The sequence below is a fragment of the Diplotaxodon limnothrissa genome, linkage group LG5 (genome assembly GCF_057381915.1).
Source record: "Diplotaxodon limnothrissa isolate DT_005_m linkage group LG5, D_limnothrissa_male_GT1.1, whole genome shotgun sequence".
Taxonomy (NCBI): domain Eukaryota; kingdom Metazoa; phylum Chordata; class Actinopteri; order Cichliformes; family Cichlidae; genus Diplotaxodon; species Diplotaxodon limnothrissa.
This window is the reverse complement of record NC_140600.1, coordinates 1,187,132-1,302,131: the sequence shown is the minus strand read 5'-3', so window position 1 is coordinate 1,302,131 and position 115,000 is coordinate 1,187,132. Positions and strand designations below refer to the sequence as shown.

Genomic DNA, 115,000 nt, shown 5'->3' with positions numbered 1-115,000 from the left:
CAGGAGCAGGAGAGCCGGGAGGAAGAGCAGGCCTCCACCTCCGACACGGTAACAAGCACATCACACAGACGTACAGATGAAGATGAAATAATAATGTCCCGTTCCTGGCTGACAGCATGTGGAGTGAAGTGTGTCCTGTATTTGTCGAGCTTTGAGGCTCATCAGGATGATGGTGGAGTACAGTTTGTTCAGCTCAGGTGCATCCTGGGAGAATTTGCAGCATTTACTTTTCAAACCAAGCTGAATCAGCGTATCTGACCAACCACATCGCTGCATTTGGCTCAAGTGAGATAGTCAAATAATGCTGTTTTACCTCAGACACACAGCGGGACGCCGCTCTGGGCCATGATGTCACTGCCGCCTCAGTGTGGTCCCAACACGACATCCTGAAATACGTAAGCAGCCGTGATCCAGCTGAAACTCCTCCCTGCATGCAACGGGACTCTGTTGCTCTTCCTGTGTACAAACATGCTGACTCGATGTTTCTGCAGCAATGAGTCGACTGGTTGATCCATGTGCGCTGACGTTTGTGTGGCTGATGAACGGATGACCCGATCATGCAGTCACACTGCTCCACTGTGCTGTGTGTTTAGCTTTCTAATATTAATAACAACAGTAACACAAAACTGTGATTGGTTACAAGTTTGATATGATGCTTTCCATTCGCTTCATGTGTTTCCTGCACACTGTAACCAGAATGTGCCACAGACCAGTGCCCCAGAGTACAGGGGGGCCGTTTCTATGGATACAGCGTAACAACATGGGGACGGTTGGTGATAGTAACGCCTGTTTGTGGCACATTAGTACATGTGAGGGGCAAACTCCTCCAGGTGGGCGGTGACCATGGCCGTTTAGAAGTCGGCCATCTTGGATACAACTTTAGTTTTTCAGTAGGAAGAGGGTCATGTGACACATCAGACTTATTGGTAATGTCACAAGAACAACAATGGTGTGCTTGGATTCAGCTTTCAGAGCCTTTCCTGAGTGTGCGTGAGACGAGCGCTGGTTTGTCACTTCAGACGTACACAACTAAAACAAGTTGTGGGTTTACTGCGTGCAGAAAAGCTGGAAACAGTTTAACCTTTACAAAACTATCTCTGTCTGACCCCACAGGTGATACCAGCCAATCCAACAGGGAGCAGACAGGAAGGGGCGGAGTCTGAGGAGCCAAGGCAGCAGGGGGTTGGTCAGCAGGTGTTTCTAGCTCTGGCAGATGGGCGAGAGGTGAAATCATCAGCAGAGCTGGTGGAGGTGAACATGTACGACCTTCTGAACAACTCTGTGGCCTTCATCTGCGAGGACAAGCCAGCAGGCGGCGACTCTGGTTCCCAGCGCCACAAACACGCCTGCAGAAAACATCAGCAACACTGGCTGCTGCGCTCGTCTGTCCCACAGTCCCAGCTGATGACAGCCCGACGTTTTCAGTCTGCTCATGATTCACGGACACGGTGCAAGCATAGGTTTGTGTTGCTTTAAAGACATGACAGCAGTGCTGCTCTGTGGCTCTCAGCACTCAGATCTCTGCATGTACAGGTCTGCATTGTCCCTTAAGCAGTGGGAGCATTTGTTAGACTCCAGGCGTGGGACTAAATCACCAAACCGTGAAAGTTTATGGTCACTGTGGACTGGTACCTGTGAACGCTAATAAACACGAAATACCTGACGCTGCTCTGTGGAATGGTTCCTGCTGTTGCACGAATAAAACGACTGCATTTAAGATTTCTCACATCAAATAGTTCCCACCTGTTTATCCTGTTCAGCGGTCAGTATTAGCTCACAAACGATCGTTAACTGCAAATAAAGAGAGATGTGGCTTTATTACAGATGTGTTCCCTTATTTATTACAGGTTCACAGAAGCAAAGAGCTGAGAGGGTCACATAAATACAAACACCCACTGTGGTCAGCTCATGAACAGCAACCCTGAGACAAATCCACGCCCAGCTAGTTATCCTCAGGACAGTCCAACGACTCCAGCTTCTCACCCGCTCTTTGAGCTCGAAATGAATAAAATCCATGTTTTAGGATAGACTGTGCCGGGAAAGGATCGTCTCTAGACTAGATGTGATCTTTGGTTTGTCCTTCACTGAAACTGGAGTTCTCACAAATAGAAGACGAGTCTGTATTTGACAGGTTGTGTTGTTGTATCAGACACAGTAAGAAAGACCTGCCTGCTGTCTCAATCACTGCAATCAGCTTTTTATGTTGCACTTTATATTTGCATAAGCCAGCAGCTAACATGGATGAAGAATCTGGAAGCAGACGTCTTCCTCCCCTCACCCAGATGGCCCCGCCCCTCCCTCAGCCTTGTCTGCATCGTTTCTTCCTGTTAAAGGGAGTTTTTCCTTCCCACTGTCACCAAAGCACTTGCATATAGACACTGAGCACGTGATGTCATTTCCGGGGTAAAACCGCAAAGGATTGTAGGTACGAGTGGCGAGCGGTACTAGAAGCACGCAAGCTTTCATATGGAAGCAGTCACACAGCGATGAAAAGAAACACAAAGAATGGCAAGGAGCTGTTGTGTTATTAACTGCCCATATGGAAAAGAAATAGTAAAAACTTATGTGATTACTCATGAAAGTGGCCACTTTCTCATTACTTTCATACATTGGTTTAGTAAGTATCCAAAACATACAAGTTTCATTATATAATTTTTCAAGGGATCTTATATGTTTTCACTCTTGTATGCTTTTCATACAAGTTTCACACAGACAGATACAAACTTTATAAGATTTATATAAATCTTTTCCATATGGGTGCAATAGCCGGTCACATGACGGCCACAGGAAGCCGACGGGTAAAGAGATCATTGTTATCAGATTACATCATGGAAGCCACGTTTCCGTAGTAACAAAGAGCTGATGGATGGCCTGGATTGCAGCCATTCAAAGACCAAATGTAACGTCCCAGAGCACTCCAGCTCACAGGTTAGTCTGCTCCAAGCATTCACACAGAGGTCAGTCTGCTGTTGCAGTTAATGCGTCATTTATTGTTTTTAAGTAAGATCATTGAAAAAGCAGTTTCTCAACAGCTCAGTTACTTCTTAAAACAGAATAACTGCTACGATGCCTTCCAGTCAGGTTTTAGACAGAACCACAGCACTGAAACCGCTCTGACCAAAGTGTTTAATGACATATGTCTGAATACAGACAGTGGAAAAATGTCAGTCCTAGTTTTACTGGATCTCAGTGCAGCATTTGATACAGTTGACCACAACATATTACTCAAACGACTGGAGAACTGGACAGGTCTTTCAGGAACTGTACTAAACTGGTTCAAAACATACGTAGAAAACAGGAAATACTTTGTATCAATAGGTAACTTCACATCTGAGCAGACAAGTATCACATGTGGAGTTCCCCAAGGTTCCATCTTGGGACCCCTTCTGTTTAACATTTACATGCTCCCACTGGCACAGATTATAAAGAACAACAAAATAAACTATCACAGCTATGCAGATGACACACAAATATATATCACAATGTCACCAGGAGACCGAGGCCCTGTACAGGCTCTTGGTAAATGCATTGAGGAAATCAATGACTGGTTGTGCCACAATTTTCTCCAGCTAAACAAAAACAAAACTGAGGTAATAGTCTTTGGCGCCAAAGAAAAACGATTACAGGTCACCAGAGAACTTCAATCTATACATCTAAAAACCACAAACCAGGCGAGAAATTTGGGTGTAGTGATGGATGCAGACCTAAACTTAGAAAAACACATTAAGACAATAACAAAGTCAGCTTACTATCACCTCAAGAATATTTCAAGGATAAAAGATCTGATGTCTCAACAGGACCTGGAAAAACTAGTCCATGCATTCATCTTTAGTAGGCTTGATTACTGTAACAGCATCTTTACAGGTCTACCTAAAAAATCAGTCAGACAACTACAGCTCATTCAGAACTCTGCTGCTCGAGTCCTCACTAAGACCAAGAAAGTGGACCACATCAGTCCAGCTCTGAGGTCTTTACACTGGCTGCCTGTCCGTCAGAGGATAGACTTTAAAGTTCTGATGCTGGTCTATAAAGCTCTGAATGGTTTAGGACCAAAATACATCAGTGACCTCCTGACCCAGTATGAACCATCCAGATCCCTCAGGTCATCTGGATCCGGTCTTTTATCAGTTCCCAGAGTCAGAACCAGACACGGAGAAGCTGCATTCAGCTTTTATGCTCCTTATATCTGGAACAAACTCCCAGAAAGCCTCAGATCAGCTGAAACACTCAGTTTATTTAAATCCAGGTTGAAGACTCACCTGTTCTCAGCTGCATTTGAATAAAGCACCAAATCCACACTTTAAGCTTAAATTTCAAAACTTACATTTAACTACTGATTTTATCTACTGTTCTGATTTTATCTGTTTTGATTTTATCTGTTTTGATTTTATATACTGTTTTGTTTGTTTGTTTGTTTGTTTGTTTTATTCAATTTTAAATCCTGCTTTTTATTTGTTCTTGTTTCTAATGTCTCTGTAAAGCACTTTGAACCACCTTGTTGTTGAATTGTGCTATACAAATAAACTTGCCTTGCCTTGCGTATCACAACATAATTGTTGATGTAGGTGACAAATAAGTCTTAATTTGAATTGAATTCGTTGCTTGGCTGCTTTGTTCACGGTGGCTTGTAGGAAAAGCAGCCTACAAAATGCAGGAATGTGATCCAGACTGGGCCCCTCCATCAGCCTGGGTTTAAAGCTGCTACCACAGCCAGACCTGATCGGTGAAGAGAGAGCGAGGTCCAAACAGCCACGAAACGTCCGCATACATGTGCCCAAGGGTTGTATTGAAGCAACCAAGTGATGAATAACTGTTTCAGTATGTTGTTTTGAGCTCATGGGGGTCACATGATTGTTGGGTTTTCTCTGTATTACTGTGGGGTCTTTACTTTAAAATATAAAGCGACTGTTTCTGTGCTTTGGTGTAAAGTTGAACTGTATATCCAGTTAACATGTTTAAATAGTTTACATTCATCTTCTGGATTACTGCGTCTCAAAATATCTGCTTTTCTAGAAAGCTGAAGATCAACCTTTCTGTGAACTCAGCTGAGTCTGCCCTGGATGCACCAACAGGGTTTGATGATGGTGGAAGTTAGAACAGCTTCTAGTGCAGGACACACTATCAGCCACTTCCATGATCCAGCCTGGAGCAGAGCAGATCGGACAGTGTCGGGTTGTTCTTAGCTGGTTGATACCAGCTGTAAATGTGCATCAAATCAAATCAGCCTTGTGAATCTGTGGAGAAGGCCACAGGGTTGCAATTTGAAAACGTTTTGGTAGACCTTTTGTGTCACAATGTAGCACCTATAAGAAGTCAAAAGGCAAAAAATATCATGAAACAATAAATATCAGAATTTTCATGTTGGTGTATAACCTGGTGTAGCTCCATGTTCTCACACAGTCAGCAGTAAATGTTCATCAGGCTGCACACAGTCTCACCGAGCATACACAGTGAACAGCAGTGAGACTCCACAGCCGCAGACACACAAAACCAGTCCAGGTGTGTCCACCAGCTCCACCTGTGGGACTCCAACAGTAGTCGGCAGCCATACTTAAACACCAACCCTATAATGTTTCATGCTGCAGTTCTTCTACAGGCCACTAGATGCCAGCTACTTGTAGCACTCGAGGTATGAAGAAAAGGAAAAAGAACCTCTCCCAGAAGCTACGCCCTAAAATCCCTTATTTCAGTTGTAGTTTAATACAAATATAGCTCACCACACCACAGCTGCTAGCTTGCTTGCTAACAGTGATGACTGGTAAAGACATTTCACTCAGGGATAAATTCCACCCTTGCAAGGGTGCAAGTTAAAGAAGACTCTTTATTTCTTCATTATTCCTTTTGGATGTCTCTGCCACCTGCTGCTGGTTCCTAGCTGGTCAGCTTCTTGCGGGGTAGATAGGCATTAGTGATCTGGCTCATCACCACCAAGGCAGGGAATAGAGGCAGGATGAGGAAGGCCCACCACGCCACCCCCTTCGCCGTGGCCTGGAACCAGTCAGTGAACATGGCAGACATCACTGTCACGGTGGAAAACAGGTAGACAACCAGGCCGCAGGTGGCATGGTACAGCTTCAGTCTGGACGAGGGGCAGGAGAGACGCAGCAGCTTGGGGAAAATCACAGCGATGCCGCAGGCCGTTTGGAGCACGGTGGCGGTCAGCGTACACATACCCAGCAGGCTGTGCCAGGAGGCCAGGTGTGGGAGCTCCAACACATTCCTGCTGGCCACAATGAACCCAAGTCCAGTGGCTGCAGCGATCAGGACCAGAGCCTGACAGAACCAGTGGAGACGGACTTTACTCTTCCATGATTTGAAGCAGAAGGGAGATCCCTCTGCTGAGAACAGCAGGATACCTTCGGTCATGCACAGGCAGTACTGCAGTGAGAGGAAACAGATGTTAGTAAAGGGGCTTATTTGGTGATTAGTGGTGATACAGATCCAGCCATGAAAACTCAACAAGCGATTAATTAGATGTAGAGTTGTGGGAATTTATTCTAACGATCTAAACTCCTGTTTTTCTGCACATCAAGCTTTGCCCAGTTCATTCAAGGAGACAAAGTGTGTGCTGTGTACATGAGTGACATCTAATGTGATTGGGAATCACAAACTGTAATACAGCAACGCACAGCACCAGCATATTATGGGATGGGCCTGTAAGTGGATGATTACAGACAGATGTAGCAGGATAAATGATGACGTCAGACCTATGGACAATAACCCGAAGCTTTACCCAAGACTTTCTCAAGGCAAAGAAACAGAGCGTTGTTCAACTGCCAGTCAGCTGACCACAACCTGTTCAGCTACTCGAGTTTCATAGTAACTGCATATGTTGAATTAACATTCAGATCTGGTGCATTATTATGGCTGCTGGTCTCTGATGAGACTGAGAGAACAGCATATTCTAGCAGTGTGTAACACTAGGCCATACCATCATTTATTTATATAGCACTTTAAAAACAACACATGGCCGACCAGCAGACATAAAAAGTACAATAAGAGTAATAAATCGTTATTCTATAGTTTTTAACCTGGATTCAAAGACTGATGTAGACTCCCTAATGGGTGGCTGTAGCTCAGGTGGCAGAGCAGGTCAGCCACTAATCAGAAGGTCGGTGGTTCGATCCCAGGCTGCCTCCTGGCTGCATGCCAAATATCCTTGGGTAAGATACTAACCCCGTGTTTGCCTACTGGTGGTGGTCAGAGGGCCCGGTGGCGCCTGTGTCCGGCAGCCTCGCCTCTGTCAGTGCGCCCCAGGGCAGCTGTGGCTACAATGTAGCTGCCATCACCAGTGTGTGAATGTGTGTGTGAATGGGTGAATGACTGAATGTAGTGTAAAGCGCTTTGGGGTCCTATGGACTAGAAAAGCGCTATACAAATGCAGGCCATTTAATGTGAAGAGGAAGATCATCCCAAAGCTTCGGGGCCACAGTAGAGAGCGCTCGGTCTCTAAGGTTCAGCCATGATTTAGGGACTGAGAGCAACAGCTGCTCAGCTGAGCGAACGAGGGGGGCATAGGGCCGATATACAGGCGCCGGAGCATTTGAGGGTTTTAAAAACCAAGGATTTAAAAACCCTTTAAAGTAGATTCTAAGTACCGGAGTAATATGCTCAAATGTTCTTTTACCAGTTACAAACTGTGCAGTTGCAGGCACGGCCAACCGCTATTACAAGGGAGTTGCAGTAATCCAAGCATGAGGTTATAAAAGCATGGATGACAGTTTCCAAGTCACGCCTGGAAAGAAAAAGCTTAACCTTCGACAGACGCATGAGGTGCCAAAAGGAAGACTTGACCACCCCGTTTGCGTGGCCATCAAAACTAAGCACAGAGTCAATTTTTACCCCAAGATTAGTAACTGAGCTTGTCGGGTGACAGTCAGAGCAGCAGAGTAACCTCTGGGGTTCGTTCCATTTTACGTTCATTAAAACTTAAAGAATTTAGAGCCATCCATGACTTAGCATCGCTAAGACGATCAAGCAGGAGTCCAGTCGAGGAGCTATCAGTGACTGAAAGGCAGATAAAGGCGGCTATCGTCAGCATTTGTTTAAATTTCTTGTTTTTGCACCCTGTGGCAGGAGATACAATGGAAACAGTAGTGGCCCAAGAATAGATCCCTGTGGTGCACCCGACGGCAGAGGGGCCACAGACAAAATCTTATCCACGAAAGTGCCAATGTGGAAATTCCCACACAATGCAGTAGTCGAGAGATCAGCAGTCAGAGCCACCAAAACAAGCAACACAGGTTTACCACAGTTGTTGCTAACAAAATGTCATTCATAACCTTTGTGAGCCGTCTCTGTGCTGTGAAACGGCTTCAAGCCGGACTGAGGAGCTTCTGGAATCATTCAGGTGATCCAACAGCTGAGTGGGAACAATCCTTTCCAGGATCTTACTCAGACTTTATCACTGCATCAGATATTTTGTATATATCACCCATCTCTAAGCTTCCTTTTCTGAGTGTTAACATATCCTCCCTCAAATCTATTATTTACAGTGGAAAGCTGACAGAGACTGGAGGAATGTAGTGGGCTGAAAGCTAGCAGGAAAAGAAGAGACCTGTTTTTGAGACAACATCTCCATCCATTACTTGAAATATCCCCTTAAGCAGCTTAGAAAGCCATGCGAGAAGAGCCACAGCTGCCCGTTTACTCCAGCGTGTCATTAGAAAGATATGGCCATCGGCCGCGAGCGGTCGTGGGTGAGAGGAGTGAGACGAGTGTCTGTGTTTGTGTGAGGACTGGAAACTTACAGCGACAGACATACACATGGGATGCCAAGAGAACAGACCTGGAGAGACAAACAGCAGATTAATGACACAATCATCAGCTGACCATGTGCTGCAGCTTCAACAGCAGCAAGCTGACGTCAGCAAAACCTAAACGTACCCACTCAAGGACACGCACTGTGATGCAACAGCTCAAACACGGGCTCTAATCTGCACTCGTTTAAATCTTTATCATCAGAAACGGGATCATTTTGTTTACTGGAAGAAAACCATGATAATAATATTTATTTTACTACTACGTTGATCAGTAAAGAAGCCCACGCAGCTGATCAGTCACGTGAATGACTAAATCACAAATAACCAAAATCACTTCCTTATATTTGGCAGGTTTGATGACGGGGATAAAACACTGTACACAACACTTACTGGTTCCGGGTCTGGACAGCAGGGAGAGGACGAGCGTCAGGCCCAGGCCGGTGACATGAGTCGCTATCACCGCCACTCTCCGCAGCCACACGTACAGCCAGAAGTCCCGCATACCCAGGCCCTCTCCCACCGGGCTGTACTCCACGTCTGACCGCATGCTGCTCACAGCCTCTCCGGCTACCTGCTCCAGCGTCCGGCGGGAATACGAGGTGTGCTGGAGAGGACCGAGGAGCCCGTGCTGTCGGGAGGCTGCACGAGCTCCATAGTCGCGCGGTTACAGCGAGCACGAGCCGAGCAGCATCAGAGTCGCTGCTTTGCCCAGGCTCGTGTGTGCGCACACATCCTTCCTACGAAACCCATTTTGTTAAGGCCATTTCCGGCCTGAGGACGCAAACAGAACGGGCGGTGCGATCCCTCCGAGTCTGCACACAGTCACCGAGCTGCCACACCGTCGCTTCTGCTTCCTGCTTCGACCTTTTCTCGAAGAAACTACGCAGTGAGCTGACCCGACTTGTATTTCCTGATTCTCGTGTCAGCCGCTGTAGCCGAGCGCAGGGAGAAACACTAAGAACCGTGCATAGGCACAAAACAGCGTTAACTGAGCGAATCTACATGTACACGTAGATGGGTGAAAATGATTATTGTAGACTTATCAATTATTAATGCACATTGTTGCAGATCATGTACAGCCTGTCGTGGAAACAGTATAGGGCTTTGGAGCTGGAGCGTGATGTCACGGGGGTGGGCGTGGAAAGGATGGCTGATGGCTACGCCTCTCTCAGCAGGTTAATGCAACACGTGATCCAGGACCGCTTTGAGGTGCTGAATCTCCACATTCCCCATCTCACAGTGCAAACAAGTCCTCACAAGTGTCGGGTCTTAAAGAATCTGTTGCTAACATCTTGGTTCCCAGTACCACAGCACCTTCAGGGGTCAGCAAAGGGCTAACTAACAACATTATGCCTAATTGGTGTAAATGGAGGCAAGGACATTAACATCATATATGCATGTATGTTAAATATGATCTCTGTTCCACAGGCCTGTCAAGGTAGCAGTAATTAGACCGTTAAAAAGTCCTCTGTTTACCGTGTTAGCTAATTAGAGGCCAATCTTTCTTGTATCCCAAAAAGTCTTGAAACAGCTGATCATCTGCAGGTTTCAGAAACTATCACAGTTATGATCTTCTTTGGGCTTTGAGAGCAGACACATGTCTGCTAGACCTCAGTGCAGCGCTCAGTTACCCATAATACTTTGTATAGAGTAATGTGCTGTAGGTGTTACAGGTACTGCGCTGCAGTGGTTTGTATCATATCTATCTAATAGACTCCAGTTTGTGCATGTAAATGGAGAGTCCTCTTCACACACTGAGGTTAATTATGGAGTCCCACAGGGTTCAGTGCTAGGACCACTTCTGTTTACATTATACATGCTTCCCTTAGGCAGCATCTTTATTTATAACGCACTTTACATCCAACAATGTTGGCCAAAGTACTACAAATATAAAACAAAGAGAAAACAGTTTAAATTACATATAAAATATCTTAAAATTAAATAAATATATATAATTAATAAAAAACATATTAAGAGAGATCAACAGGTCCTGCTGTGCTGCAAATAGATATGTTTTAAGACGTGATTTAAAAACAGATAAGGAAGGTCCTGTCTAACATGTAAAGGCAACTCATTCCACAGTTTTGGTGCTGCCACAGCAAACGCCCGACTCCCTCTGAGCTTATGATTAGTCCTGGGCACGCTCAGGAGGAGCTGGTCAGCTAACCTGAGGGGCCCGAGGCCAGGCATGTCCAAAGTCCAGCCTGCGGGCCAAATGCGGCCCGTGTTCAAATTTCCACTGGCCGCAGCCTCTGTCACTGATTTTTTTTCTTAGAAGGGTGGACAATGAAATGAACATGAGTGAGCCTCCAGAGCCTTACGGGCCAAACGAGAAGCAGATTTGTTTGCTGCTGCTTGTTCCGCCGTAGATGACATGAAGCTACCGTGGAATAAAGTCACTGGGGTTATTATGGATGGTGCACCTGCTGTGGCTGGGGAGAGAAATGGACCCTAGTCTGTAACAAAGTCAGCAAACAAGGAGGTAAAGCTACAAAACTCCACTGTATTATTCACCTACAAGGACTCTGCTAAACATTTGAAATACGACCATGTTCTGAAAAAGGCAATAAAGGCTATTAATGATATTCGCTCCAAAGCCCTGTGCCACCGCCAGTGTCAACAGTTTGTACTCAACATCCAGGCTGAGTACAGGGATGTTGTGTATCACAATGACCTGAGATGGCTCAGTCGGGGGTCGGCACTGCACTGAAGCGCCTTGAGGCGACTTTTGTTGTGATTTGGCGCTATATAAATAAAATTGAATTGAATTGCAGCGCTTCTACTCTCTTAGGGAGGAAATCAGACAACTCTTATAATAACACAACATGTGAACACGCTGAACAGGAGCCTTCAGGGGTAAAATGCACTGGTAAGACAACTGTATTCACACATCAAAGCCTTTGGGACCAAACTGCTACTTTTCTAAAGACATCTGTCACAAATGCAGCCCAATACCACACATTTCCCATCGCTACAGGAAATAATGACTAGTTTCCTACAGACCAATGTTAGTGCGCAATGAGGTGATGCAGCAGACTTCTCTGGCTGAGAAGGTTCAACAGCACTTTTGGGATTTTGCAGCTATTGAAAAAATCATGCCTTTTTCCTCTCCCTCTTCCATGGACCCTGATGATGCTCCTGACCATTTGCAGCCGGAGCTCATTGAGCTGCAGTGTGACACCGAGTATCGCCGTCAGCACCAACAGCTTTTACCGCCAGCTAGATAAAGGCGTGTTCCAAGAGATTCGAACATTTGCTAAGAAAATACTGAGCTTGTTTGGCTCACATACTTGTGCGAGAAGACATTCCCCGTCATGAACATGAACAAGAAGCGTGAGGACGAGATTAAGCGACTCACTTGCGTGACATTTTGCGCATCAGAACCACTGTTTCTGAGCCAGCCCTGGGCCATTTACAAGGGTTAGGGTTACAAGGGTTACATTTTATTTCAATTTCATATTTTTGAAATTGAAATAAAAAACATCCATTTTTGTTTTTGAGATCTGATTCAAAATCCAATAACATAAAGTAGTTTTTTTCATTTTTGATGGTCAATTTAAAAACCTAAAGAACGAGCGATGTACGGATTTATATGGCCCAGTGTTTGTACTTTTGAATAAGTTAACTCTTAATGTTATTTTCCTGTTCACATGTTTTGAATTTAGATGTTTAATTTTTCTTCATTTTGTGTTTTTCAAATACATTATTTTGGTCAAATTTATTAATTCATGATAAAAAAAATTCATAATAAAATTTGTGTGAAAAATTAACATGATAAAGTTACGGAGCCCCGCAGGGGACATGGGGAAAAAAATTAAGACGGACTTTTGTGAGATCTCACAAAAGTTGAATTCCAACAATGGCGGCAGCTACTTAGTTGTAATATTACTCTTTCTGGGTCACAAAATACACTTTTAAGATATTTTGAGGCGTGAATGTAGTTGTGTAAACGTCAGATACCTGCTCGGTTTACAAGACATCACATATTTGCAAAAGTGCTCCGACGTTTTCGGAGATCTGACACCCGCCATCTCGAAGCTAACGGGAGGTCGAGACCTACTACAGCCGGGAGGAACACCGCTTTCCCGGCACATCGTGCCTCGACCTCCCGGTCGGCTTGGAGCTGGCGGCCTCCGAAGAATGCGGCTAGAACTTTTGCGAGATCCCGAGTTTGTTTTGCGAGATCTCGCAGAAGTCCGTCTTAATTTGTTTTCTCCCATGTCCCCTGCAGGGTCCGTATAAAGTCGTTCATTTGCATTTAATGTTAATGGTTCAAAATATTTCGGGCTGAATGGTCGGCCCACACACATGCTCAACTTCCCAAATCTGGTCCTCTTTGCAAAAAGTTTGGACCCTGCCTTAGGCAGCATCATTAGAAGACATAGCATACATTTACACTGCTATGCAGATGACACCCAGCTCTATCTGTCCATGAAGCCAGATAACACACACCAATGAGTTAAACTGCAGGAATGTCTTAAAGACATAAAGACCTGGATGGCCGCTAACTTTCTGCTTCTTAATTCAGATCAAACTGAGGTTATTGTACTCGGCCCTGAAAAGCTTAGAAATATGGTATCTAAGCAGATTCTTCCTCTGGGTGGCATTACCTTGGCCTGTGACCAAGAGATGTCCTTCAGTGCGGAAAATGCAAATACACAAAAAAAATCTAAAATTATAAAGATATTGTCTCAGAGTAATAGTGAAAAACTAGTTTGTGCATTTATTGGATGTAGCTTGGACTGCAGTAATTTGATATTAGGCGATCCTAAAAATGTCCCGTTTCCTTTATTTGTTCCAACATGCTGCAGCCAGAGTACTGGCAGGTACTCGAGACAGTCTGCCTGTTGATCCAGACTCAAATTCTGCTCCTCATACACAATCTTAATCTAAAAGACTTCATAGTACTATGGTACTGATAGATGTCAGACTTTTAAGATGATCAAGTATGTAGTTAAGGCTGGATCAGGTGACCCTGAATCTGCTGTGTCTTCACTCACTCTTTGCATTTAATCATTTAAGCCCTGGCCACCTTCCACGTGTCCCCTCACTCCCTACCAGGCGTGACGGCTACCCCCCCTCCTCAGCCCGGTTCTGTCAGAGGGTCATTGTTGGGGTTTCCCTCTATTACAGCAGTCTTTAATAACAAAGCAGCTTGAGGCAGCTGTGGGGATAAATGTGTTAATGCAGTCACATCATCTAGTTTCTAATTGTAAAACGTGCACCACTGACTTCAGCCCAACATGAGAGCACATTTCCAAAGTGATAAAGAAGTGACAGAAACCAAGTGAAAATGACATTTTTAATCAATTTTTATAAACCAACATTTCATTTAGCAGCATAACCAGATGGTCGTGAGGTATTTCTAAATCCATACGCTCTGAACTTCCTCCCACCCTCCTTCACTCACCCAGACCTACACACCCAGCTGCGATCCACACTACATCGACACTGCACATACAAACAAGCGGTCACATCCACACCCGAGCGTACGCTCCACAGACAGAAGGCACACACAGACACACACAGTCCTGTTGGCTCAGTCCTGGACTGAGCAGAGCTGGCTCCCTCATCGTGGCTTGTAAGGCAGGCACACTTAATGGTGCAGTTTTGGCTGTAGGACAGAAGAAAATTAGTCAAATTATTACTTTTGTTTAGACAGCTGCTCTTTGCATTCACTTCATAATAAACAAAGATCCATGTTTCACACAGAGCCAGTTTAAGACCGCTCCTCGGAGCGTGGCGGGAATTTCTGTCCACCGCTGCTGGGCGTCACTGATCGTCATGGAAACAGCTCTCGGTTGAGTAATAGTCATTTTTAATACCTTGCAGCAGACCTGTGTTAGTCTAGTCCAAGACTACGTCGCTGACAACAGAGACTCTGAGGAGTATGACCTGACTTATCTATGGCACTTTGTAATTACCCAGAGGGCAGCAGCTGCACCTTCAACACGTCAGCAGTACACTGCTGCGTCTATGCAGAAACATGATTCCTCTACATGCACTGTGAGGCACTGAGCTGGTTGCACGGTACAAACTGTCTGACTGGCAGCATCCTTTCAGCTGTGCAGAGGCAGTCTCATCAGCTACACCAGTGAACACAGGTGACGAGCTGCGAGGTAGCTGCACAGGCAGAGGCCGCCCTCACTAACGCAGCCATACAAGCAGAAACACAACAGAAACCACTCCGTTCTCAAAAGAGCTTCAAGGGTTACTCCTAGTCGCCTTTGCAGGGGCCAAGTGTGGACTGGAACTGCTCAGTACACCCATTTCCCCTCGTCCAAACCTACCTTCTGTGTGCCCAGTTTCTTCTCCACACCCCCAGAAAGCGTCCCGCTTTTATTGTCTTTCCAGGGGTAGAAGTTTGAGCGTGGAGACGAAGTGGCAGAGCTGGAAGAAGAGGAGGAAGTCAGGCAGTGGGCTGAAGGCTTAGAGGAGGGAGCGTTATCCTCCGTACGACCAGCTTTGCGTTTCTTCACCGTTCCCATCTGGTGCTCAAAGACCCTCCCGCTGCCCTGCCCGTGCAGCCCTGAGTCTCCCACGCAAGCACGGCTGTGGGAATTGGCGGTGGGAGAAGGGTCCCCCAGAGGAGGGTGTGTCCGTCTGTAAGTCCAAATAGCCTTTGTGCTCGGCGACTGGGCGTCTGTGGGGGAAGGCTGGGGGTGGGGTTTGCTGCTGGGGGAGAGCGTGCCATTGGTCTGTGCGTGCGCTTTGGAAGATAAAGACGACGTGTTGGAAGGCGGGCGGCCCCTGTCCTGGAGGACGATGCAGTTCCTGTCGGGACCCGAGTGCTCTCCTTCCTGGGATGGGACTTTGCGCTTGCGGAGAACAGCGGCTGTAGCGACTTGCTCTCGCAGCTTCAGCATTTGCTTGCTGGGACGTCCGACTGGATTCTTGGGTCGCCCGTGACTACCGGCGATGCTGCTGCTGCTATTGCTCCCGTAGTTCTCCAACTGCGTGGATGTCGGGGGCCTCCCCGGCCCTCGACTGGAAGATGATGAGGATGACGCCGTTTTGAGGGAGGAGCTAATATGACTTCCTGTGCGAACCTTAGAATGTGATGAAGAGGAGGACATGATGGTGGGAGACACGGATGTGATGGTCTTGGCTGGAGGAGGAGGAGACTGAAGGTCTGCAGCTTGAGGTATTTTCCTGGACAGAGGGAAAAAAGAACAGATGAGCCCACCTGCAGTGTCTGACAGCACAGCCATGTTTACAGTGGCCACACCCCCGCCTCACCCTGCCACGGGGAACATAAAGCCCAGACAGCACTGTGAGGTCATCTTCTGAGGGGGCGTTGAACCAAACAACCCAGGGTGCACCTCTGTGCCAGCCTTGTTTGTGCTGCTGTAACATGTAAGCCCTGAGTGTCTGTTCCTGCACTGCCCAGCATGTCAGCAGACACGTTGTTAGCAGGAAACTGCTGCCATACGACAGCTCCTCAGGACCTGCTCAGGCTCAGACCGAGCATCTGATGGAGGAAGAACGTTACACGTGGCATCGTGAGTATGTCACACTGCTGCTCTGTCTGTCCGGCTCTGCCTGAACGAGTCCCACTGATGTGACGTTATGGACCGAGTGGTTTTAATGCCACAGCCTACCTGTATTGTTGCCGACTGCATCCATCGCTTTATCAACACACTGCATCCATTTTCTAATGGAAGCTTCCAGCAGGACAGTGTCTCACACATTTCCTGTGTCAGGAACAAAAGGAGCTACACTGTTTGATAATGTTTGGGCTTTTTACAGTGAACCAAAGCAGCTCCAACTCTTTTCCATGCTGCTGTTCACGGCTGACAGTGTCAGGGCATGCTCCCACATCAGCACTGACTGACAACCAAACCTGTCGTGCTGAACTAGGCTACAGTCAGCATCTCCATGTGTGTCACAGTCAGGGTGAACTGCTCTGTCTAAAGCACAGAATATAATGTCAGAGACATTCACACCCGTGGCCTGCTGCAGATCGTCCTGTGGGGCTCTGGCAGTGCTCAGAGTTCCCACACAGAGGAGCAGACACCAGTCTTGATGTGGGTTAAGCACCTCCTGCAGCATCTGTCCATCTCCTGGAGACTCCTGCATGCTGTTGAGGCTGTGCAGGGAAGGCAGCAAACCAGCTGAAAAGCACACAGCTGGAGCACTACCTGTGCAGCCTGTGCAGGGTGCAGTCAGGGTGCTCCCAGTACTGACACTGACCCCGGTGTCCGTGGGTCGCTCCATTGTTGCACCACAGCTGCTGACAGTAACTCTGAGTAGTAAACACACATATATTCACATGAAGCTCTGTTCACAGGGACGTCTTACTTCCAAAGATGGGCGCTGATGTGCTGTTCCAGCATGCTGCTGAAGGCAGACCTCAGGTGGTGTAGTCTCCTGTCAAACGTGTAGATGCCCTGACCCAACACACGGCTTCCGAACGAGCACACCTTTAAAAACAAGAACACACCTTTAAACACCGAGCACAGAGGCTGTGCAGATATGCTGCTGTCTGAGTTTACATTCAACACAACTGTTTGTTTTGGAACTTCACAAAATCCTTTGAGTTGCTTTTCACACGTCTACTTTTGTATTTGTATCTATTCCAGCACCGTTTGCAGTCAGTCTCTCAGAGAAGAGCCTGGAAGAGCCTGTGGCACCACTGCAACCATGCTGCTTTATCCACACACACACACACACACACACACACACACACACACACACACACAGGTCTCATTATCACAGCCTGTGTCTCCTGTGTGTGCGTCTGCTGTGTGTGTGTCTCCTGTGTGTGCGTCTGCTGTGTGCGCGTCTCCCGTGTGTGCGTCTGCTGTGTGCGCGTCTCCCGTGTGTGCGTCTGCTGTGTGCGCATCTCCCGTGTGTGCATCTGCTGTGTGCGCGTCTCCCGTGTGTGCGTCTGCTGTGTGCGCATCTCCCGTGTGTGCGTCTGCTGTGTGCGCGTCTCCCGTGTGCGCGTCTCCCGTGTGTGCGTCTCCCGTGTGTGAGTCTCCCGTGTGCGCGTCTCCTGTGTGCGCGTCTCCTGTGTGCGCGTCTCCTGTGTGCGCGTCTCCTGTGTGTGCGTCTCCTGTGTGTGCGTCTCCTGTGTGTGCGTCTCCTGTGTGTGCGTCTCCTGTGTGTGCGTCTCCTGTGTGCACGTCTGCTGTGTGTGCGTCTGCTGTGTGTGCGTCTCCTGTGTGCGCGTCTCCTGTGTGTGTGCGCGTCTCCTGTGTGTGTGCGCGTCTCCTGTGTGTGCGTGTCTCTTGTGCGTCTCCTGTGCGCGCGTCTCCTGTGTGCGCGTCTCCTGTGTGTGTGCGCGTCTCCTGTGTGTGCGTGTCTCTTGTGCGTCTCCTGTGTGCGCGTCTCCTGTGTGCGCGTCTGCTGTGTGCGCGTCTCCTGTGTGCGCGTCTCCTGTGTGTGCGCGCGTCTCCTGTGTGTGCGCGCGTCTCCTGTGTGTGCGCGCGTCTGCTGTGTGCGCGTCTCTTGTGCGTCTGCTGTGTGTGCGCGCGTCTCCTGTGTGTGCGTCTCCTGTGTGCGAGTCTCCTGTGTGCGAGTCTCCTGTGTGTGCGCGCGTCTCCTGTGTGTGCGCGCGTCTCCTGTGTGTGCGCGCGTCTCCTGTGTGTGCGCGCGTCTCCTGTGTGTGCGTCTGCTGTGTGCGCGTCTCTTGTGCGTCTGCTGTGTGTGCGCGCGTCTCCTGTGTGTGCGTCTCCTGTGTGCGAGTCTCCTGTGTGCGAGTCTGCTGTGTGTGCGTCTCCTGTGTGTGCGTCTCCTGTGTGTGCGTCTCCCGTGTGTGCGTCTCCTGTGTGTGCGTCTCCTGTGTGTGCGTCTCCTGTGTGTGAGTCTCCTGTGCGTCTGCTGTGTGTGAGTCTCCTGTGCGTCTCCTGTGTGTGCGTCTCCTGTGCGTCTCCTGTGTGTGCGTCTCCTGTGTGCGCGTCTGCTGTGCGTGCGTCTGCTGTGCGTGCGTCTGCTGTGTGTGCGTCTCCTGTGTGTGAGTCTCCTGTGTGTGAGTCTCCTGTGTGTGCGTCTCCTGTGTGTGTGTCTCCTGTGCGCGCGCGTCTCCTGTGCGCGCGCGTCTCCTGTGCGCGCGCGTCTCCTGTGCGCGCGTCTCCTGTGCGCGCGTCTCCTGTGCGTGCGTCTCCTGTGCGTGCGTCTGCTGTGTGTGCGTGTCTCCTGTGCGTGCGTCTGCTGTGTGTGCGTGTCTCCTGTGTGTGCGTCTCCTGTGTGTGCGTCTCCTGTGCGCGCGTCTCCTGTGTGTGCGTCTCCTGTGCGTGCGTCTCCTGTGCGTGCGTCTGCTGTGTGTGCGTGTCTCCTGTGTGTGTGTCTGCTGTGTGTGTGTGTCTGCTGTGCGTGCGTCTGCTGTGTGTGTCTCCTGTGCGTGCGTCTGCTGTGCGTGCGTCTCCTGTGTGTGAGTCTGCTGTGTGTGTGCGTCTCCTGTGTGTGAGTCTGCTGTGTGTGTGCGTCTCCTGTGTGTGAGTCTGCTGTGTGTGTGTGTCTGCTGTGTGTGTGTGTCTGCTGTGTGTGTGTCTCCTGTGCGTGCGTCTGCTGTGTGTGCGTCTGCTGTGTGTGTGTCTGCTGTGTGTGTGCGTCTCCTGTGTGTGCGTCTCCTGTGTGTGCGTCTCCTGTGTGTGCGTCTCCTGTGTGTGCGTCTGCTGTGTGTGTGTCTGCTGTTCGTCTCCTGTGTGTGAGTCTGCTGTGTGTGTGCGTCTCCTGTGTGTGAGTCTGCTGTGTGTGTGCGCGTCTCCTGTGTGTGAGTCTGCTGTGTGTGTGTGTCTGCTGTGTGTGTGTCTCCTGTGCGTGCGTCTGCTGTGTGTGCGTCTCCTGTGTGTGCGCGTCTCCTGTGTGTGCGTCTCCTGTGTGTGCGTCTCCTGTGTGTGCGTCTGCTGTGTGTGTGTCTGCTGTTCGTCTCCTGTGTGTGTGTCTGCTGTGTGTGTGCGTCTCCTGTGCGTCTCCTGTGTGTGCGTCTCCTGTGCGTCTCCTGTGTGTGCGTCTCCTGTGCGTCTCCTGTGTGTGCGTCTGCTGTGTGTGTGTCTGCTGTGTGTGCGCGTCTCCTGTGTGTGCGTCTCCTGTGTGCGCGTCTCTTGTGCGTCTGCTGTGTGTGTGCGCGTCTCCTGTGTGTGAGTCTCCTGTGTGCGCGTCTGCTGTGTGCGCGTCTGCTGTGTGCGCGTCTCCTGTGTGTGCGCCTCCTGTGTGTGCGCGTCTCCTGTGTGTGCGTCTCCTGTGTGTGTGTCTGCTGTTCGTCTCCCGTGTGTGTGTCTGCTGTGTGTGTGTCTGCTGTGTGTGCGTCTGCTGTGTGTGCGTCTGCTGTTCGTCTCCTGTGTGTGTGTCTGCTGTGCGTCTCCCGTGTGTGCGTCTCCCGTGTGTGCGTCTCCCGTGTGTGTGCGTCTCCCCTGTGTCTCCCCTGTGTCCTTGGGGACATGAGGACACAGCATGGGCGTCCTCCTGTCCCTGTGTAACGTCTCAGCCTGTGGTGATCAGAGGCTGGGCTCTGTGGCTGCTGAGCCCCAGTAAGTCTCACCGCCGCTGGTCTGGGATGCGCAGCCGAAGATGGAAACTCAGCTCGCTCGTCGTTTCCTTCGGCCTCGCTTTCATCGCTCGAGATTCGTCCGTGGACCAGAGGCGAGGGGACTCTGGGATTACCCTCATCCGACCGCTGGCTCTCCTCCTCTGGGGCACTCTCTACCACAGCCGTAGGCCAACTAGAACACACACAGGACCATCCAGATCCAGTTACACCCTCAGCAGCACCACATCAGCTCCTTCCCTACACTTGATGCACACGCTGTACTGAGCCGCGAACTGGTGGACTCATCTGAGAAGCCTTTAAACTTGCTCTGTTTGGGGATTATGTAACAGAACGAACACCTGGGTGTTAGTTTAGCAGACCATCAGTCCAGCACGTCTATGTTACAGCAGCAGCTGTTAGCTGCTTGATAAAACAGTTGCCCAGCAGCTGACTACACATGAATCCTGCAAGCCAAACCATGTTTGAGCCACTATAATCAGTAAAAAGATGGTTATTTATCTCTAGAAGAGTCCTAACTTCTTCTATAAGCATCCTTAGCTTCAGCATTCTTCACAACCTGAAGGCAGGGAGGGTGACCAAAGGTCTCCTGCAGTGTGGAGTACCAGCTTGCTCCCTGGGGGCCTCTGGGCTGAGGGACTGTCCCGTCGAGGAGCCTCCCTCCAGGGCTGGGCTCCCTTTCTCTCGAACCCTGGTCTTGAGTTCTGCCACTAGCTGGTCAAAGTTCTTGCTGCGGCCCACCACCTTCCTCCTCTGGTGGATGGAGTGAATCTGAGGGAAGGACAGATCAGATTGTGTGTTTGCTGTGGATCTGAGCAGGCCTGTGTGATGGGACTGACTGGATACTGTGGAGTTTCAGAATCGATTCAGTATAACAGTGCTTTTGAAAGATGACATCATCCCCCACCTATAGAGTCCACATTAAACTCCTCCCACAGTCGAGGACATTTTCATCTGAACACAGCACAAGTTGTCCCCCATTAATGAAGCGCCCGTACGAACCCCCCAGTGTTCCCAGCAGAAGCACCATTTCTCCCACAGAGCTGTTTTGGTGTACACATGTTTACTTCCTGTATGTGCAGTGGATCAACACTAAAGACTTGACAGCGTTTCACACACAGCTCAGAAGAATAACTGCAGTCGGTCACCTCTCTCATCAACAAGCTGCACGTCTGGCCTGCGATGGTCGACCGCTCTCCTGAAGGGCGCAGTTCTGACACGTCTCCATGCGTGATCAGTGGGATTCAGATTAGCGTGTCGTCTTCACACAAACAGAGGCGTGTCGGGGTCCTGGTCCTGCTGGTCCCGTGACCTCTGACCCAGCTGTCTCACACTGACCCTACACTGGTAGTCTTCAGATCTCATGATGCCTCGCACACCGTCAGGCCAGAGGCAGCAACGGTGTCTGACTGTAGCTACTGTGTCGTCTCCTTGGTAGGCCTCGCTCTGTTCTCTGATGGTCTCGTCGTGCACTGTGGTAAACGCCAAGGCGGCTTTTTCCTGTCCCAGCAGCGGGCGGTCCTGGCTCTCCTGCCTTTCGTTTCCTTCACATGTCGATGGACAGCTTGGAGTTGTTCCTGCACTGCAGTCTTTTATCAGCTGTTGTCTTCAGTGCAGGGAGCTCAGCCACAGCGTGTTGTGAACCTCCCTCCAGTGTAACTGACGTATGGCCACCACCTGTTTGTGTCCACAGGTGAGTCCAAACGAGCTGCCAGGATGCTCCGTGGCAGGTTGGAGCCGTGTGTGAATCACTGTCAGAGCGTGTTGTGTTGATGCACTGCACGTGTCCTGTTCACTGCCCGTTCCAATCCTGCATTGTTACTCTATACTGCGACGTTTCAGCCACACCTATGGTGACGTGTAAGGAGCACAGGAGATGTTTCTGGAAATATTATGAAGAATAGGCTTTATTGGTGCTTCCAGAGCTCAACACGAGATGGAAAGACACCGAGTTTGGGACAGACTGGACCTCACACCAGTTTGAAAGTGGGAGAGCTGTGGTGAAGACCACGATGGGATTCTCCACTGTGGAAAACTGTCACATATTTGATATCACATTGTTGAGGAGATCGATCCAGTGGAAAACAAAAAGGACTCACGGCTGTGCAGGACAACTTCAATGACAGAATGACATGTGACACACAGGTTTACACAAACGTTCAGTGATAACAGCATGATGAGTGTGCGTGAGGGCTGAACATGGCGGACAGGCTCGAAGCCCACACGCTGCCCTGTCACTGGGTCACAGCCTGACAGCACGCCTCACCCTGTACTTACCCACACTGAAGCACTAACATGGGACAGCACGCGTGTGTGTGTGTGTGTGTGTTGCTTACATTGCATGTCAGGAGGCGGGTGCACACTTTCTTCCTGTCGGGGTCAAGGACGCCGCAGTGTTTGTCCAAGTCGCACTTCCTCTCTGAGGACACACAGAAGCCACGTGAGCCACAGTGTGACAGCACAAGCTCACGTCTGTTGTCCACACGTGTGGACACACGGTTTCATTCTATTTGAAAGCAAACGGCCGTCTGCAGCGCGGCCGGAGCGCGGCTGCAGACGGCCGCAGCTGCGCTCTCTGCACTCGGCAGGCTGATCCTTCATGATGCATCACAGCGCGTCACGCTGTGTGTCAGCAGACGCCGGCTGCAGACTCAAACAGAACAAAGACATCGCACAGACACATGAACGCAGCGTTCCAGAATAGCTCGGAGTGACGCTCGGCTTGTTTTAACAGTGCCGCCATCTTGGATTGCTACCTCGGGTCACATTGGTTGGCTCGGACTTTCCGAGTGGGAAACAAAAACCTTTAAAACTTGGCATCGACTTCCGACTTATTCGGGAACGCACCACACTTCTACTGACATCTACTTTCTCTATTGCCTGCACGTCTGAACTTGTACTCACTGGAAGCCACTTTGTTGTAGGGTCTGGGGATGCGGTGGCGTGTGGCAGCGGAGGTTTGAGTGGAATCCTTTCTCACTGTGGGGTGCCTGTCACTGGGTGAAGATCTACCAGGCGGAGTAGCTCCGTGTGGCCAAGGGGGATCTCTGAGAGACGGAGGTGGGGAGCTCATGGGAGGCTCGAGAGGTGGTGGCTGCTTGAATACCGAAGAGTCAAAGTGACTGCTGTGGGACTTCTCCAGTGGGGAGTGTCTTGGTGACGAGAGAAGAAGTTCACAGTTTGTCATCGTAGCCAATGAAAAACAACCATGTGTGAATAAGAGGGCTCTAATGTTTCAGTCCTGCGCTCTACATTAGCTGTGCTCGCTCAGATCACGTGTTCGTCTCTCTAACACAGCTCTGTGCTGATTGGTCGCAAACACAAGGTGTGTGAGGCTTTTGTACTGAGCTGTGATTAATAACTTTAACATGATAATCCACCACGCTCCACCAAGTATGTCAGGAACTGAAGAAGATGCCCACTTTCATGCCGGCTTCTCTCCAAACACCAATCCTTTCCTACCAGCTGGAACGATGACACGGGTGCTGCCACGAGCAGGTTACGCGTAGCACACATCAGGACACGCCAAAGGGCTTCAACTCACCAAAACTCCAAAATAAAAAAGTCAAATGTGTATTTGAGAGAAAACTCGAGTGGCGATGAGCTGAGACAGATTCTACCACAGACAAGTCCCACCTCATTTCTGGGTGCAACCCTGTCTGTGGTCCCCAGACTCCAGCAAGCACCGAGTTCAAAAACAGCCAACAGCCTTTCATCCCCAAGAAAAGGTTTAGCTTGGCTGTTATGACAGGTGTTATTCTACAGTCAGCATCCATGGAGGATCTATGGTGCTAGCTTCCATCTAGACATGATGCACCAGAACATACGGTTCTGCTGTTACCTGATCAAAGATTATGACTATGGCTCACTGGAGCTTCAGCTAGCTACAGAGCTAGGGTAATAATGCAAACACATTAGCACAGTGACAAAGAGCATCAGGTTTAAAGGTTAGTCATTAATGTGCTGCTGTGTGGTTTGGATGACTCGCTACAAAGAGAGGCCAACACTCGCTGTTTGTCATTTCAATTAGATATAAGAACACATTACAACATTTGTACAGAGGATTTAGACGAACAAAATCATTGCACGTCCAATCCAAGCTAGCCACTACACTCTGAACAGCTAACATCATCTATTATTGCTTTAATCAAGCTCGGACATTTTGACTGGACTGTGTTCTTACCGCACTCCGTCCTTGGACGTTTTCGAGTATCTGTACTGTGGTGGTGTGACGGGTGAAGGTGGAGCCGCCCGGAGCTGCCCGACTCCCTGGTTTCGACCCTCCCACGAAGCAGCGTTGGTCCCATGAGGAGGAGAGGGGCCGTGATGGCTTCTCTGTTGGGGTTGCGGTGCCGGGGTGGGAGAGCGTAAGCGGGCGTACAGCTTGGCCACAGGCCCGTGTCTCCGCTCGCAGTGCTTTTCAAAGGCCTGTGGCTTCACGACCTGCCCGCAATGGCTGCAAACCACCAGGTAGAAGTCGTCATGGCCAGGGTAGAGGCCAAAGATGGACATGTCTTGAAGAAGAGTGGAGAACACAGAAAGACGTACGCTCACTTAGAGGAACCTACGGTTTCAAACATCCTAAATCTGCACGTGCTTCTTGCGACTGACATGCTCGTAGCCTGCTGTGCTGCTGGATCTGCTTCTACTGTGTAGCCTGTTCCATGGAGAAGCTGTAAGTCGGGGCTTACTTACCCGACTAAGTATTTGCAGACTCAGTTGAATGTGATGACATTTTCAGGCTTTGTTTCACTCACTAACAAGGTATGGGTGTGCGATATATCGAATATACTCAACGTATCGCGGGTTTTTCCACGTGCAATGGTTAAATCGGCTTTATGGGAACCATTGAGTACAGGTTGCCATGGAAATATTAAGCTGTCTGCATGTAACCCATGCTGCAGATGCATGTCGTTCGGATTTCACGAGGAGGATGTCGAACAAAATGCAGTCTTTGCAAAACATGCCGTGAAACTATCGCTGCAAAATGTAGCAGCAGCACAAATGTATCCACCAGCTGAAAAGGTGTTTGAACGTCTGCACGTGAACGTCTGCACGTGAACGTCTGCACGTGAACGTCTGCCCGCACACCGAACAGTAAACCAGCTGTGACTCTCGTTTCTGTCATTTAAGGTCGGCAGTTTTCACGCGTCATAGGCACAAAGAGCACCTTGTGGTGCTGTTAGCATCTTTCACTTGGTGCGAGATCCTAAATACTTCTAAACTACTAAAGCTGAGTGCTCCCTCTCGCTGACGCGTGCTCTGAATGTGCACAGCATCATGGTGCACACATGCTGCACACTGTGGGGAGCAGGTATCCTCTCACATCATCTCCAAAAACAGGCCGAGCGTGTTTATTGAAATGATGTGATCAGCTCTGTATCTCTGTGCTCACCAACACATCTCCTCTTTCCCAGCTTGTGTTTGTCAGTGAAAGAGTCCCGTGTGTCTACTGAAGGCATCATGAGTGGAGCCGTGTCTTAGAGAAAACAGCATGAGCGCATTAGCAGAATTATAAGTCGGTAAAGACTTTTTAGCGGCTGATAGCCATCCACTTCTTCCCCTGCTCACAAATAAACTCCCCGGTTTCTGGGTCAAACAGTATGTATGTATGTGCAAGTCAACATCCCGCCCCAGCAGCAGGCGTGCAGGTATACAGGATGATCACACGACAGTGCTCAGCCAGGCTCACGTAAATCCACCCGACTGGGGACCAGAATGCATCCGCTGCCCTGACCAGTGACGGGCCAGTCAGCCTCCTGGTGGTCTTAATAAGAAGCTGGCTGTTTTCATGCATCTGCAGCACAGCCACACGCCAACACGTCGGTATGTGGAAGCCAATAACTGTGAGTAAAAGTTTGCCAAACAGAAGTTTGGACGTGCACACTTTATAGAAGCTAACGCTATCCAGCCCTCGATCGAAGCAGTTAGACAATGATGGAGGAGTCAGATCAGCCTGTCGTCGGTCAACATGTCCAGTCGCCCAACCTTAGCGTGCACTTTGTTACAAACACAAACCTTTATGAGAAATTCACTGACATAAAAATCGGATTGTAAATGATGGCATCAACTGGTGAGGCTCCCCTGATGTGCACCATGAGCAGGAGCTTGGTGCTAGCTGGAACCACAGGCCGGAAACGCTGCAAAGCTTCACTTAGAACGACGAAGCTGGCGTGCACGTGCCAAACACTCACGCTCCTCTACGTGCCAAATACGCTCCAACACACCGTCGTCACAGACGCGTGTTACAATGCACAGCATTACAAAGCATGTGGCTTGTGTAGTGTTATAAGCTGTTAATATAACTACAAAAGAAAAATAGAAATTTAAGCCTATTTCCAACAAAAGCTGTGTTCACGATAAGCGACCTGAAACTCAGCGTGAGCTCTGTGAAGACTCTTCATTGTTAAACTTTGACGAAACATTCTGAGTCTGGCCAAAGTTTTTTAACCAAACCTGCACAGCAGATTCAAACTAAGAACAGTGGGGGCTTCAGATCAGCCTTGTCTGGCTCTTATGGCCGTGTGATCCTCACACGCACTGTCAGGTACCCCCGAGTTGTGGTGTCATGTTCTCATAAACAGCATCCAGCATGTGTATGTGCAAAGGTGTGTTTGTTAGAAAAGCTGAGATCCATAAGTATGAGGCATGTTTCCAACCTGCACACTTACCCTCTTTACTGAGTGACATTGCCTCTGCAGCCTTTTTGCCATTCTTATTGCAGTCATCCACATCAGGCCCTGAAACACATGTTCAAGACAGCCACTGTCAGCTGTGATGTTGGTATCACCATTAGTAATGCTCATCTTACATCACACATAGCCCATATTAATAAGCTGTGTTATGTAATTGACTCAGATCTCGTTTCTTCAGGAAGTACTCGTAGTCCAAGTATACGATCAGCAGGCAGTAGCTAATGGCACTGGGTGGTGGGGAGACTATCTGACAGTTAATGGGCAGAGCAGCACTGGAGAAACGCCAAACAGTGACTCTAAGCTAGCAAGAACACTGTGGGCAGAAGCCACATATATGAGGAATCGTGTGGCGAGTCCACGAGTATCATTGTTTAGGAAGCGAAGGAAGCGAAGTGGGAACGACACGCAAAATGTTTCCTTCTATCACAGGATGGGCCAGCGGTGCAGAAGCGTCAGACTCCTCCTCCGTCACCGGCGTCTGCTCTGAATCCGGCTGCTGCTAGCGTTAGCATGCTGATGCTAACTACCTCGTCGCCACCGGCTAGTCGGGCTCGCATGGTAGCTTGTATGCTCGCTTTCCACGGCCAGCCGTCCACACTAGCCTCCTTCCGCTCTGATGTCAGCCAGCCCTGCCGGTTTTCTCCACACGAATGGTCTCCCCTAAACGCTGCAGACTGTTTTATGACCACACAGGTGGAAATCATGCTACAATGACTGTGTCCTTACAATTATAATTTTTGTAACCTAGTGAAGACCAACATGTTACCCACCCAGCACTAGGACCCGGTAGGGTCTTTGTTTGGGTAACATGTTTAGCTCCGTCCTGCGTTTCCGCGAAAATAAACACTGCTGCTTCCGTTAAATGGCTCCGTACCGATCAGTGTTTGTGTCAGGGTGTTTCCTTACCATCCGCCGGCGTCATGCCCGCCCAATCGGCCCAGGCAGTCCAGCTTTGACCCACGAAATCATCGAGGCTAGGAACCCGCCGATCCAGAGCAGCCATTACTTTTACTGCGCGTTCACGAACCGCCATCATCACTGCGCGGCAAGCAGCTTACGTCATCTCGCGTTCTCGACAGGAAAGGAACTTCCTGCGTGCGCGTGCTGGGGACACCCACACAAACAGAAGGCTTGGCTCTAAGAGCTGTCCCACTTTTGTACCGTGGAAATGACAGAATGTTATCAACACAGCACACGCGTGGACGTAGTATGGTTGAATGCGCAGTGAAAACAGAATGACATGTAAGAAACATCACAGCTTCCACAGATCCGCTGCCGCCTGTCTTTACACCTTGTCGCGTGTGGTGAGGCACATGATCAATAGTTGGTCCACGACCCTGTTAAGGGACAGAGGCCACCCACTTTGTCCCCTCTGCATAGACTGGTACTCCTCTATCATGTACCAGACAGCCTGGTTAGAGTGCCACAGCTGCACACCTGCACAGGTCCTCTGAGCTTCCTCCATTCATCCTTCTTCCACCTGCTCCTGTCTGACACTTACCTCCACCAGACTATTTGATCTTCTCCTCCATTTCACTTCCTGTCCACACCATGATGGAACAGTTGGAACTTTGCTTGCTCTCCTGCATATATCTGCCTTCTTTCCTTCTGTCTCCATCATATCAGCCAGCTCTCTCCCTGTAACAGTCCCTCACTGCCACACGCCTGCCTTTCCTTCTCTCTTGTTGCCTCTTCTTTTGTCTTCATGTAAGAGTAGCACATTTGTACCGGCACCCTGCTGCCCACCAGCACCTGAGGCGATCATTGTTAACCAATCTAAAGCCCAGCACAAACAGCAGGACCTAGTTCGGCGTTCTGTATCGTACACTCACACGGGATAATGTTTGCCAGGAGGTGGCACAGATCAGTGAAAGGATGTGGTCTTGGTGAGGAGAAGAAGAGAATGAGTCCAGGCAGCGTTTCCAGTAATCCACATGGATATTGCACCAGTGAAAAGGGAGCATTGGAGGGTGAGCAGGCAGGCGAGTGCGGAGTTAAGCAGCGTCCTGTGGAGGCGGCTGAGTATGACAGGCACTCCTATAACCAGCAAAGGCACACACAGGAACCTGGAAGGGAATTTTACCAAAGGAGCAGCCTGGTTAGTTAGTTAGCTTTTAACACGCTGATCTTTCCTATTGGAAGTCAAACTGTGTAGTCAGGTGAGCGCAGTAGTCCACTCCAGCGTTGTCCATTGGAGACAGCGAGCCAAGGTAAAGCCACACCTTGCAGCTGATGTCTGTGAACGTGTTATTCATGTGTCCATTACTTGCAGACTGGACTGCTGCAGTTCTCTGTACTTTGGTTTGGACCAGGCCTCTCTTCATGATCTCCAGTTGGTCCAAATGCAGCTGCTCGCCTGCTGACGGGCACTAAGGAGCCTGTAACCCCAGCGCTGGCCTCCCTGTTCCTGTCTAATTTAACATCCTACTTTTTGGTTCTAAATCAGTTAACAGCGAGCTTCTACCTGTCTGAGTTGTGTATTTATGCTCCAGAAACAACTATAAGCTAACGTTAACGAATCCACAGACTAAAGTGTGGTGGTGACCAATGTTCCCTCTAATGTTTCATGTGTCTGAACACACAAACTCCCTGAGCGGCCCTTGGACCAGGGTGAGCGACAGCAGACGTGGTCACTGTGGTCACGCCAGCATCCAAGTTACATGTTTATTAAAATAACAAATTACAGCATTTACATTTTTTTAGTATTTAGTATTTAGTATTTATTTATTTATTGTCATTGTCAAGAACAATGAAATTGCGTTTGGGGTTTCCATACAACCCCAAAAAAAGAAGAAAATAATAAATACCCCTTAAAACCCAAGTGTACATATTTAACCCAGTGTGACTCCAATGCAATAAGACAATCCTTAGCAATAATGTTCGTAGAAATTCAGACAAAGACCTGAGAAACATGACAAAATACAACAATGCAACCCATTCAATATTATTGTACTGTGAGATATGATATCAGATATGATAGTTATCTATTTAAGAAAGAGGGGGGGGGGGCAGGAGGGGGAAGAGAATAAAGATATGATGCACCAATGCAGACCAGTTCATTGCTATTAAGAAGTTGGATATGGTTATTGTCCGTGAGAGGGGGGCAGAGAGTTCAGGAGCCTCACAGCCTGTGGATACAGGCTGTTGGCCAGTCTGGATGTTCTGGCCTGTATAGACCTGTACCTTCTCCCTGAGGGCAGCAGATGGAAAAGGTGGCGCGCAGGGTGATGTTGGTCCCGCAGGATACTGTGCACCCTCCTCAGACAGCGAGTGGGGAAGATATTACTGATCTCTGGCAGACTTGTTCCAATAATTCTGCCAGCTTCTTTCACCACCCGCTGGAGTGCTTGCTGATCGGCCTTGGTGCAGCTGGGGAACCACACTAGAAATCCATACGTCAGAACGCTGCTGATGGCACAGTTGTAGAAGTTCAACATCAGAGATCTGGGAATGTGTGCGCTCCGCAGTCTCCTCAGGTAGTAGAGGCGCTGTTGGGCCTTCCGTACAACTGAGGTGATATGGTTGCCCCAGGACAGGTCCTCGGTCACAGTTACCCCCAAGAATTTAAAACTGCTCACCCTCTCCACCGCCTCACTGCCAATGAAGAGAGGCAGATGGTTGTTATGACCCCTCTTCCGGAAATCTACAATGATCTCCTTGGTCTTTTTGGTGTTTAAGACCAAGTTATTGTCGTGGCACCATGACTCTAGTTGTTGCACCTCTGTCCTATAGTTTGTCTCATCATTGTTGGATATAAGTCCGAGCACTGTAGTGTCATCTGCAAACTTAACAATGAGATTGGACGCGCAGGAGGAAATACAGTCATGGGTGAAGAGAGTGTATAGCAGAGGGCTCAGAACACACCCCTGAGGGGCACCGGTGTTGACCACAAGGGTGGAAGAGGTGTTCTTACCCACTCTGACACTCTGTCTACGGTTAGTGAGGAAGTCCACAATCCAGTTGCACAGAGAGGAGTTAAGTCCCAGTTGGTGGAGTTTGGGACGGAGTTTGTATGGCCGGATGGTATTAAAAGCCGAGCTGTAGTCTACAAAGAGGAGCCGTGCATAGGTGTTCCTGTGTTCCAAGTGCTTCAGTAATGTGTGCAGCACTGTGGCGATCGCATCCTCGGTTGACCGGTTCTCCCTGTATGCAAACTGGTGCGAGTCCAGGGATGGTGGAAAAGCAGCTCTGATGTGTTTAATGACCAGTCTCTCCAGGCATTTGGCGGGAATGGGGGTGAGTGCCACAGGTCTGAAATCGTTCAGACATGTGACATTTGACTGTTTTGGGATGGGAACGATGGTTGCTGCTTTGAAACAGGATGGTACCAGTGAACAGGACAACGAGGTGTTATATATAGAGGTGAAGACGTCCGCCAGGTCCGCAGCACAGTCTTTTAGCACCCGGCCCAGCACTCCATCCGGCCCGGCCGCCTTCCTGGTGTTAATGCTCCGGAACACACGCCTCAGCTCATGAGTGCTCAGGACCGGAGCAGGGTCGGTTGAGGGGAGAGGGGACAGGACAGGGTCGGTGTTCTCCCTGTCAAAACGGGCATAAAAGAGATTTAGATCCTCAGCCAGAGTAGAACTGTCGGCTGAGGGTGATGGTGTTCTTCTTTTGTAGTCCGTGATAGCCCTGATGCCCTCCCAGACCTGCCTTGGGTTTGTGTTGTTCTCAAACCTGGCCTTATGTTAGACTACTTTTAATTAACTGCTTTATCCCACTTACAATGAAAACAAAAATCTTGTTCATGACCTGTGCAGCATGTTAACACTGTTGGAAGGAAAAATAACTTCAACTGCAATTTTGAAAAGACAACTTTGTTTTTTTTTTGTTATAAAGCTCTGACTGTATTATGAGTCTGACTCTGTGGGAGAGGGTCTGTAACTCTGTCTGCAAATACAGGATATAAAGACCAATGTTGGGCAATTAATTATATAGTTACTTCTTCAAAAAAGTAACTGAGTTTTGCAAACAACAAAGTTCCGTCTGTCCTGCTCACATCTCCAATGGTCGTACCAGGGGCGATTTTAGCCCATTTTTGGGGGTGCTTCAGTGATTCCCCAAAATGAATCAAAGCACCCCCAAAGATTTCTTACTTCTTTTTTTTTTTTTTTTTTTTTTTACAATATTTGCTGTTTGTGTGACACACTACTAAAAATATAAAAAGCATACAGTGCTGTACTTGTTTGAGACGTAACACTTTAACAACAAAAGTATAGATAACCCCCCCTCCCTTCCAAAATGGTTTGTTCCAGCTCTCCCCTGCTCTGGCTCTAGCGCTCTGTCTGCCAGAGCGATGGTGGCTGAGACGCAGCGAGCAGAGGTGGAAGTGCCTGGCTTAAAAGAGTTAGGTAGGAGTCAGGCCTTGTTTATTTTTATTTATTTTATTTTATTTGTCACTGAATGATTGATTTATTTTGAACATGACTAAAATAACAACAAAATACACTTTAAACAACAGTGAGACAAAGAAAGGGTTGGTACAAACAGACTTAAAGGTAAACTCATTTGATCCTACCTCAATATACAACATACATGTATAATTACATACAATTCTATAAGTCTACAAACAGATGTCACGCATAAAAATCCTAATGATGAAGCTAAATATTGGGTTTAATTGTGCCTGTCTGTAGAACAAATGAAATGTTTTGAATAAAAAAGGGTCCACGCATATCTCAAATCAGGCACCAAAGTATGTATCTCATTTACAGTGACAGAGTTTTCCCTTCCTTCCTCTCCTTTTACATAAAGTATAATTACCATTATATAAGCAATCATATATCTGTGTCTATACATACATATACCTAAATAAGTATATACAAAGGAGGGGGAGAAAAAAACAAACAACCCCCCCCACCTGCCCAGACCAATGTGTAAAATCTTGGAGCAGATATGGTGCCACAAAAAGTGCCATTACTGGGTCTGTGGGAGCTGTTTTTTAAAAACATTTAGACCAGCAGGTGGCGATATTAGGACATGTCCAAAACATGTGACAACGAGGCAGAATTCTGGCCACATCGATCACAGCTTGAGTCCGCCCCTGGAAACATCTGTCGTAGGATCCAAAACGAAATTAAAATCATCAGTTTATGGGTGTCCATATTAGGTAAAGAGGATATAAATGATTTAATAAAACCTGCATCATCAACATTAGGGCATAAATATTTGCTAGTGTAACCTGATTGTTATAAAGTTTCCCTGTAACTATGATACGAGGGTCTGATAGTACGTTTGACGCTACCTTTTTTGATACTAATGGCTGCACCTCTATTCTTAGCTGTGAATGAAACACCTGCGCTCCATCCTCCACGTAGCTTCTGATGATCCTGTTTCTCAAACGGCTTTCCTGCAAGTATCCTATATCTGTCCCCAGCTTTTTAAGGTGTGCCAGAATGTTGCCCCGCTAACAGCACCATTGAGTCCTTTACAATGCCATGACACAAAATTTACTAGGTTTTAATAATTATCAATAACCATTATTTAACTTGTAAATAAAGATTTGCAACCCAATTAAACCCTTTCCCCCTCCTTTTTAATAAAATGGCCTCCAAACAAAATACAAACAAACCCAAACAGAACACTGAAACAGTCGCTGCCCCTCTCTGCTCCTCTCTGCACAGAGAGGGCTCCATACAACAAAAGTATTTAAGTCTCAACTCAGAGACACGAACATCTGACTTACCACTAAGCTCCCAAAGATTTATATTATTCATATCCAGTTTAATTTTGATAAAGTTTGATAAAGCACACTCACAGTAATAATAATATCAATAATAATAAAATTAATAAATAAAAGGGAAAGAAAGTAGTTCAGGCTCTGCCATTGACCTTAACCCTTGTTATGATGGTTTACATACAAGGAGAGATTACATTGGTAAGAGAATAAACATCATCTTGTAACTTAAATCACCTTAATATTAATCAATTTAAATATTAGCTATGAATTTACCTGCGGACACATAATTCATTCTCTCAAAACAGAACAAAGAAAGGAAGAAGATGTAAGAATATCCTGAGCAGCATAATAACATATTTGACCTGAATAAGAGTTTACCACCTCAGTCAGTGAGCGTGACCGTCCGGTAACGTCTTTCTCGATCAGCTGCCAGCGCCTCCTATCCAGTTTCACCTTCCGATGTGATCAGCTTGTTGGACGGGATACATTTCTCGTGTCTCTGGAGCCGTTTGCTGTAACCACCTGGCTGGATAACACAGCTGTGTTGGATGCCAGCGCTGCGGAGTTTCTGCTTCAGTTGATTGAAGGTTGCTCGCATCCGCCCAGCCTCAGGACTTGTGTCGGGGAAAATATAAACTGGAGACCCGTCGAAGTGTAAGTTTCCTTTATTACGAGACAGTCTCAGGATCTTCTCCTTGTCTGTGAAGTAGTGCAATCGGATAATATCGGGCCTCGGTCGTTCCCCGCTGCGTGGTTTGGGGATAAGGCTTCTTCTCGATCAATAACAACAGGGCGGTCAAAGTTATCTACTCCAGAAACTTTGCGGCAAAATCGGTGACGTTATTCGCTTCTGCGCCTTCTGCAACACCAACTATTCTGATATTCTGTCTGCGACTTCCATCCTCTCAGGCCATGTGTCTCTTTAGCTGAAAAACATTACACCAGGTAACCTGCAGTGTGGGAAACGTGTTTCCCGACGATGTTTGCTGCCCTACAATCCGCCCTGCTCTGCAGTGAAATCAGCACCGTCCTGTTGCTCCCATTGAAGTGTATACAGCCTGTTTAAACTCTAAAACTTAACACTGTCCTGTTTGGAATGGGTACTGACTGACTGGATGCCCATTAACCTTATAACTGTTGTGTGTGTGTGTGTGTGTACAGATAGACAGCCAGGTGCATATAAGGAAGGTTTTTCAAAAAAAGGAGCCACATTCAGGTGAAAGTGTAAAATCAAATGACCTGTGAATCAGGAATAATGTTGGATCAGTGTTTCAATATTTATGTCCTTTATTAGATGTTCGTGTGGTTTGGTTATTTGCCTTTTGCTTGAAAGTACACTGAGAGGACTTTTCATTAGTGATCTTAATAGTAGTTTTTTCATATTAATGTAATTTTTCATCTAATTGAATCTATTTGTGTATGATTGTCAGTCCAAAGAGGGAACGTGAGGAGAAAGTACGAGGTGAGGAAGAAGCAGGTAAGCAAACAGACAGCAGTGACAGGCAGAAACTGTTAACCTGACAAAGAGGAAAACCTGATTTTACTCACAGTCTGGAAGTTGTGTCCTCCCTGTATTAAAGCTGCTGTACAGAGTCTGCTAAACAAACTGGGCTGAAACACTTTGAGCCTCTTTAACAACATCCCAACATAACATTATCATTGATCGGGGAGATTCAAGTTAATGATATATTTGTATGTGGTTCAGCCACAACTCTACTGAAACCTCAGCCAGTAACAGGTCGGCCAACCTTTGGACCGTCCAGTTGTCTGTATGACTGCTGCAGTACGTGCTTCACATTTGAAACACTATCAGTGCCAAAGACTGTCCTGGTGGAGCGAGCAGCTGTAAAGAGAAGCAGATGCTCTGTTTCTAAAAGTGTTTTAAGCTTGTTTCAAAGATTCTGTACTGCAGCTTTAAATGTTTTCCAAAAGCACACAGACACTTATCAGTGTTTCTCACACTTCTTACAGTGTGGACCACCTGAGAAAAGGTCAAGCTCTCCCAAGCACCACCATGAAAGCATGAAACCCATAAATCTTACAACACAAAATTAGCATCTGCAGTAAAGATGTTTTCATACATGCTACCACAGGCAGAGTTGGCTCCATTTTTTAAATGAATATTTTGTAATAATTTATTCTGTTTTTGGAGTGTATTTTTATGTGTCTGTATTATATTAAACACACATTAAAAGTGAATCTCTGTCCAAAAAATACAGTCAGTTTACTTCTTACTCACTGTGAGCATCGTTCATTATTCTCCCAGTAATGAAGGTTAGCATATGTATTTATTTATTCCAATCCATTCTTCTTTGGCAGCATTTAAATAACCTTGATCAGATTTGATGGTTTTGTTACAGACTTTTCAAAAAAGTCACAAATGTACAAAACAGTGATGTCATGTTTTGTGACTCGGACCCAGGCACAGAGAGACTTGATGAATTTAAGAATCTTATGATTTAATAAAGAAATTTGCAGACTTGCACAGAGATGGTAAAGTTATGATGACTGATGACGGAGATGAAGACAGCAGACGATGAGGACAGGGAGGAGCAGGGGTTTAAATGCACCGAGGAGACAGTCAGAGGGAACTCGGGACAACATTTAAGGACGCAGGGACTGACAGAGACGGGTTTATCTTGGCTGGCTGGGCAGCTCTCTGGGTGCTCAGCACCCCCAAATCTCTGATCCTAGAATCGCCCCTGGGTTGTACACGTTGTCATTAACGTGGCTTCACGCCACATCAGCCGCTTTGCTCGTTACAACACCGGTGTGGGCGCATGAGGACGCTGTCATAGCCTGTCAGCGACGTTGATTGGCTGCGTATATGGTTCTGATCCCATACAGGAGCAGCCAGTCACTGACTCACACTGCAGCACAGAGTTGTTCAAGTATTCACGTTAATTGCAGGTTCGATTTTTGCAGCTTGGAGGGACCATGGTGGTGACAGAGTGGGAGGCCCACACTCTGCTAATATCAGATCTGCACAAACACTCGGACGTTTGAAATCATTACTAACGGCGCGTTTTTATGGCCTGGCTTTTAGCACGCGTTGACACAAACATTTCGCTTTTAACAGCCTTAGTTGTTGTTTTTATTGACGTTCTATATTTTACTGCATCATTGTTGTGCATTTTATTATAGTGGCCTTTTACATTGACAAGCACGTTGTGCAGCATGGCCTGTTGTGCTGTATAAATACACTTGAGCTTGAATGTGTGAGTGGCAGCACGGGTCCATCTGTACTGCAGGTGGTCCGGCTGGCAGCGCAGACGGCTTCTGCTGCGCTCCTGCAACACTCACAGGAGGCTAATAACACAGAGCCGGCAGACTACAACTGTAATAAGATTCTGGACCTTCTAGGGTCTACACTGGAAGTTCAAAGTGGTCTTCAGGGAATGGTATGACTCCTCCTGTGCATCTCCCCCGTTTCTGTCCCTGCCCTTTGTTTCCCCTGTCTCTGTGGTGACCTACTTTACAGAGACAGGATCCTCCTGGGAGCTCAGATTCTCCTGGACACACCTGAATCAATCTGACAATCAGCTGTCTGCCATTTAAGCTGGTCCTGACGTTCAGTTAGTCACCGCTGAGTTGTCTCCCTCCTCCTCAGTGTAAGAAGCCCTGACTGTGGCACTGATGAGACCCTTACACGGCTCCATCCACCGGCTCACTCTGCTGTCAGAGGCGGCTGAGGTTTTTTAACATCTGTCCCACAATAGGATTTTCTATGAGTCTGCTGTAGCCAGTGCCATCTTCTATGCTGTTGCATGCTGGGACAGCAGGTTAACAGCTGTGCATGAACTGATGCACAAGACCAGTAACGTAGTGGGGACGGAGCTGGACTCTCTTAGGGTGGTGTCTGAGAGGCGGATGTTGTCCAAGATAAAGACAATGCTGGACAACAGCTCTCACCCACTCCATGACGTGCTGGCCAGTCACAGGAGCACGCTCAGTGGGGGACTGAGATTACCCATGATGCACCACTGAACGAGACAGGAGATCATGCCTGCCGTGGACATGGCTGCACCACTCCTCCACTGAATGCACTGCAAACGCTGATCGTGACACCGCTACCTGCACATCCTCTGCAGAGGAAATAAAGTACAGTTTGATAAGAGGGGCACCTCAGTGCCAGCATACATACTTAGCACTGTAATATGCATGTGTAATATACGGGGATGTTTACTGTTCTTACTGAGACAGCAGGGTGGAGCTTCTGCAGCAGCACAGGCTGCTTGGAGGATCTTTTAATAGAACTTACAGGTGGCGTCAACACCTGAAATACAAACGTGGACACGAACAGACGACATCATGAAGCACCAGGAAGCCCTGAACTGAAGCACAGACCAGAGGAAGAGCAAAGATGTGCTAAAATGTGAGTAACCAAAGCAGGCAGAAGTACCTCCGCTTATATCCACCTGCTGACAAACACTACGAGCTCTGAGCCAACTGGAGGCCACAAAAAAGCTTTTTGTTTGTGAAAGAATCATTTGAAAGACAGGATGTTTCTAACCTTAGACACACTGCAAAAATGGAACAAAGCAGTGCTATACAGTGCTTTCATATGCACACTGTTACAGGCTAGCGCTGGTCGTTGCACACTGCGCCTAGGCCTGGTTTGTCCAGACGAGCAGGGCACGTGATCAGTGATGTCCCGGCTCCATTTGGTGCATCGCTGCTTCTGTGCCTGATTCAGTGGTCTAAGGAAGTGAATCATGGGTCAGATCTTTGGTGAACCAGTCTGTGACATACTGGGAGTCATGGAAGCAGCGAGGATGTACTGCCTGCTCCTAAATCAAAAACAAATACACTAATGTGTTATTGCTTCAGCAGTGCATGAGCAACTCTAGCCCTGGAGTTTCATTATAACACGAGTTATAATGCACCTGCACATAAGCACAGGGAGGCAGGGCCTCACAGCACAGGCACACTCCCAACCTATTAAAAGAGTGTGTGCTTCATTATTCTAGGTTTTATTCATTATGTTTACAAATGGCCAGAAGCAGAGAGCATGTTTATTGATCAAACAGACACAAAGAGCAGCTGAGGGAGAAATGCTGTCACACGGTACAGAGAAGCTGCCAGTTCAGCTCTGAGCTGATGAAGGAGCTTGTTTCAAGCTTCACATGGTGCCAAACAGGACTGTGCTGAGGAATCAGCCTTTTCACATGACAGCTCGATTGGACCAGAGTGAGCATCTGACAGGTACCATGTTTCTCCAACAACCTCCGTTTGATCTGAAGTTAGAGTCCATCCAGGTCTACCTGACTCACCGATACATAAAGCTGAATATCATCTGCACAGGAATGAAACCGCACGCTACGCCTTCGAACGCTCAGCACTGTTCCAGCTCGACTCCACCACCCACCAGTGTGTGTGGACTTCATGTTCTCACTGTGTTTGTGTGGGTTATTACCAGGTACTCCGCCTTCCCTCCACAGTCAGGTGGAGTTAGGCTGTCTCTGTGTGTTAACCCTGCATCATATTTGCAATCAGTCCATGGGCCTCTCGCCCTGTGGTAGCTCAGAGGCTCCACCCTCCACGACCCCGATAAGAAGAAGAAGAGGAAGAATGAATGGATGTCTCTGAGTGAGCTGATGCTGCCACAGGAGAAAGGAACTGGTCCCAGCAGTGCAGCTCAGCGTGTGACTCCCATCGTCAGGAATAAATGAAACTGCCGCACTTAATTCATGCTGTAATCGCTCTAATAGGATATTATGGTGGACAGCATGGAACGCTGCACTGAGGTCGAGCAGGACAAGCACAGAGATGAGTCCACTGTCAGAGAAGATCGTCTGTAACCTTCACTGAAGCCGTTTCTGTGCTGAGCTCTGAAACCTGACTGAAACTCTTCAATAAGCAGAGGATCTGTTAGCTGTTTACTCTCTCCACACTGAGAGGATGTTTGAATGAAATCAGTTCATTCGATGTGTGTGCCAGTGTTGCACTAATACGAGCTCACCCCAGTGATACGAATGAAGGAGACAGAACATATTTCAGTCACGGCTTTTTCTCCTTTGGCATCAACACAAATTCAGCATCAACAACACAAACAGTAATCAGTGCGCTGTAATTACACTGCTGCTGCACAGTGAAAAATCAGAGCCAAACATAAATAATGTTACTAGTGTTACATGGAGACATTTAAAGTACAGTGTAGTGTAATAGTACTGCAATGAGACAAACACAGTGTCCTGAAAAGCTCCTGGAGTCAGTGTGTAACCAGCCTGCAGTGATGCAAGGCTTCACAAACACAGCAGACTGTAGTGTGACTGTTTCAGGCAGCATGCAACAGCAGCTGCAGTGCTGAATCTCCAGAACAAATGTTGAGGGGCCCTGCTGGGAGCTGCCACCTGTGGATGTGAGCTGAGGGTCCTGACACGCTAAAGCTGGAGGGGGCTGCTACAGACCAGTGTTTCACTGGGGGGATTTCTCTACATCAGTGTGGGACATCAAGCTTTTCTTTAAGGGTGCGTGGCTGTGCTGGGGAACCCTAACTACATGATTAGGGTCCCGGGGCTCCGCCTTCCTGCATGGTGGTGGGGGGGGCAGGAACCTTGTGGAACGGAGTCTCCTTGTAAATGAACCAGCAGTTACCTGCCCACAGGATCAGGTTCAGAAAGCCAAAAATCTGCAGAAACACATGAAAACACAAGTGATGACATTAAAATGTAAAACATGAGAAAAAGAAGACAGAAAAACATTTCTGCCACATTTCAAAAGAGCCGTGAGCTAAACTGTTACCTTAAATCAAAGATGACTGAGCTGGCCTCAGTAACTACAGCTTCAACACACTCATTCACACAATATTTAAAGAGAACGTGTCGTTGTTTGGAGTTAACTTCTGCTGCAGAGGTCCAACTGTACTTAAATGGTTTTAAACATAACACATGAAATACTTCTTTACAAGTGAAAAAGTCCAAAGCAGCTTGTTTGAAGACGTTTCTATCAGCAAAGCCAGCTGAACCTTTATATTGATATAGTAAACTGGTGCAGGGGAACACAAGCGGTTTCAGTTTTACTGATAGTGAACAGACTGAAGCTGACTTTACATTTAAACCTGAACAGCTGTGATCAGCTGACCCTGCTGCTGCTGCTCTGAGGTTTACTGATCTTACACAACTTCATTCAAACAAAGATGCAAACACGCTTCAGGAGTTCTCCTGGTTGGCTGAGCTAACAGCACAGCAGCTGATATGCAGCTGGATCATGAGCATCATGTCTCCATATTCTGTGCTACCCTTTATGTAACCCAACTATAGCAGCACAGCGTTACTGTGGTCAGCTTTATATCCCACAAAGTATTTCAATAACAGAAAGGCTGCTGGATGTTTCCCACTATGAAAGAAACAAGTCCATATAGAGATGTGACCTTTAGCAGGTGCATGGTTCCTGTTCTCAGCTATCACATTCACCTCGGCATCAAACGTCGCTTCGTTAGTTCAGTCACAAGCTGCCATGCTTTCCCACCCACTGATGACATCAGCCTTTTACAGCTGGGGGCCAAACAAACAAACAAACAAACAAACAAACAAACGTACATGAGGATTTTCCCGGTGTAGGACTGAGACAACCTCTCTTCTTCCTGTTCTGTCCCATCTGTCTGAGCTTTTCCATCTCTGAGTGAACTTCACACAGTTTGTGCGTTTGCTGTTAATTGTTGAACATATTAAAGTTGATATGACCGGCCACGTAAAAACAAGTTGCTGCCTTTACACGCTCTCACCTTCTGCAGGGCTCGATGAAGCACCACAAACACCACTTATGAACCTTTGCATTCATTTGAAAAACAACAACCATGGACCCAGTTTGACCAGATTCCTCTCGCTGTACATGATTACACCACTGGGACTGCCTGTGTGTTACTGCTTAGGCTCACTGGGAAACTGGTGAACACTCCCTGTTCCACAAGCTCTTACAGTTGATATGTACGGTGGCCCCTAGAGACAAAACACGTGCAAACTCCAAAACACAACGGAAGTGCTCCAGGACGCTAGGGGCAGTGTTGAGCTTTTGTTACCTAGTAACTACACAAGCCAGGAAGTACCAATGACCGGATTTGGGCTGTATCCCAATTCAGGGTTTGCAGCCTTAAAGGCCACATTTTAAGGTCGATTACATCACAGCAACATGGCGAAGGGTGTCCCAATTCAAAGGCTGCTCGAAATGCGGCCCTCAAATGCATCCTTCATTTCCCTGAATTTTAAGGATGGGTCGGTGTAGACTTCATGGCCCAACATACAGTGGGGCAAAAAAGTATTTAGTCAGCCACCGATTGTGCAAGTTCCCCCACTTAAAATGATGACAGAGGTCAGTAATTTGCACCAGAGGTACACTTCAACTCTCCAGGAAAGCTCTCCAGCGAGTAGTGCGGTGCTCTGAACGGATAATTGGAGGTGAGCTTCCCTCCCTCCAAGACATCTACAGGAAGCGGTGCCTGAGGAAAGCGGGGAGGATCATCAAGGACTCCAGTCACCCCAGCCATAAACTGTTCAGACTACTTCCATCAGGAAGGAGGTTCTGCAGCATCCGGTCCCGTACCAGCAGACTGAGAGACAGCTTCTTCCATCAGGCCATCAGACTGCTGAACACTTCATAGACACCTCAGCTTCACTACTGGAACTTCAACATTATGCACTCCACACTGTACAGTAATGCCACTGTTTTGCACATATTCAACTCTGTATATTTTTATATATTTTATTTATTGTTTACTCTATTTAATTTGTAAAATGTGTACACACACACACACACACACACACACACACACACACACACACACACACACACACAGAAAAATATTTAGTATACACATCCAGAAATGCATACACTATTATATATTGTACATATATTTATTAGTTTCAGATGTAGCCATTCTTGTATCTTGCTTGTTTACATTATTGTATTTTGCACAACTCTGTTGCTTGTGAAGCTCGCACACAAGAATTTCACTCACATGTGCTGTACCAATGTACCTGCACATGTGATGTGACAATAAAAGTGATTTGATTTGATTTCAACTGTGAGAGACAGAATGTGAAAAAAAAATCCATGAATCCACATGGTAGGATTTGTAAAGAATTTATTGGTAAATCAGGGTGGAAAATAAGTATTTGGTCAATAACAAAAATACAACTCAATACTTTGTAACATAACCTTTGTTGGCAATAACAGAGGTCAAACGTTTACTATAGGTCTTTACCAGGTTTGCACACACAGTAGCTGGTATTTTGGCCCATTCCTCCATGCAGATCTTCTCGAGAGCAGTGATGTTTTGGGGCTGTCGCCGAGCAACACGGACTTTCAACTCCCGCCACAGATTTTCTATGAGGTTGAGGTCTGGAGACTGGCTAGGCCACTCCAGGACTTTCAAATGCTTCTTACGGAGCCACTCCTTTGTTGCCCGGGCGGTGTGTTTTGGATCATGTTGGAAGACCCAGCCTCGTTTCATCTTCAAAGTTCTCACTGATGGAAGGAGGTTTTGGCTCAAAATCTCACGATACATGGCCCCATTCATTCTGTCCTTAACACGGATCAGTCGTCCTGTCCCCTTGGCAGAAAAACAGCCCCATAGCATGATGTTTCCACCCCCATGCTTCACAGTAGGTATGGTGTTCTTGGGATGCAACTCAGTATTCTTCTTCCTCCAAACACGACGAGTTGAGTTTATACCAAAAAGTTCTACTTTGGTTTCATCTGACCACATGACATTCTCCCAATCCTCTGCTGTATCATCCATGTGCTCTCTGGCAAACTTCAGACGGGCCTGGACATGCACTGGCTTCAGCAGCGGAACACGTCTGGCACTGCGGGATTTGATTCCCTGCCGTTGTAGTGTGTTACTGATGGTGACCTTTGTTACTTTGGTCCCAGCTCTCTGCAGGTCATTCACCAGGTCCCCCCGTGTGGTTCTGGGATCTTTGCTCACCGTTCTCATGATCATTTTGACCCCACGGGATGAGATCTTGCGTGGAGCCCCAGATCGAGGGAGATTATCAGTGGTCTTGTATGTCTTCCATTTTCTGATGATTGCTCCCACAGTTGATTTTTTCACACCAAGCTGCTTGCCTATTGTAGATTCACTCTTCCCAGTCTGGTGCAGGTCTACAATACTTTTCCTGGTGTCCTTCGAAAGCTCTTTGGTCTTGGCCATGGCGGAGTTTGGAGTCTGACTGTTTGAGGCTGTGGACAGGTGTCTTTTATACAGATGATGAGTTCAAACAGGTGCCATTCATACAGGTAACGAGTGGGGGACAGAAAAGCTTCTTACAGAAGACGTTACAGGTCTGTGAGAGCCAGAGATTTTCCTTGTTTGAGGTGACCAAATACTTATTTTCCACCCTGATTTACGAATAAATTCTTTACAAATCCTACCATGTGGATTCATGGATTTTTTTTTCACATTCTGTCTCTCACAGTTGAAGTGTACCTCTGGTGCAAATTACTGACCTCTGTCATCATTTTCAGTGGGGGAACTTGCACAATCGGTGGCTGACTAAATACTTTTTTGCCCCACTGTATCCCAGACTTCATAGTGCGGCGGTGGGTGTGGATAATTTTGCGGGAAAAAAACCCACAAAAAAAACAGTGGAAGCGGAGCGGCCGAAGAGTGAACTGTCAGAAGTAAGTACTGAATATGACGTCACTTATTTATGTGCAAATGTTTAATAATGAAGAACATTAAAACATTGCTGTTGGCCACATGTCGGCAAAGTTATGTGACATTAGTGATGTTTGTACTTTCAGCATTAACTTGGTTTTAAAGCCTTTTAAATATACGCCGTTCAATAGTCGACCTTAATCTTACAGAGAATCTGATGATTTTGTGGATAATTAAAGTCAGTCATATATCCACAAACACAACAAGCTGAAAGTCAGTGATGCTGCTCGGTTTGCAGTCCTGAACATCACGGCACAAGCAGGATCCACTGCACTGTTAATGTGAGCTATGTTATATTGCTGCCTCTGTTCGGTGGTGTCGAGCCAAACGCACTTTAACGTGTGTTTGAACGAGCTGACGGTTCACTCGTTAAGCTGAAAGAAAGATGCTTTAATCACAGCAGTCACACATGTGTCCACTGCACCATCTGGAACTCTTCTTGTTTACACTCGTAATAACACAAACACTAAATCCTGCTTCTCTGTGCTGTTGTGTAGCAGTGTGTACACCTGAGACTGTCACCTGTCTGTCTGTCCTGCACTCTCTCTCTGTTTCTTTCTCTCTGATTGTGGAATAAAAGTATGAACATGTGTTTATAAGTTACACTTGTGTTTGAATCCTGCAGCTTATCACACATTTGATTTCCATGTGTGACGACTGCAAGTGTCCAGAGTGAGGACAGACTGAGGGAGCCACTGCTGCACATCATCTGTGAGGCTTTGCAGCCCTGATGATCCACCAGGACAAACTCAGCAGTGTGTGAGGAAGAGGAGGAGGAAGAGCCAGCAGCAGCTGACAGATGGAGAGAATAGACAGACTGTTCCCTGTTTGTGAAGGACTGCTAGGAAAGTTTAACATAACTGTCTGTGCTGAATCAGTCTTATTAGGTAATGTTCAAATAATGTGATCATCCCAGTGTTTCCAGTGTGGGAGAAAGTACTCAGAGTACTCAGGGCCTTCAAGTTACACACTATGAAAGGCAGCAACAAGTTTAATGTTCAGAAACCTAAAGTCTGTATCAGCAGCAGAATGGAGCTAAAATAAATGTTTGTTTCAGTTCTATGAAGCTTTGAGTATTTTGGATCAGTAGCTGCTGTGTTTGTTGCATCATATTGCTGTAACTGTTTATATGCTTTATATATTCTGAGCTAAGTTGATCTATAGTGTTACATCATATTCTATAAGGATGTTATGTGTTTGTAGACTTTCTGCCCAGTTTGACCCATTTAGCAGACGTCAGCCTGTTTAAGGCTCTGATATCTATTCTGTGTGACTTACAGCAGTTATGACATGGTCTGATTTTCTCACCCAATAAAGGAATATTTCATATATCAGTCTACTCTTCATTCTATCAGACACAGTTATCACAGCTCCTACATTTGCTTTTTACACATATATGTAAGCAATGAGCCAAATTTAGTACCAACATATTAAAAGAACAATATTTGTCTCTTATATATAACACATCTGTATACACACTGTCACAGATACTTGAGTGAAGATTTAAGGTGACAGGAAATATAAATAACTGCAACTTGAATCTTTACTGAAGCTCAGTGTTTGACACGGAGTTCATGTTCACTGCTGTAATAGCTAACAATGTTAATAACTATAATATTGTCCATATTATATTTACATTACCACAGTGAGATGACTTTAGTCTCATGAACAACATCAGCTAATCTTAAATGAGTGTTCAGCACAGAAATGAAGCCCAACACTCATGTTTCACAGTCCTGTGGTCTCAGCCTCAGATAACTAATCACACAGAGCTCGTGTAGAAACAAACAAATGAACAAAATCTGTTCTCCTTCATTAATGTCAACCACAGTTGTATGACACGTTTCCAGCGGTTAGTATCACGGTTGCTAGACCGTCCCACACAGCCCATGTGTTTGCAACCAACTTGCCGTTTATTTTGCAAATCGAGCTCAACACTGCCCCTAGCGTCCTGGAGCACTTCCGTTGCGTTTTGGAGTTTGTACATGCTTTGTCTCTAGGGGCCACCGTAGATATCAAACTGAACGAGGTAGTGAGGACCGTGTGCACAGCTGTTCATTCAGTCACTATGAAAGAAAGTCAGAGGTCCCTGGAGATCCTGAGAACCTGCATCAGTCCCTCACGACAGGTTAATGAACTCTCAGGTGAGCTCAAAGGAGCACTGAGCCGTAAACTGGGCAATGAGGATGTCATTATTAACATAGCAGCAGCAGCATGCTGTGGTCTTCTTTAAACAGCTGGAGGACCCCTGGTGTCAGACAGAATGAGCTCTGAGCCTCAGGCTCTTCCAAGGCTGGATACACAGAGACAGCACAGCACTGGGATCCATTCAGGTGTCTGGATATCAGCCTGAAACACCATCCCACCATGGGACAGTCTGTTTCTCCTGCCACAGGTTTAAGCAGGTACTCAAGGGTACAAACAGCTGTGTAACCTCATCAATCCAGTAACTCTGTCATCTTAAAAACATCCTGGATGGCTTGGGCCACGACTCTGTAGTGCTCAGCTTGTGTTTAATGTGGAGCCACAGTGTGTGTCCAGACACACTGACACAGTGGATGCAGCACGAGTTTCTCTAGTGTCCAAAACAGCAGCACCTTTTACTGGAAGTGCCGTAAGAGGCTGTAGCTGGTGGTCTGTTCCAGAAGCTTCAACGTGAAGACCAGCTGCCTTTTTTTAAACAGAAAAATCTACAGTAAATGGTAAATGGCCTGTATTTGTACAGCACTTTACTAGTCCCTAAGGACCCCAAAGCACTTTAATCAACCTGTCATCCACCCATTCACACACACATTCACACACTGGTGATGGCAGCTACATTGTAGCCACAGCCACCCTGGGGTGCACTGACAGAGGCGAGGCTGCCGGACACTGGCGCCACCGGGCCCTCTGACCACCACCAGTAGGCAACGGGTGAAGCGTCTCGCCCAAGGACACAACGACCGAGACTGTCCGAGCCGGGGCTCGAACCAGCAACCTTCTGATTACATGATGAACTCCCAACTCTTGAGCTACGATCGTAAAGTTAAAGGATCTGTTATGCAGCACGTTTCTACTCTAGCTGAACGCCCATTCATCCGTTCACACCAGCACATGTTTCTCACATTAACACTGCAGCCACGAGGAAGCATCGCGGAGCAACAGGTTAGGCTCGCAGGCTGGAGGAGCCGAGGACAACTCGCTCTATCCGGGGCTACAGTCGCCCCAACATGACATGGATGCAGGTGAACTGACCGGCAGCCTGCTGAAGAACAAAGACTGACTGGCTGCTGCAGTGATGAGGCGAGTCTGAGGGTCACACACTGACAGAAACACAAGACCTAACAAAGTTCACGGCTGTGGAACGCCACTGACGGCATGTTGTGTCTCCTTCACTGATTTCTCAGTGCAGTAAATGGAAACTGCTTCTTACATGTGCGGCGTCATGTTTGTGTAACAAATCTGTGTGACAAACAAAGGACGGATGAAGGGGGCAATCCTTTTTCTGTGCGAAAGCCTGACACGAAGCAGAGGACCGGCTTGTAGCACCTGCTTTCCATTTGATTTAGTTTTCATGGGATTGTAACTTATTTTTCAATTCAAGAACATTTCTTCCTTAAAATATTTGATGTCATGTAAACACAACTTTCTTTAAAAGCAAACAAGCAAATACTGCGTGCAGCTACATTAACATGTGTAAGAAGGAAACCAGTGAGCGCTTCCTTTGTGCTGTTGTTGTCTGGACGTTTTGATCTCATTACTCGACACAGTGATGCTTGGAGCTGTTGACTGTTCAGTGACAGATGAAGCCCTGAAGTATGTCAGCCTTGTATCGACCGCTCAAAGCTGGAGAACAACTTTCCCACTGTTCTGTTGTAAATGTGTCAGTTTAGCGTCTCGCTGCTCTCTGAAAGAGCTTCCATGGTCTCACGCCTTTTCTTTATTTTTTGCAAACCCTCGGCCTGCTCAGTGGGCTTCGTGATGTCGTCACCTGACATGGTTTCACCTCACAGGTGAGCCTGTCAGGGCTCGTTTGTTGCCTTCGTAATGGAGTTGGGACCATCAGTTGTGTTGTGCAGCAGTCAGGTTGGTGCACAGCTGACAGCTCTGTTTGACAGCTGTTAGAGTTCATATTATGGCAACAACCAATCAGCTGAGTAAAGAGAAACAGCAGCATTACTGTAAGAACTGAAGGTCAGTCAGGCTGTAAAACTGCTAAAACTTGGAATGTGTCCCCGAGTGCAGTCGCAGAAACCATGAAGCACCACGATGAGACTGTCCCACACGAGGACGCCCCAGGACAGGAAGACCCAGAGTCCCTCTGCTGCTGAGGACAGCCAAGTTAGCAGCAGCTCAGATCAGAGCCCAGATGGATGCCTCACAGAGCTCCAGCAGCAGACACATCTCTGCATGTTCAGAGCAGACTGTGAATCAGGCCTTTACGGTCAGACAGCTGCTGAGAGACCACGACTGAGGACAAGCAAAGAGCAGAGATTTGTTTGGGCCAAGAAACACAAGCAGTGGACATTAGACCATCTGTGCTTTGGTCTGATGAGTCCACAGCTGAGATCTTTGGTTCCACGCGCCGTGTCTTTGTGCAGAAAAGGTGCACGATGGTCTCTACATGCATGGTTCCCACTAGGGCTGTTCGATATAACGATATAAACATCCATCGTTTCATTTACGCTATCGTTTGTTTGGTGCTGTTGCAAAATAAACTGTTTCCAGCTGTTTTCATGTTCTGATGGTCACTGTAGCGGCTTTATTAAAGGTCTCTCTGTCTTAGATTTAATACAACCACACTACGGACGACAAGCGCCTGTTTTTACGCGTTGTCGTTAGCAACAACGACAGTAACAGCATCACGTGTCCGCTTGTTTATGTTCCACATAAACCTTTCAGAATAAAGTTTAAGATCCTGTTGAGACTTTTCAAAATAAACTGAATCATGTCAAAGATGCAGATTATTTACGGATGAGAAATAAAAAAGACGCCAGGTGCTAAAAATAAAGCTCAGACTCAAACTTTGAAAGAAAACGGCGCCGTTACAACTTGTGTCTAAACATGTGTCGTTTCATGCATCGTTAAAACACTCGACTCAGCTACACGACGCACAGCTGGAAACACTTCACGCAGGTCGAGCTGCCCGAGATTCACAGACTTTACAGAAAATGTTACATGTTTGTGATTTATATCGTTACCGGATGATGGATGTCTGATATCAGGATATGAGACTTTGGTCATATCGCACAGCCCTGGTTCCCACTGTGGAGCATGGAGGACCAGGTGTGAGGTGTGGGGGTGTTGCTGGGGACACTGTTGGGGATTTATTCCAAGCTGAAGGCAGACTGACCCAGCATGGCTACCACAGCATCCTGCAGCCACATGCCAGGACAGCACAATGACCCCAAACACACATGCAGGCTGTGTGAGGGCTGTTTGACCAAGAAGGAGAGTGATGGAGGCCTGGCCTCCACCCACTGAGATGGTTTGGGATGAGATGGATCCAACAGGTGCTCAGCATCTCTGAACTCCTTCCAGACTGTTGGAAACCACTTCAGGTGACGACCTCATGAAGCTCATGGAGAGAGAGCCAAGAGTGTGCAAAGCAGGAATGAAAGCAGAGGGCGGCTGTTAGGAAAAATCTAATCTATCTGACCACATGCAATTTTTTCCCGGTTTCAGTACAAGTCTATGAGAGACCAGTCAAAAAGCTTGGTTTTTGGCTGCAGACCTGTGCTATCAGTACAATTCTAACATAAAGACAATATTTTCGACGTTAGGTATGCTGAGAATAAAGCTAGCTTTGGTGGCAGCCTTCTTCACAAGGATCGCAGCTCTGCGTGTCTCTAACACAAGCCTGCTTTATATTTCTGTCATCCACATGCATCAGTCAGTCAGATCTCCCTGACAATGAGCATCTAGTTGGTGAAGGCAGAGTCCGTGTGAAGCACAACACATCCCAACAGGTCATTTTACACGGTGGGCCACACACAGCACACTTTCTGTCAGTGTGAAGATGAAACTGTAAGCAAAACGCTCCTTTCTGTAGTGCAAAGGAAACGTTTCAGTGTTTCATGACTTTGTGGAGTATGAATAAGAGACGGCTTCATCAGTAAACAAGCTGTAGAACACATGAACACAGCTAAAGGTGCAAAGTTTCTGCTTGTTTGTGGTTCAGAAATACAACAGCACGTTCAGACACTGAGCCATGGCTCTGTGCTACATGCACATACATGCTGATTGGCTGCACAGTGTGCCCATCAAAACAAAGTCCCGCCCCTGCCTGCATGGATTCTCAGCAGGGCTAGAGTGGGCTCCCACATGCTGACGGGCCATTACTAACTGACATAGGGAGTTATACCTTTGTACAAGTTTGACAGGCCTGCTAGAGGTCAGTGCAATGAGCTGGTGACAGCGGTGCTTCCAACACTTTACGATATAACTGCCAAGAATATTTGCTTGTCTGCTTTCACATGCATGTGCATCTTTAATCCACAGGTTGACTATGGTATCGGCCCACCATCTGCAGCTCTTCTGGGAAGGCTGTGCACGAGGTTTACCAACATGTTCATGGGAAATTTGGACAATTCTTCCAGAAGTGCACTTGTGAGGTCAGACAGTGATGTCGGCTCAAACTCATCCCAAAGGTCATCAGCACTGATTTCAGGCTCTCTCACATTAAGCTCGCTCAGCTTTAGACACCTTGCTTTGTGCACTAGTGTGCAGTCAGGTTGGAACAGGATGATAACCCAACGTTTTCCCACAGTGTTGGGAACATGGAATTCTCCAAAGTGTCTGGGTATGCTGAAGCATTATTCTTCACACGTCTACCAAACACTTGCCACCAAACCCAGGCTCATCCATTGGACTGCCGGATGGACAAATGTGACTTGTAGCTCCAGAGAACACGTCTCCACTGCTCTAAAGTCTGGTGGTGACATGCTTTACACCACTGCATCCAACACTTTGCATTGCATTTGGTTATGTAAGACTAGGGTGCAGCTGCTCAGCCATGACTGCCAAACCCATTCCATTAAGCTCTCTATACACTGATCTCGAGCTAGTCTGCAGGCCACATGAAGCTCGGTGGCATCTGCTGACCCTGCACTGTGATTTTACCTGACCTACCGCTTTGTGGCTAAGCTGATTGGGAACCAATCGCGTCCACTTTATTATAATACCACTAACAGCTGACGGTAGCAGGGAATATTCACAGCTGGATTTGTTGCACAGGTGGCATCGTATCATACACTCCTGAGAGCGAGCCATCTCTTCACCTGTTTGAAGACTGCATGCTGCAAGAATCAGGCCACGTTTTAATACAACGTGGTTGAAGGTGAAACATCTTCATCCAATGATCTGGAAAGAGATGGTTGAATACTTTTGGCATGTACAAAGATGCTGGGGCAACCACACAGTACACCTACAGGAACTCTGTGGCCATGGTAAAAGTTCCAGGACTACATTTATTTACATTTTGAGGATATTTCTACCAGCTGTGTTTGTGCAAAGCTAACTAAACATTGTGCCATATTAATATAATCAAATGACTTTATTTCAGTCTAAATTTGATTTTAATTAATGTACTCAATGTGAACCAGTTACAGCACGTAAATAAGTACGAACCCATTTGACCCACACAAAGACACACCCTCACTATACGCCGGCTCTGTGCGGCGTCCTGCCCCACCACCTGATCTAACTCATCAGCAGCTGGTCATCAGCTGACAGCTCAGCCCCTCTCTGCACTCCAGTGTCCAGAACGTATAAATCTGGGGTGTCCTGGAGCCGTGTGCACTTAGGGACCGCCTTACGGTCAAACATGGTGTTTGTTATGGACAAACTGCGCTTTGCACACTAGTCCAGTAACAGAACACCGCCCTGGTTCAGGTCAGGCTGGCCGTTCCTCCCAGTCTCACCCTAAAGGTCTAACTGTCGTTGCCCACATGAGTGTTGAAGTCTACCAGTAGGACGACAGAGTCCCCGGGTGGAGCAGCTTCAAGCACCCCACCCTGGGACTCTAAGAAAGCTGGGTCCTCTGAGCTGTCGTCCGACGCATTTTTGTTATCATCGAATTAGACATTTTATGTGGGGGTGCATCCCTGATCTTAACGCTGAACCTAAAAATCATAGTTTCCATTTCTATTCTATTTTTTGAAGCAACCAAAATCTAAACATCTGATCTCCCAGTTTGTCAAAGACTGTGCTGGTTAATGCAGCCCCTCCCACAGGGGCCTGAGCCAGTGCTGAGCCTCTCCAGGTATGGGCTCATTCAGTTTAACCCTCCTGCCTTCTTGGGACCTTTTTGTGCCACTGCTATGTGTTAAATGGCTGCCATTTCCACTGTGTTCAGTGGAATATAACCAAACTTGCCACAGGATAGTTTTTACCTGTCAATGTTAATATTCCAGTGTGAATTCCTTAAATCAGCCTAAAATGGCTGAGCAGCAGAAATCCCCACACCCATCACCCTGGGGACCATTTTCTGCCCATTGACTTCCATTATAAACGCTATTTTTCAACCCCAAATTATCATCATATGATTTTATTTTTTCTTCTTTTCTTGGATGTCAATGAAGACTCAGGGCCTTGAAGTTTTAATTTTTAAATTGCAAAAAAAATGCAAAAAAAATAATGGCAGGTCAAAATGTATGTTGGTGCCAATCTTTGGTCCATCTAAAGGCCTACTTATAATGACAATCACATATTACTTCAACTGGTTTTTTGTGGAAATATTTAGTTTCGTTTTTTGGTTTTTGGGGCTTATAACACAGGGCGCTCATGTAATAACACTGGGATTTGAAGGGTTAAAACAACGAAAATATAATTAAAACTTTACATGAATATTTCAGGGAGAAGTAGTTTTACAAGGTTGGCTAATTTAAAGTGGAATAAAATATGGATATATGGTCTTTTTATGGCGTGGCTGAGAATGGTCCCTAGGGTGATGGGTGTGAGTTTTTTAAAGGATGGCAGGAGGGTTAAGGCTCTGCATAGACTCCATTACTCGAAGACAAAACTCAATGAAACCTTTGGTAAAGTCTCTCCCCTATGTGATAAATGTGCATTTTTGAGTGGTTTTTCCAAACAGTTTGCTAGGAACATCCAGCTAAACTAACCTGGCCTGTTTGCACAGCCCGCGTGCACGTCTGGTTTCATTCCCTTATCTTTGTGTAACACCTGCCTACCCAGAGTTTCTTGCTTCATTGTGTTTTCTGTTGGTTCATTCTTCCTGTGTATAAACGTTACATGAATTATAAGAAGCATCAGTGACTGGACCTGGTCCACTAGGCTGTAACAAACCATCTAAAGGTCTGAATGGCCTCCTACTCAGAGCGCCTTACAAAATTCAAACCGGAAAAACTGTGAGAGTTTGTTGTTCCACAGATCTATGGTACTGTAAGAGTCACAATCTGAAGCTCGTCTTTGTTCAGTACCATTTTTTTCTAAAACTAACATCGTGTTCAATAACACAAACAAGCACCTGCATATTTGTAGAAAAATACGAGCTATGTTGAGTTACATTTGTGACTGTTGAGAACGAGTTCATGACCTGTGGACAGGACTTACAGTTATTCAGTACACGATGCATCCTACTGCACCAGCAACGAGTTATTTAACAAACAGCTTGTTGCACATGTTTCGACATCAGCATCAGTTGAGCAAAGCCTCACGTACAAAAACAGACTTATTTTTGCTTCATATTCTTACAAGAACATGCTTTTTACATGTTTGCCGTAAACGTAGCCCTATCACTGATATCATCGATGTAAGCCTTTGTAAGCAACACTTACCACAGAGGCGTTGAGCCTGCCCATGGAAGGAAACTCTCCTGCTTTACAGCTGGTACACAACTGCACCAGGCGGTTGGGGTCAGTGGCATATTTAACGTCGGTCAGGCCTTTGCCCCAGGCCGAGGAGGACACGAGCCAGAGGAAGGCAAAGGCAGCGGTCAGCAGCAGGTCCTATCAAACACAAATGCTCACCAATGTATGCATGTATAGTTTTCAATGACACACTGATGTGGAGTTACATTTGCAGATTATAGGATGTGAACATTTTTACTTAAAGCAGCATAGAGGAGGACAAAGCTTTCTCCGATGCTTACACCCATCAGCCATTAAACCCACTCCAAGATGAAGCCAGTAACACTGGTCGTCTTGTTACCATGCAGTAAACCTTCCGTCTGTAGCACCCACATGCTCACTGCTCTACAAAACGTGTACTCACTATGACGGGACCACGGCTGGTCTGCAGGTAGACGCTCCGGTAGCTCAGGTAGACTATGAGTGTGGCGGTGCAATAAAGGAAGGCAAACACACCAACACACACAAAGAACTGTGCTGAAGAGGAGAAGTCGCCCTGCAGATAGGTCTCAGTGCACGAGCCGTTACATGATGGTGGTAGACAATACGGTTTCATTGCCAACCTGAGGAAATTAGAGAGAAAGAAGGCACATTCACCCGCTGCTCCCAACACATCTGGTTTTATTATTTGACTTCAGAGAACACAGCTGCTCACCTGAGTTACTCTTCTATCCAAGGAATGCAAGAGGAAAGAAAGGATTCATCAAAAGAGACTCCGAGTAAGCCTTCAGCTCCACTCCATTACACAGTTTACAGGGACTGGAGTATGGAAACTGACAGCTTTCTTACAAGAAATTTGTCATCTGTGCAACATCTGTAAGTGTGGCCCCCTTGTTCTTTTTAAATGAGGAAACAAATGGAAACTCTCCTGATGTGATATGCTACATTGTGCCAATAGTCCTCCACTGTGTCTGCTTGGGATGAACAGGCTAAGAAATGAAAGCTCTTTATTGAAATGAATAATTAAACAGCATAGAGAATGCAGCATGTTTAGGTGGAAGCTAGTGAGCCAACTTCCTGCTAACTTCTAACTCTGTTAAATGTAATAAATCCTGTTTCCATGGATGTTAAACTTCATAGTTACACCTGGTAAAGCAGCAGCGCTGATCATTTTATTACAGATGGAAGAATTTAGACAGTTTTTTTTTTATAAATTTTATTTTCAGTCACAGCAGCATGTTAACAACAAAACATTGAACATACAGTAGTTTGCTGTTCAGTATTTACAATACCCCAAAAGATAACAGAAATAGAGAAGGAAAAAACAAACAAACAAACCAAAGAAACCCCTACAAAACAACAAAAAACAACAAACAAATAGAAAAATAAAATGTATAAGGGACATTCAGTGTACAGTTAACTATGATAGTGATATAGAGATATGGCATCCGGTCATGATAAGGTGGTCATTTTAAATGTTTCCATGTACATCAGGAATGGCTGCCATGCCTTAAGAAATTTGGTGGTTGAACCTGCCAATGTATATCTCATCTTTTCTAAATGTAAAAACCTCATGAGCTCCGCAAGCCACTGTTCATGTGTGGGAGGAGCTTCCTGCTTCCATCTTAAAAGTATAAGGCGCCTTGCGATAAGTGAAGCAAAGGCAATAGAATTCGAAGTGATGTCTTGAGGTATCACCCCAAAGATAGCCGTTAGAGCAGAAGGATCATATTTAACGTTATACATCTCTGACAGAGTGTTAAATATAGACACCCAATAGTTGTGAAGATTGGGGCATGTCCAAAAGGTATGAAGGAGCGAACCTGTTTCTGCTTTACATCTGTTACACAGAGGGTCAGCTCCTGGATAGAACTTGGCTAACTTTTCCTTGGAGATATGTAATCGGTGTAGGACCTTGAATTGAAGGAGCCCATGCCTGGCACATATCGAAGAAGAGTGTACCCTCTGGAGAAAAGATTGCCAGAGCTCATCTGTTATAGTCATCCCAAGGTCTTTCTCCCACTGTGCTTTAAGGATGAAGAGAGAAGGAGATTGAAGATCTAATAGTATAGCATAGATTTCTTTAATCGCCCCTCTCTTATGAACGTTTATATTAATAATTTTATCCAAAGAAGTTTCCTCAGGTAGTTCTGGAAATGAAGGAAATCGACTCTTTACAAAGTGACGAATTTGTAAATAGCGGAAAAAATGTTGCCGAGGAACATTAAACTGCTTCAGGAGCTGCGTGAATGAGGCAAAAATCCCATCTACAAAAAGGTCTTTGATATTTCTAAGGCCATTACTTTCCCATATTTTAAAGGCAGAGTCCATCATGGAGGGTGGGAACATATGGTTTGAGCAGATAGGTGCTTTAATTGACATTAAGTGTAACCCCAACCTTTTCCTACATTGCACCCAGATTCTGAGCGAGTCATACAACAAAGGGTTACGTTTATAGGTGTATAGTTCTAATGGGAGAGCTGAACTCAACAAAGCTGATAGGCAAACTTCGCCACAATTGGATGACTCAATTTGGAGCCAAGCTGGAGTCTCTGTAGTAACATTACTCATCCAGTACAGCATATTACGAATATTTGCTGCCCAATAATAAGACTGAAAGTTTGGCAAGGCTAATCCACCCATTGGCCTAGTCCTCTGCATGAAATCTTTACGAATTCGTGGACTTTTGCCATTCCAAATAAATGCAGAGATATGCTTATTCAGTGTTATAAAATACTTATTGGGTAAGTAGCATGGGATACATTGAAATAAATAAAGGAACTTGGGTAGTATGTTCATTTTGATAGAATTGATGCGGCCAATTAATGACAGTGGTAAATTGTTCCATCTCTGAAGATCCGTCTCAGTATTTTTAAGCAGCGGGACAAAGTTTCTTTCATAAAGATCTTTGTATGAGTGGGTAACCTTAACCCCCAGATAGGTCACATACCCTGATTTAACATTAAATTGAAAATCTGAAAATGAAATCTTTCTGGCTATAGAGTTGACACAGAGAAGTTCACTTTTATGCAGGTTCAACTTGTAACCTGAAATATTACCAAAACATTCAAAAATGGCAAGAGCACGGGGAAGAGAGCATAAAGGCTCTGACATATACAGCAGGAGGTCGTCAGCATATAAGGATATTTTGTGCTCCTGGTCACGTCTGAAGATGCCCTTAATGCAACTGTCAGCTCGCAGTTTAATCGCCAGTGGTTCAATTGATAATGCAAAAAGAAGAGGGGATAGGGGACAACCTTGTCTCGTACCACGGAGAAGTGGGAAATAAGAAGAGAATAACGAATTTGTTCTAACACGTGACATAGGTGAGGAGTAAAGTAACTGAATCCATGAAATGAAATTAGGGCCAAATCCAAATTTATGTAGAGTATAAAACAGATAATCCCACTCCACCCGGTCAAATGCCTTCTCAGCATCGAGTAATAAGGCAATTTCAGGGGTTGTAGTTGACTTGGTGTGTAATATGTTTAAAAACCTGCGCAGGTTGAAAAAACCATGCCTACCCTTCACGAAACCTGTCTGATCTGGAGAGATTAACAATGGTAGGTATTGCTCTAGCCTGAAAGCAAGTGTTTTTGACAGTATTTTTAAATCTACATTTAAGAGTGATATAGGACGATATGATGAACACTCTAATGGATCCTTATTTGGCTTCAATAGGAGTGAGATGGTCGCTTGTCGAAGCGTTAGGGGAAGACATTTTGAAACCAATGACTCAATGAACATGTCTCGTAATAAAGGTGATAAACTTTAAAGGTCTTGAAAAATTCAACCGGATACCCATCCGGACCCGGGGGTTTGCCATTCTGCATTGAGCTAATCGCCAATTTAATTTCTTCCACTGTAATTTGCTCCTCCAATTGGCCTCTGAATGCCGAGGTTAAAGTCGGAACTGTCATTCCATCAAAAAAAGCCTCAAACAGTCCAGGCGTGTTTAAAGATTCAGAATCATAGAGACTGGAATAGAATATTTTGAAACTCTCATTTTTTTTTTTGTGGTGTAGTGGTGACATGTCCAGATTTAGTCCTAATTTTAGGGATTATACGAGTTGCTTCTGATTTACGAAGCTGATGTGCTAAAATTTTAGATGCTTTTTCTCCGTGTTCATACCATCTTCCTCTAGATTTAAGAATCATAGACTGACTGCTGGGTTGAGATTAAATTAAATTCAGTTTGTAACGTTAGTCTTTGTTTATACAAATCTGGAGAGGGGGTTGTAGAGTGTTGCTCATCCAATTGCGAAATAAGGTGTATCAATTCAGAAAGACGTTTCTGTTTCTGTTTTCTAGTACAGTGGGGCAAAAAAGTATTTAGTCAGCCACCGATTGTGCAAGTTCCCCCACTTAAAATGATGACAGAGGTCAGTAATTTGCACCAGAGGTACACTTCAACTGTGAGAGACAGAATGTGAAAAAAAAATCCATGAATTCACATGGTAGGATTTGTAAAGAATTTATTCGTAAATTAGGCTGGAAAATAAGTATTTGGTCACCTCAAACAAGGAAAATCTCTGGCTCTCACAGACCTGTAACGTCTTCTGGAAGAAGCTTTTCTGTCCCCCACTCGTTACCTGTATGAATGGCACCTGTTTGAACTCATCATCTGTATAAAAGACACCTGTCCACAGCCTCAAACAGTCAGACTCCAAACTCCGCCATGGCCAAGACCAAAGAGCTTTCGAAGGACACCAGGAAAAGTATTGTAGACCTGCACCAGACTGGGAAGAGTGAATCTACAATAGGCAAGCAGCTTGGTGTGAAAAAATCAACTGTGGGAGCAATCATCAGAAAATGGAAGACATACAAGACCACTGATAATCTCCCTCGATCTGGGGCTCCACGCAAGATCTCATCCCGTGGGGTCAAAATGATCATGAGAACGGTGAGCAAAGATCCCAGAACCACACGGGGGGACCTGGTGAATGACCTGCAGAGAGCTGGGACCAAAGTAACAAAGGTCACCATCAGTAACACACTACAACGGCAGGGAATCAAATCCCGCAGTGCCAGACGTGTTCCGCTGCTGAAGCCAGTGCATGTCCAGGCCCGTCTGAAGTTTGCCAGAGAGCACATGGATGATACAGCAGAGGATTGGGAGAATATCATGTGGTCAGATGAAACCAAAGTAGAACTTTTTGGTATAAACTCAACTCGTCGTGTTTGGAGGAAGAAGAATACTGAGTTGCATCCCAAGAACACCATACCTACTGTGAAGCATGGGGGTGGAAACATCATGCTATGGGGCTGTTTTTCTGCCAAGGGGACAGGACGACTGATCCGTGTTAAGGACAGAATGAATGGGGCCATGTATCGTGAGATTTTGAGCCAAAACCTCCTTCCATCAGTGAGAACTTTGAAGATGAAACGAGGCTGGGTCTTCCAACATGACAATGATCCAAAACACACCGCCCGGGCAACAAAGGAGTGGCTCCGTAAGAAGCATTTGAAAGTCCTGGAGTGGCCTAGCCAGTCTCCAGACCTCAACCCCATAGAAAATCTGTGGCGGGAGTTGAAAGTCCGTGTTGCTCGGCGACAGCCCCAAAACATCACTGCTCTCGAGAAGATCTGCATGGAGGAATGGGCCAAAATACCAGCTACTGTGTGTGCAAACCTGGTAAAGACCTATAGTAAACGTTTGACCTCTGTTATTGCCAACAAAGGTTATGTTACAAAGTATTGAGTTGTATTTTTGTTATTGACCAAATACTTATTTTCCACCCTGATTTACGAATAAATTCTTTACAAATCCTACCATGTGGATTCATGGATTTTTTTTTTCACATTCTGTCTCTCACAGTTGAAGTGTACCTCTGGTGCAAATTACTGACCTCTGTCATCATTTTAGGTGGGGAAACTTGCACAATCGGTGGCTGACTAAATACTTTTTTGCCCCACTGTATATGAACAGTATGATATAATATGGCCCCGTAAGAATGCTTTTAAGCTTTCCCAAACCGTACTATAGGCCATACCAGGCGTAATATTGGTTCTTATAAAGATATCAATTTGTTTGGAAAGATATTCCACAAACTCCTTATCTGACAAAGAAAGAGGATTGAGTCTCCAGGAGTACACAAAGGGTTCATCCAGGAAGCCGAGTTCCAAAACAAGTGGACTGTGATCAGATATTACTATGCTATTGTATTTACAAGTCTTGATATTGGGAAGCAATTTTTTGTCAACAAAAAAGTAGTCTATACGAGAATACGTTTGATGCACTGCAGAAAAAAAGGAATATTGTTTAGTGGAGGGGTAGAGGAATCGCCACGCATCAACAGCCCCATAGGTTTGTAAATATGACTGTAACACTAATGAGGATTTAGGGAGTGGAAGTCTTTTATCTGAGGAGCGATCTAGTACTGGATCCATAACAGTATTCATGTCCCCTCCAAGGATCAATTGGTGTGTATTGATCTGTGGAAGGGAATTAAGAAAGTCATTGAAAAAAGTTGAGTCATTCCAATTCGGAGCATATACGTTTGCTAAAATAAGTGAAGTATTAAACAGGGACCCTGTCACAACTACATAGCGACCATTTGGGTCAGCTATTGTGTGAGAGACTATAAACGGAGTATTCTTATTAATCAAAATTGCTGCACCTTTGGCTTTACCATTGAATTTGGAATGAAAAATTTGTCCAACCCAATTTCGTCTTAATCTGGCATGATCTGTATGCTTAAGGTGTGTTTCTTGAAGAAACGCTACATGTACTTTAAGATAAAGAAGATGAGAGAGTACCTTATTTCGTTTCACTGGGTGGTTCAATCCCTTCACATTCCAACTAATAAAGTTAACATGGCAGCCATTACTCACAGCAGTTGAAGTATCATCAACAGAAGTCATCACCATATAAGTACATGATGAAAAAGGCGGTTCCAAACGCAAATACCAATCCTATCATGGGTGTACACTGAAATGTTGCTGTTAACAATAATCTGAGCAAATAATATACAACAAAAAAGAGAAAAAGTAGATAAGTCCCTCCCACCCACCTCCCCGTGTTCAGTGTTGTCCCCAAACGACGCACACCAATTTCCCACAGCTCCCCTGCTTCTATTAAGAGTCCCAATCACCTTATTCATAACCACAGCCCCACATGAGCAGAAGCATCTGAACTATGAATCACACATGTAGTCCAAAACATATTCAAATTAGAAAGTCACAAAGTCCAACACAATAGAGTAAAATAATTAAGAGAAGGAAAGAGAAAAACTCCCACGTCAAATTTACCCGTAGCCGAAAAACGGACCTGTTTCACTTCTCATCAAAGCTGACCCCGGAGTCCCTTTTAAGTGACAAGTACTGGAATATAGTTAACCTCCCAGGAAACAAGGGCAAACTCACCAACATCTGAGATTTCTAAATGAACATTGAACATGAAACTAAGCTAAACCAAAGATCGTCCGTTTATTGATTGACAAAAATATAGTCACGATGGTATGAAAGTCCCGGTGGTTCTTATGAAATGTCATTCGGGAGATGACTCAAACTTGGAGTCAATGAAATCTTTCACTGCTTTAGGAGAGTCGAATACCTGTGTTTCTCCATTAAACGAGATCCAAAGCCGGGCAGGATAAAGAAGACCGTAGCGAACTCCGTCTTTTTTCCGTAGTAGTCCCTTCACCTCGCTGAAAGCAGCCCGGCGTCTGGCCAGGTCGGCGCTGTAGTCAGGAAAGATGAAGATCTGCTTCCCTTGAAACTCCAGCCGGCCTTTCTGTCTGGCTAAGCGCTGTATCCGCTTCTTCTCCTGGTAGTAATGAATGCGAACAATGAACGGCCGCGGTCGCCCTCCCTCCGTGGGCAGTGCAACCGCCGCCCGGTGAGCTCTGTCCAGGATCGGAGCCTGCTCCAAACCGCCAGGACCACCCAGTACAACGTGCAACAGATCAGCAACAAATTTAGTGGGATTCCCTTGTTCGGCTCCCTCCAGCACTCCTAATATACGCAAGTTGCATCGTCTTCCCCAATTCTCCAAGTCGTCCGTTTTCAGCAGCAACTTCTTGTATTGGTTACTCAGATCTGCGAAACATGTCTCCATAACTTCTAGCCGCTTGTCCAGATTATTCAAGCCTTCCTCGTGTTCGCCCAACTTCTCAGTACATTCGTCAAGAGTGGTTTGGATGGGCGAAATGGCTCGTTTAATTTCGTCCCGTAGGTTGTCATTTTCCTCTTGAATCACTTCTTTGACAATGTCGCGGAAAGCTAGCAGTGTCGCTGGGTCAACGGTAGTTTTGCTAGCGGTCTCTGAGCAGCTAGCCTGCACTCCTTTAGCAGACTGCTTAGGAGGCATTTCACTTCGAGATAAGGCAAAAAGACGGAAAGAACACCAGCTAAAACAATGCTGACTTTCTTAATAGAGCTTAAGAAATCTCTGAATTGGGCCACAATAGGTGAACCATAAAGTAATTTAACAGATAAATGGGACCTAGTGGTTTGCACGTCTACTCCATAACGCGCCCCCTAGTGGACCCCCCGAATTTAGACAGTTTTAACTCTCAGCATTCGTTTGGCTTTGGGACCTGAAGAGGCGGAGTTTAGGACCCAGATCACTCTGCGAGGCTCCTGACTACGGTAGCCGTAATGCTCCAGCAATCCATCAGGCTGTGCGGCTTCGTAGCTTAGCAAAGTTGCACTTTCTGAGCGCCGTGTAGCACATGAAATCGGTTCGAGGTCAGTGAGCACAACCAGGATTCATACATAAGGCGCACTGACAATTTTTGAGAAGATTAAAGGATTTTAAGTGCGGAAAATATGAAATACAGCGGTTCCTCGTTTATTGCAGGAGTTACGTTCTAAAAAGAACCCGCGATAGGTGAAATCCACGAAGTAGCCAACTTTATTTTTTACAATTATTATAGATGTTTAAAGGCTGTAAAACCCGTCACTGCACACGTTATACTCTTTTCTCAGACAGGCAGGAACATTTTCACACTCTTCTCTCTTGTTTAAACTATCACAGTTCAAACCTTCGTAGAAGTCCAGTGTTAAAGAATGAAACCAACGGCACCTGCTGGAGCCTTCGACGGTGCGAAACGATTCGTCAACATTGTTGTTTGTTGAGGAGAAAACGTACAAACATACAGTGCAGCACTTCAGAGTCACACTGCTAGGATCGAAGATTTACGTTTGACAAGCTGACCGCATCCTGTCCTGTACAGGAGACACGGCACACGATTGATTGACAATGGTCTACAGCCAATCAGGACGCAGAACACAATAAGCTGTAAAAAAAACCCCAAAAAACAGCATGCAGGAAAAAAAGGCGAAACAGCGAAAGGTGAACCACGTTATAGCGAGGGAGCGCTGTACAGAAGACAAGAACATATGGTGATAGATATCGTTACGGCACATGCTTCAAATTAGCCCATGGTATGGACTTTAGGCCACATCGCCCTGCCCTACTATAAACCTATAAAAATACAGTTACAAGTTGAAAACGTATGTGCCCTTTCCCGAAGCAGCCCCCAGTGCCTCACTGAAGTCTTTGTTGGCCTGACTCTGACCTGCAGGCCTCATGGTTCACATCCCTGGTTATGATCATCTGAAAATCCCCCACAGAGTTAAAAACACAGGAAAATAATGGTTTCATTCCCTGCTGAATGGGCAGCCTGGGAGGTAACAGAGGCGGAGTCATCTCCAACTCAACGGTGCTGCACCCACTCTGACAGGCTGATGTAAATGACAGAGTGGTCCACCCTACCTGCTGGGACAAAATGGCCCCCAGGCTCTGTTCAAGGTGTCCGTCTGCAGAATGAATGGGAGGGAAGCAGGGCTTCCCCACAGAGGGCCTTCTTTGCCTGTGGCACTGCTCCGTCCACTAGACCAGATCTGGGCCACCCTTTTGGTCAGGTCTGCAAAGTTCAGCACAAACTGGTGGTAGTAACCAGCTAGCCCGAAAGAACCGCGGCACCTTGGGATGCTGGCAGGATATGATGGCTGCCGTTTTATCCATCTGCAGGTGCTCCTGCGTGGCCACGTGGCACTGCAGTGGCTGGGGCTCTGAAAAAGTCGAACACACGTGACGAACCAAGCTGTACGGAGTGGAGAAGGACGCTTTTCCCTTCTGGAGACACGGCAATCTGCCAGCAGAAAAACAGTGCAGTGCCCAACCTGGGGCATAGGACACTGATCCTTCATGTACCCTGCAGTAGTCAACACTTCCTTCACTACAAGGACTATGTAGTGAAGGAAGATGATGTGCGACTCGTCTATTACTTCCATCTTCAGTATTTCAGCCATTTCTTTCTGCACCATCTTTCTTTTGTGTTCAGGGTCATGAACGCACCGTCACAAGGTGCGTAACAAAAGGCTCTATGAGGTGCAGCCACGCAGAGGGGAGAACACAGCTGTGTGAGACGGTCAATGGAGGGAGGGGAGCCTCTCTCCATCCTTTAAGGAGGTTGATGTGATACACCTGTGTGGCTCCTCCCCTGGCTGACAGGGTCACAGCAGTGATCTGTGGCAGTGGACCCACCAGTGGTATGTGCAGAAAGCCCCGTGACAAATAGAGTCACAAACAATATTGCCATGGAAACGCTAGCAATTGTCCACCGGTGCAAGGCCTAAGCCGTCCACTCCCGCCTGGTGGACATCTAGCTGGGTAAGCTGAGCACCACCAGCTGGGCACTGAAGGACAGCAGCAGGCTCAGCGCCCACTGAGTGCCCACTGAGTGCCCACTGAGTGCCTGGGGTACAGGCTGCAAGGCCAGATACAGATGGGTGGACCAAGTGTTGCATCCTTCACAGAGCTGCTGCATGAAGCAGAGATGACAGAGCAGCCCAGGAGGTAATAACCCAGGGAGTCAACCATGTGCCTGATTACAAATTCAGCAGGTGATCAAACAATTATTTGCACCATGACGACTCTAACATCTGTTCTTGTGTCACAACAGCATTTCCATTTGTTCCCATTTCATTCTGATCACACTGGTATAGAATCACAGTCCTAATGTTACATGTGCATGTCTGTGTCCAACAGAACTACTAGAATAAAAGTAGCACACACTCTTCTGGCTTCTACATCCTAACTGCAACATGCACTTTATTATTATGTGACTGTGTTATTGAGAGAAGTGATGCCTCAAAAGGGTTACGAATGCGTACGATGACCTACAAACATAAACAAAGATATAAACACGATTTATGAATCCAACATTTTTCCTCTTTGAAACACCTTTCTGTGCATACAAGCATGTAAACCTACACAGAGCATCCCTGTCACTTACAGAACCTCCATGCATGTGCACCAATCCCCCTGATATGCACAGACCACATTACATGCACGTCTCCCCTCTGTTATAAAACATACATTTAACAATTAAAAGCATTACACAGTAGAGTATGGAACTTCATATATGGTTTAAATAAACTGCTGCTACAAAAACTGATCAACATTGTGAAGTTTTCAGGATCAGTCAATAACCTCCTAAGACCCAAACTCTTCCACAGCATTTCTCTTTGTGCTGATTGGGACCTGATGAAGGTAAGAGCACAGGATTACCTGATTTTTGTTTCTGAGAAAAATGAAATGCACATGTGAGGACGTTCATTTTAATAGAACAGTGGCAGTATAACGTCTCGTACGTGGATATCAGGCCTTTGTAGAGCAAAACTCTGTATTTTGGTCTAGACAACCCAAAATATGATGTCCACATGTGGACGCCAGGTCCTAGGAGGTTAAGGTCATTAAGGTCATTGGTAGAAAGTCCCAGGGCTTAAATGTGGGCCTCTCCACCAGTCGCTCTTAGAACTGAAGAAGCTTCTCAGATGAGAGCTGACCCGTCCTGAAGAAACTTAAAGAAGTCCACATGTTAGCCTGCTACTACCAGAGAATGGCTAACATCACAGTGTTATTCCACATCACCTGGATTAGATCTATATTCAAACTATGCAGAGATTAGCATGTACTGACTCCAGAGGATGACCTGCAGTGATGTACAACCATCTGCAGCTGTGCACTGACTGACTTGTTCCAGCAGGTTATATTGTTTGTTTTATTTAAAACACAAATGAGCAGGAATAGAGAGGAAACTGTTTTACAGTTGGTGGACATTTATGGGTCTTTGTGAAGCTGGTACCACGAACCCCAATGTGATCTGGCGTATCAGGACACGTGTTTAAGGTTTTGTAAGTGAGCAGCAGGGTGGTTGGAGTAGTTTTGGACATTAGTGTGGACACAAAGGTTAGAAAATGATCCAATTCATCAAGCTGAACTGTAATGACCATTTATTCAGCTTTGGACGGACACATTAGTAAAACAGCTGTACCTGTGGTCCCTCTGTGTAAGTCCTCAAACACATCTGTAAAGCAGAGTTTATGCTTGTGGATCATATCGTACCATTCATTACACTAATGAGGTAAAGGTGTGGACTGGACCTATCAGGACACTGCATCAGAAACTAGACTGGGAGAGTGCCAGTGCTCTTCAGTACCTGAACGGGTAGGCAAAAAACGCCTCTACAGGTTGGTCTCCGTCGGGACAGCTGACTGTGAGGTGGGTTGTCCCAGTGTAACCTCCGATGGTGGCAAAGGCAAAGATTGAAAAGACCTGTTGAAGGCAGGAAAACAGGCATAAAGATGTGTCAGGCGAAGCAGGCACACACAGGGGGAGGCATTCATCTGAAAAACAGGAACTTCAATCTGGTTCAATAAGGATGCATGGGAGGAGACATCAAGCAAAGTCAACATTTATTCATAAAACGTATTTTCATAGCACTACATGTGTTGTTAAGGACCAGCTGTGGTCCCTGAGGACACAGGGATGGATGCACATCTTCCTCCCAGTTTAACACGACCCACTGAAACCATCTCATCATTTTCTCACAGCCTTCTGCATCTCCTCCTACTCCTTCCTGGCTGAAGTATGCTACAATATTATTACTTTTATTGTATAATATATTTGCTAAACAATATTTCTATAGTAACAATTTCCTGTTAATGAGAGTGCTGGAGGAATATTTAGGAGAAAGTAGCAGTACTGCACTATGAAAACATCACCATTAAACTGTGTTACTGTCAAACAGCATTACATGGTAAATGGTAAATGGCCTGCATTTGTATAGCGCTTTTCTAGTCCATAGGACCCCAAAGCGCTTTACACTACATTCAGTCATTCACCCATTCACACACACATTCACACACTGGCGATGGCAAGCTACATTGTAGCCACAGCTGCCCTGGGGCGCACTGACAGAGGCGAGGCTGCCGGACACAGGCGCCACCGGGCCCTCTGACATGGATCAATATCACCACCATGGATGTTTAAGGCTCACTGCACTAACCTCCTGTTAGTCTGTATGTAAATACATCCTGTTCTCTGACAGTTTGTAATGAGCTCCACACAAACAAAAGATGCATTTCTGCAATAAAACCCAGGAGCAGCGTATGACCCGACACACACTGCAGCAGCAGTGAGTGCTCTGTCACATCGTGGCATCAAGAATACCGGACACTTTGACTTGTTTTAATTCTAACCTGACTAGTTGGCAGAATGTAACAGAAAACACAAGATATTACTAAAATACATCATTCTTCCTACTATTTCTAATGTTACTTTTCACTATGTTACAGAGATCTGGGCCTTTTTGTTCATGAACCCTACAAGCTAAACTTTATCAACATTGTTCAAATTTCTACATGAAGCACTACATGTTTAGTTTCATACTAGGGCTGGGCCATATCACACCATTCACGGTAATACCAGTATAACGTCAGGCAACGATAAGAAAATGAAATATGGCGATAGAATATGGGTAAAACGCGCACATAGAGGAAAAAGCATGGCGGTGACGGAGAATGAGAAGGGCGAAAGCGGATCGTTTAGTGAAACAGATGAACCAGAACTGGTTTGTAAAAATGCTGCAGTGGTGTGGAACTGGTTTAGCTTTCGTCCGTCAGATACACAACAAAGCACATTTTTTGTAGAACATACAAGCGGCCGTCGTTATTACCGTGTTTGTCGGACTAAGGTGCTCGTCAATCTGGGAGTAATCTGGGTCCCAGACTCTGTCTGCTTCAGGTCCCAAAGTCAAACAACACTGCAGCATCACTGAGAGTTAAAAACTGTTTAAATTCTTCCATCTGTAATAAAACGATCAGCATTGCTGCTTTACCAGGTGTAACTATGAAGTTTAACTTCCAGGCATCCATGAAAACAAAAGTTATTACATTTAAGGAGTTAGAAGTTAGCAGGAAGCTAGCGGAAGTTAGCTCGCTAGTTTCGCTAGTTACCTAAGCATGATATTGCATGTTCTGACTGAGAGATTTCTGAAAAAATTCAAACGTACAGCTCTGCTATCACTTCCAACATAAATGAAGACAGGAAACTAAACAGCAGTGACGTTTGTAGGGTTACTGAAGTTGGGCTAGCTGGTATATAATGATGTGCTACGTGACCGCTAGCAACACAGCTATGTTAGCATAACATAAACAGTGAAGCTGGAGGACGAACACTAACACTTTTCCACTTATAAAAGTTAACGTGAAGGTTCCTGATAGTTAGAGACAAATGCAATCGCATGGCAGGATGCTGTAAACGGACCAAACTTCAGTCAGGAGAACAACTGAGATAATCCATCCACAATACGAGGTTAGTCATTAATATACTGCAACAACATGGGAATAGAGCAGCTGCAGAGAATTCAACATCAATGAATCAATGGTACAGAAGTGGAGGAAGCAAGAAGAATGAGTTTAATAAAGTTTGATTTATCTGACTGCTTTGTTTCGCTTAATGTGCCTTATAATCCCGTGCACCTTATGGTCCGAAAACTACGTACTGCACACTGCAGTTTAATGTTGCAAAGCACCTCTTTTTAACTTCAGTGGATATTATACATGGTTATGCTCAGGATATGTCAGCCCATTTCTACTGGAAATGCCTTTTGGTTAAACTTTCAGCAAGGAATTTGCATTTGCACTGTTACATTTTTATAAAGCTTTAATGTACATAAAAACCAGCTTCTTGTTTAAGTGAAAATAAATGGAAGGTTGTCTTTTTGCGCTAGTAATGTTGTGGAGTTGTATTTTGTCTCGCACCAATTATATCGTCAGTTATATTGTTATCGCAAATGTTCAAATATATATCGTGATCAATATTTTTGGCCATATCGCCCTGCTCTAGTTCATACCCTACATCAAGATATGTTCAAAAGCAGCTTTGCACTGAAATAATAGTGATCCCACAGGCAGGCTCACTGACTCTTACTCGTGCTACATCACCTATTAAACTGTAACACCTTATGATATAAACACTCGTCCTCCTTCCAGTACATCCTTCCTGCAATGACACGATTTTCTTTATCTGCCAAATCACTGAGATCCACTTCAGCACAACAGCTGCAAAGAAGAGCTGCAACACAGGAGCAGAGCCTTGAAACGAACGGCTCTCTGTGCTGCAGTATAGACACCGAGTTAAACTCCCCAACCACAGACGCAGGAACTTCGCAGCCATTAGGCTGGCTGAGGATTTTCAGGAATGAGTTTCATCTTTCAGGTGTATCAGGTTCTCCACTACATTTCTCAGCTCATCTCAGCCTTGCTTGACCCACCCCAAATAAAGCCTCGGGGGCAGACCCCTGTCCACACTTCGCTTTAAACAAAATCCTACATTCGTATGTAGTATATCGAGGAGATAGATGTCAAAGGTCACCTAAAATCAGACCCCGCAGGTCACGCTAGCAAAAACAGCCCGAACACTGGCTCTCTGACAAACTCACGTTCATGTTTACAAGGTGTGGCATAGACAGCAGTCTGACATTCAGTGGTGTCACTGTAACATCTTCCATGCAGAGGAATGCAGCTCCAAGGCCCACAATGCCATGAAACAGCACTCAGCCCGCTGTGTAGGAAGCAGAGATGTTCCAGGACTCATTCTTACTCCACTAACCACCACAAACTAAAACACTCAGATATTCAGCTAAATTAGAGAACAGTGTACATTACTGTTACAGCACCATGTGACCTGCTCTACCACCTGAGCTACAGCCACCACTTCCCAGTTTGGTCCCAGCTGCTGTCTTGACTTGAGTGTAGAACAAGGCTCAAACAAACAGAAGCAAAAACAAATGAAAACCCTCAAAGCTAAGTCGGACAGCGTGGCGTGAAGGCACAGTTCTGTTTCACCCCTGCACCCCTCCATCCCTGTCACCTGTCCAAATTGACTCCTGTGGCCGTCAACTTCTTCTGAATGACAATTTCAGCAGGTCGTAAACAAACCTTTGGACTATCAGAACAAGCTAAGCTAGTGGATGTTAGACTACGTTCACTCTGCAGGTCTTAATGCTCAATTCCGATTTTTTGATCAAATCCGATGTTTTTGTCTGCTTGTTCACACTACAAATAAAATGCGACAGCAAACGCGCTCTAGTGTGAACGCTCAGAGCGCCCGCATGCGCAAAAGCAGACGTCACACACAACGCGCTCTGCTTAGACCCAGAGCAGCAGTATGTTTGACTGATGGCCTTAATATAAAGACTTCGGACTTCACGTTTCCCAATTTTTGCTTTAAGTTATTTTGTTATTTACATAATAATGTGAATAACCTAATAATGATCCTTATTGCTGTTTTAGAGGAGCGCTGCTTCAAAGGATAGCTGCAGATTTCTGTCAGAATCTGCAGATTATACAGGACAAATAAAATGTTCACGTTTCTCCAACGTTGTCTTCCCAGCAGTCTCACCGGATGGCCAGGATGCGTTCGCGATGTCTTATCGGGCGCTTCTCCGGAGCTGATAATTGGCGTCTGTCTTGTGTCAGTGACGTAAAAGACGGATTTAATGCGACTTGACCGTTCACACAGCAGTCGCTTTCTAAAACATCAGATATGTATCGGATTCAGGACCACATACGAAAGTGACCCAGATCGGATTTGTGCCGTTCACACTGTCACACCATGATGGGATAAGATGGGTCGCATAGGGTCAAAAACATTTTCGGATTTGAAAAATTGGGATTTGATGCGCTTTCGCCTGCAGTGTGAACGCAGCCTAAGACTAATTCATGTCCTCCAACAGGCTCTTTATGCTTTTCATCGCTCTACTTTCTCACTGCCAAAAAGTGACTAGTTGAAAGTAGGGCTGGGCGATATATTGACTTTTTAAATATATCAATATATTTTTATATGAGATGTGACAATATCCTTTATATCGATATAGTCTATGTTACGTTATAATTATAGTTGTGGAGCTGCAAGTTTGCCTCTCTTTTGTCTCTGCACTGCGTTACTCCGCCTCTCCTTCACTGAACAGAACCTCCCCCCTCGCTTCTCCTGCAGGCAGGACGGACACGGCAGCTGCCTCAGAGGAGCTGCTCGGTAAAAAGAAAACAGTTGGACATTTAGTGCTGCAGCGTGACGTTAACGCCGTAACTGCATTAACGGGGCAAATCTCTGTTAAGGAGTTACCGCGGATCGCCCCGTGCGTGGGGCTGCACGGCGTCAACGTGTTAACGAGCTAACCGCGCTAACGCCTAAAATCCTTTCATTTTCTCAAAAATCGACAGCGCGCCTTATGTATGAATCCTGGTTGTGCTCACTGACCGCGAACCGATTTTATGCGGCACACTGCGCTCAGAAACCTTTCAGGTTTAGACATTAGCTTTGCTGAGCTATGGAGCCGCAGCGCTTGATGCATTGTTGGAGCATTACGCTGAGGAGCCTCGCGGAGCGATACGTACTCTGCTTCAGCGTAATGTTACCGTACTGAGTGCATAAGGGCCATAAACGGCTCCTGTTCAGCGGTGGTTACAGAGAGGATCACGCAGTAGACCCTGGGAACAGAGCAGCTGCTTGTTATTCTGCTCAGCCTCTGGTAGTTTACATTTTGACTGCACAGCTTTTTGTTATGCACAAAAACAGCACTGTTTCATTTATGGAGCATGATTATTTAATAAATGCTGATCATTCTGAGTAATGTTTTCTTGTACATCTGCGCTGTATGTTAATAAAAGTGTGACATCTGGGACACAGTGTGACTAAGAACTCTGTTCTTACTTTATGGCTTTAAAAAACATGAGTATATCGCCATCCAGCTAAAGATGAATGAATGAATGAATGAATGAATGAATGAATTTTGGGTCATATCACCCAGTTGAATGTAATCTAAAGCAGAGAACGAGGTCAGTGGGCCCTGCCATTATCTTTACAGGCTAACTGACGCATCGCTAACCGGACTGACCCTCGGCCAAACCCCTGCAGCCCAAAAACTCGGCGCTCAACTGTTTCCCACCAGACCACCGAACCCACGGCTTTGAAATGTCCTCGGTGAAGGAGAATCATCTGTGACGGCCTCGCAACTAACAGTGGACTCACTGGCTCCACTATAAAGGACCCAGAGCCTGTAGTGATGAGCCGGCTGTTGCTAACAGTGTGGTGAACACGCTGAGGGGCGGGCTTATTAGTTGTGTAATCTCATTGGTACAGGGTTATTTGATGCCCCATGCTGGTACATTTTGGCGTCCTAAACGTTATGCAGCCATTCTTCACCGTTGTTGAGAAACGCCATCGATGTGTTCATCTAGGTTCATCTTTTGTTAACACTATTAGAAGGACATTGCGGATACAAGTGGCCCGTCTCTGAAAGGCGGAGTGGACTCTGCGTTAGCAGTAGGGTGAGGAGTTGAGTCATTTGGGGGGACTGAGATAGAGCTGCTGCTCCTCCACATGGAAAGGACACGGCTAAGGCTGACAGCAGCCGTCCCATGGTACATGGAAGCAAAGACTGAAAGTGGCCGTGGGATGTACGAGAACACGTTCATTTCAAGGCTTCTGTAACACTTTTCAGACTGAAAGCATGTTTGAGATATTTTATAAAAAGCTTTGTTCACAAGCCAACACAAATATAGATGGTCAGTAAGGGTCTGAGCCACAGGCCTGAGGCTGGGTCTATCTATTAATGAAAGGCCTGGTTTTCAGCAGTGAAAGCCTGCATGGAAGCACAGGGCAAAGCTCCAGCCGCACAGACACACATGCTCATAAACATGAACACACACCACCTCCTCATCCAGGGGACCAAACAGCGTCAGCACTCTTGTTGTTTGCTGTCAGAAAGACTCCAAGGACAGAGGAACAGTGATTTACATTTATCAAGGAGGATGCGGCAACACCGCCAAGTTCTTCCACGACAAATGAAGAGCGTCTCAAACGCTGCATGTGAACGTCTCCCACACCACAGAACACGTCAAATACCCGTCTTAGCTCGGGTGGAGTACGGCCGACAGGTCGGACAGCCACTTCGGTGCCACTGAAGTCTTGTTAATGCTCGCTCGCGAACACTAATCTTCTTCACTAACGGGGACCTGGATCTGATGCTGGTGAGGGGAACCTGGCAGAGAGCCGGTGAGTCCAGCTGTTTTATTCAGCTTTTACCTTCGGACTGTGAATATCTTAACATGCTGAGGAAGACTGCGCGTGGTGGTGGAGTGGCGGCTGTTTTAGGAAGAAGCTGCCCTGCAAGCATCCCCGCCCCACACTCGGTGCAGCTGTGTACAGACCTCCGTAATATCCCAAGGACTTTGTTCAAGACTTTTCACACTTTTTAGCTGGTCTCGTACTTTGATAAACCTGAATTGTTGGAGATTTTAATATTGATGCGTGTTGCCCCTCCAGTCTGCTGGCCAGAGATCAGTCTGATAAGACTGTCTGTGTCGGGGCCTAAACAGGCTCATACATATTGTGCTGTCTCTACAGTTACCGGTCCTAAACATGAAAATATGTTGCCATCCATCCATCCATTCGCTTCCGCTGATCCTTTTCAGGGTCGCGGCGGGCGCTGGAGCCTATCCCAGCTGTCATAGGGCGAGAGGCGGGGTACACCCTGGACAGGTCGCCAGTCTGTCGCAGGGCCAACACACAGAGACAGACAACCATTCGCACTCACATTCACTCGCACATTCACACCTAGTGACAATTTGGATTTTCCAATTAACCTATCCCCACAAGCTGCATGTCTTTGGACGGTGGGAGGAAGCCGGAGTACCCGGAGAGAACCCACGCAAACACGGGGAGAACATGCAAACTCCACACAGAAAGACCCCGACCGAACTCAGGACCTTCTTGCTGTGCGGCAACAGTGCTAACCACTGTGCCACCGTGCTGAAAATATGTTGCATTTGATATATTTTTATCTCACACCTCTTATTCCAACACATCGTTGTAGTGTGTTTAACCCATCTGCAACAACAATTTTCTATTGCTTTTAAAAACGTTGTAAGATCTCCCCTCGGCTTTGGTACATCTCATTTTTATAATAAATGCAAAACTGTCCTTGATGAGGTTGCTGCTTTACAAACTATGAGTGTGAAACCACAACCGGACCCGTGGATAAATGACACCACTCGTTCAGCCAGACGAGAGAGCAGGACGGCTGCAAGCGGAAAGACGACGTCGTTTCCCATCCTGAGCGACCGTCTGTAACAGCAGAAGAGTCCATGTTTTTCTGATGTTGTTGAGCTCCAACAATCCTCTGGGTCTTTTTTCAATGACTGACTCTGCTCTGAATATTTCCCAGTTCAGTTTGTTATCAATAAGATAAAACAGCTGCCCTCACACGACCTTTCTAAAATATTCACCAGCCGTTTTTGATCAGTTTGAGCCTGTGTGCCTTGATCAGATGGAGGAACGATGTAATGGCATGAAGACGTCATTTTAAGATATATATTCTCGATTCCTCGGTCCCCTCAGAGTCCAGGCCTATCTCAGAGCTTCCCTTCCTCTCAAAGATTTGGGAAAAGATTGTGTTTGTTCAGCTGCAATCTTTTGTAAATGGACACGATGTTCTTGAGAGGTTTCAGTCTGGTCTTCAGGCTCTTCACAGCACTGACACTGACATTCGAACGTATCGCGATATATATCGTGTACTGTGATACAGCCAAAGAAATATCGTGATATTAGATTTCTATTCTCATAGCAGCCTAGTTCTGCTGGAGGTTTCTTCCTGTTAAAAGGGAGTTTTTCCTTCCCACTGTCGCCAAAGTGCTGCTCATAGGGGGTCATATGATTGTTGGGTTTTTCTCTGTATCTATGAAGCGCCTTGAGGCGACTTTTGTTGTGATTTGGCGCTATATAAATAAAATTGAATTGAATATCGCCCAGCCCTGCTCTGAACCTCTCCTGAATGACTGAACTCCGCCTATCACAGAATACATCCACCTTTCCAACAAAGGCGTGGATCTTAGATGTCCAGTAGTGTTAACAATAAGATCCAGCTAGATTAACAGATTTATGTCGATCTATTCAGTGAATCGTAGCAGCCCTAATATTTACTTTATCTACTGAAGACATTCTTAGTTACTGTGCATACGCTTTCTGTCAACATGCCATGCTGTCTCATGGTGCTGCTCTTTATAAACAGGGTCCGCAGGTGCGCATGCGCTGTCAAAATAAAAAACGCGCACCAGATAAGAAGTTGCAACGCACGTTTGCGTACATAAGATTTTCTGGAGGAGGACAGACATTTGTTTAGAACTCTTAGAGATGTTGAAGAAGCTCCTTTAAGCAATTACTGTGATGTTCCTCCACCTCCAAAGAAATGCCAGGAGGAGTCCGAACCACAAAAGAAGCGCGTATTCTCAGAAAAGTGGTTGCAGGAGGTGAGCTGGCTTCAAACAAATGATGAACGCACAGAGATGTGGTGCAGAATGTGCCGTGAAAATCCCACTCTAGTGGACAAAAACACTGCCTTTTATATAGGAACTAAAAACAGCGCATGCACACCTGCGGACCACTTATGTGCAGCCCTGCTTATAACCTCTCTGTGATGCTGGGGGGTCGGCAGGGTCAGGTTTGGATGGACAGCATCACTCTGTAACTGATTCTAAAGAGTTTGAAAAGAAAAAGCCAAATAAATCGTGTCTTTAAGACAATGACCCACAGATGATGTAATTATTGTCCGATTCTACATATCAGGTGTAATTGTAGGTAGGGCTGTTCGATGTAACGATATATAGCGGACGACGATATAAAAACGTCGTTTCATTTCACGCTATCGTTTGTTTCGTGGTGTCGCAAAATAAACTGTTTACGGCGATATTTTTTCATGTTCTGATGTCACTGTAGGGCCTACATTCATTTCTTAAAGGTCTCTCTTTCTCTTAGATTTAATACAACCACACTACGGACGACAAGCGCCTGTTTTTACATGTTGTCGTTAGCAACAACGACGGTAACACCATCACGTGGCTCCGCTGTCCGCTTGTTTGTTTTCCACATAAACCTTTCACAATAAAGCTCAAGATCCTGTTGAGACTTTTCAAAATAAACTGAATCATGTCAAAGATGCAGATTATTTACGGATGAGAAGCAACAAAGAGCCGCCAGGTGCTAAAAATAAAGCTCAGACTCAAACTTTGAAAGAAAACGGCGCCGTTACAACTTGTGTCTAAACATGTGTCGTTTCATGCATCGTTAAAACACTCGACTCAGCTACACGACGCACAGCTGGAAACACTTCACGCAGGTCGAGCTGCCCGAGATTCACAGACTTTACAGAAAATGTAACATGTTTGTGATTTATATCGTTACCGGACGATGGATGTCTGATATCAGGATATGAGACTTTGGTCATATCGCACAGCCCTAATAACAGATAGCACAAAAGTCCTCTGTGTTAACTTCAAAGAGTTCACACTGGTGTTGACTGTCTGCCTTAAATATGTAAAACAAATGCAACTACAAACCAACTACACAGCGTCAGCTCTGAACACAGCACAAACAGCCAAATCTCTGCTAGCTGTAGCTCAGGAGGAAGGGCAGGTAAACCACTAACTGCAAGGCTGATGCTTTGATTCCCGGTGGCTCCAGTGCCAGCTCTGAATGCCAAAGCTTGCTGGGTGAGATACTTAACCTCAGGTTTTCCTCCAATGCACAAATTTACTATTCAAATGTTAGACAGCACATGTGCGAATGGGTGTACGAGGCTTTGTTTCTCTTCTTCCAGGCTGATTTTCATCTTTCAGATTAGAATGTCTGGCAAGCAAATAAAATATTGTCAATAATAAATACAAGACTGTATTTATGGGCTTTTGTGTCGAGCTGTTAGGAAACAAAGGGTTTATATATATATGATTCACAGGTCAGTGTTAAACAGCTGTAACAAAGAAAGCCATTTATAAATGCTCAGCTATGAGACAGCTGCCGTCTGTCAACAAACCAGGGCGGCTCAACACTTTGGCACAGTGGATAATTCTGCTGGCTCTTTGTTTACGTTGTTGAAACAAACATTACTGTGCATTCCAATGGAACCCACTGACAGGAAAAATCAGCAGATCCGACCTTAGAGTCATTTAAACAAGTCCGCGCGTGGATTTGGTGGTGCTCAAAATACACAGAGCACCACCATATGTGCAGGCACACAGGGCTCAATCCTAATGCGTTTCTTTCCTTCATGATCAGTCTATTCGGAGTCAAAGGGCAGTTGCGCTCAAACACAAGTGAGATTTACAGCTTGATCCAACACAAGCCAAGCAGCTGCCACTCCACATCAAATTCACCCCACGGTTCAACAACAGCAGGTACCAGCCGCACTGGGAGTGCCACAGTGGGATTCCCCAGTCCTACACATAATCAGGTGTTATGGTGTGATAAAAGCGGACACCCTGTTCTAGGTTAACATGAGGAAACTGAGAAATAAAACTTACCAGTTTTATTACTGGTGCCAGGAACATGGACAAATGACTCCTAGGAGACATCGCAGCGAATATTCGACACTTCACGCTGATTGGGATGAATAATGTACAAAGACATGTTTGTGACAGTGCTTACCCATTCGAGGACACGAATAAATCCCAAAGGCTCCTTCAGCGGTCCAAGGTCCAGAGAAAACCCAGCCATCGCTTTCTGTGCACCAAAGACACGCAACCAGGTATAAACGAAAAGTACCTCTGCAAACGGCGAGACGTGTTGGTCACCTTGCAGCTAACTGACGCTGCCCTGGTTAAAGCAGCTGCATGCTAACGCTAGCTCACGTCAACTTAAGCACTTTAAAAGACTCACAAACCTGAACAGTGTCCATCGAAGTGTGTAAAAACTAGCAGTCAGTGTCCCGGTACTACTTTTGTCAGTTTGCATGGAAAGCTAACTTCAAGTTGCTCCGTCTGTTTTCTGCCGACGACATAGGAGCTAACAGCAGGGGGCAGTCTCAACTGTGCACGGACTAGTGATGCGCGAATCATGAACGAATCGTTCAGTACTCGAGAATCACTTTACTGACTCGTGAATCATGATTCACGAGTCCAACTGACTCACTGACGCATCCCTGTTGCTGTTAGCAAACTAATTCCATTAGTAGAAATATATCTAGCTTATAATTAAAATTGTGTGGAAAAAAACAACAGACAGTTTCTTAACAAAAACATTTCTGCTCTGAACATGAAGAACAAACCCTGAGTAGAAGCTCACATCAAGACAACAGCTCCTCAGTTCACAGTAGCATCGCTCTGCTAACATGCTAGCAGCACATTTAAGTTACTCACCCCCTCCCTCCTGGCTCACAGCTTCTTCTTCTTCTTCTTCTTGGTTGGCAACCAATGTTAAGGCGCATTACCGCCCCCTGGCTCACAGCTCAGTGGACATTTAGATGAGAAAATATATATTTGACACATATGAGGAAAATACTAATAAAATAAAAATAAAAATCAATGTTCCCATTAGAAATCTTTTTTTTGCTCTATAAAACTAGTTGTTTTTCTTTTTCAATCACTCATCTTAGCAGTAGGATTTACATGAAAAGAGAAACAAATTAAGTTTGAGTAAAAATGTATATTTTTTGCACTCTCTGGGCAACTGACTCTGTGACTCATATGACTCAAACACGATTCACTTCGGTGAGTGACTCATTCAAACTCGATTCAGTAAAAATAACCGAATTTACCATCACTAGCACGGACCCTACTGTCCGGTTTTTACTTTTAAATAAATAAAATAAATAAAATAAAAAGCACATGTTTGAAATCAGAAAGCGATGTCTCATTTTTCTTTCAGTGTGATTATTAGTTAGCGTTTCTGATGTTGGAGGGAGCTTACGGTAATGCGAATTCTGCACAATGAAATGTAATTTTCGAATGTCCGATCTTTCCTTGCGACTTGAACACAGCACGCAGCCCCCCTCCTCGTATTTGTATTCCACCGTCGCCATTTTGCTTGAGTCAGAGAGCAGTTCTGGTTTTCTTCGAGCGGGTTCGGGTTTTTCTTGCTATATTCTACAAGTTTTCAAATATCTTTTTAAATTTTAAACTGGTAATTGAACACTACATACACTGTTTACATCATATGTATGCAGTTACATTGAAACGTTACAACACGGACGTGAATACCACGGTAATAAACGGCCGTGTGAACGCTTAGCTAACGATAAGGTCGCTAACCGTCCAAGGTTTCGGTAGGCCTCTGTTATGTACACGAGCTAAAAAGTGCTCATCTATTAATCATAATAATTTAAGAGTTCACATTTTTAAACTAGACACTAGTTAGCCAGGTTAGCTATAAAGGCAAGGCATTTTCCGACTGGGAGTCACGTAGTTCATTAGCTTTGAGACACTTTTTGTAATTCAACAGTAAGTATGTGAATGTTTTCTTGGCTGTCTTGGTCTTTAAATTGATCTTTTCCTCGAGTTTGAGATTCGTTATTGTTATCTGAGTGTTTCGGTTTAATTGCTGTTTGTGTCCTAATTAAGATGACGATGATAATTAAGGCCGGTTGTCACTGGCAGGCTGAGGCTTGCGTGTGTAGAGTGAAGCCTCCCAAAAACGACACTTGTAGATTTTCCTGCATGAGACACTTGAAGTGTAAAAGTATGTGCGTGTGTCCGAGCACACTTGTTTCATGTTGCTGTGTGGAGTGTTTGTCCTGTTTGTCTTTCAATAACCACCTTTCAGTTCCCCGGGGAGTGTTTCTGATGTATTTGTAGGTTTAAACCCGTCCTCTTGGCCCTCTTTGGGGATCCCTGGATCCGGATAATTTGCCCCCAGTTGATTGGCAGAAGAATTTTTTTTTCTCCAGCATTTGGTAACCAAGACATGAAAGTCCTGCACGGTTTTCCTCCCAACCTCCAGCATTCAAATGTCACAAAATGTGTAAATGCCAACAAGCCCAAGAAGAAGCTGAGGATTTTCCCGCCAACCACGCCACCTTTCTCAACTTTTTTCCCACATCGCTTAGAGTTTCTTCTATTTTTTCTTGTTCATGCTGTTTATGTCCCCCTACTTATTTATTTCAGTAGCCACCAAATAGTATCAATGATGGTTTACAAGCAATGCCCAAAGGACTTGATTGCATCAGCATCAGTATTGTTTAGCGGTTTGGCAGAGATCAGGATGTCTCAGAAATGGGAAGTCGTAGGAAGACTAATGTCTTTGGGAGACCCACCCCACTTTTCCTCTTATCTCATGGATCAAGTGTTCCTTCAGGATTTCCTTACTACTGTGGAGACTCCGTACCAGCTGTGCACTCAGGAGGCAGACCACTTCTCTACTACCTCAGGTAAATGAGCAGCAGTGCATCTCCCACGAGTACAGGTCAGCTTTACAGATTACTCTCACTGCACTATTGTTGCCTTTTCTACAAATTCGTCAAGTTGTTTAAGTTTTCTTGTTGTTTGACTTGGAATCTAGTTGGTGATGTACAGATTCAGAACTTTTACAAACTGGTCAAATATCTTTGACCCTAAGTATCTTTATTTGGGTTTTTAGTGCTGCTAAACTTGGTGGTGGTCCTCGGTGACCTTAGCAGTGCTTAATTTAATTCATTTTTTTTGTACAAAGCGCCAAATCACTACAACAGTCACCTCAAGGCACTTTCTATTGTAAAGTAAAGAATACAATCATATGAGCGCTTTGGCAGAAGTGGGAAGGACAAACGTCCTTTAAACAGGAAGAAACCTCCAGCAGAACCAGGCTGAGGGAGGGGCTGACAACGACCCTCTGTGGAGGTGCTGGGTGCACGTCGGGGGTTGGTGCTTTATAAATGAAACGAACTGAATTAAAAATTGAGTGAAGAAGAAACAGTCATCGTGTCATGGGGAGCACCCAGCAGCACAACTAGGGGAGGATCCAGGGTCACCTGGTCCAGCCCGAACTATTTTGAATTCTGGATTTAACAGGAAGCCAAAACAGGAGAAATCTGCTCTCTCTTTCTAGTCCCTGTCAGGACTCTTGCTGCAGCATTTTGGATTAACTGAAGGCTTTTCAGGGAGTTTTTAGGACATCCTGATAATAATGAATTACAGTCGTCCAGCCTGGAAGTAATAAATGCATGAACTAGTTTTTCAGCGTCACTCTGAGACAGGATATTTCTAACTTTAGAGATGTTGCACAAATGGAAGAAAGCAGTCTTACATATGTGTTGAATACATACACGGGGACATATTGTGGTTATTGTCGTGCACCAGGAGGATCCCAGGACCCACTGCAGCAGCGTAGGGCACCAGTGGTGGACCTGGAGGTCATGGCAAACCACAAGCCTCAGGCCACCCTCCTCAGTCCGTTTCTGATTGTTTGATCAGAGACCTTCACATCAGCGGCCTGCTGGAGGTCATTTTGTAGCTCTGGCTGTACTCAGACTACTGCTGCAGCTGTCGATTGTTTTAGTAATCGATTATTCAATCGAGTATTCGGATACAATTACAGTGCTGGCTGCGGTGAAGAAATGCCAGCATATCAGTATTCTGAGGTTCGCCCTGCGCTTTGATGCAACGTTTTTGAGCTGCTGAGAACAGGACGGTATGATGGTGTAGAATTAATTGAATAGTAATTGATTGTCCAGCCTAACGACCCTCAGGTCAGAGAGTTTCACTACTATTGATGCAGGACCAGCGCTGCTGTTTGGTCCTCACGGTGTGTGCGCTTCCACATTAAACTATGCCATTGTCATCACTGCTGCTGTTGTGTATCAGTGTGTGGAGCCTTTTCATCCACAGCTGCTCCTGAAACGCTCACACATTGGCTCATACACAGCTCTGTGCTAAACAAAGTATCCAAGTAATGTCTGTTTTTGTTTTGTTTGTTTACAAAAACCAAAGCATTTGTAGACATTTGGGCGACGCAGCATCCCTGTGTGGTTCCTGGTACACACTGACACTGAGTGTTTAAATATTCCCTTGTAGGGCTGTGCGATATGACCAAAGTCTCATATCCCGATATCAGACATCCATCGTCCGGTAACGATATAAATCACAAACATGTAACATTTTCTGTAAAGTCTGTGAATCTCGGGCAGCTCGACCTGCGTGAAGTGTTTCCAGCTGTGCGTCGTGTAGCTGAGTCGAGTGTTTTAACGATGCATGAAACGACACATGTTTAGACACAAGTTGTAACGGCGCCGTTTTCTTTCAAAGTTTGAGTCTGAGCTTTATTTTTAGCACCTGGCGTCTTTTTTACTTCTCATCCGTAAACTGTCTGCATCTTTTATTTGATTCAGTTTATTTTGAAAAGTCTCAACAGGATCTTGAGCTTTATTGTGAAAGGTTTATGTGGAACATAAACAAGCGGACACACGATGCTGTTACTGTCGTTGTTGCTAACGACAACACATAAAAACAGGCGCTTGTCGTCCGTAGTGTGGTTGTATTAAATCTAAGACAGAGAGACCTTTAATAAAGCCGCTACAGTGACCATCAGAACATGAAAACAGCTGGAAACAGTTTATTTTGCAACAGCACCAAACAAACGATAGCGTAAATGAAACGATAGATGTCGTTCTATCAAACAGCCCTATTCCCTTGAAAAGCATCCAGAGTGTACCAGAGGTGCTGGCTTGGTTTGAGATGTGATGTCTGGTTTGCTCTGTGTTGTCAGGGAGGTTCCTGTCGGCCCATAAGAGATCCAGCTGCTGGGTTTAGAGGTCGTTCCTGTACTACAGCTTTACTATGACCAGCCATGGAGACGACTGCTACTTCTTTTACTATTCTACCTGCAGCAAAGTAAACAAGCCTGCTACATGCACACATTGGGCTAGAAAGTGTTGGTGACCAGAAAGAAGAGTCCAAGCTTACTGTTTGTCTGTGCAGGGAGACAGTTGTCCGTTCAGACACTGCGAGGCAGCTATGGGCAACGAGACCACCTGCAGCCTCTGGCAGGAAGGACGCTGCTTTCGTGCTGTCTGCAAGTTTCGCCACATGAAAATAACGGTAAGCAAAATGTAAATGGAGGAAAGCTGAAGTCCTCTCCTTCAGGCTTTGCCCAGTCAAGGCTGTGTGTGTCTTGAATGGCCATTAATGAAGAGTAAAAAAGCCTCCCTGTAAACCAGGATCTCCACTCCTGACTCCTTCTGTCAGATTTGAAGTGCTGTTCAGAAACACGAGGCTGGTTAAAACGGTGGCACGTTCCCTCTCATTCAGATCTTAGCTACATAGTCCAGAGTGGTGTCATTAGGAGGAGCCATTCATGACAAGAGGGAGGCTCTGAGCCTCCTCTGAGAGTGAGGAGCGTTTCTCCTCATGCATGTTGTTTCACGACAGATGGACACCACAGAATGTTTACATGTTAATGTTCTTCATCAAAACAGAAAAATCGAAAGGAGATCTCGTGTTACTGGGAGAAGCAGCCGGCAGGCTGCCAGAAGCCACACTGTGCCTTCTACCATGAAAAGCCTCGCTACATAGAAGGCGTCTTTGTCCAGCCTGATAAAAGTGAGTTCAAACACACACATTTTACATCCACTACAGCAAGATGCTGGCCCAAAGTATTTATCACCATATACATTTGAAAATGTGCCATAACGATATAACTGACACGAGACAAAATGCTTTACAACTCCACAACTTTGTTAGTGCAAAAACCCATCAATGTATTTCCACTTAAACAAGCAGCTGTTTTTTTTTAAGTAAAAATATAAACATGTAACAGTGCAAACTCCTCGCTGACAGTTTAACCAAAAAGCATTTCCAGTGGAAACTGGCCGACACATCCTCAGCATAACCATGTATAACATCCACAAACTTAAAGAGAGGTCATACACACACAACACGGTAACATTATGTTGAAGCACAGCACGTATCACTCCGCGAGGCTCCGCCTACGATAGCCATAACGCTCCGACAATCCATCAAGCGGTGCTTCGTAGCTTAGCAAAGTCGCACTGAAACATTTGACAGATTTTCGAGCGCCGTGCACATAAAATCGTTTCGAGGTCAGTAAACACAACCAGAGTTCATACATAAGGCACACGGGATTATAAGGGGCTCTGTCGACTTTCAGAAAAATCAAAGGATTGATTTTAAGTGCGCCGTATTTTCCAAACAACACGGTAATAACGACGGCCCGCTAGCATGCGCTACCAAAAATAGTGCTTTGTTGTGTATCTGACAGACGAAAGCTAAACCAGTTCCACACCAGTGAAGTTTAGGGCCGCCACAAACGATTATTGTGATAGCCGACTAATCAGATCATCATCCACTGGACGTACAGAGTACAGCTTATTGCACCAGCAGCATCTGCTCTTATATAACTATCATTAGCTTACAGCTTTAAGTGTTTAAGGTGCTAACTAAAAATAAAGACAAGATGACAGTTTAACTTTTAATGAAATCTGCAGATTGTTTCAGTGAAGTTTAATAAACTCCTTGCTATCTAAAATATAACAGGACACCGGAGTAGATTCTGGAGCATCTCACACTTCTGATGATCAGCTGTCTGTTTGACATTAAAAACTTTAATCTCAGCCAAACCGATTTACTCAGGAACAAATAAAATACTGAAAAACAATAACAAACAACAACATTGTTAAGTTATCTAAGTGACTTATATATCATGTTTAACCTGAGTAGTGAAAGACGGCGGGGGGTTTGAAAACGATCTGCCGGGAGTCCGGTGTTCTCATGGCTCTAGTGACCTAGCCCCCGGCTAACTATCGAGCTAGTGGGTAACAGACGTCTCCGAAAATGTCGGAGCGCTTTTGAAAATATGTGGTGTCTTGATAAACTGAGCAGATATTTGAGGTTTACACAGCTACATTCTCACCTGAAAATATGTTAAACGTTTATTTTGTGATCCAGAAAGAATAATAAGAGTAACATTAAAACTAACTAGCTGCCGCCATTGTTGACAGCTGAGCAGGGCCGCAGCTGTGTCCCAAACGTCGGCTGCTTCCTCCTGAGGCCGCATTTGAAGGCCGATTACGTCACAGCCAGACGACGAGGCTGTCCCAATTCGTCGACTCCTCTGAATGCAGCCGACAAATGCGTCCTTCATTTCCCCGAATTTGAAGGATGGGTCGGGTGTGTCCTTCGTGGCCCACCATATCCCAGAATTCATAGCGTGGCCCAGCCAAATTTCAGCTGCCAACAATGGCGGCCGCTACTAAGTTTTAAAATTACTCTTACTAATCTTTCTGGGTCACAAAATAAACTTTTAACATATTTTCAGGCGAGAAAGTAGCTGTGTAAACATCAAATATCTGCTCGGTTTATCAAGATATCGCATATTTGCAAAACTGCTTCGACGTGTTCGGAGACGTCTGTTACCCACCAGCTCGATAGCGAGCAGGGGGTTCAATGGTCACACAGCCGGCGAGAACAGCGGACTCCCGGCTTCGTCGTTTTCAGACCCCGCTCTTTCACTACTCAGGTTAAACATGATATAAGTCACTCGGAGAACTTAAAAATGTAATTGTTTGCCTTTTTTCTCTGTTTTATTTGTTCCTGAGTCAATCGTTTGGCTGAGATCAAAGTTATTAGATTATTAGATTAAATAAAACTTTATTAATCCCCCGGGTGGGTTCCTCCTTGGTTTTCACACAGCTGACTAAACGTCAAACAGAAAACTGATTAAACAGTGTGTGAGACAGTCGAGAGTTTACTCCAGTGTCCGGTTAGATTTTAGACAGCAAGTAGCAGACGGCGAGTTTATTAAACTCCTCCGAGACAGCGGCGACGCTAATCTGAAGGCTGGACCGTCACATTTCACAGCCTCGCACTTCCGGCCTTCTCGGTCTTTGAAGGACCCAGCCCACGTAGACCGCAAAGGCCGGGTCCTCAGGAGGATGCAGCCGACGTTTTGGGACACAGCTCACGCTATGAATTCTGGGACACAGCTTCTTCTTCTTCGGGGTTTAACGGTAGCTGGCATCCTTGTACATGCAGTGCTGCCATCTTCTGTTTCAGTCCGTTATTACACTCTTAAATCCTGCTACTCATTCCTGCGTCGTTTGTGATCTTACAAAGCTTCAAACGACGCGTCGACTATTAAATCAGTCGTGATGATTTTGATAGTCGACTACTCGTAGCAGCCCTACTGAAGTTGCAGCGTTTTTACAAACCAGTTCTGGTTCATCCGTTTCACTCAACGATCCGCTTTCGCCCTTCCCATGCTTTTACTGCCATGTGCGTATGAAAACAAAGGCTCTGCACATGCGTGTTCTCGTAGCGTGTATGATATGGCCCAGCCCTACTAATGACCATGGCTGTTACCGTCCCAGACGCAAGGAAGGAGGAGGAACAGCACCACGAGGAACAGACTGTCCCGGCAGCCACAGTGAACCCTCAGCTCAGAAGTGTCAAGACTGATACGCAGGAGCCGGTGCCGAGCCCCACCCATCCACCAGTCGTGATTAATCCAGCAGACGATGATGAGGATGAGGACGGTGAGCTGAACCTGACTTTAGAAAACATGTATTTCTGCAATGAAGTTAATGTTTTTTTGATTCTCATCACGGATGTCTTTCAGACCAGTTCTCAGAAGAGGGAGAGGAGGGAAAGGGTGGCCCTTCGCCTAGAAAGCTGCCCAAATCAGGTGCAGCAGCAGAGAGACACAAGCTCACACCTGACATCGTATCTGGGTTTGTGAGTTAAGCATCTTAGCCTCCCACATCTCCTAAAACCTTTTGTCTTCACAGACGATTCCCTGAACTTTGGAGTGAGCACGTTGGAGGAGATCCGGCTAAGGAAAGCCCTTAAGGCCAGCATGAAGAGGGCCGGTTACCCCCTCCAGACTACCGAAACATCCACCAGTGTGGAGAAAGAAAACATCCAGACGTTATTTCGACCAGATGTATTTGACTCACGAGATGGTAAAAAGTGTAACAGCTGTGTTTTCCCAGTCTTCTGTGTAACGTTGGTGGCGCTCCTGTTTGCTGCTGCTGAGGCAGATCTACTTTAAACTTGAACTGTTCTGTGTTTTAACTCTCATCTCTCTGGTGTTTGTAGAGCCTGGGGGAGCCAGAGTTAGTGTGACTAAAAGACTTGGGAGAAAGATTAACAGCACTGGTAAACTTGCTCTCTTGCTGCAGTTGTCAGATACTATTGTGAGTAATAATGTAGAGATTAAAAGCTCATTGCTTGTCCTTCACATAGATCTAAGAAGTGCAGAAGATGTCCCCCTGAAAAGGAGTCTGGCTAAGCGTTTGGGTAGGGTGGTGGATGTGGACCAACCATTTCTGCCCCCTCACAAAGGTCAGTGCTGTAAGAGCTGCAGCTGTGGCCTCTGACTCGTTATGCTGCCATTCACACTGAAGCCTCGCCTGTCTTCTGTTTCTTCAGCTCTCAAACCTGTAAAGGAAAGACTTGGATTGCTTTGTGATCCCGTTGCAGCCAGTCAACCAGGTAAGCAGGCTGATATGAGCTACACTCACATCGATTGTGGAATAATATAAATCACAGCCATGTGCTAGAACGTGTTGTCATGGTTGCAGCTGAGAGCAGTGCGGTGTCACAGAAGGTTCCTGAGCTTATCCACATAAAGACTCTGGAGCAGATCAAACAGGAGAAGGCGGTCAGGTCCCAGCGCGACAACCAGAAAAGCACCAGAGCCACAGAAGCCACCGAGAGCAAAGCCAGCAGTGGAACAAAGCGAGCCATCGCCATGAACGACGCCTCCCTCTGCAATGTCAAAACATTTTCTGAGATTCTTCACGACAAGAAGAAAAGACAAGAGGAGGAGCTGGAACAGAAGCCCCGCCCTGAGGTCAATCACACAGCAGAGCGAGATCAGGGCAAGAGCCAGGAGGAGGCCCACACAGCTGGGCCTGAGGTCGCAAACGCGGGCCGGATTAGAGTAAAGACCCTGGAAGAAATCCGCATGGAGAAGGCAGCAAGGAGTCAGCTCGAGCAGGCAGTGGACGCTGAAAACAGGAAGAGGTCTAACGCTGAGGAGAGCGGTGCCAAGAAGCCCCGCCTGCTGCGCATTAAGAAGCTGGCCCCCCAAAGTAAGGCTGCTTTTTTGCATATTACATCTGTGCTATTACAGGAAGTGCATGCACATCTGTTACACTGTCTTTCTGATGGCCTTTGGTTTTGACTGGTCGGCAACACTTGGGGGGACATTTATATGAACTGTTGGTAAGACTGTGTAACACAGGCCGTGACAAAGGCCATAATTCCCCTGGGTGGGTGAATACATGTTCCATTGTTCATTCCTTCTATTGTGCGCGACTCCTTTGCTGTAAAATGGCTGGAAATGAGGCGAGATTAAGCCGCTCCATAACGGCGTTTTTATGCTTACGCGTGCCCCTGACGCATAGCGCCACATGCTGCAAACGAAGTATCATTTTCTCACACAACACACACGACCGAGCCATCACATCGTGTGCCCAAGCAAACCACACGTTCTCTAAAAGCCGATAGATCTCACAGAGTCCAAAGGGTCTGCAGGTTTCGTCACATCCCCACCAAAGTTCACTGAACCAGCCACAGAAGACCACACACGTGTCCACAACTGATAAACATAACATCATAAATCAGACCTGCCTTTGCTGTCGCGCCCATCTGAGACTGCAGCTGGTTTCCTCTTCACAATGCCTGTTTTCAGTTACAGACGTCTGATTGGACGAGGCTCATAGATTGTTTACACAGAGATTGTAGACCATATAGGAAAGTGTTGCTGGATTGTTTTGTTTTCTCCTAACATGGTTTTGAAACACTAACATGAACCTTATGTTGAACTTAGCTAGCAGCATCGCCGCAGAGAAGAAGCCACACAGAAGTGCATCTCCTGAACCCCAGGTACTGTCTGCTTTCTGTTTTTCTTCAGTGTTGGTTTCTTTGTCATCGGGCTGTTGGCAGTGCTAATTTTCTCTCTTTGTAGACCAGTAACAATATCAAGGTGAAGACCTTTGAGGAGATCATGCGGGAGAAACGCCTTCGAAAGCAGGAAATGTTGGAACAAGGCAAAGTGGGAGAACCTGAAACGGAGCCTTCTCACAATCAGAATGCCAGCAGTACCGTCAAAAGGAAGGCTCCTTCATCACCGCGCTCCTCCTCCTCGCCTTCCTCCAAAACTCCATGTGCCGGTTCCACCGAAAGAGTTCCTGCTCACAAGCTGATTACTCTCAGGTCAACGGCTGCACCGCCTGGAAACGGTGTGGCCGCTCCTGAAACAACAGCTGCTGTTGTTACTGTGCAGAGCTCTTCACCACAGCAGGCTGGGACAAAGTCCAGCTCCAGGGTCGCTCCAGACAAGAAGACGCAGGTGTCCTCTGCACTGTCACCACTGGAGCAGCCTCGTGTGACAGGAGCCTCTACTGCCGAGGAAGCGATGGACACGAATCGGGAGTCCCCAGAGCACACTGCAGATACCAAAGGTACTGTATCACTCGTGCTGTCACTCATCTTTCTAAGCCAAGTGCACTCAAAGCACTTGATCTATGCACAGGTGCTTCCTCTCACACATTCACACTCCGGTGGATGCATCAGAGAGCACCATGGGGTGAGCACCATGGGGTGAGCACCATGGGGTGAGCACCATGGGGTGAGCACCATGGGGTGAGCACCATGGGGTGAGCACCATGGGGTGAGCACCATGGGGTGAGCATCTTGCCCAAGGATACTTGGCTTGCAGCCTGGAGCAGGGATCGTTTTAATGGAGAGGGGCAGAATATCAACCAGGAATCCAGAAAAGAAAACGCATTACATACAAGCTATACATTGGTATGGTGTAGTTAAACTGTACCATAATGGATTAACTCACACCCACAAAGTCCCCCTGAGTACTCCAGGAGAGTAGAGAAGCGCTGTGTAAGAATCAGTCCGTAACGTGTACACCATGCAGAGCAGGCTCGTGGTCACACCAACAGCAAGTCCTCTGTCATCAGTTTGACTCGCGGTGTTTGAAGGAGCAGCTCCGTTCTGTGGAGGTCTGCCAGGGAGCAGTGTGACTCCACTGCATGGAGTGGGCCGTGCATGGTAACATCTTGGACAGCAGCCTGCTTCCCTCTGCCAGAACACCTACGATCAGCCAGTGTTTGGTCCTTTATCTGTGGGAGGAACTGAAACTTCGAGTGGCCGAGCAAGAAAAACCCCTCCTGAGAATTTCTTAAACGCGGTGACCACCTAAAAGAAATGTCTTAGAGTTGTACCTGCCAACAAGGATTAAACACAAATTAGAAGCTGTTCATTTCTTTGTAAGTGAGCAAACATGCAAATTTAGCAGGGGGTCAAAAAGTCCTGTCCCTGCACTGTAAGCTGACCTTAAACGGACCCAACCAGGAGGTGCATGCTTAGTTTGAGCCAAACAGTTTCCCAGTGCTTGTAGTTTGTAGCGACACACTGGGGTTCGCTCTGATAGTTCTTGGAGTGTGAAAAGAAACAAAAGCATGTGACGTCTAACCAGAGTGACCAAACTATGGTGTGAGGTAGGGCTGGGCGATATATCGAGTTTTTTAAAAATATCGATATATTTTCATACGAGATATAAGATGTGACAATATCGTTTATATCGATATAGTCTATGTTACGTTATAATTATACTTGTGGAGCCGCAGGTTTGCCTCTCTTTCGTCCACTTTTGTCTCTACGCAACGTTACTCGGCCTCGCCTCTCCTGCACTGAACACAACTCCCCCATAGCTTCACCTGCAGGCAATGACAAGATGAAAGCGGAAAATCTCCGTTAGCGAGTTACCGTGCGTGGGGCTGGACGGCGTCAACGTGTTAGCGAGCTAACCGCGCTAACAAGCTAACCGCGCTAACGACATGCAGCCCGGAGGAGCTGCACGGCCTAAAATCCTTTCATTTTCTCAAAAATCGACAGCGCGCCTTATGTATGAATTCTGGTTGTGCTTGCTGACCACAAACCGATTTTATGTGGAACACGGCGCTCAGCAATCTGTCAAAAAATGTTTTAATATGACTTTGCTAAGCTACGGAGCTGCACCGCTTGATGTCGGAGGATTACGGCTACCGGGGAGGAGCCTCGCGGAGTGATACGTACTGTGTGTGTATAAGGACCATAAATGGCACCTGTTCAGAGACGTGGTGCAGCTCTGAAATCTGTCTTTGCTCAGCGTCTATTAGTTTACATTTTGACTGCACAATTGTGAGCTTTTTGTTATGCACAAAAACAACATTGTTTTCTTTTATTTATGGACCATGATTATTTAATAAATGCTGATAATTTATTTTTGAGTAATTTCTTCATGTACATCTACGCTGTATGTAAATAAAAGTGCCCGTGTGACATCTGGGACACAGTGTGACTAAGAACTCTCTTTTTGTTCTCAACTTATGGCTTAAAAAAAAATATCGAGATATATATCTTATATCGCCATCCAGCTAAAAAATATCGAGATATGAATTTTGGGTCATATCGCCCAGCCCTAGTGTGAGGCAGGAAAGTCTCTGCAGACTAAAGCATTACTTTGTACTTACAGAGAGACCGAAACTGAATGTGAAACCGTCTGTGATGAAGCCTGCAGTGCTGGTTAAGCCTGGCCAGAGGAGGCGGGGAGCACAACAGTCTGCTGTAGTTGCTGTTAAACCTCTAAACAGCCCCTCTGCACCGAAAGAGGAGCCACGAACCAGTGACAGACATGTAAGGGTGCATGTGTCCAGTGTGATGCACTTCATGTTTAATTTCTATTGTGATAATCCTGTACAGACGAATGCAGATGAAGGAGGAGGGACTAATTACTCGTGTGCTGTGAATTTGTTTTGCCTCGTCAGACTCTCCCATCCACCGGCGTGGATGCTGCATGGAGTCACTTCACCCAGCTGGAGTCTGCCTCCAGCTCTAGCCCAACAGGAGAGGAGCTTCAGACCGTCCCTGTCTTCACACAGAGTCTAGGCCCAGAGAGCAGTCTGCCCATCAGTGGTGCGACCACCAGAGAGTCCTGCACGGTGCCCCAAAGGTAAACGAGAGTCCAGACAGAAAAACAGATCAGCGTTAGTGTGCTGCTGCCCCCAGCTCAGTGCTCATTGGTTCCATTCAGTCTGGCTTTGGGGAAAGAACAATAAAAGTAGCAAGTGAGAGCAGAAAATAAGTATTTATGTTCGGTATGCACTTCATTACAAACACAGTCATTACTGTGGTAGAGACCGAACACAGTGCTGGAAACATTCCTCAGAGATGTTGGTCCACACTGATGTGGTGCTTTGCATTGTTGACTGCACATCAAATGTGCTATGTTGGATTGGGATCTAGTAACTATGGACGCCGTTTGACTACAGTACACTTACTATCAGGTTTGGGAAACCAGTCTGAGCTTGTTTGAGCTTTATGGTTGCTGCTGGGACCACCGTCACCTTCACCCTCCACACCTGCTCCAGCTCTTCTCTGAGCCCTTGGTACTTCTCCAGCTTCTCATGTTGCTGTCATTCGCTGCATCCATCCCTACGGCCGTCTTCCTCTGTTTGTCTACCACCACCATGTCCGTCTGTATCTGGAAGTCCCACAGGATCTTAGCTCGGTCATTCTCCGCCCTTGGGGGCGTCTCCCATGTTGACCTCAGGACTGGGGCTAGGGCTGTTCGATGTAACGATATATATCTGATGACAATATAAAAACATCGTTTCATTTACGCTATCGTTTGTTTGGTGCTGTTGCAAAATAAACTGTTTCCAGCTGTTTTCATGTTCTGATGGTCACTGTAGCGGCTTTATTAAAGGTCTCTCTGTCTTAGATTTAATACAACCACACTACGGACGACAAGCGCCTGTTTTTATGTGTTGTTGTTAGCAACAACGACAGTAACAGCATCACGTGTCCGCTTGTTTATGTTCCACATAAACCTTTCACAATAAAGCTCAAGATCCTGTTGAGACTTTTCAAAATAAACTGAATCACATAAAAGATGCAGACAGTTTACGGATGAGAAGTAAAAAAGACGCCAGGTGCTAAAAATAAAGCTCAGACTCAAACTTTGAAAGAAAACGGCGCCGTTACAACTTGTGTCTAAACATGTGTCGTTTCATGCATCGTTAAAACACTCGACTCAGCTACACGACGCACAGCTGGAAACACTTCACGCAGGTCGAGCTGCCCGAGATTCACAGACTTTACAGAAAATGTTACATGTTTGTGATTTATATCGTTACCGGACGATGGATGTCTGATATCAGGATATGAGACTTTGGTCATATCGCACAGCCCTACTTCCAGCCCACACTCGGCACAGATGTTCCTGTACACTATGCCGGCCACTTGGTTATGGCGTTCCATGTATGCCCTGCCTGCTAGCGTCTTGCACCCTGCTGTTATGTGCTGGATTGTCTCAGGGGCATCTTTCCACAGCCTGGGGTCTTGCCTGGTGTGGTAGACCTCAGCCTCCATGGATCTGTGCTCAGAGCTTGTTCCTGTGCTGCCTTTCAGCCACTTCCTCTGTCTGCCGGTGGTACATAGCGTGCAGAGTCCTGTCCTTCCATCACTGTTCTTCTCCTCGCTCCTCTTCTTTCTTGGGTTTCTGCTCAGTGAGGTATTCACTAAGCGTGCGGTGTGGTAGCCGTCTCCTGATGTACTCATGGATGTTTGTCTCATCCTGGGTAAAAATGATCCTATTTTTCAGATTGGCTGCTCTCGTACTCAGTGCACCTTCAGTTGTAGTAGGAGCTTGGTACCTAATCTTGGGTTTTTGTCCAGTTGCTGCAAGCTCCATGGCAACCCCGTGAGCCACGGGTGTCACCTGTTGTTTTTGTAGTGGTTCCCTGAGATTTATTTGTGTCTCTGCTTTTGGTGAAGAGGTTCCTCTCTGAGAGCATGTCAGTTTTTCTCTGTTTGCGTGAAATGAAGTAACAAGGCTTTCTGTCGTTCAGCCCAGTACAGAAGACACCCTCTCAGCCCAGATCAAGGAGGCTCAGCACTGCAGCATCCCGGGCTGCCTCCACCTCGAGCGCCGCTGCCTCCACCTCTGCCATGGATGACTTCGAGGAGCTGATCAATGAGTTTACTGACGACCACCTTGATGATGATGTGGACCCCAGTATCGGAGAGGACGACCTGCTGCAAGAGCTTTCTGAAATGATTGACAGCTGAGAGGACGCAGTCAGCAGTCGGCCCTGTGTCTCTCTGGGCGGTGGGACTTAGCTCCATGGTAGATGTTGGGCTATTTAGATGTATTTCGTTCTTAAAATAACTTTTTAACCTATGAGTCCATATGTTGCTCTTTACATTTTCATCATCTTCTCTCAAAGACAGTCTTCTATAATTTGCTCTTCAGGTGAATATTTGATGATGGAGGAATTACTCTGCAGGGCCTCAGTCCTCTTCATCATGTGTGTTTATGATCCCACTCCAACAAAAGCTGTTGTGTTAGAGATGTGCTTACCACGATCCCAGGTTTGTGTGGATGCTGTTCATTTAGAGAGAAGTTGTATCTGTATACTGTGTATGCAACAGAACTATGTGTTTGTTGTTCTGTGAGTGGACGAGCCTGTTCACACATCGTGACAGTGATGGAATAGATCCGTTTGATTTCAGCGAGGACTGTCACAGAACCTACGATGATCACCGTTTAAAGTAATTTATTGGAAAGGCGTGTGTGCAGTCATTCACATGTGATCGAGTCTATCCCGTGACTGTACTCACTTTATATGTTTTATTAATGTGTGTTTCTTTCATCACTTACGTTTAGTAATGGACGTCCTTTTAACCTAGAGCAGGTGGTGTCAGTGTGTAAGAACTCTTTGTTATTTATGAACAGCTCAGGGACTGTTTCACATGTTTCTATGTTCTTTATACAATGAAAAAAAGGGGGAGGGGCTTTGATTTTAGCAGTACTGCCTAGAGATGATTTTTTTTGTTTGGTCTGTTAGTAGATCAGCTTACTTTGTCTCTGTCCTGACCCTCACACAGGCTGACTATTCAGAGTGACTTGTACATTTATTGTGTAAATAAAAATTATTTTAAATTAATTTGAATTCTTGTTTATTTTACTTTTCATTTACACACACACACACACACACACACACACGTATGTATACATATACATATACATACATATACACACACGTGTGTGTGTGTGTGTGTGTGTGTGTGTATGTATACATACGATATATATATGTATACATATACATACGTACATACGAGTCTGACTTTGACACTTAAAAAAGGCGTCAAAGTCAGACTCTGGTTGATCATTGGCCAGCTTCAGAAGGCAGACCAGAAATTTTAATAAAGATTTTACAAACAACCTACAGAATAAATATGATGGCATTGATAAATTCATATGGATACCAGCATGTTATGGTGTTATTGGCAATGAGGTGGCAGATAGAATTGTAAAGCAGGCTGTTAAGAGAGATCAAGAGGTTTTAAATATCAGTGCTAGCAAAGCTAAAATGAAGAGCATTGTAAAAGAGAAAATGATAGCAAAAGTGGTGGAAGGAGGAGAGGACAGGGAGATGGTTTTATTCTATTCAAAGAGAAACAGGGAGGACCAGGAGAGAGGAGACAATCATATCTCAATTCAGATTTGTAGAAAAAAAGATTAAGCTAGATAGAAAGGATTTATTGCAAAGGAACTCCAGATGTGAAAGTTTTATGGCTTTATTTCAGTTCCTAAGACTAATTTGTATGCAGAGACATGACGATATAGTAGTATTTTTTTGATCATTCATTTTTGATTATTTGGTATGAGCGAATTCTGGTCCACCCTCCAAGCCAGTTGGTGGCGGTAGTGCACCGCATTGTTGTTTGCCAACCGCCAAAAACACGTCGAAGAAGAAGAAGGCGAAGCGGAAGTGACGCCACCAGGCAGCAGGTGGCGTCACACAGCTCGCAGAAGCCGGTGTATCTTAGCTTCCGTCGGAGAGGATGTAAACAGAAGGACACCGAGCCTTGAGAGAAAGCGGTTGAAAACATGACCAAGCTGGAGCTCCTCAACGTGTTTCTGAACGACAGGCTCACGGCGGCGGCCGAAGACATTTTTCGCGCCGTAAAAGACACGGTGGTGGAGTACCAGAGTGAAATCCTGCGCTCCAAGGAGGAGAACGAGCGACTCAAACGGCTCCTGAATGTGGCCGTCCAGCGGCTACTGCTGCAGTCAGGTGAAGAGCATCGGCTCACGGCGCTCACTGGTAAAAACCAGCGCAAGTGTCCCAGCGGTAGCTCCCACATAGAGCTATGTGGGAGCTACCGCTGCTACCCACAGGTGTGCTAGCACAGACACACGAAGTCAGTTTGCTCTTTGGGGTTTGGAAACAACACTGTTGGTAGTTTAACCTGTAAAAATCAGCTAAACCCAGGCTGATGACTACAAACATGACGTCAGAGAGTTTCCTGAGGAGCCAGTTTCAAACAGCCAGACACGTGATCGCTAACCGTCGCTGTTTTCGCTAGTCAGTACCAGACGTACTAGTCGTTTAACCTGGTTGTTAAGATTTTAACTGATGCCCAGTGCCGGTGTCGTAGGGAGGGTAGGTATCCCCGACAGAACTGGTTTCCCCTGCGTCGGGAGCGCGCACTGGGTAGGGAGAGCGGGTCCAGTTGACTCCGCCTCCTTTCTAACCACCTTGACGTGGAAACAGTGACGTTTGACTTTAGTGAAAGATGAGTGTCGGTACAGTAGCGACCAGTGTGTGGACGGGATTATTTCAACAAACCGAGGACGTTGTGTGTAACGAGACCATAGTCACGTCTGTGTGAACTCGACTCACGTCAATTAATAATACTGCGTTCACAATTTTTACTCTGGTTGTTGCAGATCGCAAAAGGTTTGTGTGCTGGAAACCAAAACACCCACGTTCAGTTTGTCCCTGTGAAACACGTTTCTGTAGATAGACCTCCAGACACCAGGGAGACACACTCTAACTGCACAATCTGTGTGTGTCCAGTCAACATGTGTAGGGTGTATCTGTTAGACACCCTTACACTGACCCTTACACTGACCCCAACTGTATATCAGTCGAAAGAAATTTCTGTTTATAGCAGCATCCATCGCCTCAGAGTGTAAGAGTGTGTGTCTTTGCACTACGCTATATTATTCATCAGCATTAATCCCAGTACTGTGCTTTGCTGTGATAAATGACTTGAGGCTGTGAAACACTCAGGGTCACACATCCATTAGTTTATTAGAGCCAGCTCGGCTTGGATAGCTTCCCCCCTTTAAAACAAGACAGTGTTTATATTTACTTATTAAAGTTCAATAAGGGCAGATCACTTGGAAGAACTGAACATGATTCACTGAGATAGAGAAATGAATGATTAGACTCTGATCACGATCATGGCAGATAGGATGTAGGACAGGATGCAGTGGTAGTGAAGATGAAGAATGAGGCTGACGAGGAGGGTTGTCTGAATGGCAGAGAGCACAGATTTAAAGCATGCAAAGCGGAGGCTGATTGGCTCAAAGAATGCGGGCGAGAAGATGATTGGACTAGAGCAAGAGTATCGAGCGTGGGTAGTGATGCAAAGAACAGGAGAAGCAGAGCGAAGCAGGTAGATGAGTGTTTCCAGGTGCTCCTCAGTGATGCCGAAGGTGACACATTTGGTGTGATGATCTGAAACGTGACGCGTGTTTAAAGAAAATGAGGAAGGAGGCAAATACAGCATTAAAGTGCTTTTACTTACAGTCAGTGTTCAACGTGTTTCCAGCTTCAGCCATCTTCACATGTGCAGATTTGTGCGTCCACTACAGCACCACTGTGAATCGTAGTGTTCACTGACTGTGCATAAATCCACCCAGCATGACTGTGATGTCTGTCACCTTTCAGAACCCCACTCTCAGGCCCAGGAAGACGGTCAGCTCTGTGCGTCTGAGTGTGGAAGGAGTGCAGGGCTGCTGTCACACGTCAAAGATGAACAAAGAAACGCTCAAAGTCACTGCTCGCACCAGGTAAGCAACTCTGAGGAAGGAAACTGCAGGAGCGTTGAGCCGCTGAGGTTAAATGCTCCACCTGCCCAAACCGCCTCGCTGCCTCCGCTTACATCCCCAGAGGTGAAGACGGAGACGGACGGGGAGGACAGCAGGAAGCAGCAGTGCTGTAACAGCCTGCCAGCGGCCGCTAACGCAGCTCAGAGTGATTCTCGTGCCACCGCTGCAAAGACACACAGGACTGTGAGAAATGAGCAGCAGGTGAAGGGGCTGCTGCGCTCAAACGGAAAGCAAAGTGCTCACATACTGCAGATGAAAAATGTAAAGTCTCTGAAGGCGTCGTCATCGCGGCCCCATCATCCGAGCCAGAGCATCCAGAGGTGGCACAGCTGCAATGAGTGCGGGAAGGGCTTCAACTTTGCCTGCCAGCTGGAGGTCCACATGCGCTGGCACACCAAAGAGAAGCCATACAGCTGTGCGGTGTGCCGGAAGAGCTTCACCACCGTGAGCATGTTGAAGAGGCACCACCGCATCCACACCGGAGAGAAGCCTTTCCGCTGCCACGTCTGCGGGAAATGCTTCAACCAGTCAGCTCATCTTAACACCCACTTCAGGCTTCACACCAGAGAGAGGGCCGGCTGGAGCCGAGCGCCACACTGCAAGTTGTCCCAGTAGGAACCCGCTTCATGTGTAAACACCAAGAACTGTTTCTTCTAGTGGTGTACAGTGGTGGTGTGTGCTTGTGTCTTGTTGTGCAATAAACATGACAACTGCAGATGCGGTGACGTGTGCTGGTGTTAATGAGTGTAGTTGTAGCTACGCAGACAGGCGAGGCTGGACATTAAAGATGGGAGAGTAAACCATGTCTCCTTTGTCTTCTCTTTCAATGCTGCACTTTTGTATCTTTGTATTATTGTGAGAATTAGCCGTGCTGTTTCTAAGGCCACAGACCGTTCCTGAACATGGTTCATAATGCTTTGTTTCCTTCTCTGCACTGTCTGTGGAAGGCTCAGTGTGGCAATCTGAGAACATGACATCCTACTCAGTCCACGAGGGCCGGTGTCCCTGCAGGCTTTGTGTCCTCCAACCAACACAGCTGATTTAAATGGCTACAGTAGCTCCTCAACGGCTGTGTCCCAATTCAGGGTCTGCACGCTTGAAGTACGCGCACTACGTACGGTGCGTACTAGGAAGTACGAGAAGTGCGGAAGTGAGAGGCTTGTGAAATGGGACGGTCTAGCCTCCGTCGCGCTGTTCAGGTTGCCTAGCAACCTTAATACTAACCGTGAGAAATGTTATATTCAGCTTTGTTTGACAGAAATGAAGGAGAAAAATGTTTTGTTGTTCATTCATTTTTATCATGACATCACTTTGATTAGTTGAGTATGGTGCAGTGGACACATGTGTGACTGCTGTGATTAAAGCATCTTTCTTTCAGCTTAACGAGTGAACCGTCAGCTCGTTCAAACACACGTTAAAGTGCGTTTGGCTCGACACCACCGAACAGAGGCAGCAATATAACACAGCTCACATTAACAGTGCAGTGAATCCTGCTTGTGCCGTGATGTTCAGGAAACCGAGCAGCATCACTGACTTTCAGCTTGTTGTGTTTGTGGATATATGACTGACTTTAATTATCCATAAATCATCAGAGTCTCTGTCAGATTAAGGTCGACTATTGAACGGCGTATATTTAAAAGGCTTTGAAACCAAGTTAGTACAAACGTCACTAATGTCACATGACTTTGCTGACATGTGACCAACAGTAATGTTTAATGTTCTTCATTATTAAACATTCGCACATAAATAAGTGACGTTGTTAAATTATAATATTATTTTATGCCATGTTATGCCCCTAACTAAAGATTGTGAATTATTATGTAGTTTTAGTTTGCATTATGCTCCTGAATTAGAAGAAGCTGATAACTATTGCATTAGTTAAACTGATTTGCATTACATTAAACTGCTGATTTATTGTGGATGAATGATATTGTTTTATGATGTTATAAGAAATACTGTTCGTAGAAAGTCATCGCCTTATTTGTCTGATTAGAAGAGAACAGAATATGCTGGAGTTTTCTGCCCCATCTCAGCAGGAGCAGATAAACTGGGAGCCAAGGTCGTAGCTTAGGCGCCGTGTGAGAGAAAGCATGTGAATGTTTAGGCTTTTATGATAAGGTGGAGGCACCAGAGAGAGTTTGATCAATGCTCCACCATTTGGAGATCTGAGGCTGTCTGCGTACGGTGTCCATCTCCCACACGTGTGACTATTAAAATCATGGTTTGACTCAACCCGGCCGGACCAGTGTTGTTACCGGTATTGTGGTTTTTCCTCTTGTCTCCATCCCCAATTTTTGAACTCGTAACAACGTCATATTCAGTACTTCTTTCTGACAGTTCACTCTTCAGCCGCTCCCTTCTGCCGTATTTTGCCGCAAAATTATCCACACCCACCGCCGCACTATGAATTGTGGGATATATGGGACCATGAAGCGTGCACCGGACCACGCTTGATATTTGGGGAAACCGAGGCGTATTTGAAGTACACTTCGAATTGGGACAGCCGTCGTCGCGTGGCGGTGACGTAACCGCACTTAAAATGCGTGCTTCAAGCGTGCGGTCTCTGAATTGGGACACAGCCAACATGTCCTGCAGTTCCCCAGAGGCCTGGTAACGAACTAATCATGTGATTCAGGTGTGTTGACCCAAGGTGAGATCTAAAACCTGCAGGACACCGGCCCTCGTGGACTGAGAGTGCCCACCCCTGTCCTACTGGAACACGCACACCTCACCACCAGTCCAATCATTACTTTCAACACTGTCATTAAAATGACACCCAGTTTAAATTCTTTGTTTCTCCAGTTTGGAAACGTCTCTGATTTCATTTGAAGTTGTAAATATTAAATACAGCCTGTGGATCGTCAGGATCCAGGGCCTGGGCTGGCTCTCTGATTAAATACTCCTAAGCTCAGATCTCATGAGCATGGCCCACCATGGGATGTTCAGTTCAGATGGAGGTGAAGTGGGAGTGGTGCCTCTCCCAGCTCTAAGTGCTCAGAATCGTCCACCCTGCTGATCTCTGACAGAAACCGAGCGGAGCAGCCTGGGAGGCTGGCCTCCATCAGCCAGGTTTGTTACAGCAGCTCCCTTCATGACCTGTGACATGAAAGCGTATGAAGGCTGGTGTGCGTAGTGGAGCCCCGCCCTCTGATGTAACTGTGAAGCTGGCTTCAACAAATCCGTTTTAAAAACACGTTCATCTTCTGTCAGTGCAGAACGAGACGTCAGCAGGCTGGGTGGCTGTGGCCAATATTTTTACATTGGTTCATGTTGACAGGAGCAATAAGAGTCACTTTTGTTAAGTTTTGTATTGTTGATTGTCATTTATGCTTAGAAATATTTACTCATATGTGCTTAGAAGTGTATAATCATTTGTAGATTGAAAGAATGTCTCATCCTAGGAGGTCTGTAACAACTCTGTGTAGCATGAAGGGGGAGGGCGTTCACTCCCTCTACAGAGTGTTCTGGCATAGATCACACACCTCCTAGGAGAGGTCGTATCTTCTCTTGCTGATATATGGTTTAGCAAACACACTTATATCTGTTTAAGTATAAGAGCCCTTTGTTCAGATGGACCGCTAGACTCCTGGCACCAGCTTTGGGGGAGTCTTCACAGGGTCACATCTGGACCTCACACACACACACACACACACACACAGACACACACACACACACACAGACACACACACTCACACACACACACACACACACACGGTACTCTTTGTGTGTATGTAGACGTCATATGTTAATGACCCTATGCATATTCACGTAACCTCAATAAAACAACAGTGTTACGGGGGAACGGACGAGAGCAACTGTGGTCAAGCGAAGGAACGGCGTCTGTCCGGTCTCTCCCGTGCACGAGAAACATGAAGAACTTTGCCTACTCGTGTCTTGCTTGCTGTGTAATTATATTGTCCTCAACGTTCCAGCGAATAGGTTCAAGCTACAAACCTATCAACTTTTGTTCTGCCACAATGAGTTTATGATGAGCCGAGGACGTACTGTCCACTCTCGCTCTCTTTAGCTGTAATGCTCAGCTCTGTAAGCACTTTATGAATGAGAACAGTGTGGAGGAGAGCCTGTCCACCAGACTGACAAGCTGTCACAAACTGGTTTCTCTGGTCTGTCAGCTGATGTGTGGCTCATTGTCCTTACTGTCCAGTTTTATTAGCTTTTTGTTTTCTTTTGTTACCTGTAGTTGTAAAAACCTGACATTTCTGCAGTGCAGAGTGAAGAACAGAGGCTTCAAAGTCCAAAGTTTGAGCTTGTTTGTGGTTCAGAATCATAAACGGCTTCAAGCTGACTCAGACACTGAGCCATGGCTCTGTGCCACATGCACACATGTCTGCATCTCTGCCATTCAGACACACTTTATATGCACTTCATGTGATGTCACTGTCAATACTGAACTGCACATCGAGTCTTTTTAAAGGAGGCAGTTTGTGTTGCTGTGATGGACAAGTTTGAAAGTGTTTGTCCTCCACAGTGGAAAATGACTTTACCCAGCTCCCCGTCTCTCTGTGGACCTGGACCGCTACACTCCCCGTCTTCAGAACGTCTGCCCCCCTTTCTTCTTTCACATAATGGTATGATCCCAGTCTGTCTTTGCATGTGATTGGCTGCCTGGTGTGCCCATCGAAACAAAGTCCCGCCCCTGCCTGCATGGATGCTCAGCAGGGGTGAAGGTTCAGCTCACACATACTCACACATACCCCACTGTGTAAGCTGTCCATGGACCAGCTGCCCCCCAGATCTGACTGAAAACCAGCAGTGACGGAGCTTTGTCAGCTCTCAGGTCGCTTTGTATTTATGTAGCACCAAATCACCACAGTCACCTCACTGCACCTTATACTGTAAGGCAGGGCTGCCCAATCCCAGTCCTCGAGAGCTACTATCCTGCAGCTTTTAGATGCATCCCTACTCCAACACAGCTGAATCAAATGGTTTGATTACCTCTTCAGCATGCCATCATGTTTGGCAAAGGCCTGATAACAAGCCATTCATTTGATTCGGGTGTGTGGGAACAAGGATGCATCTAAAAGCTGCAGGACGGTAGCTCTCGGGGACCGGGATTGGGCACCCCTGCTGTAAGGTAATGACCCTACAATAAGATGAGCAAGCACTTTGGCGACAGTGGGAAGGAAAAACTCCCTTTTAACAGGAAGAAACCTCCGGCAGAACCAGGCTCAGGGAGGGGGCGGGCCATCTGCTGTGATTGGTTGGGGTGAGAGAAGGAAGACAGGATAAAGACATGCTGTGGAAGAGAGACAGAGGTTAATAACAGATATGATTCAGTGCAGAGAGGTCTGTTAACACATAGTGAGTGAAGAAGAAACACCCAGTGCATCATGGGAATCCCCGGCAGCCTACGTCTATTGCAGCATAACTAAGGGAGGATTCAGGGTCACCTGGTCCAGCCCTAACTATATGCTTTAGCAAAAAGGAAAGTTTGAAGCCTAATCTTGAAAGTAGAGATAGTGTCTGTCTCCTGAATCCAAACTGGAAGCTGGTTCCACAGAAGAGGGGCCTGAAAACTGAAGGCTCTGCCTCCCATTCTACTTTTAAATACTCTAGGAACAACAAGTAGGCCTGCAGAGCGAGAGCGAAGTGCTCTAATAGGGTGATATGGTACTACAAGGTCATTAAGATAAGATGGGGCCTGATTATTTAAGACCTTGTATGTGAGCAGCAGGATTTTGCTGACTGCAGCCAGAAGGTGGCAGTAATGTGAAGGATGTATGCAAACACAAACACTGCTGTAATAAATGTCGAAACTACTACATTGCAGTATTAAATACTATTAAATATGTGCAATGGGATGTAAAAATATAAACAAGTAAACTGATCACAGCAGAATATGAACTATTGTGTAAAATAAACTGTAAAAAGAGTGAGTCTTTATATTGTTTTAGTGTCCACTGAGGGCTTCAGATTCTGTGTATGACTGTACACAGGACAGTGACGCTGACTTTGAGTCCAGGGTGAGGAGATGCTCTGCATGTATTACAGAACCAGTGGTGCCTGACTGGCTCCACCACGTCTCCATGAGAGCTGGAACTGGTTTATAACTGTGCCCTTGTTTGCAGGTGACGGGTCACGAGTATAGCACAGTATGGTGTTTCCTATAAATCGAGGCACCTTATGTTCCCATCACTCTGAATTTCTTCTAAGAATGTTCCTCATCGTTAGCGTCACACTGTGTGTCAGACTTCACTGGTATATTTCCCTCTTTGTTTGCTGTTGGCATCGGTCCTGGTTTTGGTTGAACACCCAGAATGCACTGCAGTTCTATGCAGAGCCCATAAAACTGTGTATCCACTTACTTTTTTAGCGTCTACAAATACAACACAACGTGTCAGACTTCCTAAAGAGTTGCAGTGCTGAACCGTGAGTCATATGTAGAGGCTGAAATAAATGAATGTGATGTACGGGGGCTCTGTGGAGGTCAGCTGGTTCAGTGTCATTGCTTTGGTCCTTGTAACAGCTCCCTGACAGCACCATCACGTATTGCATGGATATTAAGATGCTGCGTTTTATGGGCTGGTATTCCTGCAGCTGCGAGGATCAGTGTCCACCTCAAGGTTCAGTGCTTCTCACTTTCTCTGGCACTGAATAAAATGCTCACTGACTCACGAGTTTAGTTCCACAATGATTGACATACAAAAACAAATATTTCCAGGCACTTAGTGGTCTACACCTGTGCTCTCATGTGAGCAATGCTGCCCAGATTACCTGTGTTAATGTTGTCTTAACATGGACTCACTGTTGCGGCACTAAAGCCACGCCCTCACACCTATTCTCAGCTTCAGTGTGAGTCACTCAGTTATGGATGCTGTCACTAGTTAGCTAACATAGACGACAGTGTGTTAGCCACCCGGGCTGCTGCCGCACTGACAGAAGATGAAGGTGTTCAGCTTCACAGTTACATCAGAGAGCCTCACACATCTGCGTCCAGCCCACTAAAGAGCTGCTGATTCTTACAGGTCTACTGTATCCCATTTGACCTTTGACCTCTCCTTCAAGCTCAGCAGATTGATTTGAAGGCCAAAATGACAGCACTGCCATACAGCGTTACTTCAAGCCGTGCTGCTTGCTGCTGCGCTGTGTAGAGATGTATGGGGGTTGTATCTGACGTTTCTTATCAGTCTGTATGTCCATTATAGCAAAAGCTTCTAAAATGTAAATGTTTTCCTTTGACTGCCCTACAAACTGTCAAAGTAGAATAAAGCCAGCACATGCACGCGCCTAGTTTTTGCTTGAACCCTGTCACAAAAATCAAACCTCTCTCATCTTTTGCACTTTGAATTCTCCCTCTTTTCTTTGTCCTCCAGCTCCACCACCTGCCCATCAGCTCCATGTGCACACATCTGCACACCCGGATGCTCGCTAGCAGACCCGAGAGAGCGCAGACAAGGAGGGAGGAGGTGCGGAGACCACAACGGAGAGGGAGCGAGCCGGAGGAGAGCCCTGCACTGCATTAACGAGAAAGAGCACAGAGGAGGAGGTGGATAGTTTTCTGATGCCGAGCTGACGGTGCCCGGTGGTGAAGCGGAAAGTGGAGCGGCTGACAATCGCAGGTAAGCGGACCGTTTGTACTTTCCACCGTGATGGAGGCTCTATGATGGGCATAGTCGTGGCTCCCATAGCGCTGACGCATCGGGTGGTGTCCTGGTTCCGGCCGCACTGGATCCCGAGGAGAACCGATGATGTGAAAAATGCTGCAGCCTGAGCCACGTCCCAGGGGCTCGGAGCGCAGTTTACACGTAATTTGCATCGTTTACCGGCCACTCGGTGCGCCAGATACCCCCCCCCCCTCCCCCACCGCGCTTCTCTCTGCGCATTTTCTGGATGATGCTGCGGTTTTGTGGGATTTCTGCTGCTCTGCGCAAATTGCAAATAAAGATAGTCTGCGGAGCTGAGCGTCCCAGCCTGGCTGTGTGCATCTGCAGAGGCCTTTGTGTGATGTGGGAGAGGAGGTGTCATTGCAGAGGACGACCGAACGAGGACATTTAAAGGGCTTCAACTTAGGCCCCGGGTCTGCAGCCTGAGCGCACAGCGAGGCAGGTATGGCCGTGAGCGCCGGAACTGCATCACATCGGAAAGCCGATTTAGAGGAGTTTGTGTGGTGTTCGCCAACAGCAGCTATCAAACAGCACTTTGTCATGTTCGTCCACTCAGAAGAAACTTAGCTGTGTGTTATAGAGCATTGGTAAGCCTGTCCCAGCTGTGTGAGGAGTCATCAGCGGTGCTGACCAGTGTCTGTGTCCTAACAGTGTTAACAGAGCACGCACTGCCTCAGGCTGGCAGCTAACAGTGTGTCAATGATCACGATTGATTATTGAAGGAAACGGTTTCCAGGGCCTACTCCGTGGATCGGCTTCCTCCGAGGCGTGGACGTCTATCAGCAGAGAATGTACCTTCACCTATCAGCAGAGAATGTCCCTTAGTCTGTAACACAGTCAAATATATTCTCAAGTAATATTCAAGCATGCCATTCAGCGTGTTAGTACGAGCAGCTCGGGAGCAGCTTGGGAGAACAAGAAAACAGAGACTGCTTTAGATTGTCTTCCCAAAGTGACTCAACTTTATTCACAAGTACAACAGTTTATATAGAGGGTAAAATTCATGAGACAGCAGATTATCAGTTTAAACCAGTACAGACCAAGATAAGGCAGCGTCTTCCTGCCCGTGGGTGAAGAAGCATCCTTTGTGTAGTTTATTAGTTCAGCTACAATTGTGATTATCTCAGCGACATATTTTCAAGGCACAAAACGAAGAGTTCTTACATTAGTGAAATCTGAAACAAACCATTTGGCCTTCAACAGGCGTCTAAAAGATTAAGAAACTAATGTAGCTGAGGGAGTGATCTCTGTGGTATTTCAACCTTGTACCAGCCTGTGATTCTCACACATCAATTCTTGGGTCAAAGAGAACAATAACTAAAACAAAGGGGCCTTATTGAATGACAGAGTTTTCCTGCATAATGTCACTATAAAACAATATCCAGTAAATGCTACCATGGTACTAAAATACCTAACAATTATTATGTCTCATATGACGTAACTAGCTGTGGTGGATGCTGATCAGCCCAGTGCTTTGTGTATAAACCTTCTGTATTGAGGTTACAGCACTGAGGACATGCAGCAGCAGGTTCATGTGGACGCTAAAGAACAACAGTGATTGGACAGCTTTGTTCTTCTCTAATGTGTGATCTTTGGAGCCTTGTTCTACGTTTCTGTGACCTGCATACATGCAGCATGTCTTCCTGTTGTGTGCCTGTCATATTCCTGCTGTTCCTATACTGGATAGCGGCTGTGATCTGTGTGTTTTGCAGCCACAGAGTAGCTGTATGGATGTATTGACTTGTAATGAGAGCCTAATGCACCTACCCTGTGTTTGTGTAGTTTCCAGCCCAGTAATAAATGATGTATAAGTCCTCTAATACATTCAAAAGAGTCAGAGTTAATCTGCTTGTAGTTCCTTTTTCCCACTAGAGGGCATCTGAGGCACAGACTGTCCCATGGTCAACGCATAAGCACATAATCAGGTTTCAGGATTAACATTAATGAGCTTTAACAACAGCAAACCTTTGTCTTTATGAAAGCTTCACATTTTAAGGACAAGAACCAAATTCTGCTGAGTTTCCACACCTCATGTAGCCACAGGGGGCCACAGCCAGTGGACCCGGCACTCCCAGGTCACATAGATGAAGAAGGCCACCTGACCGAACACCTCTGTCGAATCAAACATCATAAAGAATAAGATGTACATGAAGGATGAGCCCAGGCGCCTACGGTGCGCTTCACTGCTGTCAGGCAAAGATAGAGGAGAGCAGGGAGCATGTGAGCATGCAGGGCAGGAGTGTGCAGCTGACAGTACTGATTGTAATAATTATAGTGTTCAGATCAGTGTGTGTTCACTTACATGAGCCTGTATAGATGTTACATTCTCTGTACTGCTGTCAGCACACACAGAGCTTTCACAGGAAGTGAGGCGCCTGTGCTTGTAGAAGTCATTTCAGAGTTGATGTGAGCTGTCGACACTGAAGTTTGATCTAATAATTGTCTCTGGAGTCGACAGCTTCACACAGCAGAGGAAAGGCTGATAAAATAAGATCAGAGAGATTCAAACGCCATGTCCTCTCAGCTCACAGGCTTTGATCTGACCTCAGGCTGGCCCAGCTTCAGTCCTCATTATTGCCCCAGCACAGAGTTCCCCTCTGTCCACACTGTGCTGCACACGGGGGCTCTGGATCGACGTCTACCACAGCATGTCGGGGCGGTCAGCTTCGTTTGGTGCTTTCCTGCTGGGTGGGGTTCTGCACACTCAGGACACAGACGTGTTCCTTTACTGAGTGAATCGATGCGCTGCTATCAGTAGGCTGACGAACTTTCTCACGAACACTACAATCACATACAAGACCCTCTAACCGCCTGAGAGCACACCCTTGGGTTAAAGAGATGCTTCACTGTGGTTTGCCATGTCCAAACACACTCAGCTGCTCTGTCTGTCTAAGAGCTCGGCTGCAGAGTCCCAAACACGCCCACAGCTCACACTTTAACTCTTTAACGTGTTCTTTTCTGAAAACATGTTTGCTTTTGTACTTAGGATGGGGGAACGTCAGGAACAATGCCCATCTAGCCAGCTGCTCAATGTATATTTGATCATTGAAGTTGCTTCCTGACATTGGCCAACGATCCCAGGCCTATAATGGCTCTGACCAGTTCACCCAGCACAGCTTCACACTGTAGTAGCCCTAAAAATGAAATAAAACTAGAAAAAGTTGCATTTCCTGCGAAAATGCCGTGTGAATGCCGTGCAGTGGAATCTGAAGGAGAACTGCCTGCTGAAAACACTCAACTCTTGGCTGAAAACTTGTATTCGAAAGGGTACACTAAGCAGCGTTAAGGAAGCAGATTACATGTATTACATTCGGTTGACAAGTTGCCCTGGCAACACACGCAAGCAGGGAAGATGTCCAGCAATTGTCACATGTAGGATTCGAACCTTTTGCCACCGAATCTCACGGCGGCTGCTCATCCCACTGAGCCAAACCAGTTCTGATCTCAAACAAAGATATGATGAGAGAAAAATGTGCACTGTGCAGAAGAAACTCAATTGTGCTAAAAAGAGGTGAAAAAGCTGAAAATTGTGTTGAAAAGAGTGAAAACAGTTGAACTGTTTACACTCTGGAAATGTTGCCATAAGCGGGATTCGAACCGGCCCTCATCTCACTGAGCTAAAACACGGCTCAGCCCAGCAAGCAAAACTGGTAATGTGGTCCCTGTCAGCAAAATGGGCCAAAAATGGCATAAAAAGCTTAGTATCTCAAAAAGTATAAAAGTTATGAGCACCAAAAGATATAGTAGGCATCAGCAGAAGGAGCAGAACAGTTTAAAGTTTGAATGGTGAAAATCGGATGAAAACTGAGGGAGGAGTTAACCAGCAAAGGTCGGAGCAGCTAGAATAATAAGGTAGAAGAAAGAATAAAGAGGCCACGGCATTCACACAATAACATGAAACAGAATGACCGGTTTCATTCACTTCAGTTGACTGTGTATACCAACAGCTCACTATAACAGCTGACTTACAGCACTTCATAGGGTGAAGACCCTACAGCAGGGGTGTCCAACCCCAGGCCTGGAGGGCCGGTGTCCTGCAGGTTTTAGATGTGTCCCTGATCCAACACAGCTGATCTAAATGACCTCCTCAACATGTCCTGAAGTTCTCCAGAGGCCTGGTGATGAACTAATCATGTGATTCAGGTGTGCTGACCCAGGGTGAGATCTCAAACCTGCAGGACTGGCTCATAGCTGGTTGGACACCCCTGCCCCACAACATTAAAACTCCATCAGTCACTAATGATGCAGCAGTGATATAACAACACAAAGAGCAGCCTGATAATAATGATTTACAGTAACCCAGTCGAGTAATGAACGGACTCGCTTTTCAGCATAAATATTGCACATGTGCTTAATGTGCACGTTGAAGGAAGTATGCTGGTGTTACTGGAAGACAAGGTCTTAGATGCTCTGTGTTTAATCAGTCGTAAGAACTGAAGTTCTTCTCCTGTTTGTGACACTCTGGTTATCAGCATGACAGCGTTTCATACTCTGAACACAGACAAAGGGGTAATAATATATATGATCCTGTAGGAGAAACCTGGCTGTGGTTACGTGATGCTGCAGTTCATGTGTTTAGTCAGCAGATGGCAGTGATATACAGTAAATGTGTCCTTATGATCGTACAGATACATAGATGTATTATAGAAGCTGTTTCAGTGTAACAGATCAGATGTAGTGGCAGGAAACGAACCTTTTGTGAGCTTTAGTGATAAAAGCCGAGGTAACTCTAGAACATGTAGCAGCAGACTGTGTGGCTGTGGTCTGCTCTGTTGGCTGCACTCCAGTATAAAGGGAGCAGCCAGTGCAGATGGGGCGCAGCCAGGCCAAGTGGATTGTGGGTAAGATGGTGCCCAGTGATTAAGGAAGCCCGCTGGCATCAGTATGATCACCTGGCACGGGGTATCTGTTGTTCAGGTGTAGACATGCTCACCTGGCATGGGATTTAGTATGAATGCTGACTGTAATATTTGAGCTGGCATATAATGCTTTCTGGACTCCAAGCCACTGCCACACATAATGCAGTTATGTCTTGATGCATGCTCAATCATCCAGGTAAGTCAATCCCAAAAGTTCATTCTGTTCATCTGGATGTTTTCAGCAGGAGAAACATTTCTTGACCACTGATCAATGACCATGAGTACCATTCAACAACCGGCTGTGAGGTCAGGAGGAACGCTGGTTTGAGGGCGGAGTCAAGGAGGCCATTCACGTGAAAAGGTAAAGACCATCTCTGAATCGAGGAGGGGCCTAAGGGTACATCTGTCACCATCTTACATGCTGTGATTGCAGCCATTCCCCAACTCTCTGTGAATGGGACTCATGGTTACTGATCAGTGGTTGTTGGTGATCAATAGTCATGAGAATTTGCATAATAATGATGAAGGAACTGACCTCACAGCCCATTGTTCCCTCAGTGGGCTGGTTTCAGTCATTATGCACATGTCCTGTTTGTAAGATTGAAACCTGCTGAGACTGAAGACGTCAGCTGATGATGACGAAATGTTTCTCCCACTGAAAACGTCCAGATGATCAGAACCAGCGTTTGGAGTGTCATGATTCGAGTTTTGAGGAGAAGACAAACGACTGCATGGTCTCAGTAGATGTCAGAATAGTGATTTTTATTATACATATGTACATATGGGGAAGATGAGCATCACAAGCCTTTTAGAGCCGATCTCCCCCGAACAAGCATCTCACAAGGCTTTTATTACAATGATGACGTCAAGTCACATGATAAGTATCAGTCAGTTCTCAGAACTCAGGAAGTTCCCCTCACTCCACAAGTTCTCCTTATAAGGCCTCCAGATGTTTCCACTCAGCCCAGCACTCAGAGAAAACCAGTGTGTGTGGTGTGTATATCTATTCGTGTCTATTGTGAAAGTATATCTATCAGAAAACTGTCCTCAGACGACCCTCCTATTCTTACTAAGTGTGTGTGTACACATGCATGTGTTATATAAGAGCGTGCATGTACTTTAAAGGCCTGTGTACGTGCAGAACTGAACATAGAACTAAGGCAGGGTCCAGCAGGACCCACAGGCTTCTGAGTGGTTACAGAACTGTGAAACAGCTTTAAGCAAATAACATGAATAGTACAGAACAACAATAGACTGATTAAAGTACTGATAATCTGTGTAGATTAATGTTAACATAGATGTGGTTCAAAGATTATTCTGTCAACTGGTTCAACAATGGTAAATGATTAATGATTGATACTTCTGATTATAACTGTGATCATAAGAATACAAAATAAAATATCTCCTGGTCACAGGAGATAGTGCAGTTCTATAGTGAGACATTAGTGCATACTTTGATTCCTTTCTTTTGTCCTATGCTTACAAATTGACGTCTCCTCTGTGCCTGTTGATCCAAGCGTTGATGCTTCAGTCAGGCCTGCTGAGAAAGTGAAACTGGAGCTACCAGCTAATGTAAGCAACAATGCAACCTTGGTTAGCTCCATCACAATGAGAGAGCACGCTTATCCCTGTGTGTCATTGCAACAGCACCAGAACTGGATTATAGAGCAGAGAAGAAGGTGGACTGGTTTCTGTTGTTTAATAATAATAATAATAATAATAATAATAAACTTTATTTATAAAGCACACTTAAAAACCAAGGGTATGCCAAAGTGCTTAACAAGTAACATAGAGAATAGAAGGAGGATAATAGAAATAGGACCAAAGCAAGTACTAAGTATGCAAGCAGGTAACTGTCACTGATACATAGGAAGGCAATAGGTACAGAGCAAACAAGAATTTAAATGAGCATAAAAGTGCGTGATATAAAATCATAAAAGAAATATTAACTAGAGGGAAAGGCAAGATTGAATAAGTGGGTTTTTAGTCGTGATTTAAACAGTGCAATGGAATCAGATGCGCGGAGGTCGAGAGGAAGGTTATTCCACAGTACCGGGGCAGCCAGAGCAAACGCACGGTCACCCCGAGACTTCAGCCGAGATCTGGGTCGGGTCAGAAGTAGTTGAGTGGCAGATCTGAGTGTTCTAGCAGGAGTATGTGGTTTGAGAAGTTCACTAAGATAACTTGGCTCTAATTTATTAATAGTTTTGAATGTAAGGAGTAATATTTTAAATTGAATACGGTGCTTTATGGGCAGCCAATGCAAGCTAGCTAGGACAGGAGTAATATGGCAAAATGTCCTGGTACCAGTCAAGAGGCGGGCTGCTGCATTTTGGACTGTTTGCAGTCTAAGAAGAAGAGAAGAGGGAAGACCGTAGTACAAGGAGTTACAATAATCCAACCTGGAGGTCACAAAAGCGTGAATAAGCCTCTCCAGGTCCTCGTGTGGAACATAATGCCTAGCCTTAGAGATAAGGTGCAGTTGGTGGAAGCTAGATCTCACTACAGCAGACACTTGCTTATCGAGTTTGAACGAGCTATCCAGCAGTGCACCCAAGTTACTGACATAGTCACAGGAAGAGCTAGCAAAGGAACCCAGGGCAGCACAGAGTTGGGCACGAGGGATTTTACTGTTGAACACCACAGTCTCAGTCTTCTTATCGTTTAAAACGAGGGAATTACTCAGGAACCATTCTTTGACCTCCCGCATGCATTCTTGAAAGTAGTGCAGGGACACAGCAAGGTCGTCAGTAAGTTCAAAATAGATCTGTATGTCATCGGCATAACAGTGGAAGGCGATGTTGTATTTTTCAAAGATTGCACCTAAAGGGAGCAAATACAATGAGAAGAGAATAGGGCCTAAAACTGATCCTTGAGGCACACCACAACAGACCGGAGCGGAGGAAGAGGAGAAGGTGCCTAAGTGAACTGATAAGGATCGATCAGCGAGGTATGATTTAAACCAGTCGAGGGCAGTGCCTCTAATACCCACAGTGTGCTCAAGCCTTAGTAATAAAATGTTATGGTCTACCATATCAAAGGCCGCAGAGAGGTCCAGTAAAACGAGGACCATAGAGCATCCAGTATCAGTGATTACAAGAATATCATTAAGAACTCTAACCAACGCTGCTTCAGTGCTATGCAACGGCTTAAAGGCTGATCGAAATTTCTCAGCAATATTGTTCGTGTGCAAGTACGCCTGGAGCTGAGAACTAGTCTCTCCAGGATCTTGGACAAGAGCGAGAGCTTAGAGATCGGTCTGTAGTTTGAAAGGTCATAACAGTCAGTTTCTTTTTTCAAGAATCGGGTGGACTACAGCATGCTTAAAGGCCGAAGGAACTGGAAATGGGCAATAGATGGCTGCATGGAAAATATGTCTTACTGGAACCTCTGAGCACTTTGCTGTGCTGTAGTTTCATGTCAACAAACACCCGTGACAAGCTAATACTACACAAATACCTGTAAAGCAGATGCGAACTGTCCCAATGACAGCAGACAGAACCTGCCAATGTAAGAAGTGTCTCTCTGAAACATCAGGAAGAAGATGTCAGCCCTGATAGTTCAATGTATATATATGATGTTTGTAATGTAACGGTGGGTGTGACCCTTATTAAAGCACAGGACACAGCCTGTGGAGAACACAGGTGATAACAACCATCGACACTAAAACACCATACAACAGAACAACTCTACTTAAATACATTTACACAAAACTCTGAACAATAGATTGATAGTAGTGAAAAATAAAGAATGTGCTGCATGGGTCAGAGGTTTAATGAGCGGGTGTGAAATGTTAAATTAATATTCCCTGCAGTAGATTTTGTTGCCTCCAGAAGATAACTGTCAGTTATTAAATACACAGGAAGCATTGTTTAAACTCGCTCTGAAACTGTGAGATTATGGGAGGAGTTACAGTTAAAGTTCATGTGATGAAGGTGAAGGAACAGCGCGACTCCTTCATCACCTCCTGTAGAACTTGGAGCTCAGAATGATGGCTGACACAGACTGTAACAATAAGTACACCCACATGTCAAATGTAATCAAATGTTAATCCTTTGGAGACATGAACACGTTTCTGGATATTCGACCACTCAGAATGCGTTTAAACTGGTTGGTTTCCTGGCATTTAAGTGTAGTCTGCACATGTCCAGTGAGGCTGGGGCTTTGGGGAGGCCACGGTCTGTTAGCCTGCTCTGTGCGTTCTGACCACACAGCCCTCACACACAGGTGGCTTTGATAGCTTTGATAGCTGAGTGCAGTGATCCCTTCAAGTTCACCTCGTTCACTTTGTCTGTTACCAACAACGGTTTGATCTGAAACATTTGTAACAGATATGCAGAAAGGAAAAAACAAACTGTGTGTGTGTGTGTCTGTGTGTGTGTGTGTGTGTCTGTGTGTGTGTGTGTCTGTGTGTG

General features: G+C 46.0%; 6 protein-coding genes across 12 annotated transcripts in view; 3 read left to right on the top strand and 3 right to left on the bottom strand.

The window, feature by feature from the left end:
• The window catches only part of zbtb40 (zinc finger and BTB domain containing 40), a 15,070-nt gene extending 13,831 nt beyond the window's left edge, over positions 1-1,239 (top strand). The window contains exon 10 of one of the 2 annotated variants that reach the window (XM_085352943.1): positions 1,114-1,239. In XM_085352943.1, coding sequence (XP_085209069.1) covers positions 1,114-1,163 — 50 coding nt within the window. In that variant the 3' untranslated portion in view covers positions 1,164-1,239. Of the gene's footprint in view, positions 105-1,113 lie in introns of those variants that run through there. The other variant, XM_085352942.1, reaches the window with a different exon arrangement.
• A 3,227-nt stretch (positions 1,240-4,466) lies between these two features.
• cyb561d1 (cytochrome b561 family, member D1) lies at positions 4,467-9,726 on the bottom strand. Its single transcript, XM_085352941.1, has 3 exons — positions 9,153-9,726; positions 8,751-8,788; positions 4,467-6,378 (listed from the first exon to the last, which is right to left on the bottom strand). The coding sequence occupies exons 1-3, from the start codon at positions 9,307-9,309 to the stop codon at positions 5,872-5,874; spliced, it is 702 nt and encodes a 233-aa protein (XP_085209067.1). The 5' UTR covers positions 9,310-9,726; the 3' UTR covers positions 4,467-5,871.
• Positions 9,727-14,103: 4,377 nt separating this feature from the next.
• On the bottom strand, positions 14,104-28,011 carry atxn7l2a (ataxin 7-like 2a). 2 transcript variants are annotated; one of them, XM_085352939.1, is made up of 10 exons: positions 27,855-28,011; positions 26,925-26,993; positions 24,437-24,767; positions 23,158-23,405; positions 22,590-22,672; positions 20,813-21,024; positions 20,248-20,428; positions 17,064-17,185; positions 15,053-15,914; positions 14,104-14,376 (listed from the first exon to the last, which is right to left on the bottom strand). In XM_085352939.1, exons 1-10 carry the CDS (start codon positions 27,982-27,984, stop codon positions 14,359-14,361), a joined length of 2,256 nt encoding a protein of 751 aa, XP_085209065.1. In that variant the 5' UTR covers positions 27,985-28,011; the 3' UTR covers positions 14,104-14,358. The 2 variants fall into 2 exon arrangements, with proteins under 2 accessions (XP_085209065.1, XP_085209066.1); XM_085352940.1 differs by having other exon boundaries at positions 14,104-15,914; positions 27,855-27,984.
• An 8,020-nt stretch (positions 28,012-36,031) lies between these two features.
• On the bottom strand, positions 36,032-78,229 carry sypl2a (synaptophysin-like 2a). Of its 2 annotated transcripts, XR_014906190.1 has the most exons (7): positions 78,090-78,229; positions 77,855-77,929; positions 66,531-66,646; positions 54,503-54,701; positions 54,067-54,237; positions 37,826-40,261; positions 36,032-37,715 (listed from the first exon to the last, which is right to left on the bottom strand). XR_014906190.1 is itself a non-coding variant. In XM_085352938.1 (6 exons), exons 1-6 carry the CDS (start codon positions 78,102-78,104, stop codon positions 40,136-40,138), a joined length of 702 nt encoding a protein of 233 aa, XP_085209064.1. In that variant the 5' UTR covers positions 78,105-78,229; the 3' UTR covers positions 36,032-40,135. The 2 variants fall into 2 exon arrangements, 1 of the variants encoding a protein (XP_085209064.1); XM_085352938.1 differs by having other exon boundaries at positions 36,032-40,261.
• Positions 78,230-79,230: 1,001 nt separating this feature from the next.
• Positions 79,231-95,095, top strand: zc3h11a (zinc finger CCCH-type containing 11A). Of its 3 annotated transcripts, XM_085352936.1 has the most exons (17): positions 79,231-79,327; positions 80,498-80,570; positions 82,883-83,007; positions 83,095-83,214; positions 83,592-83,715; positions 86,502-86,666; positions 86,750-86,815; positions 86,919-87,092; positions 87,229-87,288; positions 87,376-87,474; positions 87,562-87,624; positions 87,714-88,226; positions 88,967-89,022; positions 89,105-89,600; positions 91,667-91,827; positions 91,959-92,143; positions 94,044-95,095. In XM_085352936.1, exons 3-17 carry the CDS (start codon positions 82,954-82,956, stop codon positions 94,261-94,263), a joined length of 2,556 nt encoding a protein of 851 aa, XP_085209062.1. In that variant the 5' UTR covers positions 79,231-79,327; positions 80,498-80,570; positions 82,883-82,953; the 3' UTR covers positions 94,264-95,095. The 3 variants fall into 3 exon arrangements, with proteins under 3 accessions (XP_085209062.1, XP_085209060.1, XP_085209063.1); XM_085352934.1 differs by having other exon boundaries at positions 79,231-80,570; XM_085352937.1 differs by lacking the exons at positions 79,231-79,327; positions 80,498-80,570 and having other exon boundaries at positions 82,510-83,007.
• Positions 95,096-96,028: 933 nt separating this feature from the next.
• On the top strand, positions 96,029-98,889 carry LOC146631414 (uncharacterized). 2 transcript variants are annotated; one of them, XM_085353663.1, is made up of 2 exons: positions 96,029-96,275; positions 97,941-98,889. In XM_085353663.1, exons 1-2 carry the CDS (start codon positions 96,089-96,091, stop codon positions 98,714-98,716), a joined length of 963 nt encoding a protein of 320 aa, XP_085209789.1. In that variant the 5' UTR covers positions 96,029-96,088; the 3' UTR covers positions 98,717-98,889. The 2 variants fall into 2 exon arrangements, with proteins under 2 accessions (XP_085209789.1, XP_085209788.1); XM_085353662.1 differs by having other exon boundaries at positions 96,029-96,305.
• Positions 98,890-115,000: the final 16,111 nt, after the last annotated feature.

Excerpts from the sequence above, each read along its gene's own strand:
- cyb561d1 (XM_085352941.1), bottom strand. The coding sequence starts at position 9,309 with ATGCGGTCAGACGTGGAGTACAGCCCGGTGGGAGAGGGCCTGGGTATG. Across the intron at positions 8,789-9,152 it reads GCTGTCCAGACCCGGAACCA|GTCTGTTCTCTTGGCATCCC; the intron begins GTAAGTGTTGTG and ends TTGTCTCTCCAG. Across the intron at positions 6,379-8,750 it reads CCATGTGTATGTCTGTCGCT|TACTGCCTGTGCATGACCGA; the intron begins GTAAGTTTCCAG and ends CTCTCACTGCAG.
- atxn7l2a (XM_085352940.1), bottom strand. The coding sequence starts at position 27,984 with ATGATGGCGGTTCGTGAACGCGCAGTAAAAGTAATGGCTGCTCTGGAT. Across the intron at positions 23,406-24,436 it reads ACGTCCAAGGACGGAGTGCG|ACACTCCCCACTGGAGAAGT; the intron begins GTAAGAACACAG and ends CTCGTCACCAAG. Across the intron at positions 17,186-20,247 it reads CGCATCCCAGACCAGCGGCG|GTGTGCTCGTTCGGAAGCCG; the intron begins GTGAGACTTACT and ends TTGTTTTTAAAG.
- sypl2a (XM_085352938.1), bottom strand. Across the intron at positions 54,238-54,502 it reads CCAGCCGTGGTCCCGTCATA|GACCTGCTGCTGACCGCTGC; the intron begins GTGAGTACACGT and ends TGTGTTTGATAG. Across the intron at positions 40,262-54,066 it reads GCAGGCTCAACGCCTCTGTG|ATTTTTGGCTTTCTGAACCT; the intron begins GTAAGTGTTGCT and ends GTGTTTCTGCAG.
- zc3h11a (XM_085352936.1), top strand. The coding sequence starts at position 82,954 with ATGACCAGCCATGGAGACGACTGCTACTTCTTTTACTATTCTACCTGC. Across the intron at positions 83,716-86,501 it reads CTTTGTCCAGCCTGATAAAA|ACGCAAGGAAGGAGGAGGAA; the intron begins GTGAGTTCAAAC and ends TTACCGTCCCAG. Across the intron at positions 86,667-86,749 it reads CGATGATGAGGATGAGGACG|ACCAGTTCTCAGAAGAGGGA; the intron begins GTGAGCTGAACC and ends GATGTCTTTCAG.
- LOC146631414 (XM_085353662.1), top strand. The coding sequence starts at position 96,089 with ATGACCAAGCTGGAGCTCCTCAACGTGTTTCTGAACGACAGGCTCACG. Across the intron at positions 96,306-97,940 it reads TCGGCTCACGGCGCTCACTG|AACCCCACTCTCAGGCCCAG; the intron begins GTAAAAACCAGC and ends GTCACCTTTCAG.